The sequence below is a fragment of the Podarcis gaigeae genome (assembly GCF_964106915.1).
Source record: "Podarcis gaigeae genome assembly, chromosome: 14".
NCBI classification, from domain to species: Eukaryota; Metazoa; Chordata; class Lepidosauria; order Squamata; family Lacertidae; genus Podarcis; species Podarcis gaigeae.
In genome coordinates this window covers 36,426,458-36,568,182 of record NC_139690.1, presented here as the reverse complement: position 1 = coordinate 36,568,182, position 141,725 = coordinate 36,426,458, and the positions used below count along the sequence as shown (strand labels likewise).

Below are 141,725 nucleotides of genomic sequence, written 5' to 3'. Positions count from 1 at the left end.
CTTTTTCCTTAGGTTGTCCCTATTTTCATTAGAGAAATGTTGCAGGGTATGGTGTTATTCCACCCCCGGGCCATCTGAAGACAGCTCTGTATAGGAAAGTTTTTTCAATGATTACCGCATTTTTCGTTCTATAAGATGCACCAGACCACAAGACCTAGTTTTTGGAGGAGGAAAACAAGAAAAAAAATATTCTGAATCTCAGAAGCCAGAACAGCAAGAGGGATCGCTGCGCAGTGAAAGCAGCAATCCCTCTTGCTGTTCTGGCTTCTGGGATAGTTGCGCAGCCTGCATTTGCTCCATAAGACGCACACACATTTCCCCTTACTTTTTAGGAGGGAAAAAGTGAGTCTTAAAGAGCAAAAAATACGGTGATTTTTATTATGTTGGAAGCTGCCCAGAGCGGCTAGGACAACCCAGTGAGATGTGTCAAGTATAAATAGTAAAATTATCATTATGGAGTGGGACATCCCTATTTTCATTGCAGAAATTTTGGGTGGTGTGCTGTCTGCCTCAGTATAAGACAGTTTCCTATGTTCTGGAGGGCAGGGGGACCCCCCCAAAAACTTAGGCCATAGTTACACCATACATTTAAAGCACTATGATACCACTTTAAAGTCATGACTTCCCCCCAAAGACTCCTGGGAGCTGTAGTTTGTAAAGGATGCTGAGAATTGTTAGGAGATCCGAAAGCTACAATTTTCAGTGTTCCCTGGGCAGAGGGATTGATTGTTAAATCGCTCCCCCAACAGCCTCCTTTTAAGGACAGGCAAGAGTTGAGATTTGCTGCTGATATCATCTGTCTAGTGTGGCCTACATGACATGAGGAACATTCTGTTCAAGGAAGTGAGCGGAACATAAACTGTAGCAGAAAATTTACAGTAAAGGGATGTTAATGCCATTTTAATTGTTGGCAAGTTTCACTGTGTAAACTGTTTGGAGATTTATTTTTATTTTTTATTTTGCTGAAGATATAAATATTATAAACAACCAGAAACCATTCAGAAATGTGACCCACATAAACACTCACACAGAGGCCTCATTTACACCATACATCTAAAGAGGTTTAAACAATAATGGCTTCCCCCAAAGAATCCTGGGAGCTGTAGTTTGCTAAGGGTGCAGAGCTTTGTTAAAAAGGTAAAGGGACCCCTGACCATTAGGTCCAGTCGTGACCGACTCTGAGGTTGCGGAGCTCATCTTGCTTTATTGGCTGAGGGAGCTGGCATACAGCTTCTCAGTCATGTGGCCAGCATGACTAAGCCACTTCTGGCAAACCAGAGCAGCACACAGAAACGCCATTTACCTTCATGCCAGAGCGGTACCTATTTATCTGCTTGCACTTTGACGTTCTTTCGAACTGCTAGGTTGGCAGGAGCAAGGACCGAGCAACGGGAGCTCACCCCATCACAGGGATTTGAACTGCCAACCTGCTGATCGGCAAGTCCTAGGCTTTGCCTATTCCATTATCAGAGCTACCATTCCCAGAATTCCCTGGGAAGAGGTACTGGGTGCCTTAAATATATGGTGTGAATGTGGCCAAAGTCTGATTTGATGCAGTCCACTGTACCACCCCATTTTACTTTCCACAGCGGTAGCTGTGCTAGTCTGCTGTAGCAAAACACACACACTGTGTGTGCCGTAATTTGTTCACCTTTCCTGCAGGACTCCTTGTTTTTACACACCTGTTATTCAACTAACATCCTTCAGTCACACTATCCTTCTCAACGAGAGATTAAAAGGCTGCAACGTTTGCTGTCTTTAATTTGTCAGTAGCAAGCTAGGACGGAGGTTTATTACACCAGATGTATAGTGTTGTGCAGTCCTACTCAGAAGCTTCACTGAGTGAGCTTATTATTATCATTATTACATATTTATTTCAGAAGGTGTATATATTGCTTGACTTACAAAAAAGGATGAAACAAAAAAATCATCAGTAAAAAAGTTATAAACTATTTAAAGCATTCAGATAATTAAAACCAACATAAACAATGCATTAAAATCTGTGTCAACATTCTATGTGCCTGGATAGGCTTGCTTAAAGAAATATGTTTTTATTAGGCAGAGAGAGAGAGAGAGAGAGAGAGAGAGAGAGAGAGAAGAGAAGAGAAGACTGCTTGATGTCAAGATGCAGGCAGTTCCAAAGTATATCACTTGGCACCTCTGCTGGAAGAAATCAAGTGGACACGTCTGAGGTAAAGCAATCTCACAAGTGAGCTGATCCCAAGCTGTTAAGGGCTTTAAAGGTAAAGGGTAAAGGGACCCCTGACCATTAGGTCCAGTCATGGCCGACTCTGGGGTTGCGGAACTCATGCCGCTTTATTGACTGAGGGAGCTGGCGTACAGCTTCCGGGTCATGTGGCCAGCATGACTAAGCCGCTTCTGGCAAACCAGAGCAGCGCACGGAAACGCCGTTTACCTTCCCGCTGGAGTGGTACCTATTTATCTACTTGCACTTTGACGTGCTTTCGAATTGCTAGGTTGGCAGGAGCAGGGACCGAGCAACGGGAGCTCATCCCGTCGCGGGGATTCAAACCGCCGACCTTCTGATTGGCAAGTCCTAAGCTCTGTGGTTTAACCCACAGCACCACCCGCGCCCGTTAAGGGCTTTACATACTTATATATCAGTGGGTTGTTGTTTTTTTCTACGTGTATATAGAACACACACTTACTAAATATCAACCTGAGGCAGCAAAAACTATGGATTACATCCAACGTTAGATCCATTAAAATTAGTGGACATGTCTTACTCAGGTCCACTGATTTCAATGTGTATAACCGACCTAGGCTACAACGCATTTATTCGAGTCTGCGACGATGGCGTAGGACTGCTTACGTAGCGCCCGCGGCCGATGCGGCATTTCGAAGCGGCGCTTCCTCTATTTGCGCCTGCGCCCCAACGCAACTCACGGCGAGGCATTCGAACCGTCAACCGCCCCCCAATTCGAATCTGCATCGCGGCTGGTCCAATGACCATCCCGCGGCCTCTGCAAACGCCGGCTTCCCGGTCCCTGCCCAACCACGTTCTTTGCCCCGCCCACTATCCAATCACAAGCCCGGATGGGTTTGAAAAAGAGGGCGCGCGGTTGCTAGGCGTGATGCACGGGGAGCGGGGGATTTAAAAGAAAGAAAGGAAAGGGCGGGGTTCGGACTCAGGTTTTGCGCTTTCACAGCCGATTGGTTAGTCCGTTCGGAGGCGGGGCGGGGCTTTAGGCTTGAAAGGAAGGCGCTTTCTTTTTGCTGAATTAGAGTTTGAGAGGGGAGGGGCGGGATTAATTGGGACTCCTCCCACTCGCCGTATTGGCGCTTACTACGAATTAGCTACTTGGCGGTAGATCCGCGCTACTCCGCGCTCCCCGAAGATACAGGCGTAGCAGCGGGAATGAAAGCGGGTGGTGAGTGCCCATCCCCGGGGCGTCAGGCCTGGGTAGCCTTTGCGGGTGGGTGGGTGTCTTTAAACGGGGGTGCTCCGTAGATCTGACTGAGCAAACCTGGATGTTCCCTCCATTTTGCTCCGGTGTAAATTGGGGTTTGGGGGTCCAATTAGTAACTAATAATTAATGAATTGGTCACAATCTCTGGGATTTATCCGTAGCGATTACCTGTGAACTACTGAGCCAAAATCCTGATTACTAGTGCCAGGAAAGTAATGCCCCCTCTAGGCTGAAGGGGGCTTTCTCCTATGTAAGCGTTGAAAGAGGTGCAGCCCAAAATACTCCTACTAGGGAAGTAAATCCCTTTTAATCTAGTGGTCCGTAGTTCTTAGCAGGTTTAACATATGGTCGTATGGTTTAAGACTTCACTTCTATACTTACGCAGGGCTGGATCAAGACAGCTATGCTTAAAATGGAGTCACTGAAATATATGACAGGATACTAGTTCCGGGCCTAATTAAATCCTATTAGTTTTAGAGCTTGATTAGCAGTTCAGTCCTTACTCGGAAATCCTGTTGCATAAGGGATCCAGCCCTTATTTAGAAGAAAATAAGTGAGGCTTGTTGTTGTTTAGTCGTTTAGTCGTGTCCGACTCTTCATGACCCCATGGACCAGAGCATGCCAGGCACTCCTGTCTTCCACTGCTTCCCACAGTTTGGTCAAACTCATGTTCGAGAATACTGTCCAACCATCTCGTCCTCTGTCGCCCCCTACTCCTTGTGCCCTCCATCTTTCCCAACATCAGGGTCTTTTCCAGGGAGTCTTCTCTTCTCATGAGGTGGCCAAAGTATTGGAGCCTCACCTTCAGAATCTGTCCTTCCAGTGAGCACTCAGGGCTGATTTCCTTCAGAATGGAAGTGAGGCTTAGTTCCAAGTAATTGTCATTCCGGGTTCTAGCCAGCTCGCCCCCGTCCCATATATATGCATATTATATATGCCTGCCAATTTAGGATAACACTTCATGAATCTGAATTGGCTTCATTTATACTATACATTCTATTGAGACACCGGAAGTACTAGGCACATAAATTTTGGAATGATGGATAAAATATGAATGGGGTGGAAAGGTATCTAGGCTAATAGAAAGTGGGGACTGTTAGTTAACTGCTTATCTTAACCTCGCCTTCCATGTGTGAAAGAATTGTCCCCAAATGGCTTCTGTTTTGCTAGCTCAGCTAGTAAAAACTTCAAACTGCTTCAACAGTTCGCGCAGGCTGTGCGTTGCAAAGCAATTTGTTTTTAGGCAGTCTAAGTGGGACCTGTTTCACACGTTCAGGTTTCCTTCCCGACTTTTCTCTCCTGTTTTTCCCCAAAACAAAACGAAGCCGGGGTTTATTTTTTAAAAAGTGTAAATCTCAAGGAGAGGGCGCCCCGGTAATTTGGGCGGGTGGATTTAAAAAGGAAGCGGAGCCTATAGTGGGGCAGGAGTTGAATGCAGTGGCTGGGGATTGGCTTGAGGCTTTTTCATGTGAATGAAACACAATTGCAGAATACTTCGTGCTTGTTGCGGTCCCTTGGATCCCCCGCATCGGACCCAAAAGCAATGGGGAGTTTTAAAAGCCAGGATTATTATTATTAGGAGGCAAAAGTGTTGGGGTAGGATATTCTGTCTGAAAAATGGTAATCGAAAAATGCCTGGGTTTTTTAAAGCAAATTTAAAGAGAACTGTTCTAATTCTCTTGTGTTTTGTGGGTTAGAAGCACAACATTCTATTTTAATTGGGCAACAGTTTTTAGACTTCATAGACAAAAACAACAGATCAATTTTTGTACTGATATTTATGCAGGTTACATGAATAGCTTAAAACTGTTATCAAAAAGAAGAGGAAACTTCTATCAACAGCTTCCCTTAAAGTGGATTGGTTTTTTAAATCGATATTTTGCTTTTTGTATAAAAGCATATATCTATTAACTTCATCCAGAATTAGGATAGTTTGGCAGGCAAAGTAACCACTTCTGCTTCTACAGGTGGGTGCTACATTTTGACTCCCAATGGCATAATTATGCAATTTTTCTTTATGTGCCATTCATACATTCTGCAACATTTTGATTTGCTTGTCTATGGTTATTTACGAAAGTAAGAAATGGCATTACAGTGTCATTCCATGTTTCAGATCCCATTGATTTAAATGGGATGGTGCAAGAGATGCTTGAAGTTGCAATCCTGTATGCACGTATTTATTACATTTATATCCCACCTTTTCTCCAAAGAAAGGGTGCGCAACCTGCAGCCCTCCAGATGTTTCTGGACTACAACTCCCACCAGCCCCAGCCAGCATAGCCAGTGATCAGGGGTGATGGGAGGTGTAGTCCAATGACATCTGGAGGGCTGCAGGTTGTGCACCTCTGCTCCAGCGAGATCAAGCTGGTATGCCTGGTTCTCCCTCCCTCCATTTTATCCACATAGCAATTCTGTGAGGTCTGTTAGGCTAAGAAAAATCACCCAATGTGCTTCACGGCAGAGTGGGGACTAGGAACCCTTGACCGCCAGATATTAGTCCAACACTCTAACCACTACACCACACTGTCTCTTAAACCTGGGAGTAACTTCCCTTGAACTCAATGTGGCTTAACTTCTGAGTGAACCTATATAAGACCGCACTGTAATTCTCTTGAGTTGATATCCTTTAAATGTGCAGCACATTCTTAAGCATGTGTGAATGGAGTGATCTACTCTACAAATCACCAGCCAAACAGTTTTGGGGATTACATGTTACTGATATCCCAGACTAAGAATACTGATCCTTATTTGTCCTAATATCTCACCCTAAACATTTCTACAGCCAGCTGAGCCGATGAAATATGTTGCATTAGTAGTAGTAGTATTTATATCCCACCTTTATTTACTGCTTTTATCAACTGGCACAGAGCTGGTGCTCAGTAGCTATTTATGATATTTTGAATCACTATCAGTTTGTACTTGGCTGTATTGTTTGCCACATATTTCTTTTCGTTTTTGCATTATTTATATGTTGTGTTTTAATAGGATTGCAGTGTTTGTAATTTTTAATACTGATGTTGCTGTTTTGAGCTTTGGGCTCAGCACTGTTGTTGGAAAAGCTGAAAACAAATATTAAGTCATTAAACAAAAATCAAAATGTTTTCGCATACAAATCCTCCCAAACGTTTTGCCAAACATTAAGCTACATTATTAAAACAAGCAACAAACAATACTGGTATATAAAGAGCCATTTAGCACCTGTCCCACAGGGTGGTTTATCATAAATGAACTTATGTGTGTAGAGTCCAGCTGGAACAAGCTGTGATGTGGTCTTTTCTGTCCTCCTCCTGCAGGAGAGCACAGAATGTACTGCCAGCCACAGACGTGCTGATTTTTATTCTGATGCATGCCTGTATGTTTGCACCTCTTGTCTGATGGAAACACCTTGTGCTTGCTTTAGTGACCCACTGCAGGTGCTCCAGGTGCTTCTCTGTCCCTTCAAAGCGAAGAATGAGGAAGAGACCCAGAGTCCTGACGCTGTTGTGCCTCCCGGAAGATGTTCTGTTTCATGTTCTTAAGGGGCTGCCTGCTGAAGACATCCTTTCCCTCCGAGCTGTAAGTTTAACCCCTGCAGGAATACTACCGTACTTTTCCATCTATTAGATGCCCCCATGTATAAGACACCCCACCCCCCATTTTGGGGGACTCAGTTTTAAGAAAATGAGGGGAGATGGCCCAAAGTTGTTGAGCCTCTCCCGCCACACAGCTGTGGGCAGGAAACACTCCCAAATCATTTCCTGCACGCAGGTAGAGAGTCTTTCCCTCGAGGGAAGTTGCGCTCCAGCCAGTTGGCCAGAGGGCACCTTCCCCATGCCGCTGCACACAGGAAACGATCCAGGGAGTGCTTCCCATGCGCAGCAGCATGGGGGGAGCTGCGCGCCGCCAGCCAGCGCCCCCAGATCGCTCCCCGCTCGCAGCGGCATCTCCCTCCTGTGCCACTATTCATATATTGGATGACCCCAGTTTTTTGACATGATTTTGTGTCAAGAAACCTCATCCAATACATGGAAAAATACTGTAGCATAGCTTTACAGAATCCTTCCAAGGCAGCATGTGATTAAAATATAATGCTGTCTAACAATAAAATCATTAAAAGACAGGAAAAATGAATCCTAAATGTTCAGCCTGGATCTGGGGAAGCCTGAGGATCTCCAGATATTGTTGGACTGCAGCTCTCATCAGTCCAGACCATTGACCATGCTGGCTGAAGCTGATGGGAGTTGGAATAAGCTTTTCCTCCTGTTCTCTTTCTACAACCAGACTAGTATGGGTGGAAGTTGTTCTCCAGATAACTTGGACCCAAGCCGTTTGGGGCTCTTAACCATTAAAACGAGCCCTTTAAGTTGGTTTAAGAAACCCACTGACAGCCAGTGCAGATGGTACACTATCAATGTTATATGATCTGGCCACCTGTTGTTACATGATCTGGCCACTTGGGTATCTGCATGTTCCCCAAGTCAAGTTTCTGAACCGAATTTAAAGTCTGTTGTGGATTGCTCTGTCTTTTGGAGTCACAGCAAAGTTGAGTCCTCATATTAGGATTTTAACATCTGCTAGGTAGGGCTCTGGAGTCATGTAAGCTGGGACGTCTTCAGCTTTCAGGGCTAGATTAGTTCATACTGTAAATTAAGTGTTAATGCTTTGTTTATTTGGTAGCGAGGGTCCTATGGGAATATGGTTAACAGCTCACCCTTCACAGGAAGTAACAGAGTTGGAGTGAGGGAGCAATTTTTGCCCACAGCATTGCATAGAGGAGGTTTGATTCCCCCTCCCTACATGCCACAGTCCTGATTGTGTGGCTTCTCCTTTACAGAAAAGAATAGCACATTTTAATGCATGCATTTCACACAGGGGTCGCCAGCCCTTTTAGACCCACGGGCATATTTGGATTTCTGAGTATGTGCACATGCAGCTTCCAGGAGATCCAGTAGAATTAATCTGAGCTTTGAAAAGCACATAGAGCTGGGAGAGGAAGTGGGAAAGAGTGTCATTCTTCCAACTTCTTTTTAGTTTTATGAACCTTTCAAGGAAGAAAAAAGGTAACAGTCGTCACCACCTAACAAGTTAGGGGGCAGCGAGTGGGAGGGGTGCCAGGTAAAGACTTCAAGGGCACCATTGTGACAGCTCCTGATATATAATATCTAGCTTGGACCTCATTGCTTGAAAATGGAACGTGTAATGCCACCGTCTTTGGGTTAATTGACGCTGAGCAGGGCCATTTTGAAACCCTTTGGTTGTAATTACCTGCTTGTCTCTCTTCTAGGTTCACTCTCATCTTAAGTACCTTGTAGATAACCATGCTAGTGTTTGGGCCTGTGCAAGTTTTCAAGATGTGTGGCCTTCTCCCAACAACTTGAAAATGTTTGAAAGGTAACTCCTACGAATTTTAGAAACCTCAAGATTAAGGAGAATGAGATGTTCAAAGATCAGACACTTACTATTTTCAGGGCGTGGTGGTCAGCTATTCAGCCATGAACTGCACTATTCGAGAGCTCTGTGCTTGTCTGCCCTTTAAATCAGAGCCTTAAATTGAGATCTCTTTCTCTGGAAAAAGCAGATATTTCAGCTAATCTTTTTTGCAAACTGCTGGAGTAATGCAAGAAAAGGACCTGAGGAGTGGCACCCTCTGTGTGGAACTTCTTGCCTACCTATATTTTGGAGGCTTTTATGTTTTGATGGACAAACACTGCTTTGTATTTCACTGCAAACAGCATACTGGCATTTGTCCATAATACAAAAATGAATCAATCCATTCATTGGATTGATTCATTGGATACGCTGGTAAAATATGTACTATTGTCTTCGGAGATAGAGGGATTTCTCCCCGCCCCCTATAATGGGTGGAATCCATTTGTTCTTTGAGTGGCTAAGACAAAATACACTGCATCCATCTCTTTGCAGTATAAATACAGTAAATATCTAGTACTTTCGTGTTGTTTAATTGGAGGCTGGAGGTATCATCCTCTTACTGCAGAAGGTCTAATCTTTCTACCTGTATTTTGAGTTTACAGTGAGGAAACATGGAGAGTGCAGCCATACTAAAATCTGCCCCTGCTTTGTCTTATGGGCAGTGGTGATGTGTTGCAGGTTGGATGTCAGTTCACACACATACAAATCAAAGGAAGCTGTGTTGGGCCACATGGAGGAAAAATCCGAGACCTCAGTTGGACAGTACCTTTATTAGGACCAACCAAAATGTCATAAAATAGTGATCAGCCTTGATGTTAACACAAAGGAGGGGAAGACTGAGAACAGATACTTAGCTGGATGTTGTAGAGAGAAGGTGTGTATCAAAATAAAGGTGGCAGACTTGACTGGTCTCTGCCAGGTGCTACTGGTCTCAGATGGACACATGATTCTGGGTCAAAGAAGCAATGAGCAATCCCTGTCTTTCAAAACACAAATCCAACAGTTACTCAGATCTCTCACCAGGTTTTACTGAAATTCACTGTCTTCGTTAGGCAGAGAACAGAAGTTGGCACATAAAATGCATTATCAGGAAGGTTATTTATCAAGCAGTGGGATAAGTGACAATTGTATCACCAATTTCTGAATTGAATCTAAGCTGTGTTTGGTAAAATCCGGAATTTTCAGAAACCTGTATTCCCTCCCCCCCCCCCAATAAAATTCTCTATATTTGTGCAGGGCTGCAGAAAAGGGTAACTTTGAATCTGCTGTGAAGCTGGGCATTGCCTACCTCTACAATGAAGGCTGTAAGTCATGGGTATACGTGGAAATGCATGCATGGAAAATATTTGGGAGTATGGTGTAACTGCCACAGGAGGGGGAAGCCTACGCCCCTGCCCCCCCCCCCCCGTTGTTGCTAATGATGGGAGTTGGAATCCATCCTCTGGAGGGCCACAGGGTCCCTAACAATAGCTAGAGGGTAAGAAGTTGGCAGTAGGGTTCTGTAGACTTGGCTATATTTAGGACTATATAGTCCTAAATGCTGGTCTTGCAATTTTCATATCAAGGGAACTTTCCCTTTCTGTACTGTGTTTGCTAAGAGTTGTTTGGACTTATAAAATTTATGGCCACCAGCTTGGATGGTTTAAAAGTGGAGAGAGAAATTCATGGAGGCCAAGGCTATTGAAGGCTACTAGCCCCAACGGCTATGTTCTCCCTCCACTGTTGGAGGCATTGTGTCTCTGAATACCAGTTGCTGGGAACCAGGTGGGCAGAGTAGTGCTGTTCCACTCAGCTCCTGCTTTGGGGCTTTCCATAGGCATCCGGTTTGCTGTAGTGTGAAGAGGCTTCTGGCCTTGATGGGCCATTGACCTGATCCAGCAGGGCTCTTCTTAGGTTCTGAATGGCAGCAACACTTGAATAGGTGCCTCTCTTTCCATTTTGACGTTGCCTATTTGCATGGTGTGTTGGTCCTTTATGTGCACTGTTTTATGTACGGTAATTTTGTACATACGTACATGATTTAATTTGTATGCCACCTTTCCACAGTTCAAACCATGCTCAAGTCGGCTTACAACATGGAAAAAGCACATAACCACAGCATAACAAAAGCAGTCGTACACAATCATAATAATAATAAAAAAATTATTTATACCCTGCCCTCCCCAGCCAAGACTGGGCTCAGGGCGGCTAACAACCAATAATAAAAACAAGTTGATTAAAATACAATTGAAAAGATTAAGATACAACATTAAAACAATCAGAGAACAATCTCATCATAGGAGGAGAAAGGAAAAAGAAAAAGGGGGAGGGAATCAAACTGATTCTGAGCCAAAGGCCAGGTGGAACAACTCTGTTTTACAGGCCCTGCGGAAAGAGATCAGATCCCGCAGGGCCCTGGTCTCAAGAGACAGAGCATTCCACCAGGCCGGAGCCAGTGTTGGAATAAATACAACATTAAAAAATACACATACAACCTGATTAATTCCCACATAAATCCCAACAAGATCTAAAATAAACAGCCCCACCACAACAAAACACCCAGCCCAAGAGCCTGTTTAGCAGTCTCAGCTTTTGTACCTGGAGTCAGTCAGATCCTGCTCTCCAAAGCCAGGTAGAAAAAGGGTTGCAAGGATAGTAGGTCTTCCGACATTTACCGCCAGATTTTCAGCTTGCATAGAGACAGGAGTAGTAGTATAGAGAACCAAGCTTTGCTACAATTCATGTTTCAAGAAAACTTTTTCCCTTTCTGCTCCTTCAGTATCAGTCTCTGATGAGGGTCGTGCAGAAGTGAATGGGTTAAAAGCATCTCGCTTCTTCAGCCTGGCAGAACGTCTGAACACCTTCGCAGCCCCCTTTGTCTGGCTTTTCATTCGCCCACCTTGGTCTCTGAGTGGAAGCTGCTGTAAAGCTGTGGTCTACGAGAGCCTCAAAGCAGAGTGTCAGCAGCAAAAAGTAAACTGGCTTATTTTGTAGCTTTCAGACTTAGATCTCTCTTTCACCTAAGACTTACCTTAGACTTAAGCTTCTGTTGCAGAGGGAAAGATTAGTCATTCTAGCCAAAGACACAGCATCTTAATTTTCCTGAGTGCTTACTTTCTGAGGGTAGGGGGTGGAGTTTGCAAGCCATACAACAGAGCATCCTGAGAATATTATTTCCTTTTTTTATTATTAAAAAAAAAGTCACGTTTCTAGCCCCTATGAAAATTGTCTGTGAAAATCTGTAAAGCCTAGACAGGGCTTAGTTCAAATATCAGGAAGATATGCATCGTTGATCCCCACTTTCCACTGGTAGCAGGAAAAAAGCAAACTAACTTGCAGTGCAATCCTGTATATCGTATTTTTCGCTCTATAGGACACACCCGACCATAGGGCGCACCTTGTTTTAGAGGAGGAGAACAAGGGAAAAAAATTCTCCCCCTCTCTGCTCAGTGCCCCTTCAGCGAAGCGGCAGGAGAAACGGAGCCCCTTCTATTTCTCCTCCCGCTTCACTGAAGGGGCGCTGCGCAGCTCTCCCTCTCTGCTGAAGCCAGGAGAGTCTTGCTTCCCTGGCTTCAGCGAAAGGATTTATGCGAAAGGATTTATGCGGGAACTCGCACTGCGCTCCAAAGGCTTCATGGACCGACCCCTCTTGGTGTCCAGGCTTCAGCGAAAGCAATGCAAAGCCTCCGGATCGCGGAGGGAGCGCTCCCTCTGCACTTCAGAGGCTTCGCACTGCTATCGCTGAAGCCAAGGAGCCTGCATTCACTCCATAGGACGCACATACATTTCCCCTTCATTTTTGGAGGGGGGAAAGTGTGTCCTATAGAGCGAAAAATACGGTACATTTACTTGGAGAAATAAGACACATGGATTTCAGTGGGGCTATCTCCCAGATAAGTGTGTATATGATTGCATCCTTAAACACTAGCTCTTCCTGCCCATGAACCGTGAACATGCCCCAGTTGCTGCTTCTCCAAATCCCCCCAGGTCCTGCAGTTCCTCTTTCTTTCCTGAGCCAGTTAATAGTTTCCTCTTAATGAAGTCTAGGCACCCCACTGATGCCATGAGGGGCCTCACCCGCTCCTTCCAATTTTCTTTGAGTTGCTCAGACTCTGCATTAGAACTTCTTAAGAACTGATCCTACGTGCTCCCTGAGCAGGCATGCTGTTCCCCTTCATCAGTGTTGGGAGTTTGGTGAACATATTGCAGCGGTGTTCAGAAATAGTCTGGTAAGACTGCTGGTTGAAAGGATAAATAAAACTCAAGGTTTATTACTCATGGCAAACAAAGCCATTCTAAGTATACGTTTTGCTTGTAGCTGATATGGAGCCAAGAAGGTAACACTACCACATGGTAGCTCACACTGAGTGAACTGGAGGAGGAAGAAGGAAGTAAAACCTGAAAGGAAGTGATCTGCTTCACCAACAAGTGGTTACTAAGAGTAGGAATTAGTAAGGGAAAAACCAGCTTTCTTTTTGCTGTCCCCTGCTAGTTCTGGTAACTTACTGCAAACATTGTTGCTTGATTCCGCAAAATAGCTCCTTGACTTAAGTGTATTTCTGGATTATTTATTTATTCCATGAAATTTATATGCCATTTGTTTGTAAAAATAAAAACAGCCTCCACGCAAAAAGATTAAAAAATTGCAACCATACTTAAAAACATACGAAAGTTAAAATGCTTAAACAAATCAAAATTACCTTAACTTTCTAAGCATTTGGGTAGGCTTGTGTAAAAAAGAATGTTTTTAGCAGGCACTGAAAAGAGTACAGTGGTACCTCGGGTTACATATGCTTCAGGTTACAGACTCCGCTAACCCAGAAATAGTGCTTCAGGTTAAGAACTTTGCTTCAGGATGAGAACAGAAATCAGGCTCCGGAAGCACGGCAGCAGCAGGAAGCCCCATTAGCTAAAGTGGTGCTTCAGGTTAAGAACAGTTTCAGGTTAAGTACGGACCTCCGGAACGAATTAAGTACTTAACCCAAGGTACCACTGTACATTGAAGGCACCTCCTTGATTTCAATAGGCAGGGTGTTCCCAAGTGCAAGTGCTGCCACCCTTAATGATATATTTATTACAAATATGGGATGGGTATGATGTGGCACCTGTAGTGGTGCCAGTTCCACCGATCAAATGGTTGACTGGGCACATGTTGGGGTAAGGTGATCTGGTAGGCAAACTGATCTCATGTTGTTATGTTACAAAAGTGATGAGTTCAGGGATCCACCAGACTTTGGAAGTTTGAAGGAAAACTTATGCAGGGCAACTTTGAAGATGCTTGCTACTTGGCTTCTCTTTATAACAAATATACCCTTCTCCATTTCTTTTAGGCTCAGAGAGGATCAATTCTGTATTGCCTAGCTAAAGTCCTAAATCTCTTTGAGGTAAGTTCCCCACCCCCATTGTGACTGTCCTACCATGCCAAATTTACCAAATCTATTGTGGGACTTTGTATTTGCAACTACTCAAGCCATGTTAACAGAGTGTCTGTTGATTGCTGTAGCCAGTTGAATCTGTATCTTATTCTTAAATGGTTTTGACTGGTTAAGTTTGTTTTCTTGGTAAACTGATACTTGTTTTTGTCATTTTAGGCGGACAGTGGGTGTGGTGGTGGTGGTGGGATATAAATGGACTATGCAGCCGGAAATGAAAGTGTTGGATCATGATATAAACCATGTTATGTTTACGCTTAGTAAGATCAAATATGAAAGATTAGAACAACCAATTTTGTCTTGTTCCAGACTGGGTTTTTTTAGATATCTTTTCTACAGATGTGAAACACTTGCACAGATAATAAAGAGAGACAATCTTGCAAAGTCTCTAAACATAAATTTACTTTTTTTCTCTTCTTTTATGCTTCTGAGGCTACAATCTTAAACCCACTTGCCTGGGACTCAATGAGACTTCTAAGCAGGCACGTATAGGATCACGCTATTGAGTTAAAGCTTGCACAATGGTTTGGAAGGCAGGAAGCAGGGGCTTCTTGCATTTCCTTGCATGCTGCTCACCAAATTATTTAGGCTGCAGTTTCCCCCGAACTGTAGGCTTCTCAGTTATTGGAATCATTAAACCTTGGAGGGGCTTGCAGCTGAGACCATTATAGAGAACGCTGGATCTCAGTGGCTTTGTGTGCGGGTGTAACAGAATAGTTGGGGATAAATAAATGTCACCCTTATTCACAGGATGAAGAGAAAAGAAAAGAAGCTCTAGAAATGTTTGAGAACTCATCGAAGCAGGGATGCTTGCACAGCGCCTACCTCCTCTGGGAAAATAACAGAAAAGCTTCTGTGAGTATATATGACACTAATATCATACTGACAGGTAAACAAGGCTTGAAGAGCCAGGCAAAAGATGGTTGTCTTATAGCTGCTGGTAGGAGACAAAAAACTCTACTCAGACAGCTGATGTTGAGAAGAATGGAATGAAGGCAGTAGCATGGCTTGGTGTAGGGATTTGGATGTTGTTGGGTGCTTGGAAGAACTCTCCCTTCGAGAGCTGATGTGTACATTTGTGGGTGGCTGAGCCTGATGACAACCTTGATAGAATAAAAGTGCATAATCATGCTCTATATCCCAAGTAAATACTGTATCAGTGCTGAGAAAGTGGTGTGTGTCTTTGGGAGTCCCAGTTTAATTCTGAACAGCGGCCCTCAAATTTGCAAGTACAGTGGTACCTTGGTTTTCGAACCTAATCCGTTCCAGAAGACTGTTCCGAGTTCCGAAACATTTGAAAACCGAAAACTCAATACGGAAGTCACGTGGCATGTTCGACTTCTAAATGTGTTCGAAAACCGAAGCATTTACTTCCGGGTTTACGGAGATGTTCAAAAACCAAGGTACCACTGTATAGGAAGTACGAAAGGGAAGATAGTTTGCTAATAACACAAAGTATGCAGTATCTTACTTTGCTTCCATTCCTCCTTGTAGATGTCAGACCCTGGTAGATACCTTCAAAGCCTCAGGAAACTCAGGGATTATGCAGCCAAGGGCTCTTGGGAAGCCCAGGTAAGACTGTCACTCCTGAATCTTTGTTTTCCCCCACTTTGTCCAAGTGCTTTCAGTGTTGAAGCAGAAGGTACCTGCTGAATACCTCTTGGCAGAGCATTCCACAATACTGAGTCGATAATATTAAATACTTTGTTTCTTATTTGCTGACACACGAGTCTCGCCAACTTGGGGAATAACACTTCTGCAGATGCCCTCTGTGATCTAGTTGGGATATAAGGGTTCAGGCAGCACTTGAGGTTCAGGTGGTCCCATAATTTATTTTCGTTATGAACAGTTAATACTGATTCTAATGTGGCCACACTTTTCTTAAAACCCTTTCCCCCTCAGGGCGGATTCGAGATGTGATTGTGCCTGTGGCATGGTGCTGCTCAGTGGGATCCCGAGCCAATGAGCTTACCTGGCACCATTGACTGGGTGGGAGAAGTTTTCTGCTGTTTTAATTTCCCACGGTGCTTGTAGTGATGCTAGACTGTGTACTTTGGTGGTTTTTTAAATGGTGCCTGCAGATGGCAGAACGAATGGAAGAACCAAAGCAGGCATTATTAGTTATTGTGGGTCCCCTTAGGACAGGTTATTGTCCCCAGGCCTGCTTTCCCCGAAATATTGAAGATGGTGTCATTAAAATAAGCCAAGTGCATCAACTAATACTTGGATTATTGGTGTCTCAGAAAAAGCAGAATTAGCTCTTTCTGGAGATGAGTTCTTTTCCCTCTTGATTTGTGTCCTTTTTCTCTCTGTTACACAGATTGCTCTAGCCAAAGCTTGTGGGAATGGAAACCAACTAGGGCTGGAAACAAAAGCCTCCAATGAGATGGTGTCTCAGCTCTTCCAGGCCTCCCTCCCTCTCAGCAAGCAGAGCATCTTCACGGTTCAGAAGGGAATGAACGAGACAATGAGGTAGAGTCATAGGACAGGCTGAGGGAATTGTTTGCTGAAGCAGAAAAGGCTGCTTGCTAAGTTGTTTTTGCCAGATGCTTGTATTATAGTTCTCCATAGCATGCTGTGCAGAATGCTAGGTTGCTACAGGGTGGGTTTTCTTTTTGGGAATTTAATTGCTCTTTTGGGGGGGGAGCACTGCCACCTACAGGAAAAGACACACAGGTGAACAAATATATAACTTTAAAAAAAACTAGTAGATATTGAAAGATATTTTAAACTGCTAAGGAGCTGAGTTTACTTCTGTCTGGTTCAACTATGTGTTATACTCGGTGGAAGGAAAGCCGTAAGCTATCTCCCCCTCCCATTGTTTCTGCCCACTACTTTAATGTGCTTACATCAACTATTAGCTAGAGTGGGTGTGGGGGAACCTCTGGCCCTCCAGATATTGCTGAACAACAACTCCTAACGTCCCTCACCATTAGCCATGCTTGCTGGAGTTGTAGCTGAGCAACATCTAGGGTGCCAATGGTTCCCCACACCTGAGCTACAGTGATCTGCTTTTAAAAGAGAATTATTTACAATATAGCATTTAAGCTCTCCAGTTGGTGGCGGTTTGGACCATGCCAATCTGGCATTGTTTTGCTTGCCTCCCCCCCACCCCCATCCCACAACAACACTCTAAATGGCAAAAAGCACTCATAGATTTGATTGAAAACTTACTGGCCTGTAAAAAACTGCTCCAAGCCATAATATGGATGTGCTTCATTCTCTTGTTACTATTGCATTAAAATGTGGCTTCAATCGAGGATCCCAGCATGTTCAATTTTTAGTTATAATTATTTGTAATGAAAGAACATTGTGTTATATCCTAGTTATTTGCATGTGTTTTATTCATCTTGTGTCTTTTTTTCTCTTCTGTCGTATGTTGCTCCCAGCTCCTTTTGGAGGAACAGCAACTCACATATGTAGTTGTAGTTGAATGAAGTTGATAGCTCAGCTATAGTCTGCTTGCTTTTAAATGGCTGCTCCTGTTGTTTAGGTACATTCTGATTGACTGGCTGGTAGAAGTGGCCACCATGAAGGATTTCTCAAGCCTCTGTCTCCATATGACAGTGGGGTGTGTGGACCGGTACTTAAAAATAAGACCTGTATCCCGGGCTTGTCTTCAGCTTTTGGGGATTGCTTGCATGGTTATTTGTACACGGTGAGTAACTTGACTATTGGCAGTAGTGATGGCTGGGCTCTTCTTAATGAGGAATGTACCTACAGGACAAAATTATGGTCTGCAAAGTTTTTCTGAAAGTTGTAGCAGTACTAGCTAACAGGGTGGATTTGATTTAAATCAAATCAATTTAAATCACTAGTCAGTAAGATTTGATTTAAATCATTTATTTATTTTTACAGAAAGACTCATTCTTGCTGGTATAATCTTAATATTTACAACCAGATGAAGGTTTCCTTTTTGGAATAAAATTTCAGAGTAGTTTTTACAGTTATTACTGATTTGGTTATACTATTAGAAGTACATAGACAGATAATTATGGAAATATTGTGAGGTTTAATAAGCTAACTGTTTATATTTGGACAACTTTTCTGCTGTACTTTATTGGAAGGAGAAAAAAATCATTTCCTTAATAACATTTTATTTAACTAACATAATAACATTATAGCATATGTATCCATGTTTGTTAACTGATGTGGTTAAACTTTTTTTACAAAAACTTAGACTGAGTTTTAGCAGACATGAAATACTTAAAACAAATCCTTATTTCCTGATAAATAGCCTTTGGGCTATAATGTAACTTAAATAGAAAACTATCTTTAGAAATATTTTTCCTCCAAAAGTATTTTATTTTAAAAATCCAATTTAAAACAAACCAAAAAAAATCAATTTTTTTAAAAAAAATCATTGATTTTTATCCACCTTGCTAGCTGCAGGGCACTTTTAAAATGTTATTTTTTAATAACAAAGGAAAAGTGACTTCATCTTCTACAAGAGCTGGTTGTGATTTGCAGGCATGGTCATGCCTTCTGAATATATGGAACCTGCTCAATTTCACAATGACAGCTGCTGTTCTCCTACAGGGCAGACCACACTGGGGATGGGTACAATGGAACCATAGGGTGGGGCAGCATGGGTCCTCAGGAAAGACTGGGGTGTGGAAAATGTCATACCTGCAAGCACCTGTTGCCCCAAGGGTCATGGGTGAGGTGCTGTCCCTAACTGATTTTGGGGGATACAGTGGGGATCTCAAATTAACTGATTGGAGTGCCCTGGAAAAATAATGATTAATTATTTTTGTGATTAAAAGTTAGAACTGTCCTCCCTTCTTGAGCTATGATCGTTTCCTTAGTCTGCTTGGTTTAGTTTCTCAGTGTGCGGGAAACAATTACTGTGTATTGTTGTTTAGGGCAGCCAAGGCTACTTTGCCCCTCAGAAGCTTAGGAAATCCTTGATCCACCTTGACATGCCTTGTCAACAGTGTGATCTGACTCAGAAACCTGAGAAACTACCCTGATTTGCCTTGTAATTTGGAGACCACACAGAGCTGATGCCCACCGCTGGTATTTTGCATTCCTGCTTTGAGATTTAAAGTATTTCTTCACGTTTCCCAGATGCTCTCCAGTGTAACCTTACAAATCAGTCCAGCAGATCAGCTTTTACCAGTTTAACTGCTTCTTTAAATAATGTGTGTACATACACAGAAAGAGACTTGTCCATTCTATCTGGCGTTGGATGAGTAAACAGATCCACTATGTGTTTGGGCCTTGGTGATAATCCATCTTTTGTTACAGTTTTATCAGCAAAGAGATTCTGACAATACGGGAAGCTGTTTGGTTAACAGACAACACATACAAATATGAAGATCTTGTCAGGATGATGGGGGAGATCATTTCTGCCCTGGAAGGAAAGATAAAGGTAAGCTGGTAGAGATGGTGAAAACCTTTATAATCTAGCTGCCATTAATGCAATGCTGAGTAAATAAATGCTGGTCTGCTTTTTACCTTGCCTTTTCCATGAACTACCTTGCAAATTAGGGGATATTCCTCTTCTAATTCTGTATTGCTCCTGGCTTCCTCTTACCTGATATATTCCTGATGGTGATGAAGATGAATAGTTAGATTATCTGTACTTTTGGAAAGCAGATTATCTTGCGGGGTTGAGAGACCACTCGTTCAGCTCACTCATACTGCCCTGTAATTTGAGGGGAGGGACTGAACAAGTCTGAGGTCTGCTCACAAGTTCTCTTGTGGACTGAAATATTGCCTCCCAGGTTTTGGAGATAACTTCCTCTGTTTGGATGGAGCATTCTCAATGGTTGTGCCCATGTCCTGAACACTCTTCTGAGGGAGACCTGCTTAGTCCCCTTCCTGGTAGCCTTCTCTTGGCTGGTGAGAGCTTTGCTTAGATAGGCCTTTGGCCTCCTGAACTAAGAGTTCATAATTAATAGTTGGCTATTTTTCCATTCTTCCCTTCTATCTGTTTTTGTACCTGCACCCACACCAATGTGCTCTGGCATACATTTTGGGAATAGTTAGTGTTCATAATGATCCCTTATCTTAGCATAAAACAGTGCTGGATCAAGAGCCTTGATTTGGGGTGAGTGATTGTCTTCCAGCTGACTTTCAACTCTTGATGTACATCTTGGAATGTATAAAGATATGGCAGTGAGTTGATTTATGGTTTATTGTACACATATGTATACCTGAGTCTTCAATGGAAGGTGTAGAACATCATATCCCAAGAGTCTCTCATTGCCCCTCTGCTAGCTTCAGCAATCTTGGTTGAAAGCAGGAGTCAGTCATGGCTACCAGTCTCTCAGTGCAGCCTCATCCAGCTAGCACTGCATGGAATTCTGCCTACTTCCTCCTCCTTGTTCCCAGTACACCTTTAGATTTCAAAAAGGACACATTTTTCTGTGACATCATGCACCCTTCATCGCCTGCCAGTTCTGCCTCTATCCACTTTTTGGGGAGAACAGTTCTTTTGCGTTGCCAATGTCCCTTAATGGCTAGGTACTTAGGTAGCCTAGCCATGCTGGTTTATATAAGCTAACCATGAATTCTTTGTCTGGCACAGTTCTGCAGCTTGTATTTTCCCATCGTATCCTAAATATTATCTAAATACTACCATTTATTAGTTTCTAATATTCACTAACAGACTCTGGTACCCACAACTCTGGTAACAAAAACCGAGTAATCCTCACCTCAAAAATGGGATAGAAATGTAAATAATAAAATGCATGTGACTTTAATAAGAAGTTTGTTTGTTTGCATTGAATAGCAAACCTTTAGCAAAGAGGGTGTTCTTGGAACAGTACACCGTGTTGCATAGTTCCTGTGTATGTCGGCCTTAAGTAACCTCTTCTATCTGCCACTTTTTAAAAGATACCTACTATTCTGGACTACAAGGAAGTGCTGCTGAACATAATCCCATTGGAAAGAAGAACTGTGCATCTCTACAGCTTCATTTGTGAACTTTCACTCTTAAACACAGGCCTTTGCATATACTCTCCTGCCCGTTTGTCTGCAGCGGCCTTGCTGCTGGCCAAAGTATTGCACAAGCAAGGTAACAATCCTGCTGAATTAATTCGGGCACCTTTTGGGGAACAATATCCAGCAAAATAGTCCCATTTTAGCTCTTGTCTGGTTCTCCTGCTGTAGGGGTTGAACTGATTGCAAGGAGGACAGGGAGAGCTTCAGTTTGGAGAGGTGGAGGCTTCTTAGGATCTGGGTGAACAGTTTTCAGTCAAAGAGCTCAGGCAGTGGCCATTGGAGTACTTGGGAGCATAACTGGTTGTCACTATGTTGAATGCTTTCATTTGAGAGTTTAGTTAAATAGCACACTGTGTTAGAGACCAGTGAGCAATATTGGTTATTTTGTTCATGTCTTTTCTCTCTCTCTCTCCAGCTCATCCTTGGACAAGCCAGTTATGTGAAGCCACAGGGTTTTCCCTTGAAGAACTGATACCCTGTGCACTGAATATCCACAAAAAATGGTAAAAAAATGGGGTAGCAATATACCATGGGGGGAGCCATAATAGCTTAGTCTTCCCAGCTGTTGCAAAATACTCCTTGGCATGCTTGGAACATGCAGCTTCAATAATATTTGAACTTCCTACAGACAGCATCTGAAGTAATGAGTTGGTCTGATTGCCAGCTCAAGAGTGTGCTTTTCTTGGGGCACTTAAAAAGTGTGTATAGTGTTCACAGCTGAGGTGGGGGGCTTAGAAAGTTTTATCCTCAGCCTGGCCCACCCAGGCCACAAAAGCATCTTCTGCTCTCCTAGATTTGCATAGGATATGAACAACTCTCCTTACTGCAGGCTTGTACAGTACTTCGTCAAGAAGGGAATGAAGCAGATAGTGAAGGGTTAACTCCTCATTCCCCTCTGTTTCCTCCTGCACCAGCTGATGCCTCCTCTCTCATCACATCCTCAGCTGTGTCAACAACATACATTTTAGTCTTCCACTTAGGAGGGAGGGACTGGAGCCCAGAGGTTAAGGTACATGTTTTTGCATGCAGAAAGGTGTCCAGATTTCCTCTTTGGCTTCTCTGATTAGAAGTACCTGAAGCTGGTCTGTATTCCTGAAGTGGAGGGCAAGTGCAAGCTGCAGGTGGATGGCTCAGGTGTAAAAACAGTCTGGTTTGCAGGAAAGGGGGAGTAGCTAATTGCTTAAGCAAGCACAAGGCTCAAAACCAGGCTTTAGAAAATGTTGCACGCAGACAGATCCATAATAATAGCATTGCTATCATAATTATTTGCATCTTTCAGTTTATTACCCACTGTTCACCAGCAGCTCCCATGGTGTGTTGCAAAAAATGGAAATAATGCTAATCAGGCTGAAACCAATGCTTTCTGTCTAAGGAAAGCCATAGATATTTCTTCTAATTACCCTCCGTAGGCTCTGCTTAAGTCTTTTTGCTGCCAATGTGAGTGCTGGAAAGCTCTCCCAGAAGACAAGTTGGGTTGCTGACACTTCCTATTTCCAGTGCCCACAGAATAAAATATAAAATGGTGATCTGGGAGCAAGGCTGTCAGTAGTACAATTGGAGTCTGAAGCCAGGTTTGGAAACCTAAAGGGAAACTTCAGCAGCCACTGGTTCTGTGTAATGCTTGGTGGTTCTGTTAAATTTATCCAGTGACTCTAAACAAGGGGTGTACTTACAATCTCTCCCTCTGTCTCCCAGTTTCCATGAGGATGTCCCAAAAGATTATAGGCAGGTGTCCCTTACTGCTGTGAAACAACGATTTGAAGATGAGCGCTATGAAGAAATTGGCAAAGAAGAGGTACTGCTTTTGAGGGGAAAGAGAAAGGGAGAGTCCCAGTGTATCTAAACTCTCCAGGACTGCATTTTATAGGATTATACTGTAAATCTATAAGGAAATGGAGCACAGTAAAATGTGTTGGATGGGCAGCACCAAGTCTGGTGGAGTCATAGGCTGCCCACCTTCTGGAGTGGAACCCCTTGGTGACAAAGCAGATCTTCTGGGGACATGTTCTATGCAAATTTGTGTTGGAAATTTTTCAGTCTGCATTGGAAAACTTTCTGATGTGATGTGCTAGCGAGTGATCTAGTTCAGCATGCTTATTTTACTAGCCTTTAGCAGGCAAAGTTAAAAACGATTAAGCTGGCAAACTTTCCCTAATACTGTGTTTGTAGTTAGCATCCATTTATTCATTGTTACTAATAAACTTATAAAATGGATTCCCCCCCCCCATGGAAAAATCACTGGAAAATATTCTTCCCATCACTTCCCATTACCAAAGCAGAAATGGAGAAGTTGCTTCTTGCCAGACAGGGAACTAGGAAAAAACCCTTCTCTGGTTGGCAGCCATTATATGCAGCAAGCAAAGCACTTTTGCTGACAACCACTGTTTTAATACTCCCACAATGCCTCTGGGGTCCTTGGAGTGATGCTGTGCTGGGGCCCTGGAGACACTGTGGAGAATTTAAATGGTGTGTTCTTACTGGTGGCTGATCGTTGAGTTCATAACTATTTAAAAATATAGTTGATCTGCAAGTTTCTAGAACCTCTATATTAGTGTAGATAAAGTGTTAGATTATGAGTGTTCTGATCTCCATTCAAGCCATGAAACTCACTGGGTGTCTGTAGGCCAGTCACTGACTGGCAGACTAACCTACACCACAGGATTGTTGTGAGGAATAAAATGGGAAGAGAACTGTATATCTTTTCCCAGGAGGAAAAACGTGATGTCCGCATAATGATAAATATCTTTACATTTCCTTCAGTAAGCCATCTCATATTTAAGAACTTAATAAAAACTACCATTCACCAATAAAAAGCAATGCCATTTTTTAATATTTTCCTGATCCAAAGTAGGTTCACTGGAAACCTGCCCTTAACTTGCAGACTCGCTGATTAAAACTAGCCCGTGCCAATTTCCATCCACAAAACCTCTTGTTGAACTTATTATAGCCTCATTCCTATCTATATCTGTGTGGAACTAAGCACAGTTGAGTTCAATGGATTTACTTTCAAGTAAAGATGTGCAAGATTGCATTTGTAACTAGTACTTTAGAGAAGAGTGGTATGGGGTTTCTTTGCTTTTGTTTTGTTGGGGAGGGTGACTAGGGCAAAATCCAGAAAACTACTATGGCATCAGTGGATGAGTTTTAAGAGCATGTGTGACTGTAGCTATGCTGTCTCACTGAGCTCACTTGTCTTAGGTGATGAATTACAGCCAGCTCTGCTCGCTGCTAGGAGTGAAACATGAAGATCCAGAGCCTGACTCCTTGTACATGAACACAGTGGAAACATTTCTCACTTCTCCATCGGGAAAGAGAACTAAAAGGCAAGTCTGGTCCCTCTGTTTTACCTGGATGGGATGGGGTATTCACTGACTACTAGACAAGTCCTCTGGCATTCGTAACCTTGTACAAACTGGAGTATTGGCTTCTACCACCCCTAGCATGCATCTCAGCTGCTACTCTGCATTGCTCATCTATTGGGTGGAGAGCATGCGGCCCTCCAGATGATGCTGGACTCCACCTAACTCAATATGTCTACACTGACCGGCAGAAGCTCCTCTGGGAGTTAAAACCAAGGGGCTTTTTTCAGCCCTTCCTAGAGTTGCCATCCAAAGCCATGTGGTCTATCACTGTGTTAACTGTACTGCCCTCTTGCAAGCTATCAGTGCTGGGCAGCTCAGCAAACAGTTGAAAATGGAATCTTCCTAGCTTTCCAGGTCCAGCCAAGAAAAGGTTCCATGTGTCAAATAACTAACTGGTTATAGATAGTGCTCAAAATGGGTGGTGGTGGTTTTGTTTACTATTAGAATAGGCTTGTTTACTATTAGACTAGGTTGTGCTTAATGGAAAGGGGTGGAATGGTTTTATGATTGCTTGAAAAGAAGTTGGGTAGCATAACACTCAACTTTGAGCACTGACTGTGGAAAAGCTGATCCAAGGCCCCATTTTCTCTCCCCCTTTTGACAGTATTTTATTAATGGTCATAGATACTCTTTCCACAGGAGAAGAGAAGACAGCATCCAGGAAGACAGGGGAAGCTTTGTAACGACACCAACAGCTGAACTGTCCAACCAGGAGGAGAGCCTTCTAGACAACTTCCTGGACTGGAGCTTGGATTCCTGCTCTGGCTATGAAGGAGATCAAGAAAGTGAAGGAGAGAAGGAGGGAGATGGTAAGGTTTTTTTTTTTTTGGGAGGAGGTGTGTCATTTGGGGGTATTACCATCTGGCATTTGGGGTGGGTGGGGGTTGAATTTAGGGCACACAATCAAGCAGTAGAATAGTAATAATTGAGACTGAATGTTTGAATGCTTCACTTCAGAAACAAAACCTTGCTCAACAGAAAACTGGCATATTGGTTGAAAAGCATTTAGCTCTGCTAAGCTAATTTCATGTGTGAGAAGAGGTTTTTTTTAGGGGGTTATCAAAGCTAAACATTAGCATTTTACTGTAAGAGGGTAAACTTTGACAGAATTAAAGCACAAAAAGTGGGCACTTAAAGTGCACTACAAGATTAGTCTTGATTTTTTTCAGTAAGGTTTATTCAACCAACTTTTCTGTATAGTTACAGCTCCAAGCGGAGTTCTGGATGTGGTCTGTACGGGCCCCGAAGAACACTGCTATGGCTGTTGTGAAGACTCCAGTGATGAAGAGAGCATTGCCAAAGAGGGATCTACATTTGACCTAAATAATTATGACCCACCAGGTGCTGGGAAGGGATGGCTAATGCACCACAGCCAACCAAAGGGCACCACTGAAGCCAGCTCTGGCTATTCTTCTGTCAACAGTACCAGCCCTACTTCCACTATAGATTGCAACTTTGGAGCATCTCCAAAAGCTACCTCAGTGCAGCCTCTGGGCCCTGCCAAGAACAAAGGTGGATCTCCTCATGACTCAAAATTATGTTTACACTCCAGCAGAAGGCAAGCAAAACGGAAAAATGTGGCTGAGTACAATGAAGAAGAAAAGATGAACTTGGGCTTCTTAAGCCTCTAATGTCCTGGTGCTGTTTACTTTAACAACAAACAGGTGCAAACATGGTTGAAGGCTGCACTGTACATGGTGGCTCATGAGGTGCATTGCCTTGGTCTTGCTGAATGTTTACCTAAAGAATTTCCCTAAAGACTTGTTGCTGTTGTCTTCCCCACATATTATCCTGTGGCCAAAACAAGATTCAGGCACTAGCAGGCATAATTGTGGCATTTCCCCTGCAGAATATGGCCCACAAAAAGCCCTCCTTTCCCCTCTTCCCTTCTGTTCCATGTAAACTATGTCTGCCCATGACATGATCAAGCATTCTTTACTAAGGTTTAGTGTCATTCTTGGCTCTGCTCTAATGCCTTTCTTCAGTATCCCAAGAGGTGGATACTTCCCTGTTAGTGGTGTTGAGCTTGGCCCATCTGAGGCCTTTGTTGCCTGTGAAGTATTTGGTCTGACAGCGGAGATCTGCACTGCCTCTTCATTGTTTCTGCTACTTCAAAGCAGCTGCATCTACTGTAGTTTACTAAGAAGCAAAGTGACCCTGTTTACCAATGAATTGTTTTAAGGCTGGGGGCTATTTTTGCCCTTCTGTGCATGTTAAGCAATATAGTGGCTTTTGTGAGCTAGCGGCAAACAGCTACCTGTGGGAGATGTAATATGTTCTAATAATTTGGTTAAGTGTCCTATATTTTTTCCCCTCTTTATTTTCCTCTCAATATTCTTTCTCCTTTCCCTTTTTTCTGTTGTTATCTGCTTCTTTATACTAGGCCCCTTTGATTACTAAATTGTTAAGGTTCTACCTCTGCTCTAATTGCAGTGGTGCTTGAAAAATTATTGCTACACAGAAGTTTGATGATGGAAATTAATTTTACTTGAATTAACTGTTACCACTTCAGTTGTCCCGTTGTCCGTAAAAGCTCATTTGTTTCATGGGATCTATGGATTGAACCACCCGTCTTACAAAGCTGATCACACTAAAAGTCTGAAGCCAATAGCTTGGACATGTGGACTTGAATGTTCTTCCATTAGACTGAACCCCCTCCATGTGCAAAACTTTGAAATGGTGCCTGCAACCCTCTGCGACAATTGTACTGGTATTAAGGATTTTGAACAGAGACGCAAAATAAGGTTTGGCTTCCTTCTTTCAGTTATGCCTCCTTAGAATGTATACCCAGGTACAAAACTTGTGTGTTTGGAATTAACTACATGAATCTGAAAAACACTGGACAGGCTTAAATGATTTCTTTCTCTTTTTTCCTTTCTTCAGAAGGTAATGTCAATGACAGTTCATGTTGGCTAGTGATGTTTTTTTATAAAAAACAATTTTTAAAAAATATAACAGACTCCTGACTTTATTCAGTGGACAGAGAGTTCTCTGAGGTGTTTAATAAAAACTACAAGAGGATCTCCATAGATGAGATTGTCTTATCACTGGCAAAGGAGAAGCTACTGTATATGATAAATTTGCTTATTGATCCGCACCTCTTGGAAACATAGCAGGTGGATAGCAAGGAGACACAGGACACATTTATTTACTTAGTAAGGTTTGTTAGCTGCTCATCAGAATTCAGTATCTTAAGGTATGCTGCATCTGATAAAATCAGTTTAAAAGCTAGAAGAAATTACCTGCACAGAAGCTGCTTAGCACAAGGTATGTTTTGAGTACCAGAAGTGATCGTTGTTCAAAGTCCTTCTATACCCAAATCCATTCCTGGTTGCCCCAAGCTTTGTTATTTCAGCAACTTGATTTGGGGGGGGGGGCATGGGGATTTTGTTGCTAAACTGCCATCAAAATCTGGGGTATTTTGCTGATCCACCAGCAAATCTCCCAGAGATGTACGACTCCAGATCTGCCCACTTGACGTAGGCTGTGGTTTTGGTGAGAGTGAAGGCTCACATTACAGAATTCTCTTAAGGTGGTACCCGCCTCCCCACTTTTAAAGTAAAATATTAGAACATATTTGTCCCCAGTGGTGGGGGTATCTATTTTCACATGTGGGTTGTAGGTTACTTGGGTGGCTATTTTCAGGGAGGAATTATTACCAAACAATCACTTTTCAGTACTTCAGCAGACTTGCTCTTGGAATTTGATGGGGAAACGACAGGTATGTTACACAAAGAGTGATTGACTTTTCTGCATAGCCAAAAACTGGAAAATATTTTGGAGGAATTATATTAACAGGTATGGACTATAGCTTTGATGGAAAGAGTTACAGCCTAAGTGGTAGAGCTTATTTTGCATGCAGAAAAAAGGTCCCAGTTTCATTTCCTGGCATCTCCAGGTATGACTTGGATTTAAAACTCTTGAAGCTGCTGCCAGCAAGTATAGACAATACCATACTGAGCAAGTTGGAGAAATTGTCTGACTATAAGGCAGCTTCATGTTTCTAGCTTTTTCAGCTGTGCAACCCCTTTTTGAGGCAACTGGTACCAATGTTACTCTGGGATAGCAGCCAAAAATCTTCCTGCTCATGTATTTCAGTTGTACATTGTTTTTATTAGCTTAAAAAAAACCCTTGGAATCCATTTTGATTTTTTTAGCAAAGGAAGTATTTTAGGTTTAGTAACCAGACCATTCTGGTCTGGGATTTATTTAGTAAGCATTTGTGTATAACATAAGTACCGTATTGGGAAGACCAACTTGCAAAACAGTGGGGGCTGGAGAGATGCAGATAAGACCTCATGACAGACAGCTCTTTAAAAAAATAGACGCCTGCTGGCAGCATCCTTTCTCAGTCATTTTTGCAGGTCCCAGCAACTGCAGGAAAAACTACTGTACTTTTAAAAAAAAGTATTCCAGCAATGCCAAGCAGCTGTTGTTATGCCTCCAGAATGTTGTGTGGTGCTACAGTTGTGGGCAGTGTCTGTATAAAGAATTGCCATTTTGTTGAAGAATCCTTGTCTACCCTTGAGGAGGATACTTCATTCCCTCCTAGTAAACTTGTGCTGGAAGTTATTGATGTGTATCCACAGCAGTGACCAGAGGAATGACCACTGAGGAGCACAGAGGGAAGAAATGCCATGGCGCACCTGTAGCAGCAAACTGGATGCCATCATCATCTGCAATAAAACATGCCTCACCTGTATCTGTCTCTGCAGCCACAGCAGGCGCTTTAACTCTCCGGCTTGACTCCCCAAGGCGCTCTCTTCCATCGTCTCCTGAGATGGATGCCAACTAACAATTTTAAAGTTTTTCTCTTCAAGAGGATAAAACCCTGCCGCTTCAAACAATATCCCTAACAGGGTCCTCAGTGCAAAAACATCTCCAAATTGGGATTCCTCTCCGTGTACAATCCTCCGGCTAGTTTTAAAGGGCCGATCACCCATATAAGACCCCCATATAAAAGAATAAATGGGGTAAGACTATGGGTGTTGTGCCAGAGCGTGAAGCAAGTCTCCCCCCCCCCCGCCCCACGCTTATTTTGCAGGACTCCTGTTATCAACATGCACTTTTCCTTTCGGATATCTTAGCATATGTCTTGCCCACCTAGAAATACAGCAAGCGCCAGATTTTGTTTTATTTTCCTGGTGCCCCCACTGAGTAAAACACGCGTGAAAGATTGGTGGCGCTTGATGAATATGAACAAAGGCGGATTAAGCGCCACAGGTATGAACCGGCCGGGCAGGTTCTGAAAGCGGTCCCTGTGGGCTGGGGAGCTGAGCCGCCTGAGGGCGTCGCTGGAGGCGGCCTGCCAGGAGAAAGACTCGCGGGGGGCGCTTCCGTGAGGTCGGCGGGCCGGGCAGGACGAGGTAACGGGCTTCCTTCTTCCCAGGCAGACCGGAGTCCCACTGCAAGCGACATGAACAGGTTTGGCAAAGGACGCAAGAGGCCGGAGGCCGAAGAGGGAGACGCCTCCTTTGCCGCTGTTGCTCCAGCCTACAAGCAGGCGAAGGCCGGCGCTGGGTGGGTACGAAAGCGAGCAGTCGCGGGGAGCCGAAGAAGCTCCGTGTGGCCCAGCATGGCCGCCGCCGCGTGAAGCTGTTTATGCGGCGGGAGAGGCGCCGCGTTAGTTTCTTGCAGCCGGAAAAGCACAGTAGTAGCAACGTCCTTCCAGAACAAGACAGCGATGTTTTCTATAACATCCACATGTCATATATATTGTTTCTACAAAGAATCATGGGAGTTGTAGTTTCACCCAACCCAGCAGAGTTACAGTTCCCAGCACCCTTAAACCAAGCGACGTTTTGGGCGTGGGGGGCCATGAGCTTTAGATGCCCGATGGGATGTGCCTTTGATCGTGTGTCGTGTGGTGTGGATCTGCAGGGGGCAAATAAAATAAATAGAAACAAATAATTTTGAAACAAATAAATAGAAGAGGAGCGCTCTCTCGCAGAATTCGTGGTGGCTCAAAATGCCTCCCAGCGAGGAGGATTGTGAGTTATAATAATTATTATTTATACCCCGCCCATCTGGCTGGGTTACTTCAGCCACTCTGGGCGGCTTCCAACCGAATACAAAATTTCCCTAAACAGGGCCGCCTTCCTGACAAGGGAGGGGAAGTGACTTCAGGAAAGAGGGTCACTTGGATCCGAAGGCGAGGGTGGCCACCTCATAACGTTCCTTAACGTGTAAGATTTATTTGCTGTGTTTCTTTTAAAAAAAGAAGGTAAGCCAGGTTACTCTTGTTTCTTTTCTTTTTTTAAAAGCACACTTTGTTGCCCCTTTAAAATGTGTGTTTTGAAACCAAAACTGGAACCTTAGTGAAATGTGTTTGGGCGCACAGTACTGCCTTTACCCTGCCCTGCAATTAAAATAAAATAAAATGGCTCACGAGAGGGAGAGAGAATGTATTAAAAACAGCTTCCAAAAACATGGACTGTCTGTCTTGGTGCTTCCCCACCCCCTTAAAAGTTTTTAAAGAGCAAGTGTGGTGTAAAGGTTAGAGTGTCAAGACTAGGGCATGGGTCAAATCCCCTCTCAGCCATAAAGCTCCCTGGGTGATCTTGGGGCACTCACTCAGCCTAACCTGCCTTACAGGATTGTTGCAGGGATTAAATGAGGAGTAGGTGATATGTGAACTAAGATGGAATATTAAATAAGTTTTAGGGGCATTGGGTTATTTTATTTATTGCTCGTCTTTCCCATTTTTCCCATAAGGTACTTAAGGTATGCATGTGTTTCTACCTGGTCTCTCTCTCTCTCTCACACACACACACACACACTCAAGCCCAAAGCACCCCCCCTATTTTGTTAGCTGCTGCTTTCCCCACTCCTTTTTACCACATGAAGATTAATCACTTGCTCTTATAAATTGCCTTTGGAGTTTTAGATAGTAGGTAAATTGAGCCCTATCAAAATATTCACTGATGCAACAACCAAATCCAAATTATGAATATCACTTTCCAATTTTGAGGCGTGCAGCTATTTATGTTCACCCACTCCCCTCTTCCCTCTCCCACTGTTTTTCTAGAATGGTCAATTTTTGCCCGCAGTGTGGACAGAGGGTTGAAGCATCCTTTAACTTTTGTGCCTCCTGTGGGGCCAGACTTCCTGCAGAAGAAGAGGCCATGCAGATCACTCCAACTTCTTCAATGAAAGGTAGGAATGTTTAGTCAAATGTGGCAGCTGACAAACATGACCTATCTGATGACCCAGCTGAAAGTCCTTTGCAGCTAGACCTCCTAACCTATTGTTCCTATTTAACATGAAGCACATTTATTAGCCAGGGAGAATGGATGGCACAAAAAGGAGATGTAAACCCATATAGTGAGTGATGTTTAAATCTAAGATACTGATCTCCGTATTATGCCTGATTTTGTTAGGAATTCACTGTCTGCCAATCCACCCCCTCACCCAACAGCTGTCAAGTGGAAATAGTTGCAGGGAAGTTAGTTATAAGCATGACATTTTGAACATGGATCCCTGTTAGCTTTGGAGAGATAAAGGTTAAGAGCCAGAACCATTCAGGGATCGTAGACAAGAATGGTAAATGAGGCCCAGCACCAGCTTTTGGAGCCTTCCATTACCTTTCAGATTTTGTTTATTTAAGGGCAGCTGGGCCTGTTATGGCAGCGCTAAGCAGATCTTTGCTCAGTACCAATGCCAGGCTGCCTTCCCTGCCCTGCCACCCATGCCCCTTTCTCAAGCAGGTAGTTGTCTCCTGTGTGGTAACTCAGCAACAATGCCAGGGGGAGCTCCAATCTGTGTGTTTGAACTTGCGTCCATAATATACACACATCAAAAGTGGAGGCAGTGTAACTAAGATGATGGGGTCAGCGAGAGTGGGTTTGTGACCTAAAGATTTGGTTGTTGCTGCTGCCAAGCCATCCCACAGTTCCCACAGGCTGCCGCCATGGGGTGACAGGAGACCAGCTGGTTTACTATAGCAGCAGCAGGGCAGTATATCTGTGGGTATACCATATTCAGTGGTGCCCCGCAAGACGAAGGCCTCGCAAGACGAAAAACCCGCTAGACGAAAGGGTTTTCCGTTTTGGAGGCGCTTCGCAAAACGAATTTCCCTATGGGCTTGCTTCGCAAGAAGAAAGCCCATAGGGAAATCTCCGGGGACCTCTTTTAAATGCTAGCGGTGGGGAGCAAAGCCTTTCCCCCCCCTCCGGCCTTCAGAAGAGGTCCAGGAAGGCCGGCGGGGGCCGAAAGGCTTTGCACCCCACCGCCAGCATTTTAAAAGCAGTCCGGGATAGCAGGGAAGCGCTTCCCGCTATCCTGGATGGCTTTTGAAGGCAGGCGGCGGGGGGGGGGGAGCAAAGACTTTTGCCCCCCACCGGCCTTCAGAAGAGGTCCTGGACCTCTTCTGAAGGCGGGCGGGGGGCAAAAGTCTTTGCTCCCCCCTGCCTGCCTTCCGGGAGAGCGGAGAAACGCAGCGCTGCGTTTCTCCGCTCTCCCGGGAAGGCAGGCAGGGGGGACAAAGACTTTTGCCCCCCGCCCGCCTTCAGAAGAGGTCCAGGACCTCTTCTGAAGGCCGGTGGGGGGCAAAAGTCTTTGTCCCCCCTGCCTGCCTTCCCGGGGGCTTTTAAATCGCCCCGGGACAGCGGATAATTCCTCCACTGTCCCGGGGCGATTTTAAAATGCTGGTGGGCAGCAGCGCTGCCGCCCGCCAGCATTTTAAGATCACCCCAGACAGCGGAGAAGTCCTCCGCTGTCCCGGGGTTTTTAAAATGCTGGTGGGCGGCAGCGAAGGCTTCGCGGGCAGCAGCGCTGCCGCCCGCCAGCATTTTAAGATCACCCCAGACAGCGGAGACTTCTCCGCTCCTGGGGCGATTTTAAAATGCTGGCGGGCGGCAGCGCTGCTGCCCGCGAAGCCTTCGCTGCCGCCCACCAGCATTTTAAAATCGCCCCGGGAGCGGAGAAGTCTCCGCTGTCTGGGGTGATCTTAAAATGCTGGCGGGCGGCAGCGCTGCTGCCCGCGAAGCCTTCGCTGCCGCCCACCAGCATTTTAAAAACCCCGGGACAGCGGAGGCTGTCTGGGGTGATCTTAAAATGCTGGCGGGCGGCAGCGCTGCTGCCCGCCAGCATTTTAAGACCGCCCCGGGACAGCGGAGAAGTCTCCGCTGTCCCGGGAAGGCGGGGGGGGGAGCAAAGACTTTCGCCCCCCACCGGCCTTCAGAAGAGGTCGGGGGACAGACTGTCCCCGGACCTGGTCTGAAGGCGGTTTCCATAGGAACGCATTAATTGATTTTTAATGCATTCCTATGGGAAACCGTTCTTCGCAAGACGAAAAACTCGCAAGACGAAAAGACTTGCGGAACGAATTAATTTCGTCTTGCGAGGCACCACTGTTGCCCAAATATTGTAAAAATATATTTAGCCAAATTTCTATACCACTTAATTGGAAAAAATGTGAGCGCCGCCTGCTGGGGGGGGGGTGCAAATGCCACTCACCGGGGGGTTGGGAGGCTACCGTCGCTGGAGCACCCCCCCCCCCCCGCAGGCAGCTAGCCCTGCCTGTGAGAGTCATCACAGCGATCCATAGTCAAAAGCAGAAGTCGGCAGATGTGTCCTCTAATTTGCTCTTCAAAATATGGTATCCCTAGACCGGGTGCTTGTCTGATGTCAATAGACAGGGAGTTCCAATTTCATACAAGTGTGGAACGGGTATTATTTGGTACCTGTAACAGTATTTATAAAATCTATTTATTTATAAAAAAATATTTATATACCAGTTACAGGTAGGTAGCCATGTTGGGCTGCCATAGTAAAAAAATAATAAAAAAAATCCTTCCAGTAGGACCTTAGAAACCAACTAAGTTAGTTACTGGTATGGGCTTTCATATCTGAAGAAGTGTGCATGCACACAAAAGCTCATACCGATAACTAACTTAGTTGGTCTCTAAGGTGCTACTTGAAGGAATTTTTTATTTATATACCACTGTATCATAAAAATATATCACAGCAATATTTACAGCAATATAAAAACATTGAACCAGACAGTAGCAGTTCTGCAGATTGAAGCAAGGAATAGCAACACCTTGAATTTGGCCAGGTAACAAATAAGCAACCAGTGCAGATCTATGAGTAAAGGCAGTTGGCCTGCCTGTAAACACCTTTGTTGTTCTGACAGTGCTACCTTTTATCAGGGCTAAGCCAGGAAGACCAAGATCAGCTGCCGAGGTCTCCTGCAAAGAAAAAGGCAGAAATATTGCCAGACAAAGGAAACACTTCTTCTGCAGTTAAATGGAGCTGGTCACCCTCTGTATCACCTACTAAATCACCAAAGGCAAAAGGTGAGGATTTTAGCTCTGCATATGGTTGTATTTGGTGATGATTCCAGGTGGTTGCCTGGCTGGCTGGCTGGCTTTGAATTTTTGCACAAACTCCTATTGTGCTTCACTTTCTGTATTTTCTTATTTAAAACCCATTGCTATCACAATGCTAACCATTTTCATTAAATTTGCCCCCCAAAACTAGTTTTCCTAGTTTACACATCCCAATACTGAGGGCAAAGGGAGCAATATTGGCAGAGTGAGTCCCCACTCTGAATTCCTAGCACAGTGGGCTACAAATCTAAGTAAGAAATACTTGTGTCTCTCTTGTAAAGCAAAGCCCAGCTACCGATCTCCCAGGAAGGACAGGAGTGCCACCGTGAGACCTCTCCCAGAGGGTGAGATCCTAACAGACCTGAACAACAAGCAATGGAAGCTTGGGAAACTTCTGGGCGAGGGTGACTATGGACTGATGTATGAAGGTACAATATGTGCTTGCATGGTATTAGATTCTGGAGAGAATGCAACCACCTCTTCTGTGTCCCACTTTATTAAGGAAAATCTGCCCTTAAGGTTTTTTTTTAAAGGGCTATATCTGCTCCTATAGATAAATCAAATCAACTGGCAGCAGGAACAAAACAAAAAAAAAAAGAGAGAGGCAGAAAAACAGCAAAAATAAAACACTGACTAAAACTGCCTAGTTGTAAGTTTTCAGCAAATAAAATCTATATCCCAGTTTATTTAATGGTCTTTTCCTGGTTTCTAAAACTGTAAGTCTGTCATAACCATATCTTCATAATCTGTCATTCATTGTCTTAACTGTCAGTGTAGCTCAACAAGTTGTGTGTCGTTCCCCCCTGCCCCGCCAAATGCTGTATGTATGCTGAGCTGCTGACACTGCTATCTCTGATCTGTGCTAACCATTTCGTAGAATCCTTTGCTGTGGTTGCAGTGGACATACAAAGGTTGTGTCCAAAGGGTGCAGTGTTGGCTTTGCTGTCCAGATCTGCTCCTTGCTCAGCGTATTTAAGTGTTCTGATACCTATTGTTTCCGAGGTGGTACTGTATCCATATAACAAGAGTGAAATAAAGTTAACCTGCTGGTCTTCACATAGTAGGTGCAGATCTCCTGGGTTACCTATTAACCTTAATTTATTCCATCCTTTCACAGCAATGTGTGCATCTGAAGCTTGCCGTTCCCAGCTGAAATACTCCCTCAAACTTGTGAGTTCAGCTCTCTGTGTTAGGTGTATCCTAGATCGTTCTATGTGCTGGAACTGGGATCTGAGCTTGGCAAGATGTAGGGCAAAGGTACAACAAGGCAAACACAGCAGGAGGACTTGGAGTTTGTCTTTTCCAAATAGTTCCAATAATCAGTCACCCAAAGAAGGACTTGAAGTATGAAATTATGCATAGAGGAAGCAGGTCAGAGCACCCAGACTCTCTTGTGCTTTACAAGAAGAGTTCACAGTCTTTTCTCAAGAACAGGACTAGTAAAAGGCAAGGTACAGAGAGAGGCTGCTAAGCCTAGAATGGCAATAGAAGTAGGATACTGGGTGCTAGGTGATGCCCAACATTGGTCATGCTCAAACTAGAACCACTGAAATTAATGAGTAGGTTGGTTTCAATGTGTCTTCTCTGAGTTTTGATAACATTGGCTATCTCCCGATGGTTGAAGTGGTAGGAGCTGTGTGTAAGGCATAGTAGTTTCATTCTGTGACCATCAGAGCCTTACCATTTTTATATTTTCCTATCTATAAGGATTGACAACTTTCTTTAAAAAATAAGCAAATCACCACTCATACACAAAAGAAAAACACACAGGGTTGTATCCAAGTTCTCCTCTGAGTGGATCAATGAAATTGATGGGCTATGTCTAGAGATTTCAGTGTGTCTACTCTCAGTAGGACTAGCATTGAATACAACCCAAATTCTATTCACATGTGGGTTGTATTATAATAATTGCACTGTGGTTCATTGGGATGACATTCCTGATGGTATTCTGGTCTAACTTACTACATCTGCTCCTCTCTGATTTCTCCCATTTGTAAAGTGGAAATGGAATTCTTTACTTGCCTTTGTGAAGTCTATTGAGTGTTAGAGAAGCTATGTAAAGAGAATCGCTTTAACATGGTAATTAAAGTGCAGGGTGGGGAGGTGCAGTGAGGCAATAAAAAGAATATTGGTTCCAGTTTCTCTCCCTTCTCAGGATTGCAAAGATGGACGGCTCTTTAATGAACAGAACTTCATGCAGCGAGCTGCTAAGAAAGCCACAGGTAGGAATTGATGAGTCATTATAGTGACTATATGTTTAAAGCAGTATAGTACCACTTTAAGTAGTCATGGCTTTCCACAAAGAGTCTGGGGAACTGTAGTTTTTTTTTTTTTTTAAGGTTGCTGAAAGTTATTAGGAGACCCTTATTCCCCTCACAAAGCTACAATTCCTAGAGTGGTTTTACAGCCAATCCTTCTCCCCAGGGAGCTGGGAATTGCAGCTCTGTGAAAGGAAAAGGGGCCTCCTAACAGTTCTCAGCACCCTTAACAAACTTTGGTGGAAGCCATGACAGTTTAAAGTGGCATGACCCCGGTATTACTTTAAACTTATAGTGTAGATGGAGACTGTGTCTCAGGAGAGGGACACAGGGTTCACCAGTGAGTTCTTGGAGTCTGTCTGTTGTTTTTATAAAAAGTAAAGGTAAAGGACCCCTGGACGGTTAAGTCCAGTCAAATTTGACTATGTCTCTGTTTTGACTTTATGTAAGCCTTGTGAAGAAGTGATGCCTTTTCCCAAGGCTTTTGAGGAGGACCCATGGAGCCCTGGCTAGATGAAGAGGTGGTGGGACAGCTTGTAATCAGCCCTAGTATTAGGAGTGGTGGTCCTGATGGATGGAGATGAACCCCCTCTCCCCAAAAAAGACGTGTGATGTTTTATTACAGAAATCCCTTAATCTTCCTGTTACTGTCTTTCTCTCTTCTTCTCCCTCTGCTATTATTAAGCCTTAGTAGGCTGATTCTAGAAACTAGTCAGGGCTTTTTTTTCAGTCTGAATTTTCTGAAACTCAGTTCCTGCACCTCTCAGGGGAGGGCTGTTGCCATTATGAGAGAACAAGGGAGGTGTTCATGGTGAGTTCTGCCTCTTTTTCTAGAAAAATAGCACCGGAACTAGCTTTGTCTTGAAATGGGGAGTGGCGCTCTCTTCCACACTGTGCATAACACAATCCTGATTAACATAGTCCTGACCTCTGGAGTGAGTGGAAGGAGGCAAAATGGACAAGGAAATCACTTAACAGAAGTAAGACCACTGTTCTCTCTGTCTCTCTTTGTAGTGGAGAAGTGGAAGAAACAGCATTCAGTACCACTGCTGGGGATCCCTAATTGCGTTGGTTTTGGCCTCCACAATAGTAACTACAGGTTAGGAAGCTTTGCCATGGGAACTCCTGTGAGCCATCCTTCCCTCTACTGCCCAAATCCTTCCTCTGTGCTATGCTATCTCATCTTACTTTCACCATCAATGTTGCTGTTTTCTCACAATCGCTTTGGCTCGCTTTTGTTATGGTGCTGAACCCGTTTTCTTTATTCAATTGCTATTCTATTTTCCCAGAAGAGCAAATTAGACATTGATATTTTATGATTTTACTTCCGGAGCCTCTTTTTTGTGCTTTTGACTTTCTTTGTCAGTCTACCTCCTGCTTTGAATTCTTCTACTTAAGATCTCTGGTAGTATTGCATTTTGAATATGCTAGCTTAGGGAGTGTGGTCATGGTCATAGTGCTGCAGTAAGGTGAGCTGAAAGAAATTGAATTTCTCCCATTACAGATCCTGATTACTGGTAGTTCTTGTTGTCCACAGATCTGAAGAGGAGTTAGTTTATATACAGATGGAGGGGTGGGTACTAGAGGTCTGACAATAGTGGATGCGAACCTCTAACAAATAGCACAGTTCACATGCTGCGGTGTTATCTCTTTTGACTGGCAGGTTCCTGGTCTTCTCTTATCTGGGCCGCTCCCTTCAGTCCATCCTGGATGACTGTGCAAACAAGATGACGGAGAAAGCAGCCTTGCAGCTTGCAGTCAGACTGGTATGAAACGCCCAAAAGGAGAATGGATGAAAAGGAATCTTCTCAAAAAGTCTCTTTGTAAAACGGAGGCTTTTTTTGCCACTGCAGGCCAGCTTTGGGCCCAGGGAATTATGGGTGATTGCCATGCTTCAACAAGAATAACCTGGAGAGTAGTTTCATTCCTTTCATCCTTGATCAAAGCTATGCTTTTAAGTAGAAATAATACAGTGCTGCTGTATTTAAATCTGACAGTTGCCCCCCTCCCCCATTCTTGCAAAGTGGCCTTGCAAGGATGAGATTTGCGTCAGATGTGGCGCAGCAGATGATGCTTAAGCCTTTCCCACCCAATTCATTTACCCCTCATACTTCTTCTCTACCAAGTGCCCTGCAGAGTTCTAAGCCAGTGTTTCCAAGATGAGAAGAGTTCTGGAAACTGATGAGGGGAGCTGCAAACAACTGGATGACAGGAAAAGAATCTTGCACAACAGCCCACCCTTCTCCTTTAGAGGAGGAAGGTTTTACTTCTTCCTCTTGGTCCGGTAGATGGAACCATTAATATTAGCCTCAGTTATCTCCTCCTCCCTGCCACGCACCCAGCAGCAGAATGGAGAGAGAGTCCCCACCCATTTTCCAGTTCTGCCTGCTCATTCACTACCCACAAGCCCCTTTTTCTGCTTTGCTCCTCTCCCATCTGTACCTGGGCAGGGTTGAGCTTTGGACTGCATAGCCAACACCATGTTCCTCCTTCAAAGATTCGGGTTATTCTCAAATGTTTCTCCCTTCTCTTCAGAGAAGGAGGGCTTTGAAGCCAAGGGCCTACTTCAGGAGCTTGACTCCTAGGTCAAGCAAGATGGGAGGTAGCAGACCCTATGAAGCAAAGGCTGCTGCTCTGTGAGAGTAGTTGCCACCTGCAGTTGTGGAGAGAAGGAACCAGAAGATACAGTGACTCTGCCAGGCAGAATGTTAAATCTGGTAAACACTAATCGAAATGAATCCCTTCTTGAAGGTGTTTTGCAGGGGAGAAGCCTCTGTGAGTTTAATGTTGCATGTGGCTGTGTTGTCACATTTAAGCTTGGTCCTCAGAACTGCAAATTAGCATGACTAGAGTGCAGTGCTGTGCAGGATCTTTCCCAGGTTGTTTGCACAGTAGGGTTTGGGTAATTATATCCAATCCTTACAGAGCTGCACTTCACACTATGTGGCCTGATCAGCTCTGTGCCTATGGATTTTAGGAGTACAGTCTTCTATGAACAGACATAGAGTGGCTTAAGCCAGCGTTTCCCAAACTTGGGTCTCCAGCTGTTTTCGGACTACGGTTCCCATCATGCCTGACCACTGGTCTTGCAAGCTAGGGATGATGGGAGTTGTAGTCAAAAAACAACTGGAGAAGTGAGTTTGGGAAACACTGGCTTAAGCTATGTGAATGTTTCGGCTGTGCTTTTCCAAAGGCTATATGTCAAACATCCATGCGCCATCACCAGCAGAAAATACTCTGGTTAGGAGTAAGTCTGAGAAATGCAGGCATTCCAAGGGTGTCATTTTTCCTCTGCCTTCAATTTTGTCTTTAGGTGGATGTTCTGGAGTTCCTCCATGAGAATGAGTATACCCATGGGGACATCAATGCTCAGCACATATATGTGAATCCAGCTGACCTTGCTGCGGTAAGGAATGGAGCAGGGACAGACAAGGAATGTGTCCTTGCTGAAGGGTGTTTCTGTAGGATAGGAGAACATAATTTTTCTTCTACAGAGCTCCCCAAGTATAGACATAAGAAACTCTCTTCCATCCCTCCTGCTAAGAATAGCCAGTCCAAAAAGTTCCTTCCTTTTCCTCTCATCTTGCCTGCAAACCCTAGACTATTGCTCATTCTAGGTTGTGTGAGAGAAGCATGTACTTTCCTTTTACGTTCTTACTGCATAGCATGGAAGGAGCAGTGATTATTAGGGTGCAGTGATTCTTATGACTGCACCTTCTGTCTCCATTCATTCTGACCTTCGTGCCTTCCTGGCTGTTGCTTAAGGGCACAAGGCAATTGCAAATGTTGCTGAGTAGCAGATACTAAGGGGTGCTTTGCAAGGCCAGGCTGGTAGATCTTTGTCTTTTTGCTGTTGGGTCACTCTCTCCTCCTCCTCTTCCTCCCCCAGATCACCCTGGCAGATTACTGCTTTGCTTTCCGGTACAGCCCTGGGGGCAAGCATGTACCTGAATGCGAAGGCAGCAGGACACCCCACGAGGGCACCATAGAGTTCATCAGCATTGATAGCCACAAAGGAGCCGGTGGGTGATAATGTTGCACTGTAGAAACACACTGGGTGGGCAGTGTAAGCCATTGTTTTGATTCAGTCCGTGGTCTTTTCTCCTGTGCCCTTATCATACTTCTCCAGGAGCTGGCCCTTCTCTGACTAACTTGTTGGTCCCTTGCACAAAAGAAGTGCTTCCTTATTCCTGTGGAATAAGGCTCTCCGGTTTGCCTGGCCTCCAGCTTCTCCTCTTCTTAAGAAGCTTTGAGATGACCTTTTTATTGAGCACTCATCTTGCTTCATTTACACTTTGCTTATGGAGAGGGTTCAGCAACACTGGCTTTTTATTGAACTTTCATTCTGATTTGTTTGCGGGAAGGTTAGACAATGTTGCATCAAGCGTTATTCCACACTTTCCAGTGCATTTTCATGTCACTTTCCTTATCACAAAATGCCCAGGTTTTTTTGGGGGGAGGGGGTTGTTACACACGGCCTCCAAATAAGTTTTAACTGCACAGCAACAATCCAAAAGTGGCATTAACTTGTTGTGCACTTGAAGAGATCACTGTATCTCCATGCTTTTGTGCTTCCTCTAGGCCATCCTTCCCCAGCCTGGTACCCTCCAGATGTTTTGGACTTCACTTCCCTTTAGCCCCAACCAGAATGGCTCATGGTCAGGAATTGTGCAAGTTGTAGCACAGAAGTATTTGGAAGGCAACATATTGGGAGAGGCTGCTCTTGGCAGTCAAGATCTTACTTTTCCCCATGTCTATATGCTCTCAGTGATTAATCACTAAGGACTAATTCTAGTTGGCTGGGTTGCAGGCTAGCATATTTAATTTTTGAGGCTATTTTGTTTTTTGTGCATGAGGAAAAAGGAAATGTTGAAGTTGGCTTTATGTTCTAACAGCAAGAGGCAGCTCATGTATTTTTAAAACTTTGACTTTTCTTGCACTTCAGTCACATCCACACCATACATTAAACCATATTTAAAGCACATAGCTTCCTCCGCATAATCCTGGGAACAGTAGTTTATCCCTCGCAGAGCTACAGTTCCCAACACCCTTAAGAAACTACAGTTCCTGTGATCATTTGGGGGAAGAAATGTGCTTTAAATGTGCTTCGTTGTGGGTGTGATTTTCCTACTTCCTATTGCAAAAAGGATTCTATATTTAGGTAATATGCAAATAAATGTCGTCATTCAGTTGCTTGATTGGTATTTTTCACAGAGCAAAGGAGATGCAGAGAGATCATCTTAGTTACAGCCTGTCTTTTGAAGGTGTTGTAAGATTTTATTAATTGCCTGGAGACCTTAAGGCAAGTAAAACCCTGAAATAAATAGTGGAAAATTGAAGCACATGATAAGGCAGTGATTTACCCAAGACGTGACTGCGGTCCATGTGAGCCACTGTGATTATAAAGCTGTACCCCAATTTCTGTACTGTGCTATTGATGTTCCATACTTGGATATGCTTTCTTTTTCTATCCTGTTAGCTCCATCTCGCCGTAGTGATCTTGAGTCTCTGGGTTACTGTCTAGTGAAGTGGCTGTGCAGATGTCTTCCCTGGTCTGAGGACCTTGACTGTCCCTATGTGGTCATGCAGAAGAAGGAAAGGTGTGCGCTGTGCATGGGAGATGTCCCGGGTTTCATCATGACCACCTCTCTGTCCTTGTTATGTGAAAAAGAAAACTTGTAGTAGATAGCTGAAAGCTGCTAGATACAACTGCCATCCCTCCTGATTGCTAGCCATGCTGGCTGGGCCCCCGGCAGCATCTGGAAGGCTATAGATTCCACATTCCTTGTGCTAGGGCTTTCAAACTAGTATGAGCATAGGTTTCCCTTGGTCAGTTGCAACAGTCATCAAGACTAGCCGTTGTGAGTTCCCTCACTTGGTATACTGGTGCTTGGCTCTGCCTCCTTGCTGGTCTTAAACTCTCCCTCCTTCACAATCCCAAAGTACCATATTTATGCTAATCTAATGCGCCATCAGATCTAATGCGCACCTCAGTTTTCAAAACCTTGAAACCAAAAAAGTATTTGCTGGTGAATGTAAATGTGCCATCAAATCTAATGCACACCCTAATTTCTGCAACGTAATTAGGCCAAAGAAGATGTGCATGACATTCGAGTAAATACAGTAGTTATAGAACACATATTGTTCCTTGAAACTGCCATCAAGCTTCATTGTTTTCTAGATTGGCTGACACCCGTGGTTGAAGGCAGCAGCAGAGTCTGGTAACTAACTGCTTGACAACTATTGTGTCACTTGCAGTGCACAGTGTGGGACAAATATCACATTTACCCAACCTACAAGATGGGCCCTAGCTTGTGCATCTGTATTTGGGGCATTTTGAGTAGGAGAGAATAAGGGTGTCTTTTTAAAATTATCAACTCAGCCTTATTTTTCTCTACCTCTTCTTTGAGGGGCTCACCAATTTTTCTGTTATAGGTACAAAGCAGATGTTATCAAGTCTCCAAGTCTCTCCTTTGACTGGAAATCAAATCCAGGTATGAGCTTCACATTTGCACCCCAGCTTTCTTTTAGGGATACCATGTGGTGTATGTTGTGATGTCTCATTTTCTTCCTTTTATTATTATTTTTTTCATTTTTATTTACTTCTTATGATTTTGGTAAACAGGTCCCCATATTCACTTTCATTTTCTCTTAATTCTCCTTAGCCATCAAAGCTGTCCTAAATATGACTTGTTCTAGTGTGTGCCTTTTTTTTGTCTACTCACACAAAGCACATAGACAGCCTCTCAAAGCTCTTACTGAGACAGTCCAGCAGTTGCTTTTCCTGTGAGATGAAAGCTTCCCTGTACAGGGGGTAATGACTTGAGTGAGAGCAGTTTAGAAGTGTAGTAATGCTCGTCCCCAACCTCTTGCCCCTCCCTTCTCCTGTCTCTGCTCTCCGGCCAGACCAGGACGCCCAGGACAGGGTTGGCGGACGAACATACGTTTTTGCAAAACAGAACAAACAAAACCCGGTAGGGCTGCCACCACTCCCTCTGATCCAGGGGATCCAGAATCACAACCCAGGGAGAAGGCCGTGACCCATTAGCCTGGCTGTCCCCTTCTCTACAAGCTGTATCCACAGACTTGCAGGCAGAAGTTCTACGGTATAGCGTAACCAAGCGTAAGGCTAGGACTTAGCTATTCCCTTTTGGAAAGGCACACAACTAAAACAGTTTCATCTTTAAAATGTTTATTTTAAAATAACATAAGAAACATGCTAAAATAGCAGGCACATCTTTTAGAACGTTACAGGTAAGAAAACAACAAAGCTAAGTAGACTAACTAAGATTACATACTTACAACTCTAACACAAAGATAGGATAGTTGTTGTTCTTTAAGCCCCTGCAAGTAGAAGACGATCGAAGATCTCCATCTCAAAAGATGAATAGCGGCCTATTAAGCTGGAACCATAGAGCCGGGCATCTTTGCGATTTGCAGGGCAAAGGCAGAGAGGCCAAGAGCAGAGGATTCTCTGATCTTTTATTTCCAATTCGCAACCTGCGTCGTAACTTTCAAGCCAATCATAAACTCAAATTATTTTTTGAATGCACCAATGATCGGCTTGCTAGTCTATCAATTTACCTCTTGACAGCTGGACCAATTTAGAATTCAAACTTTTAAATCAAAGGGTTTCCTCCCTTCCGCCAGAGACACATTCCCAGGCAATTCAAGGGCAGATAACAACACTGGGAGGGGGGATGTTTACATCATTGAACTCAGGTGTTAGATCCTTCATTAATCAAGACATCCTGGGTTCTAATAAACCTTTCAGCTGAGGAGTCAGTTGTCTAGAATTTTAAAGATACACAATTCCTTTCCCAGGGTCCTTGTGGCTGATGAAACTCCCACAAGGCCTCACTCTCTTTTGCTTGGCCAAAGAATAATTTTCTAAATATTCCTACTTTACTACAAGAAGTTTTAACTGGCTTGGTCTGATAGCAACCCTGACGGATTCTATTTCCTTGCATAAAGAAATAGCCAATGTGATATGCACCAAGATTTCTACTCCTGCTGCGTTCTTTCTCTTGACACTTTCCAACATCAGTGCCCCTGCAATGTCCCTGTAATGCTTTATTTGGCAATATGCTCTAGTGCAGTGGCCTTCAACTGGTCCAGATTCGAGACCCACCTCTGACCCTGAACCATGGGGCCCACTTTCAGATATTTACTTTTGATTTATACTTAATGCAGTGTTATCTTAGCACTGCTACTAAATGAAAGCCAGTGATTTCTACACTTGTTCTTAGCCCAAAAGCTGAGAAGCTATTGAAGACCAGTGATTTTTGTTTCTTTAAAAAAGACTCACAATTTCAGTGGGACACCTGAGTGTTGTTCTAGATTTCATTATATTGAAAGGTGATATTAGAAAGGCTTACAAGTCATTTTGTGCTGCTAAACTGTTTTGAGGGTCACAATTGCTGAGAAGCCTGCTCATAAAGTTAGGTGGTACCAAATGGCAGGGATGACTGCTTCACTTGCCAATTCTGGTGTTGTTGTTTTTACTAACTGAAATCCAATTTAACTTTTAAGGTTGTATCCCAAGACAGCTCATGGAATTGTTTCTGCAGCTCAGATCTTAATTTCAGTGTGTCCACAGTGAACAATATTTATACTCATGATACACCCTCACACAAATTGCTTTTTAGTGTGTGTTCTACTGAGCTTATAAGGGAAGGACATGTATGTTTGCATGTGGTGGGGTAGATTTTTTCTGTTTCTGTTCTGCAGAAGACACTTCTGCGTTCCTAGTCCCCAGCATACTTCCATCCTGAACGAAGTCTAGAAAGCCATAGAAACAGACTGGAAAGTGAAATAGTTTCCTTGCTCCATAGAGTGCTTCCACGCCTCAGGAACAGCTATAGGAAAGTAGGGCATACAGCTGGCCAGAAAAGCCTTTCTTACTGAAAAAGGCTCTTGCCTTTCTTCTGCCACTTTGCACCCATGAAAATTGATAAAATGAGTGTCACATCAGAAGAGCGTGTTCTAGACCACACACAATCCCAACCCACAGGTTGAAGACCTAGGTTCTGATGGACCTATCAAAGGGGCTGGGAGCCAGGCGACCTGTGCTGTTTCTTCAGCTCTGCTGTCAGATAATGTGGGATGTCAGATAATGTCAGATCACCTTTACAATGATCTTCTAAAGTGATCATCCTCTAGCCCTGTGGCTGCTTGTCTTTTTACAGGCAGGTAAGGCCTTTCGTTTCCAGCGAGTGTTTTTCAGCGCTCTCTAGAAGTAGGTTTTTACTACCCGTGTGTTCCATCTGGTTTGAACCATACCGTAAAGTTGCTTTACTGTAATTTGGTGATTTTTTTAATTTGATAATTTAAAATTTTTGCTAGAGTGCCTTGAACTGGTTTACATAGAATGCCAGGATAAAACTATTGTGAGCACATAAATAACACATCTAGCTTGCTCTCTTTGATGCTTGTGGTTTCGTTATGAGCACACTATGGTTGCAACGTGGTCTCCATGAAGGGTATTGAGCCCACAGCCGAGCCAAGTCAGCCACATTTTCAGATGCCATCTGGGTCAACAACATGTGGGAATACTGGAATGACTGCTTTGTAGGAGCCGGCTAGTCTCATTTGACAACCATGTTGACCTTTTCTAGAAGCCCTGAAGAGCTACCTGCTGCAAGTGATGTCCCTGAAATATGAAGAGAAGCCAGACTATGAAGAGCTACGCACTGTTCTGAGGAGGCCTCTTGAGCTGATGAGAACATCTGCCTATGACTCAGTGGATCTCAAGGTGGTACCCTAGGTAATGTGCTAATACTGGTTGCATTCTCTTCAGCTTTCACCTCTCTGAGAAAACACAGGTCACAACCAGACATGGCAGCGGCAAACCTGTGTGTTGGGTACAAACACCTTGTTTTGTGGTCTGGGTGTTCTACAAAGTTTTTAGAGTTGGCCCTTTGCTACAGAGATGCAACCTTGACTGCTTTTAGATGAAAAGCTAGCTCTGCAAGTTAATATATCGATTGTTATATTTTCCCTTCCAATGTTCACAGATGACTTTTCCATTGAAGTAGCTATAGAGAGTGTGCTGTCTTACTGCCCTGTAGCAGATGTCTTTGTTGTCATGCTAAGCTGTGAGCTGGCTTTAGGCAAAGGTTGTACTCTGGATGGCCGTATCTGATAACAGATACAAACCTTTGTCATCTGGTAGCTTGTATTTAGGCTTTATTTAGGCTTCCAGTAACATAGGAGGTAAACATTGAAGTAACAAATTGCAGCGTAGCAAGAGTAACAAGTCCTATTGTGCTTTGCAGATCTGGGAAACAGAGAGAAGATGGTAGAGAGAGTCAACCCCACTGGAATATCCTGGAATGGCTGGGAGCACAATTTCCCTTATTTTTTCACAAAGGGAAAGTGGAGGGAAGTGGAATTTCTTGCAGCTGTTTGTTAGGACCTTGTTGTGACCTTATATAGAATCAAACCTATCCTGCTGCACAGCACTGAATTCTGGTTACCGTAAATCCCATATCCCTATTTTATAGACAACTGCTTGAGCAGTATTTTAAAACAGTAATCCCCCAATTTGTTTTTCATGTGTTTTACCTTGTAAATAGTGGTGGCTGCTTTGGTTTTGTTTTGAAAGGAGGGAAAACTGCAATCTTACATTCATTGTCTTAATAGTATTTTAATTTTATTTTATTCTAATCTGCCTTGGAGACCTTTTATCAGGTAGAAGGTATTGTAAAGTCTAATAAGAATATTAAATAAAGATATATATTCTGTTGATCTTGTAATCAGCTATCTTGGGTGAGCTCATGGGCGGTATTTTGTGGTTTTGCTCATGGCAACAAAGACACACGACATTGGGTTCTTCTGAGGAAATATTCAGGAGCTGGCATCATATTTCTTTACTGTTCACACATTTCCCTGCTTTGATTCACAAGGAGAGAGGGTGTTCAGTGAAATTATGTAAGGGACTTTTTAATGGCCCTGTGTTCTGCTTCCTAGAACAGAAGCAGCCTTTTCCTCCCTCTCTGGTGTGCAGAAACAGTGTAATATTTGAAGAGCAGGCACAGCAGGTTTTTAGCTCAATACGTAGGCCTGGATTCACAATTTACATAACAGACATACCACCAGCCAGCTGAATGATGCTTCAGCTATCAGTCTTGCCTTCCCACTCATGCACCAGGCCAGCTTTCTGACTTTTTATTGTTTAATTTAAAATGGCACACTTGATCGCCTGTCAACTTTTTATTTATTAAAATCAGCAAAACCACGTATTTTTTATGTGTGTGTGTGTATATATATATATATATATATATATATATATATATATATTGTTGAGGCTATAGGAGGGAGTGGTGTGTTGCTGAGATCCTGGGCGCAAGCCACTAGGGCCTCCACACAGCCAGGTTTACTTGTTTTAAATTGGATCACACTGCAGACTCGCAAAGCTGATTTTCGCCCCCTCCCAGAGCTTTTTTTTTGGGGGGGGGAGATTAAAAAGTTTGTACTGAAAGTGGTGAGGATACTTCCAAACTAGCTGCACAGTTTAAAAGATCCTAGATCTTTCTTCACCCAGAAGCACCCTGCAAGGATGTGGAAAGGGCCCAACAGTGGTTCTTTCAGAATAAGTGAGGATATTTTTTCCCCAAAGATATAGGGGACATTCCAGGAGCAATTCATTTCATCTGTTATTCATGATGGGCAGCATCCCTGGTTAGGACTTCAGCTCCGGCTTTGATTCTGAAAAAGTCAAGAAAATTCCTGCAACAATTGTTGTGTGTTTCTCTTATCCTTCATACTATTGGGGTGAGGAGTAGGCCTGTGCAAGATATCAATATATTGTTTAAAACCAATATTTAGAGAAAATTGTGATAACCATAAAAAAAAATACCTGGAAATTTATCATGAATCAAGCACAGTATTGGAAAAGCTGGGGGGAGCCTAGGCCTCCTCCTGTGCAGCCCCTGCTAACTCCACCTAAGCTCCTCCATGCCACCTGGGAATCACAACTTGTGGCTGAAAAGATGGAGAAACCATGTGCAGCGCTTACTCCGCCTCCAGTTTCCCTTGCCTCCAGCAGCAGCAACTATCAAGAGAGCAGGCTGGCAATAAAAAAAAATAAGATTAAGCAGCAAATCTAGTAGGTTGCTTAAGAAGGCTGGTCAGAGCTGGCTCCTTACTAGTCTGGACTTCTGGAGCCCCTTTCCCCCTCCTATTCTCCTGTAAAAAAACATGAACAAACAAACAAAACAGCACCCTGCTCTGGCATTCAAACCTCTTCCTCTTTCTCCCCATCTCTGTATGTGCACTACTTGGGGGGAGCAGTGGTGTGTGTGTGTGTGTGTGTGTGTGTGTGTGTCTCCCTGTCTTATATACTGCAAAGAACACCCCAGGGACAAAGGGTGACAAGCGACAAATTGAAATGCAGCAAGAGGAAATGGTGAAAGTATTTGTTAAATAGGAGGACATAGATTATAAACTACTTAAATTCACTATAATAACAGAGCAGTTGAATGTAATTTATATTGCAGTACTATATCTCCTTCAAACTTTGTAAGGTGGGACAAAATGCTGCAGGGTGAAGTTATACTGTTCACTGATCATGTCAGCCAGCCATGCCCTATTTCAGCACATTCCATTCAATTCCCTCTCCCAACAGTTTTCTCTTCTGCCCCCGCCAACAGTCAGCTTTCTGTGATCACTGAGCATACCCAGTCCTCAATGGGCTGGGTGGTGGTGGTGGTTTTTGCGGACCAGGGGTGGGAGAGAGACTACAGGGGGTAGGGTCCCCCTTGGGTTTTTTCCTTTTTTTTGTATTTCTGCAAAGCTGCTGCTATCTTTCCTCTTGTGTGTGTATGGTCCTGCTTTGGCTATATAAAGATTGGCACTCACACCTGAACACTGTTAATAGAAGGAACAATACGCCCAAGAGTGTGTTGCCATTTGGATATCATTCACATCCCCATCATCTAGAGAACCAACTTGCCACTTTTTTCTGTTCCTCCTTTCTCAGGCCCAAGAACATCCTGGTTTTGTTGCTCGTTTTGCTTTGCTTTTTGTTAACATAGCCCAAGACCTGTCTTTTATTGGGATGAGAATGTTGAATTTTGTCCTGTTAGACCAGGCGTGCCCAAACTTTTTTCAAAGGGGCCAGATTTGATGAAGCATGCATGAGGGCCGACCAAAGTTGTTGAGCATTTTTTAAGGCTTTTACCACAGGACATATACTGCCATGGGGGCCCAGATTAAATCAACCGGCCGGATTAGGCCCCTGAAACAGACTTTGGACATGCCTGTGTTAGACCCTGTTTAGCCAGCACAGCCTCTCTGCATGTAGCTCTGAAGAACAGCCTGTTTTGTTTTACATGAGTGCTTACTATTCTATTGGTTCCAAGCCAGTCTCTTGAGGCGTGTCTCCAGGCAACGAGACGGGCTCCTGCAGTGGCTTATTGGGGAAGAACAACGTAATTGAGTTGTTTTGCTTGCTTTCCAACTGGAGGTTTCTTTTTATGATGGTGGTGGTGTGTTTTGTTCAAACCCTATGGACAGATTTAAGGCAAGTGTTATCCACGCTGCCTTCTTCAGGGAAATTCGGAGTGTTGGTAAGTCGGCCAGCAGGAAAAGCAGAATAATCTTATCGGTGTAGGGAAGAAATGGGCAGATGTGAGAAAGGAAGCCCTACTTCCAACTGGCAGATGAGTAAGAGATAATCTGATGCAGTGCAAACCTCTAAAGCCTCACTAACCACAGGACGCAGACTGAGCAAGAAATTCCAATGGAAGATTGATGGCGATAGAGGATAGCGTTCTTATTCTGTGTCTGTCCCAAGGAACTGGTACTTCTTCCAACTCAAAACATGATGAAGAACATGGCTGAAAACTAATGATCACTACTGAATACAAGATGGGTAGAAGAGGAGTAGAATGTTGTCAGTATTCCTTGCAGAATATTAGACACTGTTTCTGGTCCAGTGTGCAAAGTGCCTAAACCACACCTGTCAAATTATGAGTCGTAATAGGAACCATGTTTTAGGAGTCATGGATGCTGCTTATATAACTGGTATGTAAAAATCCTGATAGGCTAAACATTGGTGTGTGTGTTTTTATTAAAAACAAACAAATAAACCCACTATCATTATGTTTTAATGTGTGGGAAATTCTTGCCAATTCTATCTAGATTTGTGACATCACATCACCATCTTCTGCCCATTGCTGGCATTGCAACTGTAAAGTTTCATTGAAACTCCCTCGAAAAATAAACTTACAGGGTTTTGCATTGTCGCCAAAACAGCAGATAAGATGGGAGACATTGGCATGCTTGGGAGAACCCTGAGGTTTGCAGAAGGTACAAAAAAGTGCCAATATGGCACAATGGTTACAGTGTCAGACTAGGACCTGGAAGACCAGGATTCAAATGCCCTCTCAGCCAGGATGCTCATATAACTCCATACCCATTCAACATTTCTCTGATGAAAATAGGGAAGTCCTATGGAAAAGTGGGACATTCCGAGATCAAATCAGAAAACAGGATGACTTCTGCAAATCTGGGACTGTCTCTGGAAAATAGGGATACTTAGAGGGTATGGGAGTCTCCTACACTGCAATATTTCGTTGGGAGTCCCACTTGCATTCATTATATGACTGAGCTTCCCAAACCTCTGCAGAGCCCACATTTCTAGATGCCTCATATGAATAAACCAAGGAAATGATAGGGTTATTTATATATACAGCTCCCCTCCAGCCTGAGGCCATTGTGAACGGGTTTTCACTATCTGCAAAGAGTGGTGGTAAATACACACACACACACACACGGACAAAAAGCTGTTGTTCAAGGCATCTAGGAACGATTGTTTTCTTATGGGATTAGCATTTTAAATTATTTAGTTACATTTTGATGGATTGTTATTGTTCACCTTCTTGACATTTGTGTACCCTGTGCAATCCTAGATGTGTAGGGTCAGAAGTAGGTCCCATTGAGTTCAAGTAAGTAGGCACAGGATTGCATCAATTGTCACCTTAGTATCAATTGTGTATTGCATTGTTCTATATAGTTCTATATAGTGAAGCGTTATAAATTGATTTTAAGAGCACTGTGTGTTTGTGTGTAGATAGATACATTGACATAAATGTGTGATCCAGCCTTCAAGACTGCTGCATGTTTATGGGCAAGAAAGGCTGTAACTCAGTGGTAGAGCATCGGCCTTGCATCCAGAAGGTCCCAGGTTCAATCCCCAGCCTCTCCAGGTATGGCTGAGAAAGACTCCTTCTCTGAAACCCTGAAACTCACAAGTCAGCACAGAAAATGATACTGGGCTAGATGGCCAATGATCTGGCTCTGTATTCCTATGTTTCCTGTGAATTGAATGATGATATCTCCAAAGAGGGAAGTGTGGGCTTCATACACAAGTAGAACCTGCACCTATCTCTGTGGGAGAGATTGTGTTACATCTGCTTTTGAACCTTTTTCTTGTAACTTGAGAATCAGCCATCGATTACAGAAATGACACCCAAAGGCAGGGAAATAATGTTATGAAACTAAGCACGCTGGGCCCCTTCGGGAGGAAGGGAAAATATAAATCTAATAAGTAAACAATAAGTTCTCTCATTGATTTCAGGTGCCAAGAGGTGGGTCAGGTGGGAGCATCACCCAATGTTTTGTGCAAGTAAATATTTTAATTTCCTGCCATTGCACCATGGAGTGTGATGGATGAACTCTGTTGTGAGAGAGACAGAGAAGAGAGTACAACTAGGGACGCTGGAGAATTCCATCAGAAACATGAGCGGAAATTTCCACAGTTTACATGTTTGTCAGAGATCAGGAACGTAAACCAAACAAGTGAACATGAGTGGCATTGGCTATCATTTTGGCCTGCAAATATTATGTAAATCATTTCATTATTCTCTGCTGTGCTTTTGACACAGTTCCCATCAATTGAAATTGGGTGCGTAATAAATTATGCTAGTTTTTGGCATAGCGGATAGCCAGGTGAACAATGTAGGTGTTAGTGGAAGCCAAACGGGTAGCACAGAAACAGCACTGATTGCAATAGACACAGAATGGGACAGAAATGGCTGCCTCTTTACTTCCCTAAGTGTAACGCTGTGGCATGTCCTTGATCAGTCAGTGGCTTTTGGTACCATCCCGCACGATATCCATCCAGGCTGGCCCTGCAGGTTGGCAGTGGGAGGCACAGTGATATATATGCCAGCAGTCCATTGGGCAGAGGGTCTGGTTCGGTCACTTTGGCAGTTCCTTTTTCATAGCAGAAATTCCATCTTCCATGTAAAAAATAAATCAATCACAGGTTTAGAGGGGACCCAAAAGATGGCATCTAGATTTTGTACACACACACAATTGCCAAAGTCTTGTTTCCACCTGCATTCCACCCCCTTTTAATTACAATAATAATAATAATTTCCCAAGTGTGTAAAGCTGAATGCACACAAGTTAAATGTGCATGTTGGGGGCTTACTGCACCACTGCGCCCATCTAATCTGCCATTGCCTGCCCACCCCCATTTTCATACTCCAAGGAGGGAATGCCATTTCCTATGGAAATAAAGTATGCTCTTTGCTCCAGAAGTGTCGTTTCCCCCCATTGACTGACTAAGGCTGCGATCCTAACCCTGCTTACCTGGGAATAAGCTTCTCGAATTCAATAGGAATTACTTCTGAGTACACACAGTTAGAATTGTGCTATAAGGCTGCAATCCTAGACATACTTACCTTGTAGTGAGCCCACCTTGAACACAGCAAGGCTTATTTCTGCTGAGATACCTCCTTGTTTAACTGAGCACGCTTTCTTTTATCAAAGAGCCAGTGTGGTGTAGTGGTTAAGAGCGGTGGACTCGTAATCTGGGGAACCGGGTTCGCGTCTCTGCTCCTCCACATGCAGCTGCTGGGTGACCTTGGGCTAGTCACACTTCTTTGAAGTCTCTCAGCCCCACTCACCTCACAGAGTGTTTGTTGTGGGGGAGGAAGGGAAAGGAGAATGTTAGCCGCTTTGAGACTCCTTCGGGTAGTGATAAAGCGGGATATCAAATCCAAACTCTTCTTCTTCTTCTTCAAATGAGAACCCTACCTATTTCTCCATATTTCCCATGCAGGCAGAATTGTGTGTCTGAAACAAGATCAAACATGTGTTTGTTACTAAAAATATATATGCACTTGTGGTAGAAGGAGGTGTGTGTAGAAATGTATTGTAGAAATGTCTCTTCATTTCGCCACCCTTAACTCCCCTCACTCTGAAACAGGTGTGTATTTTACATAACAGCAATAGAAAGAGCCATGGCTCAGTGGTGGAACATCTGCTTTGAGTGCAGAACATCCCAGGTTCCGCCTCCAGCATCTGCAGGTAAAGCTGAGAGAGACTCCCTGCCTGAAACCCTGGTGAGCTGCTGCCAGTCAGTGTGGACGATACTGAGCTACATAGACCAATGGTCTGACATGGAATAGGGGAGCTTCCTAGGTCTTGATGACCATTAGGGGTGCTAGTGAGCCATCTTTCAATGCTCTATGAAAAATTGCAGGTGAAAACTTTATTACCCAGTGTCAGAGCTGCCTCTAGGTCCCAGCTCACAGAGGACGAACGCCAGGTTGATGTAATGTACAAAAGTCTTTATTGAAGTTTAGTTTCCATTTCAACGCCAGAGCATGCAGCCCTACGTCTTAGACCTTAGATCGGCGAAGTCCCGTCTGAATCACCTCCCCTTCCGCACCAGTTTAAGATCCTAGCCCTGCTCCACCTTCTGTGCTGTTCTCTCCTCCTCTGGGTCCTCCTGCCCAGGCTCCTCTGGGACATTGCCCTTTCTGGACTCCTCCGACGCTGAGTCGCTTAGCTCCTCCCCCTGCCTCCGGCGGGCTTTAGGACCCGGTTCCTAATCCTCATTCTCTGCTGTCCCGCGCTCCTGTACATTTGAACTTGTTTCTCGCGCCAACCCAGTGACCTTTCTCCTAACCGTTACACTGCTTCTATCACTGCTTCCCTCTTCCGTGACACTGGCCGGATCTGACCTCCCCTCCGTTGCCTGACTCTCCGATGGAGGCGTGGTCAGCTCTGCCTCGTCTCCTCTCCCTGGTGGGGAAAGCACTGGCCCCGATACCTGGGACTCTTCCCCCCCACTCTGCTCTGGTGGGGAAGCTGGTCCTGATTTCCAACTACTGCTCTGGGAGTCCCTGCTGTCCCCTTGCTCCTGGGGCGTTCCCCTTGGGAACCCCCTGCCCCTGGCCACTGGCGCCCCCTTTTGTGAATCTTCGCTGGAGAGGCTCATGGAATCCCTCGGACCACTGTCCCCTCCTACGCTCCCCTCGGATTCCTCCCCCTCGCTCTCCATCTCCCCTCTTCCTTGTGCCTCTGCTCCTGAGCCCCTGACACCCAGTATCTGTGATTATAGTTTATTTTAATAAGCTTGGTGCCGAATGATTTTTTGTTCCACTGGCATGTCATATGGCCAGATTATCCATATTATTGCTGCAGCCTGCAGAGGATATCCGTACACCACTGCACAACTGCTAACAGGGACTAAAAGAGTGATCTGTCATATAAAACTGCTGTCTAAAGCGCAAGAGTGGGGCAATTCAGTTCTCCCCCACCTCTGTCAGTTGGTAATCTTAGGATTGGCTGCGGGTGGAGGGAAGAGAACGAGTGAACGACTTTGTTGTTGTTGTTGTTTAGTCGTTTAGTCGTGTCCGACTCTTCGTTACCCCATGGACCAGAGCACGCCAGGCACTTCTGTCTTCCACTGCCTCCCGCAGTTTGGTCAGACTCATGTTTGTAGCTTCGAAGACACTATCCAACCATCTCACCCTCTGTCGTCTCCTTCTCCTTGTGCCCTCCATCTTTCCCAACATCAGGGTCTTTTCCAGAGAGTCTTCTCTTCTCATGAGGTGGCCAAAGTATTGGAGCCTCAGCTTCACAATCTGTCCTTCCAGTGAGCACTCAGGGCTGATTTCCTTAAGAATGGATACGTTTGATCTTCTTGCAGTCCATGGGACTCTCAAGAGTCTCCTCCAGCACCATAATTCAAAAGCATCAATTCTTCGGCGATCTGCCTTCTTTATGGTCCAGCTCTCACTTCCATACATCACTACTGGGAAAACCATAGCTTTTACTATACGGACCTTTGTTGGCAAGGTGATGTCTCTACTTTTTAAGATGCTGTCTAGGTTTGTCATTGCTTTCCTCCCAAGAAGCAGGCATCTCTTAATTTCGTGGCTGCTGTCACCATCTGCAGTGATCGTGAACGACTTTACATTGTTGCAAATGGAACTCTTCTTTCCTAGGCTTGCCATACGTCAGGAAAATGTCCTGGTTTATGGGTGCAAAAAAATTTTTTTTTGGGGGGGGGGAGGAATTGCCGAATAGGCAAAATGTCTGGGAAAACCCAGATGTATGGCAATGTGTGATGAAAAAAGCAGTGGAAACAGCTCCAAAAATCTTAAAACTAGATATTTTGCGGGGGGGGGGGTCTTCCTACAAAAAGCTCAACAACTTTGCGCGTGTCAGGAATTTTATTCTTTCCTATGCAAATTGCAAGCAAAAATAAAGGTGTGGGATCCAACTAAGGACTGCAGGCTCGTGTTTGTCCCCCGCCCCCTGCATTTAAGGCCACATGCTGCCGCTCTGTTTGGTGCTTAATAAAATAATTCACAAAGCACAAGTGGGTCACTGGTAACAGATTTTTTAAACATGGAATTTCCCCGGGAAAGGGTAAATCCGGATTAAAAATTGTGTGGCGGGGGAGAGATATTTCCCTGCCAATGAGGACGAGGACGCTACAAAATAAATGCATGTATAATGAGCACCCATTTCATAATAAACCCACTAATTTCGATGGCCAGTCAGCTTTCACAAGGCGCTTTAGGTCCAAAACCCAGCTGGGTTTAAACCTGCGACCTTTTGCATGCGAAACAGTTGCTCTGCAAGCTTTGCTCAAGAAGTCCTTCTCTTCTGGGGGTGGGTATTTGCGGGGTGTCCCCAAAGCTCCTAGAGACGTGCCTCTTTGAGCTCTTCTGCGGCAGATCCCCTTGTTGAGAGCAACCCAAGGGGGCGGAGCAGACGGGAAGGCGAAGCCTGCGCCCCACCACCTCTGACCCCTCCTTCCCCACCCACCTCCCTCCCCAGCCTCCTCCCCTCTCGGCGCGTCACGGGAGGCGGCGCCCGGGCGCATCAGCTGGCAACGAGCGGCCGCCTCCCCGGCCTGAGCCAACGGAGCCAGGATGGCAACGGTGCCGGCAGCGTCCGGAGCCGGTAAAGGGGAGTCGTCGCCTGCGGGACCCCGAGAGCTGTGCTGAGAAGGTAAGGGGCGCCGGCGCACCACCCGCCTCGTCCGCCTTTCCTCCCGACGGCTCTCCAGCCGGCGGTGCAGCCTCCCCCGGCGTCCCAGGCGCAGTCACTCCCGGGCGGCCTGCCTTGCTTAGATAACCTTGCCCGGCCTCGATCCCACCTGCTTCTTCCTTTCCTTTGCTTGTGTGTGCGCGCCCCCTCACCGGGTTTTGCAGCTGCTGTGATTTTCCCTTTGTTCTGCTGTTATATGTTTGTGTGTGTGTGTGGCTTTTGTAATACGCTGGTCCCGAAAGCTCTTGAATTCCCATAAAGAGGAATTCGCCTTTTCACTCTCTCCATCCAGGACTGAGGCTGTGTGCTGTATATCAAAAGGAAAGCCCCCTCCCCTTCCCCGCACTTCTGCTCCCCCCTACCCGTTCTGAAAACCCACCTTGCGTTGCCAGCATACAAAGGGCTTCCCAAAATGCTCTTCCTCTTTGCCTCCCTCCTTTCCCCTAGGTAATTTGCTTGTTTCCTGCCTGCCCGCCCTCCTACGAGACATCTCAATTTCCGTGGAGCACCGCTTTCCTCCTCTGTGCTTTGTTCGTGTTTCCTCCTGCTGCCCAGAAATCCCACCCCCCCGGTGCATTGAGGGGCTGCAAAGGTGGTCGTCGGCGTGCAAGTTCTCCCCTCTCCCCCTCCCCCACCGGCGCCCTCGCTTTCAAAGAGAGAGGGGTGTATGTTCTAAGCAGCGCATGAATCATGCACCCTTCCCTATGACGTCACACCCTCCTCTGCTCGTGAGAACCTCATCCAGGGATGGGGTGTCGACCCAGTTCCTTGCTACCCAGGTAGGACCTTGGGGGAATTGGCTTTAGCCTCCCTCTGTCTAGATTCAGGTAGGATGGTGGGGCCTGCTTTGCTCTGACACAAAGGCAGGGGGAAGCCAGAGGGCCTGTCAAGCCGGCTGGAGCTCCTCCTACAGGTGAATCTGCTCCGGCTGTTGGGGCTGGGGCTGGCCTGTGCCAGAGGGCTAAAGACTTTGGCTTGGATTGTAAACAAAGCAGTTCCCCGACTTGCAGTTCAGGCTGGTGCATATGGGCAAGTGGGGCAGTGTCCCAGCAGCCTCACTGTGCTCTCAGCCAGCCTCTGCCTGTCTGCCTTCGTCCTTGCCACAGGGCCAGGGGTAGCACTAGGTGTCAGCTTCCTCTCCTTTTGGCTTTCTTACTCCTTTTTTCTCTTTTTAAAACCATTTGATAGTTATTAACAACAATGAACAAAGCTACTCTGGGGTGGGGGTGGCTGCAAGGATCAAACCATAATATCCTGTAAGAAAACATGACTTAATATAAAATTACAACATTTCCTGCCAGAAAATCAAAACCTCCTTGAATTTGCATTCATGGGAATTATTTTATTGACAATATTTGTACAGGGCAACCAGTTTCCCCAGAATTTATTTATATGTTCACTTGCAGTTCTTAGATATGAGGTTACTGTTGCCATTACAGCCAAATCCCAAACTTTCTTTAAAGCTGTTCTTTCCAAGAAGGGAGTAATGCAACTTTCGAGTTTTGAGCCATTAACATCTTTGCAGCTGGTAACAGATAAGATGTGAGTTCCTTAGTTCAGCAATATCAATACTAACTCAAAGGGAATTATTCCTCTTTATTGCACTTTCTCCCTCTCCAGTCCCACCACTTCACCACTGAAAGTAGCTCTGCTGAGGAAGAATATAATATTTTGAATAGAGGTATAATTCCAGTTCTGTGTTTGATGTTTGTTTTGGGTGGGAGGAGAATATCACTTCTGTAAGGAAGAAGGATTCTCCGGGAGGTGGAGTAGCTGGGCTATATAAGGTACGTGCTGGAGAAGTTTTATTCAGGACCATAACACTTGTGGAGAAGGACCATCGCTCATCCCTGGCAGCTTCCATTAAAAAAGATGTCACAACAGCAGTTGATGAGAAGGACTCTTCTCTGCCTGGGAGCTGCTAGACAGATTTGACAGTCCTTGGACAAATAGTCTGAGCTGCTATGAAGAGCTTCCTGTGTCCCTAGAGTTCTGCCTGGACCCTGGCATCTGCTCTTAAGGTCAGGTGGTTGGCCACAGTGGCTGCTTCCAGATGGGAGCGGTTGGGTGTCGTAATGGCAACAGAGTGAGAGGAATAGACTGGGTCACAGTGTCCATCTAGCTCACTATCCTCCCTGGCAGCAGTTCTCCATCTCTGGCAGAGATTTTCCACAACTTGACTGCAGGCCAGGTGCAGCCCTATTGGCCTCTCTGTCTAGTCCACTGGCCTTTTTAAACTTAGGTAACTACCAGGATTTGAACCTGGGACTTCCTGCATGCAACATAAGTTCTCTACCACTGAGCTATGGTCTTTGGGGGTGGGGTGGCAAGGTTCAGTGGTAGAGCATTTGCTTTGCATGCAGACAGTCCCAGGTTCAATCCCTGGCATCTCCAAATAGGGCAGGGAATGTTCCCTGCCTGAAACCCTGGAGAGTTGCTGCCAGTCAGTGCAGACAGTACTAAGCTAGATGGACCAATGGTCTGACTCTGTATACAGCTTTCTACCTTCCTTTCTCCAGGTCTTTCTGTTCAGATCTTTCAGCAGGAGCATAACTATTCTTTATTCCAACTAGACTTGTGTAGGAGAAGTTTCTTGGGGAAATGGGTTCTATGTTTCCTGACCATATTCTTGTGCAACTTCCACTCATTTCAGTGGGGATTTGCAAAGCAGAACTTCCAAGTGGATCAGCTCCTGTGTTAGCAGGAAATGTAGTCTTTTTCTTCTTCTTTTTGCACTTTGGGCCCTGGAATGTTTTGTGCTGGTTGCCTCCATATCTATAATGCTAGGGCTCAGTTCACATTAGTGAATGACTCTGAAGAGCCTATGAAAAGCTCTTTTCTCACTGCTGAGTAACCAAAGCCTGCCCCCATTCATTGGAGATAATAGGCAGGGAGTCTGAGGGTGAAATTTCTAGACAGTTTTGAATTTCCATCGGTTTCCCTGTTTGGAAACCAACCATGATTCTTACCTGGTTGTAGGTTTGGTGACAATGGTGTTTTTGGTCCCCACCAGCATTTATTAGCTTCAAAGGAAACACATATGTGTCAGGAATGGGGAATTGGTGGCCTTCCAGATGTTGTTTCTGCAACTCCCTTCATCTCAGGCCAGGACAGCCAATGGCCCTGTGTATATGTGTATATGTCTGTCTGTCTGTCTATCTACCCATATGAACTTTGCTCCAGTCTGGTAATATTAGTTTGCACTTTGTCTCTCTTTATTTGAGTTTAAAATTCTAGACTGGAATAGCAGAGGTTATTGCAGAAAGTCCACCCCCACCCGCCCGGCCCAGAGATCGGCTTATCTACCTTGTTTGTCTCCTGATGCAAACAGAGAAAAGCTCTCTGTTTACAAAATAGTTCCAAGCCCTTGAGAGTCTGAGAACAAGGAGGGCATCAAAAGTAATTGTGTGTTTTTTTAAAAAAATTAATTCCTCTTTTTTGAATTTCAGGTGATATAGTTTCCATTCTCTCAGATTCATATAGAGATTTTGATTTCTGCCTATCTCTGTGGACTTTTGCAATAGAGCAGATCCATACCATACATTTAATGCACATAGGCTTCCCCAAGGAATCCTGGGGACTTTAGTTTCACCCTCACAGAGCTACAGTCCCCAGCAGCCCTAACAAACTACAATTCCCAGAATTCTTTGGAGGAAGACCATGTGCTCCTAGTTTGTAGTGTAGATTGATTTGGATGTATGTGAGGGGGTTGTGCTTGATGGATTGTAGCCCTACTGAGCTCTATGGATCCAGGCTCCAGGTCAGGCGCCTCTGTGAGCTTAGCAAATGGGGTGGGGTGGAGAATGGATTGGCACACCCTGAAGTCTTCAGGTTGAGGAGACCCATCCCCAGAGAGCCAACACTCTGTCGCTGGGTTCAGTGGCTTGCACAACTGAATAAACACTCCGGGAAATGTGAAGAGGGCGTTGATGAAAGGATCAATATTTTAATAGCTAGAAAATTGGGCTCTTAAGAGGGAACAAGTCCCTTGGGAATAAAAGAGAGCTTTTGTCAGGAGAGGAAGGTGGAACGTGGTGTTTAACTAAAGGTAACGTTGGGCCTCCTCCTTGTGGGATTCATTAGGATGCAATAGGTCTCTGAATGAGGTCACTGTCTCTCATACACAATGCCCTCTGAAATGTCAAGTGTCTTATGCCATCTGCACTCTTCCAAGCTCTTCCACACAGCCTTGGTTTCGTAATTTCCAATAAAACCCATCTCAAATGTGCCGCCTGGTCTGGTGCCGTGGTTTGCATTGGCGCTTATCATCACCACCATCTCCTCCTCCTCCTCCTCCGGCACAATTTCCCTTTTGCCTTTTTACTGCAGGTTACTCCAGGGCGAGTTATCTTGATACTGCAGTGCACAGTAGTTGGGGGAGGAGGAAATGTAGATTTCTGCAGTTTTACTTTGGAGTTCCGTCTGCTGCAAAAGCTCTTTCCTTGCGAGCAAGCTAGGCATGCAAAAGTGCAGGGAATAGAAGACTTCAAAGCCACTGGAATTCAAAGCATCCCAGGGAGACCACAGAGAATTTTCCAGGTTGGTACTACAAATTGAAATAATAGGTCAGGAAATACTCATTTTGTAAAGAAGCTGTGCAAGGCAGTTAACCATTTTTTAAAAAATATATAAAAAAGCAAAATAAATCAGTTCCAACAACACTATAAAACAATTTCCAGAGAAGTAGCCATGCCAGTACGTGTAGCAAAAGCAACTAAAGAGTCTTGTGATGCTTTATTGACAAATTCATTATGGCGTTAGTGAAGGGTCATTAACCTTTTTGGGCATGCTTGCAAACTGGTGAAGCTGTTGTGAGCACACCACCCACCAGGGAATGCCTCTCTGGGTATATGTGTGCTTTCAGGCACCACACTGGCAACCCCTGGCATAAGCATTCATTAACTCAAGTCTAGCTCAGGTGCTTCTCTACCAGGCATTTAATGCAGAATTGCCGTGCTTTGTCCACTCGTGTCTTAACTTCCCAGTGGTTCTTCCAACTTTTCTTAGACTGCAGAAAGTCAACCCCCACCTCACCCCCACGCTGAAGAATTGAAGGATAATTCAATCTCCACAGATGTGGATGCCTTCAGCTCTATTTTTCTGTTGTTTTGTTTTAAGGGTGGGGTTTTGGTATGGGCAGGGACATATTGGGAAAGGGAAACTTGATATGGGCAGGGACATACTGGAAAAGTTAATCTATCACCACGCAGCCCACATTCCTTGTAACACCTCCGGTGGGTAACATGTTACGACATTTAAATCATCATTTAATTTAATAGTTGGTAATTGATCTTATCATTATAATTATCACTAAAACGCTTTTCCACTTTGGGTGTATGTATGTATATATATATTGATGTCATGGGACGTTGTGGTGAAGGACAAGTAAGAAATTGAATAAATTCTTTGTCCAGGCCACTTCTGGATACAGGGGCCACAACATGAGAGGCATTTCAGCAGAGACTGGTTAGCCATTTCCCAGGGGTAGTGCAGTTGTACCATACCCTCCATTAAGATTGTGTGCAGGTAGCTTTCAGCTAGATGACCCCCAGAATCACTTCCAACTCAAATGCGATCATCAGCACTCTGAATTCCACCTGGGAGCACATGGTAGATCTCTTAATGCTGATAAAACAAGCTGCTGCTTCTTTTTTTAATATAATGGGTCCCTGTCAGTAATCTGACTGCCATATTCTGAACCAGCTGACATCTCCAGATGCTGTTTGGGTATTTGCTGAAAGCATCATTCTGATATTCTGAAAAAGAAATGAGCCAGTGATGAGCAGCGAACTGAATGTAAGGTCAAACCTGATTGCTGGGTTGTCTGCCCTCTGCCCCCCAGCTGTCTAGACCTGAGTTACATCCTTTAAAAATGCAGCGGTTGTGCTTGATGTCTTGTTTTGGAAATTATAGTATGCAGAGTGATAGATACTATTTTCCCTTACATACTACTAGTGGAAAGCACCTGGTGTGGCTCAGAAAGTGTCATTTGCTAGTTTCTAGGGCTGTGCACACCTGACTTAGGGTCCCGATCTGGAGCCATGGACTGGCCCAATCTGCATCTGGGTCAAATAATTATTGGGGGAGGGATGTTGTTTAATTAGGGTTTTTAAAAAACCCCATATGGAGGGTCTACCAGTTTCCAAACAAAGACAGAAAACAGTTTCTCCACCGGGGAACCTCATTGCCAAACGGGGCAACAATATCTAAATGCATAGAGAATGGATGGACAGAGAGACAGGCAGGCAAGCCACTTTCCAAAATACGTAATACTTAGGACCAATGGATGTGGAATATTCTTTCAGGGTATGTTCACAGCAGAGAGAGACTCAGAGATGGGATGGAGCATACCTATGGGTGAGCACATGATCACGAGTGATGCAAGTCTGGAAACAGAATGATCTGCTCCTCCCTAGCAATAACATATTTAATACACCATGCCATTTGGTCCTGAGTGGCAAGCTCTTCGGTGTGAATTCCTGAACAGCACATTTGATTCTGCAAGAGTTGTGACATTGATTCCAGCCACGTGGATGGGTCCTTTGAACATGTAGGAAGCTGTCTTATACTGAGTTAGACTATTGGTCCATCTAGCTCAGTATTGTCTACACTGACTGGCAGTGGCTGTCCAGGGGTTCAGGCATGGGACATTCTTCCAGCCCTACCTAGAGATGCCAGGAATTGAGCCTGAGACCTTCTGCATGTGAAGCAGCTGTTCTGCCCCTGAACTATGGGCCTTCCCTACTGTAACATCAGTGATAGGTGATCTTGCCAGTAATAGGCAGGCTGAGGATATTCTTTTAAAAAGATCCTGGAAAACACCAGCAAATATGTCTGGGATATTTCAGCAAGTTGTTACAGGTTTCCCTTAAGATCTCCTTCGCATTGGCCTTAGAACACCTCACCTACTTCTCTGCGCGACTGACAATTTTAATCTCTTCCTCCTGCTGTCAGGAGATTTCCAGATACTACTTTTGGAGTGGCAATTATTCATTTGCTGTCCCTTTTAAACCACAGCTTGTGTGCGTGTGTTTGAGAGAGAGTGAGTGTGTGTGTGTTTTAGAGGTATGTCATTGGATAATAAGAGTGTTCAGGAGAACATTTTATTTCTTCCTGGATCTGTTCCCAATTTTATTCATAATGCAAGAGCGTAAGTTATACCAGACCTAGTGAATGCCTTCAGCGAATGGAGGAAGATGTACAACTTATTTGTTGATAAACCCCTGAGATAAATCCCTATTCACAATCAAGCAGGACGTAAATCTTATTAATTGAATACATAATTTTGATTTCCTTTTCTTTAGCCTGCCTGCCAGTCCCTGTGTACATGCAGTTATCACTCTTACTTTTCCGAGTTGCTGCACCAATGTCAAAATCTGGCTCAGAACCCATCTGCACCTACAGATTCACAATGCTAACATACTGCTTTAAACAGTCATGGCTTCCCCCAAAGAATCCTGGGAGCTCTGATTTGTTTTAAGGGTTCTGAGAGTTGTTGAGAGAAACATACACACCCCTTATTTCCCTCAAAAGAGCTATAGTCTGCAGGGTTCCCTAGAAAGAGGGGCTGGTTGTTAAACCCCCTCTGGAAATTGTAGCTCTGGGAGGGAAATAGAGGTCTCCTAGCAACTCTCAGCACCTTTAACATTTTGGAAACCCCTGTACAGTGGTACCTCAGGTTACAGATGCTTCAGGTTACAGACTCCGCTAACCCAGAAATAGTACCTTGGGTTAAGAACTTTGCTTCAGGATGAGAACAGAAATCGCGGGGGGGGGGGGCAACAGCAGCAGGAGGCCCCATTAGCTAAAGTGGTGCTTCAGGTTAAGAACAGTTTCAGGTTAAGTACGAACCTCCAGAACGAATTAAGTACTTAACCCGAGGTACCACTGTAATGCCGAGCGTCTCCAACAGTAACCACACTGTGCCACTTTCTATTTAGCTACATCTTCTTCCTCTTTTCTCACGTGGGCACTGGGAGTGCTTTCATTGCTTCTCACTCTGCTGGATCAGGCCAAAGGTCCTGTCTAGCCACAGCATCCTGTTTTCACAGTGGACCATCAGCTGCGCCAATGGAGAGCCTGCAAACAAGACAGCAAGAGCTCTCTCACTTGTGACTATCCTCGTGTTTCCTCTCAGGAGCGCAAAGCAGTACATGTGGTTCCAGGCCTGTGCAGAGAAGGCAGGGGCAGCTGGGTACACTTGTCCCGGACCTCAAAGGGGAAAAGCTAGCTGGGTGCCCCCGCCAGGGGCCTGCTGGACTTACAATGTCAGGCCAAGAATTAGATTCCCTCCTGGGGCCTCAAACAAGCTCTGCACAGGCCTGCGTGGTTTTCCCATTTAATCATTACAACAGCCCTGTGAGGTAGGCTAGGCTGAGAGGCAGTGACTGGTCCAGGGTTCATGGCTGAGTGGGAATTGATTCTGGATCAGTTTGCAGTTCTTGCTGAACACATTCCTTGGAGCCACATTGTTTGAAAAGCCTATTCCCTTTACAGTTTTGTGAGTACAATGGTACCTTGGGTTACAGACGCTTCAGGTTACAGACACTTCAGGTTACAGACTCTGCTAACCCGGAAGAAGTAGTACCTTGGGTTAAGAGCTTTGCTTCAGGATGAGAACAGAAATCATGCAGCGGCGGCATGGCAGCAGTGGGAGGCCCCATTAGCTAAAGTGGTACCTCAGGTTAAGAACAGTTTCAAGTTAAGAATGGACCTCCGGAATGAATTAAGTTCTTAACCAGAGGTACTACTGTAATTATGTAGTGTGCTGTGTGACTCTGTGGCGCTGTGGGTAAAACCTCAGCGCCTAGGACTTGCCGATCGTATGGTCAGCGGTTCGAATCCCCACGGCAGGGTGTGCTCCCGTCGTTCGGTCCCAGCGCCTGCCAACCTAGCAGTTCGAAAGCACCCTCGGGTACAAGTAGATAAATAGGGACCGCTTACCAGCAGGAAGGTAAATGGCATTCCGTGTGCTGCGCTGGCTCGCCAGATGCAGCTTGTCACGCTGGCCACGTGACCCGGAAGTGTCTGCGGACAGCCCTGGCTCCCGGCCTATAGAGTGAGATGAGCGCACAACCCTAGAGTCTGGCAAGACTGGCCCATACGGGCAGGGGTACCTTTACCTTTTTTAAAGATGGAAACTGATTTTATTTTCCCCTGAGAGGGAGGGATTGATCTCATCTTATCTTTGTTGACAGGTTATATGCAGGTTTCTGTCATGCTCCAGAAATGTACAAAACCTGTTTGACCAGCAGGACAGAAAGAAATTGTGTCCTTAGTGGAAAATTCTGTCTGTCCATCCGTTCATTGCTGTTGCTTATCTCCAGTGTAATGGATCTTGATGATGGAGTGTTATGCTAGCAAAACCAACTCTGCTGGGGAGAGTTCACACAAAGCTGGCTAAAGAGCTATCTCTGAACCAAAGGTCCTCCTGTTGCTTTTTATTCATGCCACATACCAAAGCATGCAAGCTAAGCCTTGGATGGAGAGAACCTGTGGCTCTCCATATATTTTGGGGAAGTGCAACTCCTATCATCTGTGACCGGTGCCCACATTGTCTGGGGCTGATGGGAGTTGGAGTCAAACAAAATCTAGAGCACCACATCCTTGATCTAGAGCTTTGGTCTCTGTAAACAAATGGATGTAAAAAGATTCCAGATCTTAAGTCTCTCTCTTTGGCAGATGTTGTGACTGTTCATCTTTGCTTAGATCTGGGGCGTTAACAGTCTCTGTCCCACACATTGTAATCATATAACCAATTGATCACTGTGGTCTGCAGACGAGGGCTTCCTGCAGATGCCATCTTATCAGGACGTCTGCTCCACACAATGTAGCAGGACCATTAGTGTTGCAGTACCTGCCCTTGGAAAATTAGAGGCATGGAATTTTTCAGCAAATACTGAAGGCATTCAACAAGCCTTTTAAGTTGAGATCTTTCCAAGACTGTCTATATATTGGAATTGTTTTAAAGTCTATCTCCTGCTGTTTGCTGCCTGGGGCTCCTTTTGGGAGGAAGGGCCGGATATAAATTTAATACAGAAATAAATGATTTGGTGATAAGGGACAAACTGCCCCTGTTTTTAACCATATTATTGTTAAGAGAGCCGGATGAGAGAGCTGGAGAGGGTGCAGGAGCCTGTACCTTTCCTAAGAACTTGGCTCTTTAGGCAGAAGGGGAAGTGTGTCACTACAGGGTTTGTTGCCGAAGACCAGAGAGGAAGTCTCTAGCAAACCCAGGGGAAATTGACTCTCTGACTCTTATGTGGCAACCGCATGGCTCTTGACTCTCCCAAGCAGATGTGTTCTTAAAAGCAGAACAAAGAATCCCTGTTTTCCTTCTGTTCCAGAGATCTTGAGTACAATGTGTACTAACTTGTTGAAATTCCCCAGACATAAGTGATGTCCCTCCCATCATATTTGCTGGTGTTTTCAAGGGTCCCCCTGTAAAAGAATGTTTCTACCTCTTCAGCCTCCTTGCTGGTGGTGGTGGCGGCAAGCTCATCTTACGCTGGTGTCCCAATGCAGAAGGCCCAAAGCTCTGAGTAAGAGACCTGCTTTGAGGGTTCTTCAGCAATCAAGTGGTGTATAAATTCTGTTAAATGAATGAATGCAGAAAGTCCTGGGTTCAGTCCCTGGCATCTCCAAGGAAGAGAAAGAAACCCAGAAGGGCTGCTGCCAGTCAGTGTGGATGGTACTAAGCCATGTGAGCCCAATGGTCTAGACTCATTGTAAGGGCAGCTTTCTATGCTTGCACTGACCTCTCTTATCTGTGCCACATTAAATGCTCTATCTGTACCCTGTTAAATGCTCAAGGCCCGTGGGACCAAAAGGGGGAGGGAGCAAAATAACCCACGGTACACAAGTGTTGCTAAATGACTCCATTATTTTCTCCTTGATGGCTCTTGTGAGAGGCTATCTGGCCTCAGGGTTGCCTTTGCCTTCCCAACCCCTAAAACTTGACAGGAAGTGGTCCTGATGCTGCTAAAACAGGCAGAGATGAGGTTCCTATGATGCAAGGCTGTCTGGTGTAACCGTTCAGGTCAGAATCCCAGCTTCTCCAGACCTTACGGCTGCATCAAAGTGAACTGAAACGCTGCCTTTTTTGCAGCCCCAGTTTCTATGGAAACGGTGCATCAGAAGAGCGAAGAACGTGGCAGGGGCTTTAAAGGAACCTCTTGTCTCTCCACAAGCTGCTTTTGAACTTGCTTGCCCTCCTTGCAATGCGATAGCTTGGCAGCAGAGCTCATCTGTAGGCAGCCATGTGGCTGGGAACTCATATTTTGTGTTTTAATGTATTTTTATTGATTTTCAAGATAAGACTACAGATATGAAGAAGAAAAGGCATATAACCAAATGTTGGTGTAGCTGAGGATCTAATGCATTATTGTTATATATAATAAATGTTCTCTCTCTTTTAAAAAGCTATTGTTTTGACTCAGCTGCACAGGTAACAGAGAGGAAGTGGGACAGCCATCAAAAGTCTGTAGGCATAATCTATCATGTTCACACAGACTTGGCTATTTCTGGCTAAGAGATGTACATATTTTGATCCATGGTAGATTGAATGAAGTCCTTGCAGCTTTGCTTTACCCTGTTTCAGTCTGAATGCTATCTTTTCCAAGATTGCTATATAGATCAAATGCTGTGTAGAGAAATGGTCTAATTCCTTTCAGGGAACACATCTTTTGTGATTTATTTCTAGCGCAGAATAATACAGTGCTGTATGTCCTTATGGCAGCCTTTGGATTTCTAGCTATTGCATCAGTGTGTTACTGATGCTGAGAGAAAGCAGAGCTTACACATAATGTGGAGAGGCAAAGGTGAGTCCAGAGGATGGCTATGAAGGGCTAAGGAGAGGTGAACTATTCAACATGTGCAGTGCACATGTGTCTCATTCCTAGTGGTGCTGTCAGGTCAGGACTTTGTGTCCTAATCCACAGGGGTTCCCACCACTGTAGTTAAGTGATGGCCCAAGCAAAGGGAGGCCAGTCATTCCCAGGGGGCAAGACAAGGCAAGATCAGAACCTTGGAGAGGGATCATGGTATGGGTTTCAGGACCACAGCCGGAGAGTCTGCAGTTGAGACATAAAGTAGATGTTGTCTCAGCAATGTCCTGTAATAACTTGCAGATCTTTATCACATGATTGGGTATTCAATTGCTAGAAGCCCCAGCTTACTTCATGAATATTGAATACTTGGTCAGTTAAAGGGGCAGTACTTTTCCCTACAACTGCTGGATCAGTAATGAGAATCTAGTGGCAGAGGGGTCTCATTGGGGAAGAAGATAAGGGCTTCAGGATCCCCCACAAGGGACAGACCAGGGAGTGCGCATCCATCTCCTCTTTAGGGCTGACAGAAATGGAAGACTTTGCCCATGAGAATTCCTGGTCAGGCGGCTATGGAACTCTGCAACAGAAGGTCAAGTTTCATTCAGCATAATGAGCCTACCCAAATGTGAAATTGTACACATTACTTAAAAACATAACTATGTTTGGCAAGTAAGCTGTATATAAATCAATAAATAACAATACCATCTAAAGAAGCAGGGAGTCTAAAATTACCTAGCTGCAGCACTGCTCTTTTCTCTAGCCTGATCTGTCCCCACTGTCCCAGCTGGTGGGTCCATAACTCAGTAGTTGCCCAGGTTTCGACACATGGCATTTTTGGTTAAAGCAAGTGTGGGGAATCTCAAGCCCAGGTCCCAAATGCAGCCCTCCAAATTTCAGCCCTCTGGACCCTCACAGCCTCCACTCCTCACCAGTCCTTCTTTGAGCCTTTTGACTGGCTGGAGTGCATTTCTGAATTGCAATAATGCCTCTTGCTTGTTTGGATAGTGATTGGAGAGGTTTGTGTCTGTGTATGGCTGTGTAGAAACCTCTGACTACATGCAGAGATGCATTACATACCCACAACAGCAGCACCTGAGCATGACTGCTTTTATTCTAAAAGGCAAGTTTCTAGTCCTCAGTCCTGCAAAGGTTAGCTTGATGAAGAGACCTGCATGGGTGGTTCTCATTAAAATCTTAGGTGAGCTGCATAGGAAAGGATTCTAGCTATTAATACTGAGGGTTTTACATATCTCTTAACCTCTCCTTGTTATTAGCAGAACCGATTATTTATGCAGAATAAACTTATGCATGTTCATGTGCATAATGAATCAAGGTAACGGAACTCAGGGCATAATCGAGGTTGCTTTCTTATGCATGTCTTTTGAGCCTCAGGGCTTAGTAGATGCGATGTTAATTGTGTGAATTCCATTAATGTGCAGAGGTTATGGGGGATGGGAGGAGCAGAATCGGAACCATGGAGGAGGGAGAGTCTATTCCTTCCACCCTGTGCCACAGTCCTGGTAAAAATGGCATCCCTCTTTGCACTGAGAGGAAACCTCTGTTGTGGAAATCTTGCTTATTTGACTCCTGTTGTCCCCAGGGGTGGAGCTGTTCTTGTGATTCTACAACCTGGGTGCTGCCACAGAAAAGGCTCTTTTGTGCATGGATAGCTGCTCTTTCTGCCTTTGCTTCTTTGCCATGGGAATCTCTTCATAGATCAAATCAATTCAGGCTGCAAAGACCTGCAAAGTGTTGTTGTCTTTTGAAGTGGGTGGATTTGTCCATCTCAGTTTCTCATTTTTCCAATCTTAAGTAGAGTTTTCTACATTTCCACATTGGTTTGCAGTATAAAATAAAGTCCTTATGAAATTTCACCAGCATTATAGTATTAATTTATACACACACAGACACATTTTTTTTTTGCAAACCAGTTTTTCCTACTGTAATGCTTTTTAGTATGTTACTTTCACAGATATATGCATTTTTATGCACTCTTTACTCCCATTCTGTGCATATTTGTACACTTTACTTAGCTGGAGAGCTGCATTATAAAATTCAGGTAAGTGCAAATTTCAAAGAATGTCTGTGTTTCAGCTAGCGTGTTATTTCAGGAAGTGAAAATTAAATAGGTTCACCTTTAAGTGCAAACCATTAAATTTCTTATCCCCTTCCTAATCATGTCTAAAACAGGGGATGGGATGCATTTTTGTGCATTCTGCTTTCAGCATTTGGATAAATGTGAATTTTAAAGGATGGCTGTGTTTCAGTTCGTGTTTTGTTTCAGCAAATCTGGATTCAGTAGGTTTGCCTTTAAATGCAAACTGAATCAAATTCCTCCTTCATCCCTTGTTGCCTCTGTAGCATCCTTGTCTCGCGAAAGATCAGAGATGGTGCTTTGTTAGCCTTTCATTGATTTGTCTGGTTTCCTTCGATGCCATAAGCGTGGGCCTCTGGTGGTTTGAGGCTTAAAGTGAGATTATGGTGGTTTTGTCTCTGGAAGCCCATCTCTTTGATGAGGGCATTTTTGGTTTTCAGACAAGGAAAAGGTAACATTAAGGCTTCTTGTCGGTTCATGGGTACCCGCTTAAATCAATAAGAGGAAAGCTGTCCTTTGTGTTGTGAAAGGAGGATAGCATAATTGTCTGATGTTGGGGGGGTGGGGTTGGGCAAGCTGCTATTCCTTTATTTCCCTTTAAGTTGACAACTTCTCTTCCTGCAACAAAGATGAGGCTATTTTGGTTTTGGGAAACAGGTAGAGAGGGGGAAATGCATGAGCGAGATAAAGGAGCTCTCTCACTCACTTTTTACAGCACCATTCCATTTCTTATGAGAACTCCAGAAATAGCTGTGCTGAGATCTAGAATACGGGTGGGGGGTTTCAGCCCCAGGGCCAAATGCAGCCCTCCAATCCTTTTTATCTGGTCCTTGGGAATCTCCTGAGGCCACACCTCCTCCTTAGCCACTCCCCTTTGTCCCAGGCCATACCTGTCCCAAGCCCTGCTTTGCCCTCCTTGTGTGTTCTTGCCTGGCTGGATTGCGTCCTTCCACTCTGATCATGCCTCTTGCTTCCCTGGTTAGAGGACAGAAAGGGATGTGTGTAGGAAGTAGCCTGCTGTACAGAAGCAGTATTTGTTGCTCTGCATATGTTTGCCTCTGGCCCCACCCACCACTGCCACGTAGCCCCTGGGTTGCCCAAAAGGGGATGTAGTCCTCAGGGTGATCAAAATTCCCCATCCCTGATCTGTAATGTTGGACTTAGTGCCGGTCTACTTGTTTAGAGAAATTGCATGGTATGGAAGTGAGAGCTGGACCATAAAGAAGGCTGATCGCCAAAGAACTGATGCTTTTGAATTATGGTGCTGGAGGAGACTCTTGAGAGTCCCATGGACTGCAAGAAGATCAAACCTATCCATTCTGAAGGAAATCAGTCCTGAGTGCTCACTGGAAGGACAGATTGAAGCTGAGGCTCCAATATTTTGGCCACCTCCTGAGAAGAGAAGACTCCCTGGAAAAGACCCTGATGTTGGGAAAGATGGAGGGCACAAGAAGAAGGAGACGACAGAGGGTGAGATGGTTGGATAGTGTCTTCGAAGCTACAAACATGAGTCTGACCAAACTGCGGGAGGCAGTGGAAGACAGAAGTGCCTGGCGTGCTCTGGTCCATGGGGTCATGAAGAGTCGGACACGACTAAACAGCTAAACAACAACAACAACAAAGTCCTCCCAAGACCAGACCATTTCAGATGGTTGGGGGTGCATGCTTTACTACTTTCCTGTAACCATGTTTTTAAAAAGAAAGAAAATAAATCCTTATTGAATGCTGAAAACAAAAGGCCAGGGGCTGGATCTTCTGTCCTGGGGATTTCCCCCTAAAAGGTAAAAACAGTCCCATGGCAAGGGGGAGTCAGAATGGGACTGTAACTTTTCCACCTTGATGCTGCTTATTTGCTCCACAAGGGGACAAAATCCTGTTTACTATAAAGGTAGCATTTGGCTCAGAAGGTGCTGTTGGGGAATTTCTGCATTTGGCGTTCCTTCAGGGTTCCACTTTATCCCTAAATCAGTGCCTGGAAGTGGCCATGGGCTGGGTAAGGGCCAATAAATTGAACAGAGGAACAAGACAGAGGAACTGTTATTTAGCCCTGCCCCATAAAGCCTTCAGAAGTTCAACCTTAAAAACTCTGGTGAATTTGCGAGGGATGTTGTCACTCAACAGCATGGCTCAAAGTGAGATGATAGTGAAACCAAACTAAATTATGTCTGCCTGAAAAGAAGTGGGATGATATCCTCATCCCACCTCAATCATGAAAATTAACCACTGGATTGACTTCAAAATGGCCGCCCCTTGAACTCTCCCTTCATATCAGCCAAATCTGCATCAGAAGGTGCTTTAGGGCAGGCCTCACATCCCTTCCTGGCCTTGAGATCTTGAGCATCATCTTCATGGTATTCCCTTCTTAAAAAATAGTTTCTTTTTATTGCTCTTTTAGTTTTTCTATCCCTTTGTGTTGGTGAAAAAATAATGTGGGGAGGGTGAAGCTTGCCTCTGGCATACCTCAGGGGACTGTATCAGTTTCCGACTGGTTAATGACCTGCAAACCCAGCAAAGTCCTTAGGATTTATAACCCCTTAAGTACTTGTTACGCAAGAGCCTTAGAATTATATTCTGGGAAAATAAACACTGTACTCAACCCACAGTATGCTGAAACATAACAGCTGCGAAATAGAAAAATTATTTACCCCAAATGTCTTCAGGAAGATTATGGAAGTCGTTGTGATTTATAGTGAGGGACCAAAGCACTTGACTTTCATAGGCCATAAAATAGCTATACAGGGATCAGGAAAGGCTCTGGTATTAAAAATGTGAAACAATCAAAATTAAAAACTTTGCAACCTGTCAGTGCTGGCAAATGTAGTGCATGGGTGCTAAACATTACCTGCTTCATTTATCCCAGTCTCCTGCTCCACCGCATAGTCATTTTGAAAGTATAGTCAAACTTCAAAATAAGAGATAAAATACTGCTGAGCAAATGCAAAGTTTTAAAGGCTGCTGTTACCACAGAGCTTTTCCCATTGGTGTTACTTCAACCAGGTTTTCATCCCTCAGTGGCTCTTCCCTTAAACTTTTTGTAATATTGCTCTTATTGGCAATATGTGTCACCTGAGCGGGTGTTACATCCACGCTGTGGATTTGCAGTCTGGTAAGAGAAAATTGCATTGCATGATTACAGTACATTATTTAGCCTTGCTTAATTGCAACACAATGTCACAGGCTTCTGGGCTAGGGTTCAAAGTACTCTGCTTTGTAGACATCTGGTCCAATTTAGATCAGTTAGTTGTACAGGTGTTGCCAGTGCGCATGGCTTTACTTGAGCCCTTGCCATTCTAAAAACTGTGTTTTGCCTTTCACCCAGGATCTGTTATCTGTCCCACCACTCCAGAAAGGTGCACTTTCAAAGGGATCCCGACTGGTGCTGCCTTTCCAAATTTCGTATCGCTAGGAAGTAGCTCTTTAGCTGTTCTCAGCTGAGCTGACCCAGGCAGCATAAATAATAAGATAAATGTTGGACTTTGTTCAAACAGCCTCTTGTTGCTTATTATGCTATTTAGCACTAACCTTGCAGATGCAAGAACTATCTGGGTAAGTTATTTGCATTGAAATTCTACCCATTCTGTGCAGACTCTGCTAATTCTCCAGTATGTACTGTTTGGATGAGTGAAGATCAGCAAGGAATTAGACCACTGGACTCTACCAGACTCTCACAGTTTTGGGTTGGAATTCAATCCTGTCCTGGCAAATTCAGGTCACATCATGCATTTAAAGCACTATGATATCTCTTTAAACAGTCATGGCTTCCCCTAAAGAATTCTGGGAGCCGTAGTTTGTTAAGGGCGTTGAAAGTTGCTAGGCCACACTTCGCTCCCAGAGCTATAATTCAATTGGTTGTTAAACCACTCTGGAAACTGGAGCTCCAGAAGGGCCATAGGGATTCCCCAACAACTCTCAGCACCCTTAATAAACTACAGCTCCCATAATTCTTTAGGGGGAGCCATGACAGTTTAAAGTTGAATCGCAGTGCTTTAGAAGTTTGGTATGAATGTACTCTCAAACCGCACACTTAAAACAAATATAGTGGTACCTCGGGTTACATACTTAATTCATTCCAGAGGTCCGTTCTTAACCTGAAACTGTTCTTAACCTGAAGCACCACTTTAGCTAATGGGGCCTCCTGCTGCTGCCGCGCTGCCGGAGCATGATTTCTGTTCTCATCCTGAAGCAAAGTTCTTAACCCGAGGTAATATTTCTGGGTTAGTGGAGCCTGTAACCTGAAGCGTATGTAACCCGAGGTACCACTGTATGGAGCTCTTGTGAAAGAACCCTGCTCGTCTAAAAGACTGGATTTTGTGCAAAAAGGAAAATGATGGGGAGATGTACTAGACAGGGAGAAGACTTGCTTGATGCAACATCATCTGCTCTCCTTACAAGCAAATTGGGATGCCTGCTCATTAAACAGGTTGTCTGGAAGTGACCTTTAGCCCAGTGGCAGCAGACGCTGCTTTGCAGGCCAAAGATCCCAGAACAGGTAGGAGGTAATGGCCGCTTCTAGAACAGACAATACTGGAGGTGGGCCAATTCAGCTTCCTATGTTCCTGTCACCAAGGGATCTGTCACAGACCACGAGTCCTGAGTATGTTGCTAAATCGGTAGAACCAGCACCAGCGGCGTAGCTAGCCGCTCAGACACCCGGAGCATCGTGTGCACCTTCCACCCAGGGGCAGGACAAGCCACCCATTGAGCAGGGTGCACTGGGGCAGGGCACGCTACATCGAGCTTCGTCACCCGCCCCCCCCCGCTGTAGGGTGGCTGAGGGAGAGGCAGCGGGCAGATGCAAGCCCCACGCTGCCGTTTTGGGCAGCGTGGAGCCTGCAGGTACCCAAGCCACTGTATCACATAGCCCATAGCCATTTTGTCACCCCCTTCAGGGTGGTGACACCTGGGGCAGCCTGCACCCACCGCACCCCCCTTGCTACACCACTGGAGACCACCTGAGAACTTCCTGCCACAAAGCATTTTACAGTGGTATCTCAGGTTAAGAACTTAATTCATTCTGGAGGTCCGTTCTTAACCTGAAACTGTTCTTAGCCTGAGGTACCACTAATGGGGCCTCCTGCTGCCGCTGTGCCGCCACCGCACAATTTCTGTTCCCATCCTGAAGCAAAGTTCTTAACCCAAGGTACTATTTCTGGGTTAGCAGAGTCTGTAACCTGAAGTGTCTGTAACCTGAAGCATCTGTAACCCGAGGTACCACGGTATAATGTTCCAGGTGTTGCAAAAAGCATTTTCTGGTCTGCAGGACACTACACAGGTGAAGATAGAGATGTTGTTTGGAGCCTATTCTGCCCAAGCCCTGGGCTGTCTCCTCTCACTCAGAAGGAAGTTCTTAGCCTGTTGTGTTTCTTTCCTCTTCAGTAAGCTGCCCTAAGCTGATTTGAAAGACAAGAGGGCGGTTTCTGTTGTTATGGAAAGGTGTAGGAGGTTTCTTTTCTTCTTACAACAGATAATTAAGAATTCAAAATAATACTTGGGTTATTGTAGTGCATAGGATCATAAGAAGCTGCCTTATACAGAGTCAGACAATTGGTCCATCAACTCAGTGTTGTGTGCACTGACTGGCAGCATCTCTACTGGGGTTCAGGCAGGAGACATTCTCCCAATCCTACCTGGAGATGCTGGGGATTGAACCTGGGACCTTGTGCATGCAAGGCGGAGGCTCTGTCACTGAGCTGCAGCCCTTCTCCCCTGTGACGCTGGTGTTAGATGAGCTTTCTACTAGTAGGTAGGCTGAGGATGTAGCAACACATGGGCCAATGCCAGCATGGAATTTGTAAAATAATATTTATATGCCAGTGTATCATAAAAATATATCATTATGGTCTACAACATATAGTTCCTACACACTCCGTGATGTGGCTTCGGGGCCCACAAGAGATTTCCTTACTTCAGGTACCTTTTTAGGGAGCGAGATGTTTTCATCTGTTGTGTCTCTTGTTATTTATTTTTGAAACTGTTGCTGACCTTTACCTTTGATGGCTGTTTGTTGTTGCCTCCGGACATGGAGTCTAGTTGTGCAAAGATGTGTTTTGTGGAGCTTTGTGCCATCTGTCTCTCAGGCCGTTGGAGTTTATACGTCCTCTTATTATTGGTTCTGTAAAGTGTTTTTCATTTTGCCTGCACAGTACAGAAGAAAGGAGCCTGTGCTTAAATCAAAGCCCATGGTAATAGAATTCTACTTTATTTCCCTGAATGTCTCCCTCCCCCTTCCCCCCTTCCCCTTGACCTTTAGAGTGCAGCCTTTTAGACAGCATCCCAGATCAGAAGTTCTCAGACTTACGGATTTCCCTACATTGCCCTGTTCTGCCTGGTTCACCAGCTGCAGCCTTTCTTGGACTGAGAGCATTTAGCCTCAGAGATTCATGCTTTAATAATTTCTCAGGTCCTGTAATGCACTCTTCATGGGACTTCCCTGGATGATATTCTAGAAGTTGGAGATACTGCAAAATGCGATTTCCAAGTTACTGCACTGTGCAGCAAATGGAGATCATAGCACCGCCTGTCATTGTACTATTGCTCCAACTGCTTTTGAGCTACTAGGTCCAATTCAAGGTGTTAGTACTAGCGTAAAAAGGTACCCCTGCCCGTATGGGCCAGTCGTGTCCGACTCTAGGGTTGTGCGCTCATCTCACTTAAGAGGCCGGGAGCCAGTGCTGTCCGCAGACACTTCTGGGTCACGTGGCCAGCGTGACGAAGCTGCTCTGGCGAGCCAGCACCAGCGCAGCACACGGAAACGCCGTTTACCTTCCCGCTATAAAGCGGTACCTATTTATCTACTTGCACTTAGGGGTTCTTTCGAACTGCTAGGTGGGCAGGAGCTGGGACCGAAAGACAGGAGCTCACCCCGCCGCGCGGATTCGAACCGCCGACCATGCGATTGGCAAGCCCTAGGCGCTGAGGTTTTACCCACAGTGCCACCCGCGTCCCTCAGTACTAGCACACAAAGCCCCAAATAGCTTGAGACCCAAGAGTGCTTTCACCAGTACCTTCCAACCCTAAATCTGCAGCCTAGGGAAGAGCCCCTTCAGTAGAAGAAGTTAAATACATATTTTTGGGAAACAGTGTTCCCTAATATAGTGGTTTAATGATCAGTCCTTCTTCCCAGGGAACTCTGGGAACTGTAGCTCTCTGATGGAGAATAGGGGGTCTCCTAACAACTTAGCCCCACCCCTGTTAACAAACAGCAGGTCCCAGAGTTCTTTGTAGGAAGCCAGGACCATCAAAGGGATATCATAGTGATTTAAATGCATAAATGCATAGTGCGAATGTGACCGAAGAGTTCTTCTCTGCTTCGCTTTCTGGAAGAGAAGCAGGCCTTGTCATGGAGGAGTGGTGTAATGTTTTAAGTTCCAGTGATTAAATATCGTACATAACTCGTAACAAGGTCATTCTGCTGGCGCTGATCCTAATGTAGCCAAAATGACACCACCCAGACAGAAGGAAGATGTTCAGCAAATTGCCAGAGGTTTAGTAAAGGGTAAAGGCTAAAGGGGACCCCTGACCATTAGGTCCAGTCACGGACGACTCTGGGGTTGCAGTGCTCATTTCGCTTTATTGGCCGAGGGAGCCGGCGTACAGCTTCCGGGTCATGTGGCCAGCATGACTAAGCTGCTGCTGGTGAACAGAGCAGCACACGGAAACGCTGTTTACCTTCCTGCTGGAGCAATACCTATTTATCTACTTGCACTTTGATGTGCTTTCAAACTGCTAGGCTGGCAGGAGCAGGGACCGAGCAACGGGAACTCACCCCATCATGGGGATTCGAACCGCCGACCTTCTGATCGGCAAGTCCTAGGCTCTGTGGTTTAACCCACAGCGCCACCCATGTCCCATACGCCACCTGCGTCCCATGCCAGAGGTTTACAGAAGCACAAAAATCCTTCAGGGGGAAAAAACCCTGAAGGGGTGGGTGTCTCTCTCTCACACACTCCCAGCAAAGAACAGACCAACCCAATGAAGTCACAGCATGTTTGGTATAGGGTTACCAGACGCCCCCGGTTTCCGGGGACAGTCCCCGGATTTGCAGATCTGTCCCTGGGAAACGTGACAGCAGCAGCCTCAGCAGCCCGGAGCCAGCCTGGTAGCGCAGTTGGCTCTGGCTGGCTTCAGGAGCTGCTCGCTGCTGTGGTCCCCACCGTTTTTCCTCGCCGGAAGTCCCCATATGATGTGTGTGTGATCTAAACTGCAGCATTTTGTTGCAGGTTCTGTTTCTCATCTTGTCTCTCAGTCCTTGTCTGAATTAGGAAACATCTATCTCCAAAAAGGGAATTTACTGATACCTGATTCCGGCCAGCTCCTGAATGCAGGGCGAGTTCAGACTTGCCTTGTCTTGCGTCCTATTAAAGCAGGCTATTTTGTTGCATCAGTTTTGCTGCCGGGATTCCTATGAATCTACACCCAAGTCTATTGTTCAGGGCTTTCATGCTGGAGTTAGCAGGGGCTATTCTTTCATACGACCTCTGACAGTGAGGGTAGAACATAGTCATCCTGGCTAGTAGCCATTCATAGCCTTACTCTCCACAAATTTGTCCAATCCTCCTTTAAAGCCATCTGAATTGCTGGCCGTCGCCTCCTCCGGTGGGTGTGAGTTCCATAGGTTTATTGTGCACTATATGTGAAGAGAGCTACTTCCTTTTATCTCTCCTGAATCTTCCAGTAGCCAAGGTGATGACAGTTTGAGCTAAATGGCTTCTAGAATATTTTCCAGCTCTTTTGGCTAAGATCAAGTGTAGTATCTAGAGTATTTTCCAGCTCTAATCCTAGGCTCTTCTTGAGACATGCAACTCTTTGTTTTGTAATTTTGCCCATTTCTTCCAACACAGGAGACAGCAGAACACTTCTTGGAGTAGGTCTTTCTATAAGATGACTGTCTGGTTGTGAATTTGCTTTGCATGATTAACTGAAAGCTCAAACCATTTTCTTCCTCAGAGTCCTGGAAGCTTGTGGCTCCTCCCTTCCGAAGGGAAAGATGGTTCTGCTACGGCAGTTTGGGCTTCTTCTTTGGAAGAATTACATCTTGCAGGTAAGATTACAGAGAGTCGTACAACATGGGCAAGAGGGTGGAAATGGAGAACAGAGATGTGGAGGTCAGACCTCTGCATTCTTGCTGCCAATGTACCTCGCTTTAAGGCCCCATCTGCACTATACAGTACATATATTTAAAGCCGTGACATACCACTTTAAGTAGTCGTTGCTTCCTGGGAAGTGTAGTTTGTTAAGGCTGCTGAGAGTTGTTAGGAGACCCTATTCCCCTCATAGTGCTACAGTTTCCAGAGTTCATTGGGAAGAGGGATTGACTGTTAAACCACTTTGGGAATTGTTCGCCATCTTGATCTAGCGATAAATGAAATAATAAAATTTCAGCAAAGCGTTATTTCAAGAGCAAAGCAAAGCAAATAACCAATGCGAACAGTTGGGAAGGAAGGAGTGTGGTGGAGTCTCCTTCTTTGGAGGTCTTTAAGCAGAGGCTTGACAACCATATGTCAGGAGTGCTCTGATGGTGTTTCCTGCTTGGCAGGGGGTTGGACTCGATGGCCCTTGTGGTCTCTTCCAACTCTATGATTCTATGATTCTAGGTGTTTCTTCCTGTGTAGCTTGTACAAGACTTGGGCAATGCAAACATATCTAACTAAGGTGTGTTTGTTTTGCTTTGTATTAAATGTTGATATGTCTCTGTGGGCTGGATTGAAAGATGCTTACTTGAGATTTTGGCCATGGACTAATCCTATGATCCCTTGCCAACGTTAATCTCCTTTAGTCTCTCTCTTATTGCACCTGTCAGGTGTAAATGGATCTTCCATTGCGAATCAAAGAGCCCACTAGGTCATAAGGTGGTGGCCTACAATTGCGTATCACTGTGTTAGTTGCACAACTCATCTGCCTCATCTGCACTGTATCAGAGGTCAGTTTGCATAGAAGGCTGGTTTTATACCAAGTCCATCTTGACCATCAGTCCCCCTTGACCAGAGGACTGGCAAAGCTTCTGAAGGGTTGTGTGCAACCTTTCCAAGCTCTGCTGCTTGATATCCTTTTCAGTGGAGATGCTCAGGATGTGATATGGAGCCTTCTGCATCAAAGCATGTGCTCTACTCCAGAGCTGTGACTTCCTCCCAATGATCATTGTACACTGCATATGAAACAAAGGTTGCATAAACCAAGGCTTCCCAAACCACAGGCTTTATTCAAGTGGCATCCATAAAAATGCAATTAAAATCATACAGCATATCTAGCACAATGCATTACAGTTGCTACAACAGGCAGAAAAATTATTCTGTGTTCCATCAAGACCCTCAGGAATTTTCAAGTGGGGGGGGGAAGTTTGGGAGCCACTGGTGTAAACAACAATCTTGTGGCACATTTAACAAAATTAGCGGAGAATAGCTCAAATTACCCAATGCATGAAGCATTTCCCTGCGTTGCTAGTATAAATACATAGGCTTGGGAGAGGGAGAGAAATGTCAACCATAAAGTGTCAAAACCAGGAAGGACAAAAGTACAAAGGGATATCTCCAAAGGGATAATGAAATATTAACTCATACAAATATTCCCTTCACAAATAATAAAGATATGTAAAAATCAATGTATTCTCCACCTGTGATTTCCATCATTGAGAATAAAGGTTCTATAAAGTCATAGATGAGCCAGACATTTATATATACTAGTGTTACCGAGTGAGTATGTGCCTCAGTTTTTGTATAGGAAATTACGTCATGCCATACGGGGTGGGGGGAGGTTCATTTGAATTCTGCCATTTAGATACTTTTAGTTTATGAGCACTCTTGTTAAGGAGGGCAAATTGCCAAACCCTAGAGTACCAACAATCCAGATTATTAAGACTGAAGTTTGACAGTAACAATTATATAATAAGCAATGGCCATTCACAGAAGGCACCTCCAGGCAAGGGTTTAATACTTCAAATAAGTCATTCACCTATTGCAAACAAGTTACTGGCAAACAAGTTTCTTGAACTTACTGGATTTTCCATGGAAAGGGTAAATTCTGATTCATTGGGGGGGGGGGTGCTACAGGGTGGCATTTTGATGCTATCAGTGTCATGTGGATGCTGCAAGGGGAGGAGGGAGAATGCTTCATGCACCCATCCCACAATACACAGACATCCTGACATTGGTTAGGTAACTGGCTCAAGTAGTGTGTCCTTGTGATTTATCCTGATTCAAGCCACAGGTGAGAGAATTGCATTATGACTGCAGAGGAAAAGGTTCCGCTTGATCCCAGCACGTTATGTGAATGTATGGGATTCCTAGCCCACTCTGATAGGTACAAGAAATCCTACGTACACTGCAAAGAGGGGGAATAGGCAAATGGTTTAAATGCTTTATGAATTTCCTTGGCAATTCATTGCTTAACCATTATCGTTTTTGTTTGTTTTTGTTTTGGAGATTGCAGAACTGCCTGTACTTTACTTAATGAATAAATGTCTTTCCGAAACATCCACCCATTCCACCCACCTTTTTCATCAAAACCAACCCCACCCCCAGAGCCCCATTTCTTGGCCTCCTTGTATCTGCCATGTAACTTGATCTGCTTGCAAAGTCTTGTGTAGAGTGTAGTAATATATGTAGAGTGTAGTAATACATATGTAAGGCAATTACAAAAGCTGTGGTCACTGCTGATCGCATGTCTACAGCATTTATGACTGGGTTGGCAGCTCTTCTCCTTGGGTAAAGATCTAGATGCCTTGGCAAGTTCTATCTGCAGTTGCTATAAAGGCGCATGAGCAGAGACTGGCTCTCTATGCTTTGTTTGCTAGCTCAAAGGAGGCACGAAATGGCTACATGCAGAGGAGCAAGTCATCCCCATATCTCAGTTTTTTAAGCTGAAAAGGTTATTGGTCCCAAAGATGCTACAGTGCTCTTTGGACTTGATCTAGAGGTGATCCCTTGGACACAGTCTTGATCTCACTTGATTACAGGTATGAAAGAGAAATGGGCAAGATGAAAATGCAGTGCTCTGGAATTGCTTTTTAGAAATAGTTGGATAAGTTGGCAAATAATTTACTGCAGAAACAGGAAGTTGTGTCGTCGTCATCGTTATTAATATTTTTAATTAATGAACTTAGTCACTTTTTTTTTTTACAAAATGTAACTCAAAGTGATTTACAACAAAATAGCACATACAGTAAAAGCAACATAGAACTAAAACACGCTTAAAGCTAAAAACACATTCAAATTTATAAAAAAAGGAGGGCTAAAATGTCCCACCCACTGAAGGGCGCAATAGATAATTAAAGATGAATGCCAAAAACAAAGGCCTGGCATAAAAGAAACATTTTGACCTAGCACCTAAAGATAGGCAACAATGGTGTCAGATGTGCCTCCCTGGGGAGAGCATTCCATAAGCAGGGAGCCAGCACTAAGAAGGCCTGTTCTCATGTCGGTTGCTAGCAGACAGCCCCTCGTTGATGGCTCAGCATGTCAATTCTTAAGTTCTAGCCGCAGCAAAGAGTAACTTGCTGGGGGTGCAGCATGGATAGCAACACCTGATCTACACTTGCAGCTGTTTCCCACCCAGGGGAAAGGATTCCATGCCAAGCTAAACACATATACCTGGTTTGTTTTGCAGAAGCGACAGATTTTGGTCACGATCATAGAGATCTGCCTGCCATTGTTGTTTGCTGCCATCCTCATTGCCCTCCGTCACAGAGTACAGGCGGTTGACCACCCGAATGCTACCACCTATCACAGCCTTCCGGTGTCTAAGCTTCCTGTCTCCCCTCATTGGCACCCATACAACTTGGAGCTGGCCTATGTCCCCGCTAACAACACGGCTGTGAAGAGCATCGTGGAGACTGTGGCGAAGGCACTGGAAATCAATACCAAAGGTCAGGAACTAGGCAGGTTGTCTGCATGTGCAAATGTTTGCTCCTCTGTAGCATAACGCCCCCTTGGTGTTCTTTCTTAGTCTTTGGCTTTGGCTCCGCCTACTGTTGGGCTCCTTACCTTCTGCTCAACCAGTCCCAATGGGCACCAGTTGCCACTGGATGGGGGAAAGTCTGGAGTTAGCTGGCTCTGCTTGTCACTGGATCTGGCTCCACCTACTGCTGAACTCTCTGCCTTTCTCCCTACAAAAACCCATAGACACCAGTCACCACTTCTTGAATGAAACACCTTGCCGCTCCTGTTCCCCACCCCCCACCTCGCACACTCATTGTGTATTTTGTTTTCCTTGCAGTTCGAGGCTTCCCTTCTGAGAAAGCCTTTGAAGACTACATCAGGTTTGACAACCGCTCTGGCAATGTTCTGGCTGGCATTGTCTTCGAAAACCTCTTAGCTCACAGTCAAGAGCCCCTGCCACTGCAGGTAAGGTGTTACGGGGGCAGGTTTCACCCAGGGTTCCTCAAGTTGATAAAGCAGGGGTGGGGGACTTTTGTGGGCATGTGTGGCTGGGAGCCATCTTGGAAAATTTAACTTGGCCAGTGAGTGGCAGCTATTAATGCACAGTTAATTAGCAGGTGCTTCCAGACAGCCTGTTATAGTGAGCATTCATTTTGCTTTGATGCAGGGAGTTTAGATGATATTGGCTTTTTACAGTGGTACCTTGGTTGTCAAACTTAATCTGTTCCGGGAGTCTGTTTGAAACCATTCGGAAACCAAGGCACAGCTCCTGATTGGCTGCAGGAACTTCCTGCACTCAAACGGAAGCTGTGTCTGATGTTTGGCTTCCGAAAAACATTCGAAAACCGGAACACTTACTTCCAGGTTTGCGGCGTTCAGGAGCTGATTGTTCGGCAGCTAAGCCATTTGGAAACCAAGGTTCCACTGTAATGAGTAATCATTTTGATTTGTTTGCTGGGAGATTGGCTTTTGCCCGTTTTCCTATATTGTTATGTGGGTTTATAAATTTTTAATTCCTCTTGCAGGTGAGTTACCGACTGCGTTTCAAATACAGCCCTAGGAATGCCCCTCGGAGTGAGCAGACAGGCCTGAACCCTAACCTGGACCGCGATTGGCACACCAGCTACCTCTTCCCGCTGTTCCAGTTACCAGGACCCAGAGAACCCAACTTGCACGATGGAGGGACACCAGGTGAGTAATCTCTGGGCTGGGAGTTCATGGGGAAAGTCAATTACATGGGTATCAGGGCACAGGAACAGATGAAGCTGCCTTAGACCAGGTCAGACTCTTTGAGCACCATAGATTAGCACAGCCTCCCCCGACTGGCAGTAGCTCAGGAGAGTCTCAGGCAGAGGCTTCTCATATTCTGTGCCGCCTAGTACATTTTAAACTGGAGATGGCAAGCATGAAACCTGGGACGTCTTGTGTGCAAAGAAAGTTATCTGTAACATGAACGATGGTCCCTCCCCAAAAGGATCTACCAGGCTGATTTTCTGTGTGTATGTATTCTGTTCTGCGGTTTTTATTGAAGAAGGCGTTACTTTAGGTTCTTGCATCTGAGGCCATTTAGGACCTTGCATTTAGGACCTTGCTACAGTGGTGCCTCGGGTTAAGTACTTAATTCATTCTGGAGGTCCGTTCTTAACCTGAAACTGTTCTTAACCTGAGACACCACTTTAGCTAATGGTGCCTCCCACTACCATCGCTGCACGATTCCTGTTCTCATCCTGAAGCAAAGTTCTTAACCTGAAGCACTATTTCTGGATTAGCGGAGTCTGTAACCTGAAGTGTATGTAGCCTGAAGCATATGTAACCCAAGGTAAAGGTAAAGGGGACCCCTGATCATTAGGTCCAGTCGTGACCGACTCTGGGGTTGCAGTGCTCATCTTGCTTTATTGGCCGAGGGAGCTGGCGTACAGCTTCCGGGTCATGTGGCCAGCATGACTAAGCTGCTTCTGGCGAACCAAAGCAGCACACGGAACGGCCGTTTACCTTCCCGCTGGAGCGGTACCTATTTATCTACTTGCACTTTGAGGTGCTTTCAAACTGCTAGGTTGACAGGAGCAGGGACCGAGCAATGGGAGCTCACCCCATTGTGGGGATTCGAACCGCCGACCTTCTGATCAGCAAGTCCTAGGCTCTGTGGTTTAACCCACAGCGCCACCCGCGTCCCACAACCCGAGGTACCACTGTACTAATACATTGAATTGTTCTGCAATACGTCCCCAATTTTACTGCATTATTGCCACCTGGCTTTGTAGAGCTCAGTAGCTAGGAGGATGGAGACAAAACTAGAATTGGTTCCACCTATCATTGACTCTGACTCCACCCAAAGTGAATCTCCTTGCCTCCTGCCCTACGAGTTCCAGTGGGCACCAGCTACCACTGGGGAGTCTGTGGCCCTGCAAATGTAGATGGACTCCTGCTCCCTTAGCCCTCAGTCAGGGCTGATGTGGACTGTAGTCCAACAAATGCCTGGAAGGTCACCAGTTCTCCACTCTTGCTGTTGTGGTTGTGAAGACAAAATGGAGGTGAGTAGAATCTCGCAGCCATCCTGAGATCCTTGGAGGAAAAATATAATGCCCCCTTCCTAAAAAAAATAAATTGAATTTGCATTCAGCTGTCATAGCTGATGTATGATCTTCCTAGAACAAATTGTGCTGTTAACTTAATGAACTGTGTGGCTATATATGTGGGTGAGGGCTCCCCTCATCAGATGGCAAGCAAGGCTTTTGGGGTAAATACACAATCCATAAATGGCTGTTTTTTTCCAAAGCAACTAGAAACTGCTTAAAAGCAGGCCCACTCTGCATTGCACACACACAGCCACGCTGCTCCACGAAGCCTCTGGTGGCAGACACCGGCACAGGCTGTGAGAAGCAGGAGGTCTCGTTTCCAGCTTCCTGCTTGTTTATCATTGAAAGGACAAGCTGTGTGCATCGCCTGCCTCTCTCTCGAACCCACTTTCATTGTCTCCTTGGCTCACTTACGCTGGAGGAGTGAGCGGCGGAATGCATTTAATTAGCAGCTTAACAAATGGCTGCAGTTGCAGAGAGTTGGCAGAACTGCCGGCACCTAGGCTTGGCATGTTTCCGTGTTAGTCATCTCCTAATTGGAACAGGGTTGGTGAAATTCTTCTGCTGCAAAGACACAATGACATTAGGCGGCTAATATGCACATCTTAGGTCTAGCTGCAAACTGCATGGATATGTCATTTCAACAATAGAAGGGAATTTATGGGGGTAGGAGGATAGGGGGCTTGGAAAGAAAATACAGAGATGATAGTGATGGTGATATTGATTTATACCCTGCCCTTTCCCCTGGCATGGACTCAAGGCCGCTCAAGATAATATCTCAGCTGTGATTCTAACTTGTAGGAATTTGGGTTTCCAAGAAGTTTGAGGATTCCAGAGAGCACACTGCAGCTTTTGATCACACTCACATGATACGTTTAAAGCACATTTAACACCCAAGGGTTCCCCAGACAAACCCTGGAAACTGTAGTTTGTTGAGGGTGCTGGGAATTGCAGCTCTGGAATGAGTAAACTACAGTTCCCAGGATTCTTTGGGGGAAGCTATGCACTTTAAATGTGTGTTAAATGTGCTTTAAATGCATTGGTGTGGATGTGACCTTTGAAGTCTCATGTCCGCATGTATGTATGCATTTGCAGAATTATTTATATACAGTACCACCAATAGTATAAACTGTTGAGGTGATGTAAATGGTGAGACATTACTTCATTGTTGTAATAAAATACTAGGTTGGCGATTGAGTATGTAATTATAATGGTGAGTAGAGATCATAGAGAGCGCTGGAACTAATAGGCCTTAAACTGTGGGAGTGGCTAGGAGAGGCCTGTAATTCCACACTGAACCTCAGTAACTGGCATAAGAAATTATGCAAATGTTTGCCATGTGAGATGTATTTGCTTGATTTACAGGCTTTGTTTGGGCTGAAGCCTTGTTGCTTGTTTTAAATAAATTCCCGTATTTTGTTAGAGTCCGAACATCCTACTATAACTTAGCCTTCCTTGTTGATTACTAACAATAATTGCACTATCTTGCCTGCAGGATTGTAGTGTTAATAGACATGTGAAGCAAAGGCAAGAGGAAGGGAGTGGAGGAAGATAGCCCCACAGTTAAAATAAGTCACTTAATTAGACAGGGCATGGGAGCCTGGTCATTTCTTGAGAGGCGCCGACCTCCCTTTAACCTGTTTATTCAGCACTCATCCTGATTTGCTTACACGAAGTTTATGCAGGGATTAGATTATATCTCATTTTTATTGAGCATTCATTTTGATTTGTTTATGGAGCAGTTCTGTATTGTAAGAACATAATAAGAGCTGCCTAGGTCAAGCCAATGGCCTATCTAGTCTAGCGTCCCAGATGCCTGTGGGAAACCATCAGGCAGGACCCAAACACTATACCATTTTAAACAGCCTTGGCTTCCCCCAGAGAATTCTGGGAACTGTAATTTGTTTAGGATGATGAGTAGGGCCAGCCCAGCATGTTTTGCCACTTGAGGCAAAAAAGAAAATGGCGCCTCCTTCTTCCTGAGGCCACTGCAGGAGACCGGGGAAAATTTGGTGTGCACACTTTTCTCTAGTTAAACTTCCTCAACTACTGCTTTAGCTTCTACTGGATTCATTGATTGGCATCAGGCTTATCTTGTGCAAACTCTAAAAATCATATGAACTCTATGCTAACATCCTTAAGCAAGCAAGTGTGGTCAAATGCTCTCATCAACACTCGAAGAGTGAATCAAAGCATCGCAAGATTACTTGGAGGCACATACCTTTGTGACTGAGAGTGAATAGCAAGCAAAATTTACTGTACCAGATGTAGAGTACAAAACTTTCAAAAGAAGGCAGAAAGTATGGGGGGGGGGAGCCTAATGATGGGACAGCACCCATAGTCCTAGATGAACTTTCTCCAAGAGATAAGTTTAAGGTAAATTCATTTATCCCTGTCATGGAGGCTCTTGAAGCCAATCTAGGCAGAAGAGCAGCAGTGAATAGGAGTGTGGCTGGCAATTTTTCATTTTTGTTGTAGCTGCAAGCAACCAAGGAACAGATTCACAAAGGCATTGAGATGTTGGTGCAAGAGTATCCAAAAATGACCTTTTCACTCCCACCTGTACAGGCTTATGCTGAAAAGCCACCAAGATATATATAAAATAATATTTCAGGAGAAAATTTGGACTACTTTTCCAAATGTGGAAGCAATTTTCAGATTGTTCTTGTATTTAATGGTTACAAACAGAATGGTTGTCTGATCTAAGCATTCTACTGCATCGAAAATGATAAACTGTGACTTCCTGATTTTAATGATATAATGGAGAAGTTTGCGTCAAAAAGAGCTTGAAGGAAACTGTTCTGACTTTGTATATAGTGAAATGTCATAATATAGGTATGAGTCCCCTATGAATGTTCTGTGTGAATGTCTTCATTAATTCCATACTTCTGTAAACTTATTAAAGGTTATAAATGTATAAACACTATTTTAATGAATGCTGAAAATTCAGCAACGTTCTACTTCCATTGAGCAGATAAAGAAGAGGACGAGGTTTTATTTCTCATGATCAGGAGACCTCCTAGCCCTGGGCCTCCAGCTGTTTTAATCCAGGCCTGGAGGGGGGCAGAAAGGAGGCTGGAAAGGAACACACAGGGGGAGGAAGAGGAGGAGGAGGAGGAGAAATGCAGGAGGCAGCAAGCAGTGTCTTCCTGAGGGCCCAGACTTGCCCCCCTGCGGCTGTCCCCAGCCTGCCACCTGAGGTGACTGCACCACTGAGCAGTGATGAGAGATGTTAAGAGACCCCTATTCTCCTCACTGAGTTACTACAGTTCCCAGATTTCACAGTGAAGAGGGATTGGCTGTAGAACCACTCTGGGGTCTCTTAATGACTCTCAGCACCCCTAACAATTTGTGGCTCCCAGAATGCTTGGTGGGGGGTTAGAGGGAAGAGCCCTGATTGTTTAAAGTGGTATGATAGTGATTTGTGGTGTGAATGTGGCCTCAGTATCAGACAACTTCTGTGATGTCCTTTATGACCCCCTCCTCTTGCATCCGTAGGGTATTACCGAGAAGGCTTCCTGGCAGTGCAGCATGCTGTGGACATGGCAATCCTGCAGTCCCACACCAACACTTCTGCAGAAAGTCTGCTGGAAAGGTTCATGGTGGTCATTCGCCGTTTTCCCTACCCACCCTACGTCAATGACCTCTTTGTGCTGGCCATTCAGAACCAGCTTCCCCTCCTGCTCATGCTGAGCTTCACCTATACCTCGCTCAACATAGTCCGTGCTGTGGTGCATGAGAAAGAGAAGAAGCTGAAGGTAATGCAGTGATAAGTGCTTCTGACAGTCCAGGCTAGGCAGCAAGGCTGTCTGTGTGGATTTCTGCATCTGCCGGGTATATAATTGATTTTGCAGTTGCACCAAACTCCTATTGACTTTGGGAATCTAATCCCAGAATTTATTATCCCTGGAGAATCATAGGGTTGGTTCCAGCTAGGTCCTACTCAGAGTAAACCCACTGGACCTGAGTTAGTCATGTTCATTAATTTCAGTGTGTGTTCTCTGAGTAGGTCTTAGCTGGATACCACCCTTGGCTTCCATCCATTTTTTGGAAAGAGATTGAGGTCCCATCTGCACTATACTTTTAAAGAAGTCATATTTCATATAAAAAGGCAGGTAGCTGCTCGCTTCTTGCTTGTGTATGTTTTGGAAACAGTAAGTGATCTTACAGCGAGCAGGAAAACTGAATAGCAATCTATATTGACCGATCTTTTGCATGGAACTGAAGGGGTACGGCTGGTTTTGAAAGATTAGAAAAGACAAACTCGGGCAGAAGAACGTGTCCAGTGTTTGCTGATTGCCCTTATCTGTTGAAAACAACTGTAAACGTTCATAAGTGCTCCTGGTTATGGGATTCAAGGGATGAATAATGTTGGGAAGGAGTCAATGTTAGAAGAACCCAATGCTGATTTTTTGCATCCGCAGGAGTACATGCGAATGATGGGCCTCAGTAACTGGCTGCACTGGAGTGCCTGGTTCCTCATGTTCTTCCTCTTCCTCTTGGTCTCCAACTTCTTTGTCACCATCCTCTTCTGCGTAAAGGTGAGCATCTCCCAGCTGGCATTGAAACTTAACACGCACATCAGGGTTGGCAGCACACTCTGCCTTCCATTTTCAAGGTTTCTTTAGACTGTATGTTGCTGCTGAGTTCTGAGTAGATAATGGGACTAACCGCAGGGTATTGATTTTTGCAGGTGAGCAAACAGGGAGCGGTGCTCACAAATAGTGACCCCACTCTGGTGTTTACCTTCTTGACAGTCTTCTCCATCGCATCCATCTCCTTCAGCTTCATGGTCAGCACCTTCTTCTCCAAAGGTAAGCAAAGTGTCCTTGGCTGTTTGTTCGTCAGGATGAAAGAGTGACTGATTTGCACAACCACTTCTCTCAGGCTGGCAGAATCTGCTGGCTGCTGCTTAGCCCACGTTTGAAAAGTTTGTTGCCTTTCAGGCCCTGCTTTTGGTCGGTGGAAGGCAGAAAGTAGATCCAGATCTGCTGGCAGATCCCTTTGTGCCTCGAAGCAGATAAACATGGGTGCCTGGAGGAGATTGGGAAATATTCCAAGAATGGCAGCAAGAAAATGGACCTCACTAATGAAGCCCTACCCAATAAAGATCACATTCATATTATGTTAATGGACGCTAAGCTCACAATTTCACATTACTAGAAAGCGGGTAATGAAATTTCTGTTGATAAATGGTATGACAGATGCTGGATTATTGCCCTGTTAGAGAAGGTTACCAATAATATAAGAACCACGAAAGGCAAATCAAACCCTATGAACCACAATGCAGTCTGGGCACCCTTTTTGTGTACATCAACATCTGATACTGGGAGGCATCCACCATCCTGGCAGAAAACAATTTGACTGACCTTGGTTGACTCTCTTGTCCAGTTAGCAAGACAGGGAAAGGCTAATGTCAGTTTATTTGTTGTGCCAGCAAAGGCACGCAAATTGTTATCAGCTGTAATGTGTAATAATCTCACCTGTGTTTTTTTTTTTGGGTCCCATTTCCTGTTGGTTTTTATGGTTTTCAGCTATTTGGTTTGCATTTTATAGCTTGGCTGTGATTTCTTCTTCCTATCCTGCGGTGTCTAAGGATAATAAGTAGTTTTGAAAGGAAAAAAGAAGGAAATGACTGCTCTCCCTGCAAATTATACTAGTCATACCTGTCAACGTTTCCCCTTTTTTAAGGGAAATTCCCTTATTCCGAATAGGATTCTTCGGAAGAAAAGGGAAAAGTTGACAGCTATGACGCTAGTGAGATGAAGTAAGCTAAGGCGATGGGAAAGAGAGGGTGGCCAGCCATGGATTTTTGCTTGGAAGGGCTTTGAGTTCAGTTCAGTTCTGGTACTCAAAATTCTGGGGCTCACATGATGGTTCCTTTCTTGGCCCAAGGTTGTGGGGAGGAACGGAAGCACATGCACATCCCTTGTTTGTTTTTAGCCCAACGATAGGATGTCCTCTTGCAATCAACAGAGAGTCGGCCACAAGCTTAATCTCACTTATCTGTAGGCAATCCGAAATGAATCCCGTAGGACTTATTTCTGAGCAGATATGGGTAGGACTGTGCTCTTAAGTTGCAGAGGCAGTTAACTCCTGTTTATTCAGCCCCCTGGTGCGGCATTCCACAGCTTTATTGCTTCCAAGTTGAAAGTACAAGAAACCATGTTTTGTTTTGCTTTGATTTTGGCCTGGCAATTTCCCCCTCCTAGTTTCCCAGGGTGATCATAAGGCCAGGAAGTTGGTAGCACTTTGTCTCATCATATTCCGGATTTGAAATGTTAATTATGAGGTTATGCAGGAGCATCAGTGATGTGCATGATAGCTGATAACAGACAAGCAGCTGAGTGGAAATTCCCCAGGGGTGTGGACTGCCTCTTTGTAAACCTAAAAACACATGCCTTTTTCTTTTACTGCTTTGGCCTGCTCAAGATACAGGATTGTCCCAGGCAGGGAAGTAGGTTGGGTTACCCATTGCATGTAACTTAGCCATGGTTACTATGGCAGCTCGATTTGTAGTCGATAGTGCTTGTTGCCACTGGAACTGCAAAATCTTCCCCTGCTCATTTGTTCAAGTTGCTATTTCAAGCATCAGAGCAGCTCAGGACTTTTTTTCTAGGTTTTTTTTTTTTTTTTTTTGCAAAACTAACTGTTATGTCCCTTGATGCCTTTTTGCTTCCCCACCATCACATACTGGCGTAGAAGTGAATTAAGAACTGGGAGGTCTCAATAATATCCATGCACGTATAGTATTTGCTGCTGTACTGCTGAATAGTAGGCTCAGCTTTCTCCCCCTAAATAAAGCATAAGAAAGGAGCCCTGTAGGTCAGACCAAAGGCTTAGCTAGTCCAGTACAGTATTCTGTTTCCCACAGTAGCTGATAACACTGAATTTCCCTCCTTTGCAACATTATGCATCCCCACTCCCATCAATTTTTTTTCCATGCAGTGTGCCAAAAAAACCAGGGTGTGGAATGGTCCCTGAGATGATGGCATTGCTAGATTTGAGATTTAACTTACATTGTTTTTTAAATTTACTATTGTATTTTAATATTTTGTTGGAAGCCGGCCAGAGTAGCTGGGGAAACCCAGCCAGATGGGCGGGTTATAAATAATAAATTATTTATTATAATTTTTTAATACTACTACTACTACTACTACTACTACTACTAATAATAATAATATTAAGTGGGGTGTTTGGGTGGAGAATACCAAGGAAGAGGAGCTGTACATGGCTTCCTTTCATACGAATTCGTAAGTGCTGCCCTGGGAACCATCGCTAGTCCCTGGTGTTTTCAACTAGTCCCAAGACCTCGCTTATCATCGCACAGGAAGATGCCAAAGAGCAAGAGGTTTCTTTGACTCAGCCACTGCATTCTGAAGAGGCAAGCCACCTTTCCACTTTCAAATCTGAAATGAAATGTGGCTAGCCTCTTTCAGCATTTGAAGCAGCTGCCTGTGGAAGCATCAGAGGGCTTTGAGCTTTGTTCTCCCTCCCCCTCCCCCATGGCATGCTTATGGTATTAATTGGATCACAGCTTTAAAGCACAAGTTGTAAGGGGAGGAAATGCAATTATATGTAGGGAGTAAGAAAACCAGAATTTTCAGCACAACAAATTTCATTGTAATGCTCTAAGCCAACCCTGGGATAGTATGCCTCACTTTAATGCAATGCTGGGGACTTCTAGCCCATGAGCCTAATCAGGCCTGACGAGGCTCCTGATTTGGTAGGTGTCCTTTTTCTGAGTGCAGCCGGTCCCTGCTAAATCAGGATTTGCACCCAGTACCTGGAAATCCCACTGGAATCAGCTGCAAATGCCACTAGTCCCTGTTGAAGGTGCCAGCAGCAACACTCCATCTCCACCTTTGACAGTTTAATGGATTGCAATGTTTACATGTCAAAAGCAACTCCAGGAATTTGAGGCCTAAGCAGTGACTATGCTAGGAACAGATTGCAAAGTGAAAAACAGCCAGGTCTAGTGTGTCACTGCAACAGTAAAACTTGAAAGACTTGTTTGCTCCTGGTTTTCAGAGTTGCGCCTGTAATTCACTCTCTGGAAGAGGCGGGATGTGACTAAGCACAGTGAACAAGTTTGTCGCTGTGGGAATGCAGAAGCAGACCCTTGTTCAGCCCACCCATGCAAGAGTTTTTCATTTTGATGCTTTTTATACTGAAACTTTCCAGCCAAGCAGACAGTAATTCATTTGAGTTTTACAAGTTTAATGTATCTGTCATTGTGCATTAACACTTTCTTCTTAGTAGAAAACACTGCACATCAAATCACAAAAGCAATGCCATTTTTAATTGCGCTTTGATCGTTTTTAACAGATGAAAAAGTTAACAAATAAAAACATTGTTACTTATTATATAAACAGTGATATAATGTGTGTCAAGCATGCATCCAGTCAAAAGTTTCCCTGCATATGGAGTGTGAGTATGTCAAGGAGAAGAGTTTGAGCCTGACCTTCTCCTTGATGTGCTAGCTTTCCAAATGCAGAGAGTTGTGTGTATGTGTGTTTTAACTTGGCGGAGTGTTCAGATCATGTTCAGACTGTCCCACCTGCAGTCTGAAGTGATACACTCCTGGAAAGGTTTTATAGACACCATACACACACACACACACACACACACACACACACACACATATATATATTTCTTTAAAAAAAAAGATTTAGACATACAGTATAAGTCTGGCGGGATGCGGGTGGCGCTGTGGGTTAAACCACAGAGCCTAGGACTTGCTGATCAGAAGGTTGGCGGTTCGAATCCCCGCGACAGAGTGACCTCCCGTTGCTCGGTCCCTGCTCCTGCCAACCTAGCAGTTCGAAAGCACGTCAAAGTGCAAGTAGGTAAATAGGTACCACTCTGGCGGGAAGGTAAACGGCGTTTCCGTGCACTGCTCTGGTTCGCCAGAAGCAGCTTAGTCATGCTGGCCACATGACCTGGAAGCTGTACGCCAGCTCCCTCGGCCAATAAAGCGAGATGAGCGCCACAACCCCAGAGTCGGTCACGACTGGACCTAATGGTCAGGGGTCCCTTTACCTTTACTTTATAAGTCTGGTGCAGGGGGTTGGAACCACATATAGGAGTAATGAACATGCTCAGTGTACACAGAATGCTGACTGACTGTTTGGGGGAAACAGGGAAGGAAAAGAAGACTGCAGTGGAGTGTCCAGGAAAAAGCCGTTATCTTGCTAGAGTCCTGAGCAGTAGCACTCCACGCTTCAAACCTTTTTTGCAGGTCCCCCTTCATATTGCATTTTTCTCCACAGTTTCTACCACAGTTTAAGGAGCCTAGGGAAAAAGGTGTCAGGACTGCATGACCCTCTTTTGCCCCTCCCTTCATACACTGGCTTTGATGCCACGAGTTGGGTTTCCACGACACAAAGAGTTCCTATTGAATTTGTTAGTGCACAGGAATCCTTGCCGTTATTTTCTCTGAATATTGTCTCTCTCGTTTGCATTCCCAGCAAACGTGGCGGCAGCTGCTGGGGGCTTCCTCTACTTCTTCTCCTACATTCCATACTTCTTCATCTCCCCACGCTACGACACGATGACACACAACCAGAAGCTTTCGTCGTGCCTCATTTCCAACGTCGCCATGGCTATGGGAGCGCAGTTGATTGGCATGTTCGAAGGGAAAGGTGAGTTGGCTAGGGTGCTTCTGGCCAGGCGAGAATCCCACCCTCTTGGCTGGCTGCCAGTTTTTGTGGATGCAAATCCTCCTTTGGCAAAAACCGTTGAGCTGCTTTTGCTCTTTGTGCACGTGCAGGAATGCACAGAGCCCATTGTTAAACTGTGAAACTCTGCCGCACAGGAGGCAATGTGGCTGCCAACTTAAAAAAAGATTGGGCTAGTTCATGGAGGATAAGACTATAGATGGCTACTAGCCATGATGGCAGTGCTCTGACAGTAGGCCTGGTCAGTATATCAATATATCACCCAGGATTGGTACAAGGAGTAGACCATGATGTCAGCTTCACTCAGTGGTATATTGCTGGTGAAACCACCACCACTTCCGAATCCCTCTGCTAGCTACAGTGGTACCTTGGGTTAAGAACTTAATTCATTCTGGAGGTCCGTTCTTAACCTGAAACTGTTCTTTACCTGAAGCACCACTTTAGCTAATGGGGCCTCCTTCTGCCGCTGTGCAATTTCTGTTCTCATCCTGAAGCAAAGTTCTTTACCCGAGGTACTATTTCTGGGTTAGCGGAGTCTGTAACCTGAAGCGTCTGTAACCCGAGGTACCCCTGTACTTCTTCCAGCGAGTGTTGCCATCACACTCTGCCCTCATACTGTGCAGGGGGAGAAAAAAAGCTTCATTGGCGAGGCACCGATAACAGCTTGTTCCTCTGCATCTTTTAACTGCTTGGCTGAGGAGTGTGTGGTTGCTGCTCCCCTCAGCTGAGCAGTTAAAGGATCCCCCAGTCCAGCACTGGTTCCTGCGCAAGCGGGGGTGGGGGAAGCACCAGGGATGACTCAGCTGGGGAAGGGGAGCCCCGCTGCTCTCCCTACTCATCCGTGAGCGGGGAGAGCACCGGGGATTACTGAGCTGGGGATTGGGAGCCCTCCCGTGCCCCCGGTGAGCTGTACAAACAAGCTGCCTTGTCCCAGCCCGCTAGGCACTGGGATGAACCCTCCTCAGCTCCCACGGTGAGAGCTGCAGCAAATTCTTTCCTTTTTTTCTTTTGAAAATCTTCAATAATTTTCACATAGACAAATATACATAACATATGGTACCAAAGACGATGCAAATGAATAAAAACAATAAAGTAAGGAAAGTTAGAAAAACAAACATAAGCAAATACAATATATTACACTTTCATAACAAATTAAAATATGTAACTTCCAATAATTCTCATTATACTACTTATGTTATCTGTATTCCTTGCACAGATTCACATTATTTTATTTTGTATATAGATATATAATCCACTATTACATTTTGAACAATTCTTGGTTATCAGTATCACTCTATTTCTGCAAGTTCGTACAGTACATTTTCAAGTATTCTTTATATATTTTCCATTCCCTAAATACCTTTTGGTTTGACATTCCTCTTAAGTTTTCCAGTCAGTTTTGCTAGTTGCTGAGGCCAATGCAGCTTGTTTTTGAACATTGCCAGACCGCGATGTTTGGTTGGTGATATACTGTGATGCTGAAAGGCTGATATCGGCCAGCCCTACTCCGCCATAGGCAATTATTCTGAATGCCAGTTGCTGGAAACCACAGGAAAGGAAAGTGCTCTTGTGCTCAGGTTCCCACAGACATCTGGTTGGCCGCTGCAAGAACAGAATGCTGGACTAGATGGGCCATTGGGCTGATCCATCAGGCTCTTCTTATATCTTTATGGCATGGCATGGGTTGCAGCAACCAGTGTGGTGTAGTGGTTAGAACGCTGGCCCAGGACCCTGGGAAACCGGGGTTCGAATCCCCACTAAGCTATGTAGCTCACTGGGTGTCCCCTTGGAGCAGTAATAATAATAATAATAATAATAATAATAATAATAATAATATCTTTATCTTTAACCTTGATCCTTGGAGGAAAGTTGGAATTTAATTGTATTAATGCAGATTGTACCATAACAGAATGGCAGGAAATGTTGATTGTTTGCTGCGTTGGTCGTGATTAGCTCCAAAAAGAGGGTGGTGAGATTAGTACTCTGTGAAAGAATGTATTCACCCACGGTGTGAATTGCCTAACTATCATCAGGAGACAGGCAGCCATAGGTTTGTCCTGGGCTGGGCTCTGTATCTGTTGCTGTATCTCTTGCAAGCAGGAGTCAGTGTGAGACCAACTCACATGACTTACCAGCTGGTTATTGAGCAACTGGTAAATGTTTGTTCAGCTGCAATACTCTTGTTGTTCCAGCTCTGGCTGGAATTAAAAGTGGGCTGAATATTTCTTCAATTTTTCTTTCTTTCTCCTGGAAAAAACCACAAACAAACAAAAGTGCAGCATATAATAATAATAATAATAATAATAATAATAATAATAATAGTAAAATTTTATTTATATCCTGCCCTCCCCAGCTGAAGCCGGGCTCAGAACGGCTAACAGCAGTAAAAATAACACAGTTTATATAAAATCATATTCAGTTAATTGAAATACATTCTAAAATCAATTCATTCTAAAATCAATTCAAAATCAAATTAATGGCAACCATTGGGCTAGAGTGGGCTAAAATATTTTTTATTTATAAGCGTATTCTGTGTACATTGTTGTTGTTGTTTAGTCATTTAGTCATGTCCGACTCTTTGTGACCCCATAGACCGGAGCACGCCAGGCACTTCTGTCTTCCACTGCCTCCCACAGTTTACTGCCTCACATGGTGCTCTGCAAAGAACAGGTTTGATAGGTATCTAGTCCAAGAGGTTTCCAGTCTAAAACACATACAGGGAAAGTACAGGGAGGAATAATGGAGACAGGGATAAACAGGGAAAGAAGTTTAGCTGGTGCAGCCATTTCCTCAAAACCATGGCCATCTGCTCAGCACCTGCTCTGGTCAGACCTCACCTGGAGTACTGTGTCCAGTTCGGGGCACCACAGTTCAAGAAGGACACTGACAAACTGGAACGTGTCCAGAGGAGGGCAACCAAAATGGACAAAGGCCTGGAAACGATGCCTTATGAGGAACGGCTAAGGGAGCTGGGCATGTTTAGCCTGGAGAAGAGGAGGTTAAGAGGTGATATGATAGCCATGTTCAAATATATAAAATGATGTTACATAGAGGAGGGAGAAAGGTTGTTTTCTGCTGCTCCAGAGAAGCGGACACGGAGCAATGGTTCCAAACTACAAGAAAGAAGATTCCACCTAAACATTAGGAAGAACTTCCTGACAGTAAGAGCTGTTTGACAGTGGAATTTGCTGCCAAGGAGTGTGGTGGAGTCTCCTTCTTTGGAGGTCTTTAAGCAGAGGCTTGACAACCATATGTCAGGAGTGCTCTGATGGTGTTTCCTGCTTGGCAGGGGGTTGGACTCGATGGCCCTTGTGGTCTCTTCCAACTCTATGATTCTATGATGTCGCAAGTGATGTCAGGTGTGGGGGCAGAGAGGAATGTGGCTTCCAGCGCACAGTCAGGAGCCTGTCAGCTGATAAACATGCCTTTTGGAATCGCCTGTGGCATTGTGGTGATTAAAGTGTAAGGCTAGGACCTGCAAGACCAGGGTTCAAATCCCCACCCACTCCCGCCAGCATGGTTGATGGTCAGGGCTGATGAGAGGTCACCATGTTGACTGCCCCTTGTCTGAACGATTCCTGGAAGAACTGTTTTTGAGAAGGGACTTGAAGTAAGTAAGGCGATGGCCTGGAGGCTCTCTCATAGGCAGATGTTGGAGTGTGAAGGATCAAGGGAGAGTCAATCAGGTCTGCAAGTATCCACCACAATCAGTGGCGGCTGGTGCCCATTGGGAGTGGCAGGGCAGAAGGCAAGGAGCTCAACAGCAGGTGGAGCCAGAGCCCATGGCAACTAATCCTAGCTTTGTCCCCATCTTCTCCTTAGCCACCCACCCTGTCTCAGATCCTTATCTGCAATAACCATGAAGTCTGTGCACTCTGTTTCCACGGTTGGAGGCAGAAATGCTGCGGAATACCATTTGCTGGAAACTGCAGGAGGGGAGAGGTCTCCTGTGCTTGAATCCTGCTTGCTGGTTTCCCACAAGCTTCTGTTTGGCCACTGTGAGAACAGGGTGCTGGACTAGATGGGTAATTGGCCTGATCCAGCAGGCTCTTTTCACATTCTTAGGTTCTTAATCCACCATCATACTGGACTACCTCATAAGATTGTTGTAAAGCTACCCAAGATAGTACATGCAATGTGGTTAGGACACTCAGAATCTTTTGTTATGTTGAAATATTTCTTGTATACTCCAAACTGGCTAGTAAATATCCTCCACAATAATGTAGCATTAAGTATTTCAAACAAAAACAACTTTGGGATCCCTAATTCGGGAGGAGAGGGTCAGAAGAAAGGGATGTCTTGTTCCCCACCCTGGCCCCTCGCATTTCAGGTCTCAGTAATGCATTAGCAGCCTGCTTTCACTTTGCGCTGTTGGATGCAAAACAGAACTTGGATGCTGAGACCACATAACACCACTCTTGAAAGACCTACATTAGCTCCCAGAACGTTTCCGAGCACAATTCAAAATGTTGGTCCTGACCTTTAAAGCCCTAAACTGCCTCAGTCCAGTATACCTGAAGGAGCATCTCCACCCCCATTGTTCTGCCCAGACCCTGAGGTCCAGCGTTGAGGGCCTTCTGGCGGTTCCCTCACTGCAAGAAGCCACGTTACAGGGAACCAGGCAGAGGGCCTTCTCGGTAGTGGCACCCGCCCTGTGGAAAACCCTCCCACCAGATGTCAAAGTGAACAACAACTACCAAACTTTTAGAAGACATCTGAAAGCAGCCATGTTTAGGAAAGCTTTTAATGTTTGATGCATTACTGTGTTTTAATATTTTGTTGGAAGCCGCCCAGAGTGTCTGGGGAAGCCCAACCAGATGGGCGGGGTATAAATAATAAATTATTATTATTATTCTGTTTTCCAGGCACTGGGGTGCAGTGGAGGGACCTTCTGAAACCAGTCAGCGTGGACGATAACTTCACTGTGGCTCACGTCCTAGGGATGCTACTCTTGGACTCGGTGCTGTATGGCTTGGTGGCCTGGTATGTGGAGGCCGTCTTCCCAGGAGAGTATGGCATCCCACAGCCCTGGTACTTCTTCTTGATGGTGAGTCCTGTGCTGCTCTCTCTCCCAATGACCAGCTGTTGTGTAGCCTAGCCTGTGCCAACCTGCTCCCTCCAGTTGATTTGGACGACAACTCGCAAGTGGTAATTGAAAACTTCTGGAGCTTAGTAACGGGGAAGAATCCAGTGCTCAAATTATGCTGTGACGATTCTCAGGAGCACAGAAAAAGAGCAAGTTGTGGAACTGAGAAATGGAACATTTGTGGTGGGGTTTGACGCTGTGAAGACACATGCAGAGAAACTTGGTTTGTCACCCAAACCTGGACACCTGGTTTTACTATCTCTGGACTAGCCATAAGCTGCCACCAAGCAAGGTCTCTTTTATGGTTTACAGCTCATGATTTGTCCAGAGAGCCAAACCATGATTCTGGGATTGAATGGCAGGCTAAACCAAACCAGCAGAGGAGTGACTGGAAGAGGAGCAAAGCAACTGTCGTCTCCTCTTCTAGGAAGTACACGGCCATGTTTATGCCGGGACTTGTTTTGACCCAGCGTGGCTTGTGAGCCAGGCCATTGTTTTAGGCCAGTGGCTTTCAACCAGTGTGCTGTGGCACCCTAGGGTGCCTTGAATGATGGTTGGGTGTGCTGTGGGCAACACTGGCCTCTGTCCGTCTTTCCTTCCCTCCCTCCTCTGATGCCCTCTTGCGTCTCTGCCTCCCAGAGACTTGCACAGCTGTTTGTTGCAGCAGCCCTGGTTATAAGCTCCCCAGGCAAATGGTGCCTCTGGGGCTGGCTAGGGGATGCTTCCCAGGCCTCTGTGGAGCAGTGTGAGGAAGCACCTTTCTTTGGGGTGGGTAGCTCAGTGAAGGGTGAATGTGGCCCTCAGACTGAAAAAGCTGTTCACCCCATCAATGAAATAATTGGCAAACTCCAATTCTTTGCAACAGTAAGAGCTTCCCTGTTTGTCTCTCCTTAGCCTTCATATTGGTGTGGGAGTCCTCAGACAGTGCTGGGAAAGGAGAAAGAAGAGGAGGAGGACCCAGAGAAGGCCCTGAAAAGCCAGTACATAGAAGAGGAGCCGTCGGACCTGGTTTCAGGGATCAAAATTAAGCACCTGTCCAAGGTGGGTTCTTCTGGGATGCCGCACCCTGAAAGCTGAGTTGTGCAACAGCAGCTTATGGAAAGAGCACCTGAATGCCTGTTTATGTATACATCTCACTTGGCTGTCCTCAGGTGTTCAAGATGGGGAACAAAACCAAGGAAGCCGTAAGGGACCTGACCCTGAACATGTATGAGGGGCAAATCACAGTGCTTCTGGGGCACAATGGTGCTGGGAAGACGACGACTTTGTCCATGCTCACAGGTGAGGTTGGGCTGTTGGGACTAGGCTGGAAGGGCTGTAGCACAGTGGTAGATTATCTGCTTTGCATGTGGAAGGTCCCAGGTTCAATCCCTATCATCTCCAGGTAGGACTGGGATAGATTACCTGCCTGAAACCCTAGACAGCGGCTGCCAGTCAGTGTAGATAATACTGAACTAGAGGGACCAAAAGGTCTGACTCAGCATAAGACAGCTTCCTAGGCGCCTATGATCATCATCATCATCACCATGCTGAGCCTGAATAATGAGTCAAGGCTATATTTACAAAAACGCATCTATTAGGAGCAAGTGTGCATAAAAAGGAGCATATTAATGAAGATAGAGAAATGCGCTATATTTGCTTACAAAATGTGGGAATTCACAACCCCTACCTGATAATAGGTTACAGCAATTAACAGGGTTTGAAATGGTTGAGATTCAGTTTATGTACCACACAGGCAGCAAACTGGGATTGGATACACCCAAGAGAGAGTTGTGGACAGTCTTGGCAGGGATACTATAAAATGCCTTTTAAACCTTCTTGGACTTTAGGGGATCCATCTAATCTAATGGCCGCTAATCTGAAGGCTGTTTCTTTTCCCCAGGACTGTATCCTCCAACAAGTGGCCAAGCATACATCAATGGCTATGAGATCTCCCAGGACATGAATCTGATCCGAAAAAGTCTTGGCCTCTGCCCTCAGCACGACGTCCTCTTTGACCAAATGACAGTGGAAGAGCACCTGTACTTCTACGCTGGGGTAATCTCGGATAAATATTGCGAGGCTTCTTTTAATCCTTTGTTACATAGCATGGTGTAACTCTTCAGGAGATAACCTACATTAAATGAATGGTGTATATTCTCACTTAGAACACCGGCAATCACAATCTTCTGTAAAAGCAAAGGCCATACAAACACCAAGCTTATCTCTCAGGCTGGAGGGAGATGCAGATGATGGATGCACATTTCTTGGGCTTGTGAATGCACACATGAGCTTTTCCTATGTGCAGCATTGATGCACCTTCAGGTCGATGCCACAATGTGGACAAAGTGCAATAGGACTCTGGGGTCAGCAGTTGTCAACAGGGACTAGAAACCTGTTTGGGTTTTTTTTAACCTTTTTGTCTAACTGGGGATTAGGAATCTCTGGTCCTCCAGATGCTGTTTGACTCCAACTCCCATCAGCCTCAGCCAGCATGACCAATAGCTAGGGATGGGTCACACATTCCCCAACCCTGATTTAAATGAAAGCAGCAGCAGCAGCAGCATCAAAAAAAATTTTTTTGTCATCCCATGTGCTAACTCTTTTTCCATTCTATTTCCTCTCAGTTGAAAGGTTTTCCTGCAGAGAAATGTCTAGAGGAGATTACCCGCATCCTGCACATCCTCAGCCTACAGGAGAAACGCTTCTCTCTGTCTAAAGCATTGTCTGGGGGGATGAAACGGAAGCTCTCCATTGGCATCGCACTCATTGGAGACTCCAAAGTGAGTCTTGAGAGTCCTCTATTTTCTTTCTTCGTTATTCTTTCTGCCACCCCATTTGCTTCCATTTCCCCCTGCCACTGCATGAAATTAGGCCTCAGGCTGCCCCCCACTTCTCTAACTATTGCGTCACACTGTCTATCCTCTGTATTCCAGGTACCGTATTTCTCGCTCTATAAGACGCACCTAGTTTTTAGAGGAGGAAAACAAGAAAAAAAATATTCTGAATCAAATGTTGTTGAAGAGGTTTGCGCGGCTACCCCTGAAGCCAGAACAGCAAGAGGGATTGCTACGCAGCTCTCCCTCTTCTGGCTTCAGCGATAGCTGTGCAGCCTGCATTTGCTCCATAAGACGCACACACATTTCCCCTTACTTTTTAGGAGGGAAACAGTGCGCCTTATAGAGCGAAAAATACGGTATGTGCCCTTCATATCTTACGCCAGCTGTGTTTCACCTTGCACTGAGGCCTCTTCCCTCTGCACTGTCTAGGTGGTGATGCTAGACGAGCCAACCTCAGGCATGGATCCAGTTTCCCGCCGGGCCACCTGGGAGCTTTTGCAGCAGCAACGGAGCACTCGCACCATCCTGCTCACCACACACTTCATGGACGAAGCAGATCTGCTGGGCGACCGCATTGCAATTATGGCGAAGGGGGAGCTCCAGTGCTGTGGGTCTTCGCTCTTTCTCAAGCATAAATACGGTAAGGAGAATCCCCCTTGTGCCAGCACCTGACTTGAAGAAGCCCACAAAGACATAAGGACCTTGCAGTGGGTGGCATTCCCCTTTGGTAACATTCACAGAATTATTTCATTCTGTATGAGACTTGGAAGGGGAAGAGCCTAGTGACCTGTATGGGAGAGGGGCTTTAAATGTGGGTGCCCTCACCAATGCTGTGTATATATTCTTCATTAATTTTTTTTTAAAAACCTGTCAGGCACCTGGCAATTTCAGCGTAGCAATTGTTATTGCAGGGCAGCCTGTTGGTATGTAGTTTGAACACCCCTGAATGCTTCTTGGGGACTGGGTGGAGTTCAGTGATAGATCATCTGCTTTGTTTGCAGAAGGTCCCATGTTCAAGCATGAGACTCTTAATCTCAGGACTGTGGGTTCCAGCCTCAGGCTGAGCAAAAGATTCCTGCATTGCAGGGGGTTGAACTAGATGACCCCTGGGGTCCCTTCCACCTTTGTATTTCTATGATCTAATCCCCAGCATCTGCAAGCAGGGAAAGATCCTTGGTCTCAGACACTGGATTGCCAGGCAGTACTATTAAACCGTGCTGTGCTAGATAGACCAACAGTCTGGTGCATTCAGACATGGGAAATATTTCGTTCATTTTCCTGATTATAACGCTAGCACTTCTGCCTTGTTTAGGGAAGGTGTGTTTTTTTTAATGACTGATGTTTTAATGTATTTTTAATCTCCTGTTGGAAGCCAGCCAGAGTGGCTGGGGAAACCCAGCCAGATGGGTGGGGTATAAGTAATAAATTATTATTATTATTATTATTATTATTATTATTATTATTATTATTATTAAATATTTTCAATGTCACTTTCACACTGCAGTGCCTGTTGTGGGACTGTGGCTTTTTTACTGATATACTGACATGTCACACTAAATTAAATTCACACCAAGTGGATGTGCAGTGACATAAGAACCAACATAATTGGACAATAGTGTTCCTCCCCAACCCTTTCCTCATATACCTGCTTTTGTTTCCCCATGATTCCCCCCATGAAAAGGGCAGGAAAGAATTGTATGTCAATACGCTTTTTATTTTTGTTTTTTAGTAGTTTTCCTGATGAACAAACACAGAGAATTAAAAATAGTATGCAAATATCCTCCCCCAAATTTCACCACTTTAGTGATTTTAGGGGTTAAGGGGCACAGACAGTTTTTTAATGGAATCAAAGAACAAAGAAATCACTGCATTCCATTAGATTTCCAGAAGTGGTTTTACATCACATTAAAGCTCCAACATAATGCGGGAATTAACAGTTAGGTAAAATGTCAGGGAAGTGGAACAAAATAAATGCAACCTCAGCATGAGGCAGCTTTCTATGTGCACACAAAAATCTCTTCTCTTCTCCTGCACCCCCCCCCCATCTGTTCCCTTTCAGGTGCAGGATACCACATGGTGATGGTGAAGGAGCCATGCTGCAACCTTGGCGAAATCTCCCGTCTCATCTATCACTATGTGCCCAACGCCACCCTGGAGAGCAACGCTGGGGCGGAGCTGTCCTTCATCCTTCCCAAAGAGAGTACGCACAGGTAGTGTCACCCTCTGCAACAACTGAAGATGGCTTGCCAGGTCGTCATCGGTGTGGGAGCTTTGTCTGTTGTGAAACTGCAGTTCCGGGGCTCTCTCTAGCATTTGCAAATTTGGGGCATGTGTCTAAGCCAGTGAGAGCTCACTTTCTCTAGGCGAAGACTTCACCCTTCAAGGATCACGTGCCAAGAATGGGTGTGGCCAAATTGTGAAATTGGACTGGCAAGAACTGCCTTGCACATTGCTTTCCCAGCAGCTGGTAAACTCTTACGTGCATTGAAAGTGCATGGAAAGCACATTCCCCACTCCCCAGGCCAAAGGGGTAGGAAGCACTTCCTCTGTGTAATATAGGGAATGTTAGGAATACGCTTTGAATGCTGAAGTTCTTTCCTGTTTCCTGCTGCTTTTCCAGGTTTGAGGCTCTGTTCACGGAGTTGGAGTTACGCCGGGAAGAGCTGGGCATCGCCAGTTATGGAGCCTCAGTCACCACTATGGAGGAAGTTTTTCTCAGGTAGGGCATTGGGGAAACTAGCAAGGAAGGTAAACGTGCTCTTTCAGCAGGAGTAAGTGTGAGTTCCCGGGACGCAGGTGGCGCTGTGGGTTAAAGCCTCAGCGCCTAGGACTTGCCGATCGAAAGGTCGGCGGTTCGAATCCCTGCGGCGGGGTGCGCTCCCGCTGCTCGGTCCCAGCGCCTGCCAACCTAGCAGTTCGAAAGCACCTCCGGGTGCAAGTAGATAAATAGGGACCGCTTACCAGCGGGAAGGTAAACGGCGTCTCCGTGTGCGGCTCTGGCTCGCCAGAGCAGCGATGTCACGCTGGCCACGTGACCCGGAAGTGTCTCCGGACAGCGCTGGCCCCTGGCCTCTTGAGTGAGATGGGCGCACAACCCCAGAGTCTGTCAAGACTGGCCCGTATGGGCAGGGGTACCTTTACCTTTACCTTTTAAGTGTGAGTTAAAACTTGCACTTGGATTTAATTTATTTCTGGATTGGATTTAATTTATTTCTGAAATAAGATTCGGATGTATATTGAGGGGGAGGGGATCTGAGATTAACAGTGCAGTTCTATTAACAGTGCAGTTTGGAAGAAATCCCCATTGAGTTCATTGGGGCTCAAGTAAACAAAATGATGAAATGATTTGGCAAAACAAAATTTGGCAGTGGTGGGAATAATTTCACAAAAACATTTCTCCTCAAATTATGGGTCAATGCCATGAACCTCTGGTCAAATCCCTGTTTCTCTGCAGTCTGAACAACCTGCGCTCCCTTCTCCCTCTGCATCAGATGAGCAACCCACATGCACTGCCACCTTTTGGTGCAATTTGGGGGGGAAAGCACAGAGAAGGAGGGACAGTGGCTTCATGATTGGCATCACAGCTGATCGATCAGCATCATGCACAGCCATGCTTTGAAAAGAGGGAGGGTTGTTCTATGATTGAAGCAAGGGGCAACCAATCAGACCTGCCCAATGCATACTCTGCTTACACTGTGAAAGCCCATTTCTGCTTCAACCAGAAATGGGTCCAGAACATTGTGCATGACTCAGAAATGTGGCAAGTGAGCTTCCAGAAGAGGCTCATTGCTAAAACTTGTATACAGGTATGACGCTGAGGTTGTTGGAAGCTAACCTCTGGGGTGACTTAATTTTTAAAAACCCACAAACTCCACCTAATGCCGATGGCATTCGCTTACATGGATTCACTCTCTTCCTTTAAGAGTTGGCAAGCTGGTTGATTCCAGCATGGACATCCAAGCCATCCAGCTGCCAGCTTTGCAGTACCAGCATGAACGGCGATCCAACGACTGGGCCATGGACGACTCCAGCAGCCTGAGTGGGATGACTGACATGACGGATGACAGCGGGGCTCTGATCACGGAAGATTGCTCCAACATCAAGCTGAACACGGGGGTGAGCTCTGATTGGTTGCTCCGGTGCCATGGGGACCCGCCTTGTGAACATAGCAATTGATTAATCATGGGTGTTGACAAAAATGGAACTCACCATACTGCATGGCTTGAATGAGTAGTACCCCGAATGTGGCCATGCCTTAGTTCTGAGGATTTTTGTTTCCAGCCCCTTTCCTAATTATTCCTAAAGTTGAATCCAGCCTCTACCATTGGCCAGAGCACCAAGGACACTGGAGTCTTCAGCCTCCTGGGAAGATTATCATTGTTTCTAGGATAACTGCTTGATTTTATATTTGACTAAAATTCTCACCCATGGTTCTTCACATGCTCAAACTGCTTTTGCAAATAGAGTAGTACCTCCGGTTACATAACCTTCTGGTTATGTAAACTTCAGGATGAGAAAGCGGCAAACCCGGAAGTATTTGACCGGGTTTCGCCGCATGCGCAGAAGCAGTCCTCAGGTTGCGGAAACCTCGGGATCCGACCGGACCTCCGCAACTGGAGGTACCATTGTATATGACCTAAATGAATGTTCATTACTGCTGCATACGTATACAAAGCCAGACAAATTCAGCGTGGGTGATTTTGTCAAGCACTCATAATAATATTGCTTATTGATGGCTAGTGTGAAATTTCTTGGAAGTGTTAGGCGCAACTGTGTACTTAAACATATCCAAGAATGGCGTTGTAGTTTTAAAAACACATCACTAATTTTTTTTTAAAAAAACATATTAAATGAAAAGGGGGAATGCTTCAATTTTTATCAATAATTGCTAATGCATATTTTATGTAAACCCCTCAAAGGTTTTTACATTGAAGCAGTATACAAACAAAATACAGGTGGTGTCCATTGGATGTGTGATTGCTGATGTGCAGGTCCTTTGGACCCAGAAGAAGGCAGAACAAGGACAGAGCGGGGTGTGTTTATATACGCTCCACCGACAAATGTGGGGGCTAGGAATGGACCCCTCACAGGGAATGGTCACCGCCTGCATATAAATAATAACAGCAACAATGCCCTGTTAATATCAAAGTTTATCTAATTTTCCAAGGGGACCCACTTTATCAGTATCCTTAGCCTGCTCTTTGTCTTCATAGTTCTACCTCTGCTGCCAGCAGTTCTATGCCATGTTTATGAAGAGGGCTGTCTACAGTTGGCGCAACTGGAAGATGGTGGCAGCGCAGTTCCTGGTGCCTCTGATCTTCACTGCCTTCGCCCTGATTGTGGCCAAGACCTTTCCAGGCCCACGAGACTCTTCCCTGCTCAAGATGACCTTAAATCCATACGGACAGACTACAGTGCCCTTTTCTGTCTCCCAAGAATCCACCCTGGCCCAGAGACTAGGAGAGCAGTATAAGGATATTGTGGACTCTCAGCACCAAGGGCCACTGGAGGTAGTGGGTGAGTAGCCGAACCAAGGCAGAGAACAGATATTTAGTCTGTTTTAAGGCCTTTCAGCAAGAAGAGATGCTCCAAATCTTCTGGGTTTGCAGGATAACAAATAGGAGCTTCTGCCGAAATGCTTGCTGTGGCTCAGCAGCTGGGATATGGCAAAATGCTCATGGGCATTGGAAGTACCTGAGGGAGAAGGCCCAGTCACAGAATGTGCAATATCAAAGTAGATGCTGGAAGGGGAGGGAGAGAACAATAGTGACTGGTGTGTGCCTGCCTTGGTGCATTTGGCAGATAGGGAGACTGGGGAGCAAGGGATTAGGGTGGAAGGTTGTGGGGAAGAAGTCTCACATGGAGTGTGGAGTAAGGGAGCAAAAAGAGGAGGAAGATAGACTTCCATGTAAAGTTAAACACCCAACCAACGTTGGGGCTGCTGGAGTCTTAAAAACAAGATGCTGTCAGCAAACACCAAGCTTCAGTAGGCTGTTCATGTACATTATTTATAGATATTCTGCTTTACTTGAGGCTTCAGATCATGCCAAAATTTGGCCTAGTTTCCAGATTCTGGCACATGTCGGTTTCCTGGAAATCCCCGTTTCTGTTCCAACAGCATGTTTCTAGACCTCAGGGTTGCAGAGAAAGCCTTCCTCCACTAAACACCTGTAGCAATATCTCCTAATGGCCCATCTCATCTCCTAATGGCCCATCTCAAATGGCATCTGATTGGCCAACTTAGGAGGCCTGCTGCATTGACGAAAGTGTTGTTGCAGGTGACCTGCAGGAATACCTGATTTCTCGAGCAGCTGAAGAAGGGGGAGCCTTCAACGAGCGCTATATTGCGGCCGCTTCCTTCGAAGAAACCGGGGATCTCGTGAAGGTGACGGCTCTCTTCAACAACCAGGCATTCCACTCGTCTGCCGCAGCCCTTCTCCTGGTTGACAATGCCCTGCTGAAGCTGCTGGTTGACCCCAATGCTTCCATCTCTGTGGCTAACTACCCACAGCCCCGCAACACAACAGAGACCGCGAAGGACCAGCTCATGGAGTGAGTTGATTCTTCCTCTCTTTTGAACAACGATAAATTCACTCTTTATTTAATTCCTTTATATACTGTGTTGCCTTTCCTCCAAAAAGCTGAAAGTGGTGTGCATAGTCCTCTCGCCTCTCTTTTTAGCCTTACAACAACCCTCTGAGGGTTGCCACTTAGAGAGCAGCTCTCCTGCGACTCTATTCCATTTCCCTCCCAGCAGTCAGCCACCATTCCATGCCCACGGAGCATACTCAGTGTTTTTGGGGAGTTCCCTTTCCCCCTTCTCCTAAAATTTCCCCCGTACAAACCTCAGGATTCTTGAGTCTGTCACTACCACTCTCTCTTACACATGGCGTTTGCAGTTCTGTTGGCTATGCAAGGCCTGGCACCTGAAGAGCTGACTTTCCTGATATTAGCAAAAATAGTGAAGGATGGCTGTCTTTCTTAAAATTATTACTTTGTACTTTATTAATTTGGGACACGGGTGGCGCTGTGGGTTAAGCCACAGAGCCTAGGACCTGCCAATCAAAAGCTTGGTGGTTCGAATCCCCGCGACGGGGTGAGCTCCCGTTGCTCAGTCTCAGCTCCTGCCAACCTAGCAGTTCAAAAGCACGTCAAAGTGCAAGTAGATAAATAGGTACCACTCCAGCGGAAAGGTAAACAGTGTTTCCGTGTGCTGCTCTGGTTCGCCAGAAGCAGCTTAGTCATGCTGGCCACATGACCCGGAAGCTGTACGCCAGCTCCCTTGGCCAATAAAGCGAGATGAGCGCCACAACCCCAGAGTCATCCACGACTGAACCTAATGTTCAGGGGCCCCTTTACCTTTACCTTTACTGTATTAATTGTGTTTTGTTTTTAAATTGTTTTGTGAACTGCTTTGGGTGCCTTTATGCTGAAATAGCAGGATAGAAATGTTCTTCCAGAGGGTCCTTTTAAGGATGGGAAAGGGGATTGCCCCCACCCCCAGTAGGGCTTATTCCAGTCTTCCCCTGCTTGGTGCCCTCTGGATGACTCCCAAATCATCCCTGCTGGTTGGGGGTGATGGGAGTTGGAGTCCTGATGGCGTCCAATGGTTGGTGGAATCTGGCTTTATCCCTTTCTCATCCCTGCTGCTCCCTGCACACCTGTCTTTTCCGCTTGGATTGGGAAGATGGAGAAAGTGCAAGTGTCACCCCTTCATGAGCTAGACTTGGTCCAGGGCCTGCCAGTTGCTCACCCTGTTGCGCTGAAGTTCCTAGGATATACTTGTTCTACATTATAAAACCCCTGATTGGAACTTTTCTTGCTCTTGCTTGCCTTAAGCCTTTTGGGTAGGTGGGCTGCTCCTTTAAATAAACATCCCTGGTCCTGCTCACCTTGCTGTCTTTAATGTCCCATCAGAGGCCAGACGGGTTTCGCCATTGCAATCAACTTGCTCTATGGAATGGCCTCGTTGTCCAGCACCTTCGCTCTCCTGCTCGTCAGCGAGAGGGCCATCAAGGCCAAGCACGTCCAGTTTGTCAGCGGAGTCTATGTCGTCAATTTCTGGCTCTCGGCCCTCCTGTGGGACCTCATCAACTACCTCACGCCCTGTGTGCTCATGCTGGTAAGTCAGCTCAGCTGCAGTCCCCAGGAAGTTCTTTGCCGGTGGTTTGGCAAAAATGTACCAGGAGATGTATGCTGAAAGAATCTAGCAGAGGGGCAGGGATGGGACATCCTAATCAGGCACATAAGCAAACTGGCTCAGTGGTAGAAATCCACTTTGCATGCAGAAGGTCCCAGGTTTGATCCCCAGAATCTTCACATAGGGCTAGGGGAGACTCCCCATCTGGAATACTGGACAGCCACTGGCATTCAGCGTAGGCCAGGGTTTCCCAAACTTGGTTCTTCAGCTACTTTTGGACTACATCTCCCATCATCCCTAGCTAGCAGGACCAGTGTAGTCCAAAAACATCTGGAGACCCAAGTTTGGGAAACCCTGGTGTAGGCAATACTGAACTTGATGGACCCAATGGTCTGACTCAATCTAAGACAACTTCCTGTGCTCCTAATTTCTAGATTTGTGTGGGGAAGAGCATTATAATCAGTGCAAACCAGTAAAACATAAATTCAAACACTCTGATTTGTTTATGTTTATTAGATTAAGTAAATCAATGACTGATGACCAATCACTAAAAACTGAATCAAAAACTCATTTACTTAGCAGTTGGATAGAATACTGCCTGGATGTATTCCCCTCCCCCTCCAAGAATCCTAGAGATCATTCCCCCCCCCCCAATGAAAGCTGAACATTCAAGCAAAGGAACGCTGACTGTTCCTAAGAGGTGTAAATTCATACGCCTCCTCCTGCTGCTGCTCTTGTAGCCATGGTGCTCATATCAGTCCCAAACCAGGCCAGTGACAGACATTTTGCATCCAGAAAATCCAACACTCAGTTTCAGGCATCTGCAGTTCCAGGGCTGGGCTGGATGACCTTCAGGATCCCTTCAAACTGCCTGGTTGCATGATCTTTAGTTAAAAGAATCAGGAATGGGAAAGCCCTATTCCTGACAGGGATGAATGGATCAAACCCTTTTCTAGTTCATCTCAGTCTTGTATGTGCTCATTCTTCTGCAATTAACCCCCCCCCCCAAAAAAAACTACATAACCGAAATAATGTTTAAATAGTATGAATTTCTCCCCCTAAAATGTGTATTTTCGTGTACATTTTACCCCCCCCCTTCATTGGTTGATCCCTCCCTCCAGGTGATATTCCAAGCCTTTGACGTGAAAGCCTTCACCCAGGACAACCACCTTGTTGATGTGATGCAGATCTTCCTCCTTTACGGCTGGGCCACTATCCCCCTCATGTATCTGCTCAGCTTCTTCTTCTCTGTGGCTTCCACAGCCTACACACGCCTCACCATCTTCAACATCTTCTCAGGGACAGCCACCTTCCTGGCAGTCACTATCATGAGCATCCAAGGTAAGGGATCGGGGACCCCCATTCCTGTTGCGGATCGCGTTTCCAAGTCTCAACAATATCCTTGGGCACACAAAGAGTGATTCCAGTCAGTGCTGTTTCCAGGGCATGGCACTCTAACCTGGAAGAGGCAGGAACACTCCATTCATCCTTTCTATGACAATTTGTGCTAATAATGCTATTGGGCTAGTCATATGCGAGCCTTTCCCCCCAATGCTGTTTGTGTCTGAGAAAGTTTTGGGGCGGTCATACTGCTTCATTCCCAATCAGTTCAAAATTACGCAATATGTTGCTGAACTCCTATAACTTTTCACACCACAAAGGATCTGGGATTTAGGGTGAGGGTGTGTGTCCCACTTTCATTGCACTATTGCCCCTCTGGACGGCAATAAATGCAACTAAAAAAGCAGAACAAACCCACCCTTAACACACTTTTATTGTGTCAGGACCATGCTGCAGAATACATTTGCAACATAAGCACTAGTCTGGAGGAGCTATACCTAAAGCTATATCTGATATTTGATACTCTCTACAAGGTGGAAATTTGCAATGCTGTTAGCATGGTGGGCCTTCTTCTGATCTTGTGGGGCCCTGGCAAATGTCCAGCTTTAACACCATCCAGAATACATTTTAACATTCATTGTTTGTTTGTTTAAAATATTTATAATTATGTCCCTTCCTAATGGCTAATGCAAGTATATAAGCCAACCCCATAAAAGCAAAACACCTACAAATCCTGAAGCTTTATCACAACCGAGATTGGAGATGTCACAACCAGGGCTGCCTGGTTATCACTGACCCACGGCAGATCCTTTTTGCTGGTGGTTCCGCAGTTGTGGAATGCCCTCCCTAGTGATGTGTCCCTCTCATTAACTTTCGAGATGAATTTGAACACCTTGCTTGTTTTCAAACCCACCAATTTGGTGGTTGCAAAATACTGCTCCTGGTAACCCTCAGATCATTGGATGGAAGAATGTGTTTAACTACTTTTTTAAAAGTTTGTTTTTTTTAAAAAAAAGGTTTTATTATTAAAATAATTCAGGTATGTTTGAACATTTTTAAGGATTGTATGAAATGTATGTTTGTATACTTGTATATTCATAATATATGTGTATTAATGCTGAATTGCTTTTTTAAAAGTTTTTAATTGTCATTGTTTTCAGAAGTACTGTGCTCTGTTTCTTAAAGTACGCAGCCCAGCTCCCAAAACTGGGCAGGAGAAAAAAGAGCCTGATGTAAAAAGGAGGAGGAGAAAAAGAATTTTTAGACACAAGCATAGCCATCCTCTATGTATGAACAGGGCAGATTCATTAATATACCTGACTATCAAAGGCCACTTCCCTGACCTTCCCACGTTTTTCTTCCAGAACTTGGAATGGTGGATCTCTCAAGGATGTTGGATAAAGTCTTCTTAATCCTACCCAATTACTGCTTGGGACAAAGCATCAGCAAATTCTACCAAAACTATGAGTTCATTCAGTTCTGCACCTCCTCGATCGAGTCTCTCCTTGTCTGCAAAGTGTTTAGTGAGTATCCAGAATTACCATATTTTTCACCCTCTAGGATGCACCGTCTCATAAGGCGCACCTAGTTTTTTGGGGGGGAAATAGAGGGGGGGAAATTATTTTCCCCCCCAGGCACGGGGCTGGGGTGGGGGAAGCCCAAGCTTCCCCCAACCCCAGGCCCCAGAACAGGTAACTCTCTGCAAGCTGCGGGAGCCCAACGCTGGGCTCCCGCGCCTTGCGGAGAGCTGCGCGAAGTCTGGGCGCGCTAAGCTCAGCGCGCCCAGCCTTCGGCATGCAGGCAACTCTCCGCAAGACATGGGAGCCCAGCGCAGGGCTCCTGCGCCTTGCGGAGAGCTGCGCGAATTCTGGAGAGCGACAGGGGTCGGTGCGCACCGACCCCTCTCACTCTCCAGGCTTCAACAAAAGCCTGCATTCACCCCATAGGACGCACACACATTTCCCCTTCCTTTTTGGAGGGGGAAAAGTGTGTCCTATGGGGCGAAAAATACGGTAATCTTTCCGTCCCTGGCTTCTGTGGCAAGCCAAAACATCATCTTCTTCTTCTTCTTCTTCTTATTATTATTATTACTATTGCTATTTATAACATTTGTATAGCGCCCTATACTCGTAGATCTCAAGGTGGTTCACAACATAAATTGCAATATTAAAAAATATAATAAAACAAAGATAACCCAATAATCCCTCCTTCTGCAACACATTTAAAAGGGCATTAGATGTCAGTCATTACACACACACCCCACCCCAGGACTGCCACTGAAAACAACAGCCTTTCATCAAGCTCACTGCTTCCCTTCCCTTGTGCATATTCAGTGTTACCCGTGTCCTGATGTTCAGGCACTGCAGAAGAGAAAGGTCTCAAACAGGGCTGCTCTTATCAGCAGTGTCTCCATCTTATCCAGTGTTTGAAACTCCCATTGTTCTAGGCGCATTTTGCAGCAGGGGATTTCATTAGCACAAACAGTTTCTGAGGTCTGGGCACAGTACTGCACTTAAGATTTCAGATTAAAACTGCAGAGTGGAAGGGGGGGAAGTAAAGGAAAAGGAAAGGAGGACCTTTTTCTGCCTCCCCACTTCTCCCCTACTCTCTGAAGACTGGAGAAGAGACCCTCATAAGAGTATTAGGGGGAGTGGGCAGGGGAAGGACTAGGCCATGTGAAAATTGTAGCTCTGTGAGGGGATTTGGGGAGTTAAAACAGTGGTGTAGCATGGGGGGTGCAGGGGGGGCCGGCCGCACCAGGCGCAACATCTGGGGGGTAGGGTTAGGGGGCGCAAATCCACGGGTTAGGGGGCGCAAATTACTTGCCCTGCCCCGGGTGCTGACAACCCACGCTACGCCACTGAGTTAAAAGTACTTGTTTGGGATTGGACAGTGCCCTTCAGTATTTTTTCTCTCTCCTCTCTCCTACCATTCCAGATATTACTTTCCAAACCAATTACTTTGCATGGGAGAGCCCTGGGATTGGCAAATACTTGACTGCCATGGCTGTACAGGGGCTTGTGTTCCTCATCCTCCTCTTCCTCATTGAGACCAACATCCTTTGGAGACTGAAGAACCTTGTCTGCAACGTGCATCGGAGGCGGAAGTGGGTAAGAATTTCCTGGAAGGAACAAGTGTTCCTGGGTTGACAGAATTGTAAGCCAAGCTTCCCAGTGGGCTGTGTATACAGTGTAAGATATTCATCAAGCTACAGAGTCACAAGGCAGAACGAGCTGGAAAACAAACGAAGCTTCGGAGAAACAATTCTGGGTGGTTAAGCTGTAGTTGAGTAAACAAACCATGGCTTAGTATTATGTGTGAACCAGGCTAATTACTTGTTCAGCTGTGCCAGAATCTTGCATTATTGCAGTATACTCATCGTCCATTTTCTGTTGGCTTTTTCTACAACAGGTGATGCTGCTGAACAGAGTCCCCGTCCTTCCAGAAGACCGGGATGTTGCAGATGAGAGGAAGAAGGTTTTGGAGTCACCAACAGCATCCCTTTCATCACTGAATAGTCCCTTAGTCATCAAGGAGCTTACCAAGGTAAACGTCTGGCCCTCCTATGTGGTTTCTAAAGCTTAGCCTCTCTTTGAAGATATTGTTGTTGTTGTTGTTTAATTTTTATACCTCTTACATGCCAAAATGGCTTCTAAGCAGTTTACCAGTATAAAATCAATTGTACTATGCTATACACCAGGCTTCCTCAGCCTCAGCCCTCCAGATGTTTTGAGACTACAGTTCCCATCATCCCTGACCACTGGTCCTGCTAGCTAGGGATCATGGGAGTTGTAGGCCAAAAACATCTGGAGGGATGAGTTTGAAGAAGCCTGCTATACACAATAAAACAAACCAGTTAAAAAGCATAGCAATAAAAACAGTTTAAAACAACTACAACAATTAAGTCAGGAAGTTCAAATTCAGAGGAATGCTTTCCTGAAATGTGTGTATTCAGGAGCCGGCAGAATCCCAATACCAGTGGGGGCCTCTTGAACAGGGAGGGCATTCTGCAACACTGGTCCTGTCAGTGAAAAAGCCCAACACCATGTGTGTTAAATGTGCTTTAAAGGTATGGTGTAGATGTGACCAAATCAGACCATTTTCAAGGCTGTAAGACTAGCCAGGCTCCAACAACCACAACATGACCACTATTCTCATTTATTTATACTCCCAGTTGGAGGCAATGTGAGATGATTGTTTGCTGTCTTGTCCTCCCAACTTCTGGAGGAAGTCCCATTTCCAAGTGGAGAGATACCAGTAGAGACTGGTCCACTAGGGCAATTGGGGCACTGCCCCACCAACTTCAATATGCCTTCAGCCACCTCCCACCACTTCCCCACCCAGCTTATTCCAATCAAGGGGTGTCTCTTCCTGTTGCTCTGGCTGCACCTGCTGTTGGTCTCCCTGCCTTCCACCCTTCCAGTCCCAGTGGGCACCAGTCACACAAGTTATGGCATCACTTCTTTGGGAGGAATGAGGAGGAGCCATCTTGCAACCCAGCAGTTTGTTTGTTTGTTTGTTTTGCTCTTCCAGGTGTACAGCAACAGGGACTCATGCCTGGCTGTGGACAGAATATCCTTGGCAGTCAACAAAGGGGAGTGTTTCGGGCTTCTTGGCTTCAACGGGGCAGGGAAGACCACCACCTTCAAGATGCTGACAGGGGATGAGAGCATCACATCGGGAGACGCCTATGTGGATGGCCACAGCATCCTGGCCAACATCAAAAAGGTAAGGGTTGAAACAGTAGAAAGAGCCCTGCTGGATCAGGCTAAAGACCTTGTCTCAATTCAGCATCCTGTCGTCAAAGTGGCCTCTGAGATGTCTCTGGGAAACCACAAGTCTGGCCTGAGAAAGCCAGTGTGGGTTAGAGAGATGGGCTAGAATCTCAACTCTGCCATGAAGCTCACTGGGTGAGAGTCACGGCCTCTCAGGCTAACCTACCTCACAGGGTTGTCAAATGAGGAGGGCAAGGTCATGTATGCCACCTTGAGTTGGGGGGGGGAGGTAGTATGTAAATGCGATACATAGATAAATACAATGAGCGCATTAGCACTCTCCCTACTTGTGATCCCTGGAAACTGGTATTTAGAGGCATATTGCCTCCGACAGTGAAAGCAGAACAAGGCCACCATGGCTAGAAACCATTGATAAGTCTTATCCTCCATGAATTTGTCCAGTCGTTTTTTCCAAGTTGTTGGCTGTCAATTCTGTTCTGCAGCTCCTTCTGCTTTATACAAACAAACTGGATTCCTTAGTTTTATTTGTCACCAGACCTGCACCCCCTCCAATCCCTGGAACCAACCCTATAGTTGCTGGTGGGTGCCAGGCTCTGTGGCCTCCCTGTTTCACATTCAGGGCTTCTCTCTTCGAAGCTCAGATTAACAGAAGCAAACTAGAACAGCCTGGATGACCTTCATCAAGGGCAGGTCCAGAAGTGGCAGTTTTGAGTTTGGTAGGGCACTGAAACCATCAATAGGGAGGTTCTCGGGCAATTCTGTTGACTTTGGTCTATCGTTTACATTCAGGTCCAGCAGCGGATTGGCTACTGCCCTCAGTTTGATGCCCTTTTGGATCACATGACCGGGAGGGAGACCTTGAGCATGTACGCCCGGCTGCGAGGGATTCCCGAGCGCTACATTGGCAGCTGTGTGGAGAACATGCTCCGAGGCCTTCTCTTAGAGCCACATGCGAACAAGCTCATCAGGACGTACAGGTGAGGCAGAGAGATGCTGGCCTCCAAAGCTCAGCCCCCTGCCGTGGGTCCAGTCCAGAGAGTCCTCACCACACAGTTGTACAGGCACCAGGTTGACCCACCCCTGAGCTGGAGAGCTTTCCTCTCGCTCTTGTGCAGTTCCTGTTCGTTTCAGAGAGGCTTGTGCAGGAGAACTTCTCAAGGGAATGTGCCCCCCGGGACAAGAGTTGCTTGCCTCCCACCCCCTGTTCCTCCTCACGCATCTGCTCGTTAAAAAACAACGAGAGAAGGGGTAATCCTAGCTGCCAATTTAAAGATTCATTTAGTGTCTCGCCCCAAGTCCATTGTTAATGGGTAAATGGTGGGTGAAGACAGCCGGGGCAGAACGATCCCTTGATGGCTTTGTAGCAGGCAAAGTCCATTGATACCTTCTCCTTCCACAGCGGCGGCAACAAGCGGAAACTGAGCGCGGGGATAGCCCTGATTGGTGGCCCCCCTGTCATCTTCCTGGATGAGCCCTCCACCGGCATGGATCCTGTTGCCAGGCGCCTACTGTGGGATGCAGTTGCCAGGACGCGGGAGTGCGGGAAGTCCATCATTATCACTTCACACAGGTTGGGACCATTTTCTTAGCCTGCACTAGCATGGTGGGAAGGGAAGGGGTATTGAGGGAGAAAAGGGGCAGTGCTTATTCAACCCACTGAAAATTAATGAAAGACACTTTGGGCTCCAGTAAACCTATTATTTCAGAAATCTCCTCTATCACATCTTCCCCAAATCTGTATGCATGTTTGCACGACCACTGCATGTTCCATTGCTTGTATGTTCATTTTAACGTAATTTGGTTTGAGTTACTTTTTGGGTTTTCTTTTTTTAAAAAATAGTGACTATAAGTATTTATCTCCTTGTCTCCTTTCAACAGCATGGAAGAATGTGAAGCTTTGTGCACCCGGCTGGCCATCATGGTGAATGGGCAGTTCAAATGCCTGGGGAGCCCACAGCACCTGAAGAGCAAATTTGGCAGTGGGTACACCCTGCTGGCAAAAACCCACAGCGATGATGAGGACAACCTTCAGGCCTTCAAAACATTTGTGGAGAAGACTTTCCCAGGTACGTACAGACAAGCTCATGAGGACCTAAATCATAATAATTAGGGTGCCGGGAAATTAAACAATTCTCTTTTTTTATGTAGTCAAAGGAGTTTTAGTTAAACAATCAGTTGACTTTGTACAAATTTTACTATACAAATGTGTTTGAATTTGCGTATGTATTTGCATACATTTGCATGTGACTTAAGTGATTCTGAAGCAAGATGAAGCACATGCGTGTTGTCTCATAACCAACATTGCCTTAGAAGAAGGCATTCTTTCTATTGTGTGAGAGAAGGGGAGATGCCTCCATCCATTTTTAATAAAGCTTTACAATATATAAATAGCAAATGCAGTAAAGAATGCTTAAGCATATGGTATTAAAGAAATGATTGAACATAGATTAATTGCCCATTTTCAGATGGAGCTAGTGTGTGTGTGTGTGTGTGTGTGTGTGTAAGCAGTTTGTATGTGCTTTATATTAAACTAAATATTTAAAAATCTGCCTCCTGAATAATTGGGAGAATCTTTTCAGCTGTTTAAATGTTTTTGAATCAGTTTTGTATAATTAATTGATCAAACGTTATTGCTTTGTTTATGATCCTTAGGATTCACTTAGGGCTTTTGAGAGTTAAAAGCACTCATCACGTGAAATCGACTTTGTTTATTTATTTATTATTTATCTATCTTGTAAATCTTTACGACAACCCTATAAGGCTGGTCTGTTTTACCTCCATATTTGGGGTTGGAAAGCTTAAGCTGGGAGATTGCAGGACGGGGGGGGGGGGGGGCAGGGTTGTTAGACCAAAGCCTCTGTTTCTGTCTCCAAAGGCCACTTGGGGAATGAATGGCAGCCTGAAGCAGAGGCTTCCTGATTTGTAGCTCAGCATCTTAGCTACACTTGTCTGTAGCTCCTCTCCTCCTCACCACCAACCAGCTTGAATGCCAGTGGCTGGGAATCACAGGTGGCCAGAGTGCTGCTCTGAGCAGGTCTTTCCTGCTGGCTTTTCATCGAGTCATCAGCTTAGCCACTGTGAAAACAAGATGTGGGACTGCATGGGCCATTGGCCCGATCCCAGCAGGAATTTTCTGGTGTTATTATGCTGGCTATATGTCTCTGCTTCTCCTCTTCCAGGGAGCATCCTGAAGCATGAACATCAGAGCATGGTCCATTATCACCTCACCAACAAGAACCTCAGCTGGGCACAGGTAAGGGCTGAAGGGAATCTGCTGGTGGGCTTGAGCAGTGGCCATCTCTGAAGGCCCACCTAAATGTCCTCCTTATTGTCCATTCATGATAATTTGCAGGGGTCCTGGGGGGGGCAGGGTTGTTAGACCAAAGGTGGGGAACCTTTTGCAGCCCGAGGGCCACATTTCCACCTGGAAAAACTTCTGAGGGCCAGAAGCATTTTCCTCTGCCCTCTTGAGCTTGGGGTGTTGGTGCAGGAGATAGCATTCTCTGTAGCAGCCCCTAAGTTGTGGGAGTCCTTCATTATACAGCTCCTGGCTTTTGACACTTGAGATTTCTGCTTGGCAGGGGGTTGGACTCAATGGCCCTTGTGGTCTCTTCCAACTCTTTGATTCTATGAGATGAATATTATTAGGTCTCAATTTCTTAAAATTTCTGTGATTGTAAGTTGCTTTCGTTGTCACCCATCCTGGGTGAAGGGTAGGTGATTAATAATACTATATCTATCTATCTATCTATCTATCTATCTATCTATCTATCTATCTATCATCGTCTATCTATCTCTTTATTTATACATACATACATACATACATACATACCCTGCCCATCTGGCTGGGTTTTCCCAGCCACTCTGGGCGGCTCCCAACAGAATATTAAAAATAGAATCAAACATTAAAAACTTTCCATGACATCTGATGGGATGGCATTCCACAGGGTAGGCACCACTGCTGAGAAAGCCCTCTGTCTGGTTCCCTATAGCTTCACTTCTCACAGTGAGGGAACCAACAGAAGACCCTTGGAGCTGGACCTCAGTGTCAGGGCAGAACAATGGGGGTGGAGACGCTCCTTCAGGTATACTGGGACGATACTCTTTAGGGCTTTAAAGGTCAGACCAACACTTTGAATTGTGCTTGGAAACGTACTGGGAGCCAATGTAGGTCTTTCAGGACCAGTGTTATATGGTCTTGGTGGCCACTCCCAGTCACCAGTCTCACTGCCACATTCTGGATTAGTTGTGGAGTTTCCAGGTCACCTTCAAAGGTAGCCCCATGTAGAGTGCATTGCAGTAGTCCAAGCGGGGGATAACTAGAGCATGCACCACTCTGATGAGACAGTCTACTGGCAGGTAGGGTCTCAGCCTGTGTACCAAATGGAGCTGACATGGAATTGAACTGCGCCTCCATGGACAGCTGTGAGTCCAAAATGACTCCCAGGCTGCACACCAGTTCTTCAAGGGCACAGTTACCCCATTCAGGACCAGGGAGTCCTCCACACTAGCCCACCCCCTGTTCCCCCAAAACAGTTCTTCTGTCTTGTCAGGATTCAGCCTCAATCTGTTAGCCACTATCCATCCTCCAGCCAGACACTCACACAGGACCTTCACCGCCTTCACTGGTTCTGATTTAAAAAAAAGGTAGAGTTGGGTATCATCCGCATACTGATGAACACCCAGCCCAAACCCCCTGATGATCTCTCCCAGCAGTTTCATATATACGTTAAAAAGCATGGGGGAGAGGACAGAACCCTGAGGCACCCCACAATTGAGAGCCCAGGGGTCTAAACACTCATCCCCCATCACCACTTTCTGGACACGGCCCAGGAGGAAGGAGTGGAACCACTGTATAATAGTGCCCCCAGCTCCCAGCTACTCTAGACAGTCCAGAAGGATGTTATGGTTGATGATATCAAAGGCCGCTGAGAGATCCAGCAGAACTAGGAACCAGCTTTCACCTTTGTCCCTAGCCTGCCGGAGATCATCAACCAGTGCAACCAAAGCAGTTTCATTCCCATGATGAGGCCTGAATCCTGATTGGAAGGAGTCCAAATGGTCCACATCTTCCAGGCGTGCCTGGAGTTGTTCAGTAACCACCCACTCAATCACCTTGCCCAAGAATGGAAGATTTGAGACTGGGCAATAGTTGGCCATATTGGCCGGGTCCAAAGATGTTTTTTTTAAGAAGCGGTTTAATGACCGCCTCTTTCAGCGGGTCTGGAAAGGCTCCCTCACAGAGGGAAGCATTCACCACCCCACAGAGCCCATCACCCAGCCCTTCCCGGCTAGCTTTTATAAGCCAGGAGGGGCAAGGATAGGTTTCACTCGTCCAAGCAGCCTGTCCACATCCTCAGAGGTAACAGATTGGAATTGATCCCATGCAACTTGACTAGACAGGACTCTAGCACTCTCCCACCCCAGCCCTGCTCTCTACCTCCTTCCGAATCTGAGCGACTTTATTTGCAAAATAATTGCAGGAAATCTTGGGGTCCTTTTCGGGCCCTGATGGCAAAGGTGGTTCCATTAGATTGCAAACCACCTAAAAGAGTCTCCTGCTGCTGTTTTCTGCAGATGCAATAGAGGCGGTGAAGAAGGTCCTTTTCACCATCGCTATCGCCACTTGGTAGGCTTGACATTGTGCTCTAATCTGTGTCTGGTCCGATTCAGAATGAGTTTTCCACCACCAGTACTCTAGCCATCTCAGCAATTGTTTCATCACCCTAAGCCCTGGAGAAAACCACGGGGCTATCCAGGCTCCATGCAGTTGGAGAGGGCGCTTTGGAGTCAGACAGTTGATAGTTCTGGTTAACTCCGCATTCCAGCAAGCCACCAGGGAATCAGCTGAAAGACCACCAACATGGGATAAAACATCCCCTACCATATTATGGATGTTACAGTAAGAATAGATTATAGTAAGAGGAGGTGCTGGCTTGTTCTTGGGGAGAAGGGAAGATCTTGGAAAAGCAACCCAAGGCCTCTTACAAACCTTTCAAAAGCGCTGCTTGAAGGAAGGTGCTTCCCTCCTCAGACTCTCACCAAGATTTTGCTGTCTCCTTTCTCCCAGGTGTTCGGGGCACTAGAGAAAGCCAAAGAGAAGTACTGCGTGGAGGATTATTCCGTCAGCCAAATCTCCTTGGAGCAAGTCTTCATGAGCTTCACCCGTTTCCAGCACTACACAGAGGATCAAGGGAAATGAGGCGGAGCCCCTCTGCCTGCTCCGCACGGACTGACCCTGCTGCCTATACATAGTATATATAGAGACAGTAATTTATATTATCAGCCATGTCTTCAACAATGCATCAAAAGGATAGACATTCTCAACGAAGCGGGGGGGGGGGCAGACGAAATCTCCTGCTCTCCGCAGTGCCGGGCTCAAGAGGAAGAGCATGCATGATGTGTGCGTGTGCGTGTGTGTCATGGTGTACGTCCGCATGCGGCGAGGCATGGGAAAGAGCAGCAAAGGGCTGCATCTCAAGGCAGCACAGCCAGCCTGTGGGTCTTAACTAGCTCTCCCTCCGCCTTTAAGCCAACCAGAGAGGACAGTGTTGCACCACCACGCAGGTAATGCACTCCTGGTGCTGGGATGACTGGTGGAGCCTGTCTTTTGCATCCTCTCCTCCAGGACTTCCACTGGGTCAACATCTATGTCATTGGCCCAGTGTGCCTCTGCAAATGAGGCACTGGCAACGCACACGTCTGTCTGTCTGCAGCCCATGTCTGCATAAGGAAACAAAACGTCCCCCGTGTGGCGTATCCGTCCAGCCCGACTTCCTTTTTGCCACTTGCTTTCCTCAGGTGGAGCGAGACGAGGAGGGCAGCATGCAACTGGTCACGATCCCCACCTCACTCTGGGGTTCCCATCAGATCTGGGATTATTTATTTATTTTCCACAAGGTGCCGGGGGGGGGGGGGAGATAATGCATTTTGCTTTTCAGACAAATATGAGGCTGAGTTTAGCATAGTAGGAATCCCGCGGGCACCACCCTTGCACATTCCTTCATCCATGTCACTAACCTTAAATGTTCATGGAGAATCTCCTTCGAGGTGGTTTTGCTGTAGTTTAGAGCAATGTTCTTCAACCTTTGGTCATCCCCAGATGTTATTTGCTTATGCTTCCTATCACCTGCAGGGATATGAGCAAGCTGGAAGATGAGTAGAGAAGGACAGCCAAGATGATAAAGGTACCAAGCCTTACGAGGAACGGTTGTGAGAGGGTGTGGGTAGGTTTAGCCAGGATAAGAGGAAAGGGAGAGGAGATATGACAGCCACCTTCAAATATCTAAAGGGCTGCCATGTGGAAGAGGGAGCAAGCTTGTTTTCTCCTGCTCCAGAGGGTAGAACCCAAACCAATGGATCCAAATTACAAAAAAAGAGATTCTGACTAAGAACTTTCTGGCAGTAAGAGCTTATTCAGCTACTTCAGAAGGTGCTGGGCTCTCTTTCTCTGGAGGTTTTTAAACAGAGGTTGGATGGTCATCTGTCAGGGATGATTGAGTTGTAACTCAAGGACCCTTTGGGTTCCTTCCAACTCTACAATTCTTCAAATCTATGATCCCTAAGCATTAGTTAAGCTGGCTGGGGATGGTGGGAGACAAGAGTCCAGCACCATCTGGGGACCAAAGGCTGAAGAGAACTGATTTAGAGAACTAGCCAAAAGCTTCCATCAGCCACGGATCATGGGAAAGTTCTCTGCTGTATGAAATCCTAGCCAATTGCAAAGAAGTGGAACTGCCACTTAGCAACCTGTCATTTTGTCTGTGTATTCTCCAGGACCAACTAATCACGTGCTCTGTTACGGCTTGATTCTGGACCCAGGTGGGGACATTGTTCTGCACTTTTGGGGTTTGTAGCAGCCAAGTCAGCCTTGCAGAAGCGGAGGCTGTTGTCAGGTGGAAGCAACTCCGTGTCCTCCTCCTCCTCTGAAATCTGGAAAGAATAGGCCGTGAAGGTGTTGGTGACAGGCGGCCACTTATCTTTAGGTGCTCTGCTGGAACCAGGGCTTTTGAATCCCTCCAAGAAGTTGGAGTGAGGAGGAAATTCACGCCCAGTTTCAAGGTGCTGACCTGCACTGTAGGATATGTTCTGTTATAGTGCTGCCTTTGTCTCAACAAATTACCAGGATGTGTTCCCACTTAGGGCCAGCTCAGCCCTTGGTTCCCCAGAATGAAGGATGTTCCCAATGCAGGGCAGGGGAATCCTGAGACTCTCCAAATGCCTCTTCGACCCCAGTTCCCATCATCCCAAAACCGTTGGCCATGCAGGCAGGGGGTGATGGGGGCTGCAGCCCAAGAACATTAGGAAGACAGGCTCCCCATGGCAGCCTTATCACCTCTGTTAGGATGAGTTAGCACATTCCCCTTGGGGGAAAAAATGAGAGAAATCCCACCATGTCTTAGCAGACATTATTGTGGTTGTCCCTTGCTTCCCCACATGGGGGCGCCTTATAGAAATCACCATGTTAAAACCTGCCTTTTGTATTGCATTGAGGAAAGATTAAGGAACAGAGTGAAGGGTCCTAGCAAGGGGTTATTCTGCTTGTCCAAATGGGGAACTCTGGAGACTAGCGTTTTGTAGGGCCAGGTGTGCTGCAGCCCAAGTGCCCATCCTGGCAAAATTTTTTAACAATCCTGCCTTAGATAAATGTGGGCCTAACTGCATGCACCTGTCAAGACTTGAACAGCACCTGCTAACTAAGCATCTGCTCTGCACTGAGCCCTCTGTCTGCTGCTTGCTAGATCACCAAAAAACAAAGCCCACCCAAATCTGCAGCTCCAAGTTGGGCAGAGGGGAACCCAGCAAAAAAACAAAACAAACCCTTCCATTTTGTCCCTCCTTTAATGCATCCTATTTTTGCAAAGGCAATGATGGCAGTTGCAGTGCTCAAGGTTTTAATGAGACTCAGAGATTGTCAGCAGATCAGGCAGGAAGTGGCCTAGTTCTTCATTCCCAAGCCCTCTAGCAAGGAGATAATTCCTGGCCACCAACCCTTAGCCATTGGCTAGTCCTTGTTGGGTTCATGCATTTCCTCGCACCTGCAGCCGAGTAAAATTTGATATCTGGAAGAGAATTCCACATCTGCAGAATCCTTAATTTGCATTACCATAAAACAACGTTTTGATCCCTTAGTGCTCCAGATATAAGCTTGGGAATGCAGTTGAAATACCAGAAGACGTGTGACGGGCTATGCAGGCCGCCCCAGTTCTGAGGGAGTGATGTTTCTAGTGCCCTTCATAATTTGTCCCTGCACATGGCATAGCAGAAGTGGAATGAAATAGGCAAACGTAGGCACGTTAATGTAATACATCTAGATGTGTTAGCTATGCCTGTCATTGGAGCAGAATCTGGGTCTTTTAGGCACACAGTGGTCCATCTGCCCCCGTTCTTATACAGGGAATTCCATGCAGGGGATGGCCATGATTCCTAATCATGTTTGGTGCGGTGCCAGAAAAGTACTCCTTCAAACTACACTACTTAAGGCAGTTGGGCACTTGCCTTCAGTTGGCTTAAAAACTGACAGCTGCCTGAATGGGTTCTTCAGGCCAAGGAGAATTGGACCCCTCTTGATATGGACGTGTGTATTGCCTATCTTTGAGGAGCTAGCCATCTGCATACTGGTTAGCTGACCCTGGCGTGGAAGCGATCAGGTTTCTGGAGGTGGGAAAGAGGGAGGAGCCAGTACTTTATTCTGGGGTTCCTTTGTGCTTGTAGTTGTTTGTCAATGGGTTGCACTGTAGGACCAGTATGAAGATGGTCCGTGCTCTAGAAAGTGTGTATCTGCAGACCAACATCACTGGTTGTGATTGTATCAGATTGCTTAAAGTGTTGGAAGACAGAGGGCTAATTTCGCCACTCAACAGCCTTGTGTGTGGCATTGTGGATTGTTGTTTTCAAAACTTCTCATGGCCCTTTTAATAACTGTGATGTCATGTGGCCACAATTTTAAACAGAGGTTGGATGGCCATCTGTCATGGATGCTTTAGTTGAGATTTCCTGCATTGCAGGGATTTGGACGATGACTCTTGGGGTCCCTTCCAACTGTACAATTTTATAATTCTATTATTATTTAAATAAGAGTTCTGGTTGCTGCGTCCCACAAAAGGCTATTCTAGTACTGGGAAAGGTGCAGAAACGGGGGTGAGATTATCACGGTGTGGTTAGAGCACTTCCCTGCATCAGGTTGGCCACCGGGGCTCTTCAGAATAACCCAACTATGCATTTTCCAAGGGGTGCCTTTGGGTCACCCCCGGGCACAAGTTGAACTGCCCTAGGTGCATCCAAGAGTTCTGTGCATTATGTGAATCGTTTGCTTAGCCTCTTCCATGTGGCAGAAACCCAATCCTATGATGTCTGTGAGCAAATGGGGTGGAGCGGGGAGCTAGTCGGTCCTTTCTATCACCACCCTGCCTTTGGCTTACAAAGCCACCCACTCAAGAAAGGCGCTTCAAACTACTTATTTCAGGTGGTGCATGTTCCTTGTTGTCTTCCTTTTTAAGAGTGTATTAGTGGTGTCCTTTTTTTGTCCGTTTCCAGTGGTTTGTCTCTATTTTCTGTGTTCAATCACATTCCGTCCAGTTTGGCCAAGGCCAGCCTAAGGTGCCACTCCTTCTAGTGAACCCAGGCACAGTCCACCAAGAGGTTCTCCTGCACGAGCCATGGCTTGCATGCACAACATACATTTTAAAATGCATTGCTTCCCTTCAGGAATCCTGGGAGCTGTAGTTTAATCCCCATGGAGCTACAATTCCCAGCAACTGCTGTTCCCCAGATCCTTTGGGGGAAAGCCATGCTCTTTAAATGTATGGGGTTGTTGTGGCCTCTCTTGACATGGAGATGCTCAGTCCGCCTGTCTTATCCCCCACTCCACCATCCTTGGTATATTAAAAATATACCAGAAGCAGCAGCCACCTCACCTAACCTAGGCAGAGCCAACACCAGGTTCAGCTGCTCATTACTTGGTGCAGGCTTTAGCTGAAATTTGCAAGGTTCATTGGTGGAGAAGCAGCTCCCCTTTTGCAGGGAGAGCCAGTAGAGGACTGTGCAGGTGCTTCTTTGCTCCGTTGCCTTCCTTCCCTCCTGGGCCCCTGGGCCTTTTTTCGCACACACCCCCAGGTGCTTTCTGGCGAACAAAAGAGTTGCAAAGCCAAAGGGAAACTCTGATCTGCTTCAAGCAGATTGGAGAACAGCCTTTGCTCTTAATAAGGGCTGATCCACTTTCAGAACTGCTTCAGGTTTTTACAGACACTCAACACTGGCTTTTCTAGGCAACAGCAGAGGTTGCTTCATTTGGGCAAACTGGGTGCTGCCTCGTCAACTTCTGCCAAGCTCCAGCTGCCAGCCTTCTTACTTCATCCAGCCCAGCAAGGTGGCGCAGCCTGCCAGCTTCCTCCTCCTCCTCCGTCTCAGTGTTGGCCCTTATAGAACTCTGCAAGGAGGAGGATGGGGACAAAACTAGAATGCCTGTCCTTTGGCTCCCCCTACTGTTGGGCTCCCTGCCTTCTGCCCTACCAGCCCCAATGGGCTGCAACCGCCACTATAAGCATGTGGCAGTCACCCACCAGGTCCTCTAAACAGTGGGTATTTGCCAGGGAGCTGGTGCATCTAACTGGTGCAAGTCTTCAAGTGTTATGTGGAATGTACCTTTTATGGAGGGGGTGGGTTCACTCTTTCTTGGTCCACTTTTTGCTTTACCATACACTAAACTCTGCAGCTGTTCCCCTCCCCTGGGACACCCCCCCTGCTTGTCCATCCACATGGGATCTAGATCTGTGGTTTTTTAAACCTCCCTGGGTTTCTTGAGGAACCTTATTCAGTAGGCCTTCCTCAGTGAGATCACTAATGGCCAGTAGGCTTCCTTGGAAGGTGGCTCACCTGCTATTAGCAATATCCCTGTGCTACCACAGAGGACTTTGAGGTGTTTCTCCCTTTTTTATTTCATTGGTTCTGCCCCTGCACATCGCAGTTGCTGTGAATGGCAGCAGAACCCTGAAATAAATAAGTAAAGCAGAGGGTGGGGGGGGGGTGTCCCCACTATGTTCCCAGGTATGCACTCAGTTACTTCACAGGGGCAATGGTGAGGCTTCCATGCAAGCAAACTGGTTCCCTGAGGATCAGGAGTTTTGACAACCACTGCTTTAGATGTCTCGAGAGTGTAAAATAGTCACAGTTTTGTTGTTTTCAGTACTTTGACTTACACAGCAAATCCCTTCGTCTTGCACAAGTCACTGCATTTTTGCACAATTGTATGTGTGTGTGTTTATGGATCCAGTTTGTGCTCTGAAATTTCTCAGGTCTGTTGTTGCACCAACCCCCCAAACACAATGTACTGAAATGTTTTTGCTGCAAAGGCAAACGGAACCAGCGGAGATCGCCTCTTGCTGCTTTTGGTCACATGGCGACAGTGGCAAACTGAGCACTAATCAAAACCACAAAAGCCACCCATTAGGTATTGCATCCTCCCAATGTATGCGCCCCTTTTCTGATTCCCCCCCCCAATATTTCACTTTTTATTTGTGTTGGGTTTTGTGTGTGTGTGTGTGTGTGCGCGCCTGCCTATGAAAATACATTTTTAAACACTAAGGAGGATACAGGGACTTCTGAAAGGGAGGGGTGCAGGGTTAGTCCATGTCTCAGACATGTGAGTGTGTGTCCATCTGCTCTTCAATGGCTCTTATGTACTGCAGTCAGTTGTAGTGGTGACATTTTCCCCCATCTCAAAAAATAAACTGGATTTTCAAAATAATGACTCTGTATTTTTCCCCTGTCATGGTAGATGGGGGGGGGGGTGTCTGTGTGTGTGCTGTGCATAACTACATGGCATCAGCTGCTGCTCTGCGAGAATCATAGCTCTGCTCTGCTGCCACAGTTTGGAGGTAGGAATGCCTCTGAGTACCAGTTATTGGAAACCAACAGAAGGTGAGAACTCTCTTGTGCTCAAATGCTGCTTGAGGGATCTGGTGGGCCACTGTGAGAACAGGGTGGTGGGCTAAATGGGTCCTTGGCCTGATCCAGCTAGGAAACCCTGATGTTCCTAAATAGAACAATACAGTGGTACCCCGGGTTACATACGCTTCAGGTTATAGGCACCACTAACCCAGAAATAATACCTCGGGTTAAGAACTTTGCTTCAGGATGAGAACAGAAATCGTGCTCCGGTGGAGCAGCAGCAGCGGGAGGTCCCATTAGCTAAAGTGGTGCTTCAGGTTAAGAACGGACCTCCAGAATGAATTAAGTACTTAACCCGAGGTACCACTGTACCCAAGAACATAGAAACTATCCTCCCTTAAGCTAAAACTTGAAGCAAGAGCAGGACTTTGTACTCTGTGTTGTTCCTGCCTAAGCACTTGTATTACATCCCAACATGCATGGGGGGGGGGGTGTTGGATGATGTACAGAGTGAAAAGCAACAATACTGTCAGAAGAGATAGCTCAGTTGGTTAGAACATGGTCTGATAACGCCAAGGTTGCAGGTACAATCCCCTGTGTGGGACAGCTGCATATTCCTGCATTGCAGGGGGGTTGGACTACACGATTCTACATCCCTGCCTTGACCAAACGGCAGCGTAACACTTAGCAGCTGAGGCAAAAGCAAACCTGAATCCCCCTGCGCCACCAGCTCCCCCCTGCCCTTGATCTGCCAGCCAGCAGAACACCACCAGCAAAGGCTTTTGTAATCGTTTCCTTTTTTGCAGGAGTGGCGTCCTTGGCTCGCTCCCAGCCATAATTCCTCCCCACGCAATATGGCCTTGTTCCACTGGCACATTGGTGCTTTTATTGAGAATGCAGTCTTGGCTTTACAGGGCAGCGCTGGCTTTCCAGAGGGTGCCAGCTCCAAGTGGGAGTAGGACAGGGTTGCCAGACCCTCCCCTAAGCCTCCCCCCCCAAACCCACGTTGCCATGGCACTTCCAGACATTCAGTCTGTCTGAATCTTCCGGTGGAAAAAAATCCAGAGCTTCTAAGGAAGCAGTTCGCTGTCAGTCGCTCTTCTTCCTGCCCCCCAAAGTGGGCTCCAGGGTGGGGGACTGCCAAGGGGTTCCCCATTTTCTCTCTCTGCTTGGACGGGTGCATATTTTCCTTACGGTAAATTTAAAACTTTTTTGTTTTAAGCTTTCTGCATAACCCCTTGTTAAGATCCGTTCTCGATTTTTGCCAGGAACTGTTGGGCCCACCAGTCCTCAAGGTCTATGGGCACAAAATCTGAAAAAGAGAGAGAAGATTGGGTCCATTTAAGAGCACGCGCAGAACAAAAATCTGCTTGCAAAATCTGAAGGATTAGGCTAAGAAAATATCAAAACTACAGCTTCTCAAATAACTTAGTTTCTTTTGTTTACAAGAGACAAACTCAAAATGGCCACAGAAATTAAAACCAATATAAAGTAAAGTAAAAGTTCAGTCATACCTTGGTTGTTGAACACCCTGGAACTTTGATGTTTTGGCTCCCAAACGCTGCAAACCCAGAAGTGACAATTCTGGTTTGCGAACGTTCTTTCGGAACCCGAACAGGGCTTCCACAGCTTCTGATTGGCTGTAGGAACTTCCTGCAGCCAATCAGAAGCTGCGATTTTGTTTTCGAACGTTTTGAAATTCGAACGGACTTCCGGAACGGATTCCGTTTGACTTCCAAGGTATGACTGTATATACATTAAAATGCTGTAGAACACAACCTGCCCACAGAAAGAAGGAACTTATTTTGTATCTATCAACCCAATTACTATGCTAGAAACAGGAGATTGAGGGCCTCTCCAGCCTGGAGGGATTTTTATAATAGTGCAAAGACCAGGGTAAAGAGGTGCAATAATCCTGGTAACCATTTCCAGAGGGGTTGTTTGTTTAACAACCAATCCCTGTTCACAGGGAAGTCTGGGAACTGTGGTTCTGGAATTGGACCAGGGGGGTCTCCTTGCAATATGTCCTAGTGAACTGAGTAGGGATTCACTAGAATATAGATACAAATTTGGCATTTTACCACTAAACAATGGCTCTTCTAAGTATCATGGAATGGGGGACAGGGTGCGGGCAAGGGAAGAAAGCTGAGAATTATTTTCCAGCTTGGATTTTTTAATCTGAGCCGGGGAAGAATCTAGGGGCTTTAAAGGTTGCCTCTTGGTTCTGAGGATCTGGCTGACATCTCTTGTGTATCCCACGGCACTTGATTCCCTGCCACTCCTTGAAGGCAGGCCACACGCACTTACTTACCTTTCAATTCAGGGCCAGGTGTCTTTTCTGTGTATTGCACTGGACCAGATCTGCTGTCCCCTTGCTGGACGCCATCCAGCTGCTGCTGCACCTGTTGCCAGGCTGGAGGGTGGGAGAGAGGAGGGCACATAAGGAGAGAAGGACACTCCAAAGCAGCAAACCTCATGGAGGCCCCATTTTCTGGCTGACAAGAAATTGAGCTGCTGACGCCTTTGGCCGCTTTGCAGGCCAAAGACTACGTAGCTTTCTGTGGGGAACTAGATCCAGCCTATGGGCCAGATCCTTATCACCCTTTGCCTGTAGATCAAGTTTGACAGGTGGGTGGGGCTGCTCACCTGTCAATCACATGATGTCACAGTGATGTCAGACAGTGGTGGCTAATACCCATTAGGACTGGGAGGGCATTAGCCCAAAAGTAGATGGAGCTAATAACAGGCAGGCATAGCCAACTAATTCTAGATTTGTCCCCATCCTTCCCGCTGAGTTTTACAAAGGCATCACTGAATCTAAGGAGGAGGAGACTGACAGCCAGTGTCACCCTCTGGACCGGTTGGAAAGAAGGAAACAGGAGGTAGAGGCTGGCTGAAAGCAGGCTGGGAGCAGTGCAGACCTTCACTAACATCTGCCGGCTCGTTTTCTTATCCCAGGAGTCGTCCAGACTTCCGCTTGTCATGCCACTTTCCTCTGGGGAAACCTGCTCTCTACCACTGAATCAGATCAAACACCAATCTGGTTTCCCGCGGATTAATATTTGCTCCGATTCAGTGGTAAAGAGTGGGTTTTCCCAGGGAACGTTGTGGGGCAGACACATGCTTTCTAGGTACAGGAAAAGAAGTGTAGACGAACCCTTACAATCCATAGAGCAACAGACAGCCCACATTGATTGGTGAGACAGGTGTCGCTGAGGGCCCTGTGAAATTAATCCACTGCCTAGACAGAAGCATCTCCATCCAAGCTGTAAGGAAAACAAGCACAGTTTAAAAACCTTGTTCCTGGGCTCAACAGAGCAGCTCACCTACCTTCATACACAAACCGAACATTTTCTTCATGTGCCACGGTGTAGTTTTCCTCTGTGGCCAACGTAGGCGGGGTCATGAGTGGGGGTCTCTTGCCATTTACCCTGTTGAACACGAGCTTTGGAGCAGGGCTGCCAAAACAGAGGCAGAGAATGTTATTCGTCCACAGTCATCACGGTTGTTATTATTCAACCATTCAAAGCAAAGCATTTGCCAAAAGATGTACAGTGATGAAACCAGACACACCTCAAATACTACATTCATTCATTCATTCATTCATTTTATTATTATTAATTATTAGCCTTATGTCTCCAAATGACTGACACATTAAAAACATAAATCTAAGTACATAAATCTAAGTACATAATGCAATAAAATCAGAACAAACAACCCGCACAGGAATCTTGGCAGGCTGCTAATAACAAACCAACATCATCTCAGTCTATCAAAAGGCCTGGTGTTAAAAAGATGTCAGTGAAGGTGCCAGGTGGACCTCACTGGGGAGAGCATTCCACAGAAGGGGAAGCCACGACGAGAATGGCCCTTGCCGCTTGTCACCAGTCCCTGTGCTTCCCTTGGAGGGGGAACCTGCTTGTGGTGCTTCCCTGCTCTGCAGTATTTTCTTTCTCCCCAGCTAGGAGAGATTATGTCTATCTTTGTCCACTGCCCAAATAAGGCACAGAAGGATTTGACACCTCCTGTAAGGCTGTTGCTGAGAACAGCAGCCCTGCAACCTGCCCATGGTGAGGGAAGGCAACGCGCAATATGTTTATAACACTCCATCTCAGGTGCCCAATAAAAATGGTTTTATTGTTCAGTAAACTGCTGGGCTTACAAGGCAATACCTGGCCTGGCACCTACCGTAATACTTGCTCGAGGGCAATCAGAGCATCTTAGCTATGGGTGGAGGTGGGTAAGTTATAAATTCTTCAAAAAGATCAGCCGCAGAATAGATTTCTAAGGGAACCCTGGTGGTTGCCTCGGGCACTGGGCTCAAGGTGGTGCTGGATTGGGGTGGGGGTGGGGTTCCTGTCATGAGCTATTATACTCAACTATCCACTCAGCTGCTGAGGAAAAAATAGTGCAATCTGCTCATCCAGCATGAATAAATTAAAGATCTACAGATCGCTGCTTGCAAATTTTACAGGGATAAATTGTGTATGTAAAGCAGGGCATTGAAGATTTGAAACAAGGAACAAATAGGTGTGCCAAGGGCATGTAGTGTCTTGTATCCTGGACTAGGAGCTGGCAGACCAGGGTTCAAACCTCCCCTTGCTGGGAATAGTCTCTTGGCCTGACCTACCTTACAGAGTTGTTGTGAGAATGGAAGGGGAAGTGGGGAGAGCCATGTGGTGCCCATTGTATCCTGAAACTGAAGTTGATTTGATAAGGGAACCTTAACAATGTGATGGAATAAGGAATTTGCCAGGCTCCTCCACATAACCCATTTATTATGTTTTCATCCTGATCTGCTTCCACAAAGCTTATGCAGTGGTCAAACTACATCCAGTTTTTATTGACTGTCTATTCTCATTTGCTTTAGGGGCAGAGTTATATGGCAACGACCATTCAGCCCACTTTGCTTGTACAGTGGTTTAGGTCTTCCCATTAGTCATTTGTTCACACCACACTTTTCAATGCATTTCCCCATCACTTTCCTGACTGCAAAAAGCCTGTTTAGAAAAATAGGACTTTGCAGTGCTTTAATTGAGCAAACCTTAAACTTATGGCCTGCAACTGAATCCCTGCTGCAAAATCCTAATAGTCTGGAGGCCACCCAAGTTTTCCCCAGCTCATACAAAAAAACCCCAGAATGTCATACAAGGAAACTCGTTGATTTAATTTTTTTTAAGAAAGAGCTGTCTTTGTGTTCAAGAACATACTGTATCAAGGATGCAATGCTGAACATTTTCCAAATCCATTAGTTCTCTAGATCAGGAGACCGCAACCGTGACCTGGTTGTCCCCAGGCCAAATCCAGCAGTCCCCAAAAATGGAGCAACTGCCACGTTCCTTGCTTTTCCTTCCATGCCCAGTTCACTATCTCTCCCAAATGTTAGGTGCATGGGGAACAGGGAAGGCTGGTGCCCACTGGGGCTCCTAGGGCAAAAGGCAGGGAGCCCAACAGTAGGGGGAACAAGAGCCAATGAGAGGCGGAGATGAATCATTCTGGTTTGGTCCCCATTCTCCAGCTCCTCACTAAGTTCTACAAGGGCAACATTGAGACTAAAGAGGAAGAAACTGGCAGGCAGGACCTCCCCCTGAACTGGTTGTAAGTACGGAGGCAGGCAGGTGGGGGTGGCCAAAAGCAGACTGATCTTGATGGAGGCAGGGTCCCATTTGCCCTAATGGACCAGTCTTCACTGAGGGCAAATACAGATTTGGACTCATGCTCCATTTGCGATCAGTGGAACGAACGTGTGTCAGGAAAACTTCCACGGATAGGTGATCACACTATTGGGAAAGAGTAAGGATTATTCCCCCATCTCATCCTACTATTTCAACATACCGGTACGTTTAGGTATGGAGCAAGGATTCTAACCCCATGTTAGTGTATTTTGCATCATCAAAATAATTAATCTATTATTAACAAGCACACACTTGTGCAAGCCAAGTGGACCATGTCAGGTGAGCTGGGGGAAGCAACAGGGCTGCCAAGACACACCCCTTCATCCCCATTTCCTATGGTACAGGATTATGCCAGTCTCAAAGTTGCCAGTCTCTCTCCTCAGCTCACAGGCTATGCACTCTGAATAGCTATGGTTATCGGTGAAATGGATCTATCAGACCAGGCATGTTGGCCAAATGACACAGATCCCTTTACTTTAAAAAATAAACAAAAATAAGAGCCTATTTTGTTGTGAGTTGTTAATGTTGCTGCTACCTGCATTATGAAATGCAATCAACAAGGAGGATAACTGCAATGAAGAAAGGGCCCAAGCTCAGTGACAGAGCATCTGCTTGGCATGTGGGTTCAATCCTTGGTTGTGCGTTCAATCCTGGGCATTGCCTGGTAAGGCGGGGAGATATTCCCTGCCTGAAGTCCTGTATACACTATCAGTGTTCCTTGACAGAGTAATGCAAGCTCGATCTATCTATCCATTTTGCTGGCTACTATATATTTGGGGAACAGTTTGTCTGTTTGTTTTCTGTAGGTTGGGCTGCCTCTCAAGATATTGTCACCAAACTTGGCATGAGGGTTCCCAGTGTGGGGGTGATGTCTTTGCCAATATTTGGACACCAGGCGCCATTTAGAATCAAGATGGCAGACCAAAATGTGACTTTGACATGACTTCACCCAATTTTTGATGGATCGAAACTCACAAATTAACACTATCCATTTAAAAATCAAATTTCCAGGGGTTTCTAAGAAGATCCAAGACGTGTGTGTGTGTGTGTGTGTGTGTAGCAGGAAAGTTCCGGCTCTGAGGAGTTCCATCTGGGTTAAATTTCAACAGTAAAAGAGGACGCCACCCACCAGGCTAATAGAGGCAGAGTTCTCTAGTGGTTGGAGTGCCAGACCCCAACTTCAGAGCCTCACCCTCTATTCCTCAAATCCTTGCTCCTCATAAAGCTCAGAGGGTTGCTGTGACAATAACTTTCCAGTGAAGGGTGAGCATGGATATAGCCAAGGGGTGGGGGGCAGAGGGGGGCAGCTGCCCCCCATCAAGCAAGACAATAGAAATACAACTGACCAAATCACGTTGGTTCTGCCCCCCCCCCCAATCCTGGCTACACCCATGAGGGTGAGTAACAAATTTAATTATGATAGGGGAGGGGGGGATAAAAATACAAATTTGCCCCTTGGAGGAAGGGTGTGAGCTAAATGCAATAGCCAACAGGATAAATAGAAACAGAGAGTGAATATGAGCTAGCTTTAACATTAAGGGCTCACAAGATCGGTTCTACAAAACCTCGCGAGCGCACCACTTCCGCGGTTTCCTAGGACCTTTTGCCTCCGAGGGGTCAAGGATGAAAGAGGCAAGGATCTCCTCCGCTCCAGATTCCTGCGCCGGCACCAACTCCGAAGAGGGTCCCGCTGGGCTTGGCCCCGCCCCTTTGCAAGGGGGTGTGTCCGCTTCCTCGGCGCTTTCCAGGGGAAAGGTCGCCCGCTGCTGCACGGGCTCGCGATCGATCTAGAAACACGGGCGCGCCCCCTCCTTCCCCAGCTCCAATGACGTCGCCTCCAAACACCCCCGCCGTGGCGAAGGAGATCCCCTCGCAGCCCAACACGCGCACGCACGTGCCGTTGGCCTCCCTGCTGCACCCAGCGGGCCCTGCGCCCACTCCCACCCGCACCTGCCCACCCCCCCCGACTCGCCTCTTACTCGTTCCCTACGAAAGCAGCCCGCCCTTCACGTGGGAGCCATGGGGCAAGGACAACCCCGGTAACCTTTCCACAAGGTCACCTCCCTCCCCCGTCTCCCCCCCTCGCCCCAAACACCGGAGGGCTGCATGCCGCAGCGATGCCTCCCCCCCCCCACTCACGCCCCCTCCCCAAGCAAGTCGGCCCAGGCGGGATGGCAGCGATTACGCACACCCCTCCTCCTCCCCCGGGCGGCTGTCACTGGAAGGGCCCAGCAGCAGCAGGAGGAGGAGGCGCCGCATTAAGGAGATCGCCTCGCACGCGGCGCGCAAGGTCACCGCCGCTCCGGATCGTCCTCTCCGGCCGCCCGGGCAGGATTTCCACCACCGCTGCCCAGGCGGCCATTGGGACCCGGCTCCGCGGTCCCGTCCCTGGCTGCGCGTGGGTAGGGGGAACCCCAGGGCCGCCTTCGCTCACCTTGACAGAGGCCACTCGCTGAACTGCTGCTGCTGCCGCCGGCGGCATTTCAGGTCGGCCAGTTTGCTCTCCACCTGCTGCGTGGGACCTGCGCGGGGGAAATCGAGGCAGCGTCCTTAAGGGGTGGGGGCCAGAGCAGCGCGACCTCCGCCCAGAGGAGCCCCATCAGGCCTGGAGGGAGAGCTGAATGATCGGAGCTTAAAGGAAGGGATACGTCCCCCCAACACACACACACACACACACACGGATCAATTTTGCAAAGGAAGGAAGGAAGTTTCCCAGAGGCACGGGCTGCGGAGTATTCCGTAGGGTCCTGCTCCCTCCTCCCTCCCTCTCAAAGCACAACCGAGTTGGCAGCGGGGGGGGGGGGCGAGAGAGGAGGCACTTACGCACATGCAGATTCATCCCCACACATAAACGCACACCTCCTTGTCCCGTCCTTACCTGTCCTCCGTTGGGTGGCTAACTTGCTAGGTCCCTTAGTGATGGTGTACATCATCTGCGTCTCCAAGCAGCACCAGATGAATGAAATGTGGGTCAAGGCAGGGAAAGGGGGGGCCGATCTGCCGCACGCGCGCGCCCAACTGGAATAGTTTAGTTTTTAAAAATAAAAAAGTGTGTGTCCTGCACACACAACTTTACATGGCAAGGTGTTTTTTTTTAATAGCAATAATACGTAATCATAATTAGATGCCTCTGTGCGCTCTCCTTTCTGCCCCACGTTGCGCTGATGGTGGTTCCCCCGCAAACCTTCCCAAGTGTTGTTTTTGCTGCTGCTGCCGCCTGTTGCAATGGCAAAGTCTTCCCGGCTTGCCTTTGACTTTAACTTCTCGGCGGCGGCGGCAGCTGGACGCGGCGCGGTTCTCCTTTAACTAGGCGAGTGGGAGCGCGAGCGAAGGAGGCAACACGCCCTCCCGCCCATCGCGCCTCTTAAAGGCGCAGCGCGGCGCTTGGCTCAGCCTGGAGGTCTGCCGATGACGGTGCAAGAACTTTTCGAAGTCAGAGGTCCCTTTTCATGCGTTGCGCAATTGCACAGCAGGCTTTGAAACTGCGGGAGAAGGTGCGCCGCTAGGCTACTCTCTTGGCTCTCTTGGGCTTGATTCACACGAGCACGCGCGTGCAGCAGGTTTCTGGGATTCTCGGCACCCCAACAGCAATCCTGAGCTGGACCGCTTCATGGCAGCTGCCCAGGAATAATATCTGGGATGTTTTATTATGTAAATAATTCCCTGCAAGGAGAAAACTACCACATCAGGGCTGTAGTCCAGTACACCCACACATACTAGATATCTGCTTTTAAGGAGAGTAGCCTCCTGTGTGAACTGTTGCAGCAAAAAAACGCAAGGAGTCTTGTGGCACCTTACAAGACTTAACACATTTGTTATGACATATGCTTTCAGGTCTTACAGTCCACTTTAGCAGATTCAGGTAAGTGTTATCTTGAGTTGCAGGTATACACTGATGGGATAACTGGGATAACACGTCATACATCTGATGAAGTGGATTGTGGGCCACATAATAAAAGCGTTTGTCTTTAAAGTGTCACAGATGGCTATGTTTTTAATTTATCTTTAATGGAAAGGAGGATTTAAAAAATTCATTCTGTTCTTAAGTGTTGTGCTCTGTTTTACCCCCTTATTCTGCCCCATGCCTAGAGAAGAGCAGTTATTCTACTTGCTGATTCAGGGCCAAATGTGTGAACTGGCTCTACTAGCCAGGCTGGAGTAGAGGAACTGAATGCAGAGAAATCAAGGGATGTTTATTAATGTGCCAATCAGCAGACATTTCTTCCTATTTCCTGATCAATCTTTAATGTTCCTGTGTGCAGTGAAAACATCTTAAGAACTAGCCTGCTGGGACAAGCAATACGGTCCCATAGACCAGCTTGCTTTTTGTGTATTCTTAACACAAAATAATAATAAAAAATTCGCTCTGTTTCTGATGTTCAGGCTGTGAGTGCCATTCCTTATGTTTCCAAAATATGGAACCATACACAAACACAAAATGGGAGGCATCAGCTGGCCTGCAGTGGGGGGAGCAGTAACTCAGTGGTTTGCATGCAGAAGGTCCCGGTTCAATCCCTGGCTTCTCCAGGTAG

At 45.7% G+C, this 141,725-nt stretch overlaps 4 protein-coding genes across 11 annotated transcripts; 3 read left to right on the top strand and 1 right to left on the bottom strand.

Annotated features, from left to right (window-relative positions):
* Nucleotides 1-3,094: 3,094 nt before the first annotated feature.
* Nucleotides 3,095-27,519, top strand: CCNF (cyclin F). 3 transcript variants are annotated; one of them, XM_083711108.1, is made up of 18 exons: nt 3,095-3,177; nt 5,353-5,398; nt 6,832-6,986; nt 8,695-8,801; nt 10,077-10,144; nt 11,599-11,792; nt 14,150-14,203; nt 15,002-15,106; nt 15,746-15,823; nt 16,572-16,723; nt 17,745-17,909; nt 19,502-19,625; nt 21,095-21,275; nt 21,618-21,705; nt 22,898-22,997; nt 24,401-24,525; nt 25,204-25,373; nt 25,765-27,519. In XM_083711108.1, the coding sequence occupies exons 3-18, from the start codon at nt 6,882-6,884 to the stop codon at nt 26,193-26,195; spliced, it is 2,247 nt and encodes a 748-aa protein (XP_083567234.1). In that variant the 5' UTR covers nt 3,095-3,177; nt 5,353-5,398; nt 6,832-6,881; the 3' UTR covers nt 26,196-27,519. The 3 variants fall into 3 exon arrangements, with proteins under 3 accessions (XP_083567234.1, XP_083567233.1, XP_083567232.1); XM_083711107.1 differs by lacking the exon at nt 3,095-3,177 and adding an exon at nt 3,201-3,392 and having other exon boundaries at nt 5,218-5,398; XM_083711106.1 differs by lacking the exons at nt 3,095-3,177; nt 5,353-5,398 and adding an exon at nt 3,201-3,392.
* Nucleotides 27,520-29,700: 2,181 nt separating this feature from the next.
* On the top strand, nt 29,701-47,910 carry VRK3 (VRK serine/threonine kinase 3). 5 transcript variants are annotated; one of them, XM_083711134.1, is made up of 14 exons: nt 29,701-29,787; nt 31,592-31,719; nt 34,716-34,862; nt 35,177-35,323; nt 36,013-36,065; nt 37,051-37,117; nt 38,168-38,252; nt 38,817-38,919; nt 40,467-40,559; nt 41,043-41,175; nt 42,633-42,753; nt 43,589-43,647; nt 46,771-46,919; nt 47,431-47,910. In XM_083711134.1, the coding sequence occupies exons 2-13, from the start codon at nt 31,593-31,595 to the stop codon at nt 46,917-46,919; spliced, it is 1,284 nt and encodes a 427-aa protein (XP_083567260.1). In that variant the 5' UTR covers nt 29,701-29,787; nt 31,592; the 3' UTR covers nt 47,431-47,910. The 5 variants fall into 5 exon arrangements, with proteins under 5 accessions (XP_083567260.1, XP_083567256.1, XP_083567259.1 ...); XM_083711130.1 differs by having other exon boundaries at nt 29,728-30,084; XM_083711133.1 differs by having other exon boundaries at nt 29,732-29,930.
* Nucleotides 47,911-57,275: 9,365 nt separating this feature from the next.
* On the top strand, nt 57,276-131,375 carry ABCA3 (ATP binding cassette subfamily A member 3). 2 transcript variants are annotated; one of them, XM_083711063.1, is made up of 31 exons: nt 57,276-57,418; nt 80,327-80,420; nt 83,981-84,239; nt 84,590-84,717; nt 85,278-85,443; nt 90,327-90,586; nt 91,253-91,369; nt 91,522-91,642; nt 96,299-96,472; nt 101,374-101,555; nt 102,489-102,635; nt 102,746-102,875; nt 103,477-103,631; nt 104,201-104,356; nt 104,843-105,053; nt 106,473-106,623; nt 107,034-107,132; nt 108,337-108,529; nt 109,627-109,930; nt 110,692-110,965; nt 112,331-112,535; nt 113,675-113,894; nt 115,259-115,417; nt 116,832-117,004; nt 117,306-117,440; nt 118,428-118,622; nt 119,420-119,607; nt 120,030-120,200; nt 120,509-120,696; nt 121,810-121,883; nt 124,701-131,375. In XM_083711063.1, the coding sequence occupies exons 2-31, from the start codon at nt 80,367-80,369 to the stop codon at nt 124,830-124,832; spliced, it is 5,121 nt and encodes a 1,706-aa protein (XP_083567189.1). In that variant the 5' UTR covers nt 57,276-57,418; nt 80,327-80,366; the 3' UTR covers nt 124,833-131,375. The 2 variants fall into 2 exon arrangements, with proteins under 2 accessions (XP_083567189.1, XP_083567190.1); XM_083711064.1 differs by lacking the exon at nt 57,276-57,418 and adding an exon at nt 61,772-61,996.
* Nucleotides 131,376-132,377: 1,002 nt separating this feature from the next.
* MCRIP2 (MAPK regulated corepressor interacting protein 2) lies at nt 132,378-140,517 on the bottom strand. Its single transcript, XM_083711160.1, has 5 exons — nt 140,072-140,517; nt 139,628-139,715; nt 134,849-134,976; nt 133,830-133,931; nt 132,378-132,830 (listed from the first exon to the last, which is right to left on the bottom strand). Exons 1-5 carry the CDS (start codon nt 140,124-140,126, stop codon nt 132,760-132,762), a joined length of 444 nt encoding a protein of 147 aa, XP_083567286.1. The 5' UTR covers nt 140,127-140,517; the 3' UTR covers nt 132,378-132,759.
* Nucleotides 140,518-141,725: the final 1,208 nt, after the last annotated feature.

Excerpts from the sequence above, each read along its gene's own strand:
- CCNF (XM_083711106.1), top strand. Across the intron at positions 17,910-19,501 it reads TGCATGGTTATTTGTACACG|TTTTATCAGCAAAGAGATTC; the intron begins GTGAGTAACTTG and ends CTTTTGTTACAG. Across the intron at positions 19,626-21,094 it reads CCCTGGAAGGAAAGATAAAG|ATACCTACTATTCTGGACTA; the intron begins GTAAGCTGGTAG and ends ACTTTTTAAAAG.
- ABCA3 (XM_083711063.1), top strand. The coding sequence starts at position 80,367 with ATGGTTCTGCTACGGCAGTTTGGGCTTCTTCTTTGGAAGAATTACATC. Across the intron at positions 105,054-106,472 it reads CTTTCTCAAGCATAAATACG|GTGCAGGATACCACATGGTG; the intron begins GTAAGGAGAATC and ends GTTCCCTTTCAG. Across the intron at positions 109,931-110,691 it reads AGGGCCACTGGAGGTAGTGG|GTGACCTGCAGGAATACCTG; the intron begins GTGAGTAGCCGA and ends GTGTTGTTGCAG.
- MCRIP2 (XM_083711160.1), bottom strand. The coding sequence starts at position 140,126 with ATGATGTACACCATCACTAAGGGACCTAGCAAGTTAGCCACCCAACGG. Across the intron at positions 134,977-139,627 it reads AGCGAGTGGCCTCTGTCAAG|CCCTGCTCCAAAGCTCGTGT; the intron begins GTGAGCGAAGGC and ends CTGTTTTGGCAG. Across the intron at positions 132,831-133,829 it reads ACCTGGCCCTGAATTGAAAG|ATTTTGTGCCCATAGACCTT; the intron begins GTAAGTAAGTGC and ends TCTCTTTTTCAG.
- VRK3 (XM_083711130.1), top strand. The coding sequence starts at position 29,981 with ATGAACAGGTTTGGCAAAGGACGCAAGAGGCCGGAGGCCGAAGAGGGA. Across the intron at positions 30,085-31,591 it reads CAGGCGAAGGCCGGCGCTGG|AATGGTCAATTTTTGCCCGC; the intron begins GTGGGTACGAAA and ends CTGTTTTTCTAG. Across the intron at positions 37,118-38,167 it reads AGCTGCTAAGAAAGCCACAG|TGGAGAAGTGGAAGAAACAG; the intron begins GTAGGAATTGAT and ends CTCTCTTTGTAG.